The 144,179-nt window shown below is 38.9% G+C and overlaps 3 protein-coding genes across 4 annotated transcripts; 1 reads left to right on the top strand and 2 right to left on the bottom strand.

Moving 5' to 3' along the window:
- Positions 1–38,792: 38,792 nt before the first annotated feature.
- SLBP (stem-loop binding protein) lies at positions 38,793–56,114 on the bottom strand. 2 transcript variants are annotated; one of them, XM_003773440.4, is made up of 8 exons: positions 55,875–56,114; positions 53,895–54,056; positions 50,599–50,703; positions 49,475–49,534; positions 48,825–48,962; positions 47,799–47,948; positions 46,836–46,917; positions 38,793–42,273 (listed from the first exon to the last, which is right to left on the bottom strand). In XM_003773440.4, the coding sequence occupies exons 1-8, from the start codon at positions 55,946–55,948 to the stop codon at positions 42,157–42,159; spliced, it is 888 nt and encodes a 295-aa protein (XP_003773488.1). In that variant the 5' UTR covers positions 55,949–56,114; the 3' UTR covers positions 38,793–42,156. The 2 variants fall into 2 exon arrangements, with proteins under 2 accessions (XP_003773488.1, XP_031799811.1); XM_031943951.1 differs by lacking the exon at positions 55,875–56,114 and adding an exon at positions 55,202–55,823.
- Positions 56,115–70,632: 14,518 nt separating this feature from the next.
- On the bottom strand, positions 70,633–90,136 carry TMEM129 (transmembrane protein 129). Its single transcript, XM_031944237.1, has 4 exons — positions 89,787–90,136; positions 83,660–84,134; positions 77,267–77,426; positions 70,633–72,182 (listed from the first exon to the last, which is right to left on the bottom strand). Exons 1-4 carry the CDS (start codon positions 89,989–89,991, stop codon positions 71,934–71,936), a joined length of 1,089 nt encoding a protein of 362 aa, XP_031800097.1. The 5' UTR covers positions 89,992–90,136; the 3' UTR covers positions 70,633–71,933.
- Positions 90,137–98,956: 8,820 nt separating this feature from the next.
- TACC3 (transforming acidic coiled-coil containing protein 3) lies at positions 98,957–131,077 on the top strand. The gene is made up of 16 exons (XM_003773448.4): positions 98,957–99,120; positions 111,343–111,505; positions 111,691–111,836; positions 112,515–113,582; positions 114,269–114,344; positions 116,121–116,271; positions 116,624–116,676; positions 116,850–116,956; positions 119,160–119,247; positions 120,479–120,622; positions 123,268–123,344; positions 123,433–123,476; positions 128,413–128,573; positions 129,322–129,428; positions 129,557–129,677; positions 130,792–131,077. Exons 2-16 carry the CDS (start codon positions 111,344–111,346, stop codon positions 130,855–130,857), a joined length of 2,571 nt encoding a protein of 856 aa, XP_003773496.1. The 5' UTR covers positions 98,957–99,120; position 111,343; the 3' UTR covers positions 130,858–131,077.
- The last annotated feature ends 13,102 nt before the right edge of the window (positions 131,078–144,179 follow it).

The raw sequence follows: 144,179 nt of genomic DNA, 5'->3' as shown, positions 1-144,179 counted from the left end.
ATCAACAAATTTTGGTAAATGAATGTAATGAAAAATTAATATAGGTGCCCACTGGTTGGGGGACATATCAACAAATTTTGGTAAATGAATGTAATGAAAAATTAATATAGGTGCCCACTGGTTGGGGAGCAAATCAACAAATTTTGGTACATGAATGTAATGAAAAATTAATATAGGTGCCCACTGGTTGGGGGGCATATCAACAAATTTTGGTAAATGAATATAATGAAAAATTAATATAGGTGCCCACTGGTTGGGGGGCATATCACAAATTTTGGTACATGAATGTAATGAAAAATTAAGTGTGCTGTAAGAAACAAATATGATGAATACAGAGAAGCATGAAAGGACTTAGAAAAACTGATACAGAGTGAAGTAGAGCCCAGAAAACAAAGTGCAAAATATTCACAACAATGTAAATAGAAAGAACAAGCACAAAATGATCAAAAGAATATGTTGCAAAATTACAAAGAACAAGCATGATGCCAGATGAGAGGAATGAAAAGATACTCTTGTTCCACTCTTTTGCAGAAGTGGGAGGCCCATGAATGTGGAATGTTGAAAAATCTATTTAATCAGTTTTATGGATTTTTTTTTCCTCTTCTTTTTTTATCCTTAAAAATATCTGTTATATGGAATGTTTTCTTGGGAATAGGGAGAGAAAGATAGCGGGAGAAAATCTGGTTATGTAAAAAACAAAATATGTCAACAAAAATTAATTAAAAATAAAAAGAACAAACATGACCCCCAAAAAAGAAATGGGACAAAACCTGCTTCTCCTAACTCCCTCTGCAGAGGTGGGAGGTTGGGAACAGTGTATATATTTGAAGATTTTTTTTTAATCTCTTGATCAGCTTTGCTGTTTTATTTTTCTTTTCTTCCTTTTTTTTCTTTTTAAAATAAATTTTCTTCTTTCTTTTTCCTTTTGGTATATGAAGGCTCTCTGGGAGGCAAAGGGATACTGGGAAAAATTCTAGTATTGTAGAAAAAAAAATATCAATAAAAATTTACTGAAAAAAACAAAAGAGTGAGGACTTAGTCCTACCAGTGCCACTAATTAGCAGTGTGGTCTCCCTCTGCTGGGCCTCAGTTGTGCTATGTAAAATGAGATAGTTGCACAAATGAATTCCAGGGTTCCTTTTACTTCTAAAATCTAGGGATGTTGCAACCCACTTCCTGAAACAGAGAGGAAAGACTAAGGGAGGGGAATAATACATACTCTATTTTTTTTTTTAACATGACCAACATGGGATTTGTTTTGCTTGGCTAGATTTATTTATTATCAGAATTTTGTTTTTCTTTTTTCTTTTCAAGGACAAAAGAAATAGGGAGAGAAAATTTGATTTTTAAATAAAAATAATGTTCTTGTCTTTCATGTGAAGAGATTGTCTCTTGGAGAGGGGGAAATAAGCTTACCCCAACAATCATTCACTCACTCATTTCATTTATTCAGAGATTCAAGAAATATTTATTGAGTTCCTTCCATGCCTAGCTCTGTGCTAGGTACTGGACCCGGGTGGGGCAAGGTAGAGGAGACAAAGGTAAATCAGATAGAGACTTAAGCTGAGTGTCTACTAGGGATAGGGGAAAGACAGGCTCATAAATACTTTAGTGCAAGGGAGAAGGGGATAAATTCTTCTAGAAATGTAGAAACAAACTGCCAAGGGACGCAGGGCTGGAGGGCAGAGATCACATAGGACTCAGGAAATCGGGGGAGTTTCATGAACCATACCTTCACTGATGAATCTTATGGTATAGTGCTGGACAAGAACTTAAAAAGCCACTTAGCCAATCCCTCATTTTACAGGTGAAGAGGGACCTGTTTCCAAGGTCACATGGGTGGTATCCCTGAGAGATCTGAATTTGAACCCAGTACTTCTGATTCCAAAACCAGTACCCTCTCATTTAGTGTAGCCATACCTAGCTCCCTCCCTCCCTCCAGCTTCAACATTCCTGATAGCTGATCAATCTATCTGAATTCTATTTGCTATCAGTGATCAGGAGCCTCCCAGGCAGCCAAAGCCACTTTTCAATGACTCTAATCATCAGGAAGGTTTTACTCCCTGAGACTGCCCCTCTAGGACCAAAAGCAAACCTAATTCCCCTTTCCCTTAACAGCCTTCAAGTTAGTGAAAGATAGTGACTAGTAAGTCTAATGGTTTGGAACTTTTTTTTTTTTCTGCCTTTGGGTTCATCCCTCCAATCAAACCTGTCTGGGGGATGGGATGTCTTTACCCTAATGACCTTCCTCGGCTCTACAACACTTAGCCTGGGGCTGTGAGATTGCCCTCGGTTCCACTGACCAGGAATGAATCATTGTAGAGCATTTCTACTGTGGAACATTCATCTCCCCGGGTGACTTATTTCACCTAATGACCCCTTTTCACAGGACAAATTCACAACCTCAGACAGGACGTACCTGGTACTCAGTGACTTGGGACTTCTTTCCAGACTGACTCCAATTGATCGCCATTACAGTTCTTATCCAATGCTACTGTCAAAAACACCTGGCTGGATTCTTCTTATGCAGCAAAATAAGTGTTTGGACATGTATACATATATTGTATTTAACTTATACTTTAACATATTTAACATGTATTGGTCAACCTGCTATCTGGGGGAAAGAAGGGGGAAGGAGGGTGGAAGGGGGGGAAAAGTTGGAACAGAAGGTTTTGCAAGGGTCAATGCTGAAAAATTACCCATGCATACATCTTGTAAATAAAAAGCTATATATATAAAAAAAGAATGCCTTTAAAAACATTAAAAAATAAATTGGCTGGATGCTTGGAAGAGATAATCAGGTTATTTAGCAAATTCATAACTAAAACCCTATTTACATTTCTATTGTTCATCTTCTGTTTGTTTTCAAGCACTGTACAAACTGTATTCTACAGCAGGGAGGTTACTGGTAACAGAGGGAACAAAGATACCAGAATTTCCACAGGAAAATGTTTTTCATGACTTCAGCATCGCATTGTTAGCCTTCTCAAGGAATGAGGAAAGAGAACTTAGAATTCTTTTTTTTTAAACGAATACTAATATTTTAAAAATATATTTAATGAAAATTTTTTCAAAAGAATTTCTATAAGTAGGCTGATTTCAGAAAAGTTGAGAAAGATTTACATGAACTGATGCTAAGTGAAGTGAGCAGAACCAGAAGAACATTGTACACAATAACAATAAGATTATGTGATGATCAATTCTGATGGACGTGGCTCTTGTCAACAATGAGGTGATTCAAGGCAATTCCAATAGAGTTGTGATGGAGAGAGCCATTGCATCCAGAGAGAGGACTGTGGGAACTGAATGAGGATGGAAGCATAGTATTTTTACCTTTTGTTGTTGTTTGTTTGCTTGATTTTTTTTCTCGTGGTTTCCCCCGCTTTGATCTGATTTTTCTTGCTTATAGTATGACAAATATGGAAATATGTTTAGAAGAATTGCAGAGATTTAACCTAAAAAAATTTTTTTCATAAGAACATCTGCACTTTACACAGTTTACACATAGCAAGGACCAACTCAGGTAACACTTGGATATGCCATCACTTACTCAAGGAATAAACTTTTATTTAAATAAATTATTCCTCAGACCAGTCCCAATGATTTTGTGATGAAGAGAGCCATCTACACCCAGAGAGAGGACTGTGGGAACTGAGTCTGGATCACAACAAAGCATTCTCACTCTTTTTTTTGTTGTTCGCTTGCATTTTGTTTTCTTTCTCACTTTTTTTTTCTGGTTTGATTTGATTTTTCTTGTGCAGCAAGATAATTGTGTAAATAACTTTGCATATATTGGATTTAACATATATTTCTACCATGTTCGACATATATGGGATTACTTGCCATCTAGAGGAAAGGGTGGGGAAAAGGGGGGGTAATTAATGTTGAAAAATTATCCATGCAAATATCTGAAAATGAAAAGCTTCAATAAAAAAATTAAAATTATCCTACATGACAAAACTATAAATTGAGCTTCGGTTCCTGAATTTCTTTATCAGGTAGGTGGTATAGTGGGAAAAGTACCTGGGAAAGTTTTTCAGTTGTAGCTGGCCCTTCGTGATTTCGTTTGGGGTTTTCTTGGCAGAGATACTGAAGTGGTTTGTCATTTCTCTTGATCATTTTATAATGAGGAAACTAAGTCAAAAAGGCTTAAGTGACTTAAGTGACCAGGTTCACATCGCTAGTAAATGTTTCAGGTTGTTCTGACTCCAAGCCCAGTGTTCTCTCTGCTCCTTCCTCAGCCACTTCTTAGTTATGTGATCCTAGGTAAGTCATTTAAGCCTGTTTGCCTCAGTTTCCTCATCTGTAAAATGGATATAATAGCATATATCTCTCAGGCTCAACTGAGATAATGTAAAAAAAAAAAAAATTGCCAGCCTCAAAGCATTTTGTAAATTCTAACTATTATTATCATTAGGTTCTGTGCTAGGATTAAAGGACTAGGAGACAAGCTTCCTTACTTAGATACTTTGTATCTGCTTTGGATAAAATCTCTGAATAGAAGCCATGACTAGAGTTGGGATTTTTTTCATTCTTTGCATTGGTATATCCCCAGGGCTTAGCACAATAAACAGCACTTAGTAAATGGTTAATAATTGTTCCATCTATCTATTTCAGCTCACATATCTTTGTTTTTTTCCTTATTTATCTTTCTTTTTTTAATTTTATTTTTTATTACAGCTTTTTATATACAAAACATATGCATGAGTAATTTTTCAAAATTGACTCTTAGAAAACCTTCTGTTCCAACTTTTCCCCTCCTTCCCTCCACCCCCTCCCCCAGGTAGCAGGTCGTCCAATATATTAAATATGTTAAAGTATAAATTAAATATAATATATGTACACATATTTATACAGTTATCTTGTTGCACAAGAAAGATCGGATTTAGAAAGAAGGTAAAAATAACTCGAGAAGAAAAACAAAAATGCAAGAAGACAATAACAGAGTAGAAATGCTATGTTGTGGTCCATACTCATTTCCCAGTGTTCTTTCTCTGGGTGTAGCTGGTTCTGTTCATTACAGATCAATTGGAATTGATATGAATCATCTCATTGTTGAAGAGGGCCACGTCCATCAGAATTGATTATCGTATAGTATTGTTGAAGTATATAATGATCTCCTGGTTTTGCTCATTTCACATCTTTTTAAAAAAATTTTTTTCTTGAAGCTTTTTATTTTCAAAACATATGCAAGGATAATTTTTCACCATTAACCCTTGCAAAACCTTGTATTCCAATTTCCCCATTTCCCCCTTCCCCTCCCCTAAATGATAGTAATCCAATATATGTTAAACATGGTAAAAATATTTGTAAATCCAATATATGTATACATATTTATACAGTTATCTTGCTGCACAAGAAAAATCAGATCAAAAAGGAAAAAAACAAGAAAACAAAATGCAAGCAAACAACAACAGAAAGAGTGAGAATGTTATGTTGTGATCCACACTCAGTTCCCACAGTCCTCTCTCTGGGTTCAGATGACTGTCTCCATCAAAAGACCATGGGAACTAATCTGAATCATCTCATTGTTGAGAAGACCCTTCTCCATCATAATTGATCATTGTATAACCTTGTTGTTGCCATGTGCAATGATTTTTTGGTTCTGTTCATTTCACTCAGCCAGCATAAGTACATGTAAGTCTCCCAGGCTTTTCTGAAATCATCCTGTTGGTCATTTCTTACCGAACAATAATCCATAACATTCATATATCACAATTTATTCAGCTATTCTCCAATTGATAGGCATCCACCCAGTTTCCAGTTTCTAGCCACTTTGAAAAGCGCTGCCACATATATGTTTGCTCATATGGATCCCTTTCCCTTCTTTAAGATCTTTTTGGGATATAGGTTCAGTAGAAACACTGCTGGGTCAAAGGGAATGTACAGTTTGATAACTTTTTGATAAGCTCACAGAGTTTTAGTGCTGCTCTAAGTAAATTCAAATTCCATTTTATTCCACTTTTGTGGTTGGCATTCAAGGCTCTATGTGATCTGGTAGCAGACTGCCTCCACAGACACCTCCCTCCCAACCACATTTGTGTGCTCCAGACAAACTGTGCCCCATCCCTCAGACATGCTCTGTGCTTTCCCACCTCCATGTTTTTGTTCACAATGTTCCCCAGACCTGGAATGTCTTCTTTTCCCTCTTCACTTGATTCCTACCTAACTTTTACAGACCAGGTCACATGCTTCTTCTAGGATACCTTCCCTAATCTCCTTTGTCAGAAATGACCTTCCTTTCTCAGACCTCAGATCACACTTCACTTATGTACTTATCATGCTTTTTTTTTTTTTGAGAGTATTTTATTCCTAATTTTTTAAAAAGCCCTTTTATTTTCAAAATTCATGCAAAGATGGTTTTCAGCATTCATCCTTGCAAAACTTTGTGCTTCAATTTTTTCTCCCTCCCTTCCCCCACCCCTTAGCAAGTAATTCAATATAGGTTAAATGAGCAATTCTTCTACACAAATTTGCACAATTATCATGCTTGTGCATTTTTATTATAGTTTTCTGTGTATTTGTCATATTCAGCTGATAAACAAGCATTTATTGTTTGCTATAAGTTACATATATATGTAAGTGTATATATATAATAACTATAATAACTTATTATATAAGAGCTTAGCATTTCTGAAACCCAAAAACCACCTGCAATCCTCTCTTCTTCCTATCTTGTCTATTTTGTATAGTCATGTCATAGTAGGTTACATTTCTGCAAGTCTTCACAAGATGATGGGATGAAAAGAAAGGGCAAAAATAAAAAAAAATCCCTGCCTTTGAGGAGCTCACAGTCTTGTAGAGAAGGCTACCTGCAAATAACTAGAAATATAAAAGGTACAAAGAATAGATGAAGGCAGTCTGAAAGAAGACATTATTTCCAGCATTGGGTAGGAAGGAATGGGAGACAAGGAAAGACACCTCTTGCTAAGGTGGGATAGGAACTGAGTCTTGAAGGAAACTTAAGAGGATTAGGAGATTGGAGAGTACTCTTTGCATGAGAGAAGCCAGTGCAAAAGTACAAGATGGGAAGATGTCAAAAGGATTGTAAACAGATTAAATCAGAGTTCATGGAAGAGAGTAAGGTGTAAGAAGGCTACCAAGGTTGGAAGGAATTCGAAAGAGAGATTTCAGTATCCAAGAGAGGACTTTCCATGTGATCCTGGAGTTGAGAAGGAACTACTGGAGTTCACTAAGCAGGATTCAGATCTACTCTGGAAAAAATACCTCAGCCATGGAGGAGGATGGATTGAAGTTGGGAAAAACCAAAGGCATCCAGTGCAATCTTAGGCAGGATTAAGAACATGACAGTATTCAGACTGAGGACAGTAATGGGAATAGCTACACTGCCTTCCATGTCTCTCAGCCAGCATCTTGTGTCCAGCTCAAGGTGCAGCATTTTTAAAAGTCCATTGATTGTGGTGTGGGGTCCATCCAAAGCAGGGTTACCAGAATGGCAAAGAAAAATAGAGTCTATGACGCATAAGATAAAATGAAAGAAGTTGGAAATATGTACTCAGGAGGAGAGAAAGACTTAGAAAGGTAATGATGGTGGTATTCCAGTGTATGAAACAATGTCATGGGGAAGAAGAAATGGACTCGTTCTGCTTAGCTCTGGGCAAAGACTAGGAATAATAAGGTGGAAACTGGAGAAAGGCAGATTTCAGCTCAGAGTCAGGAAAAAGCTAGCTAACCATGAGAGCTGCCCCAAATAGAATGGACTGCTTCAGGAAGCGGTGAACTTCCCATCACCCAAGATCTTGGAACAGTTTGCTAATCATAAGGTCATAGGAATCTCATAACTGAGATCATCTTTTCTGACCTTGTCCTCTGAAACATTTAGACTCAGACTACAATTCTTTACTGTTTACAAGCTGTTTTTCTCACAGGAACCCTATTAGTGCAAACGTTATTGATGCCATTTTGTTAAGTCATTTTCAGTCAAGTCTGACTTTTCATGATCCTATTTGGATTTTTCTAAGCAAAGATACTGGAGTGTTTTGCCATTTCCTTCTCCAGTTCATTTTACAGGTGAGGAAACTGAGGCAAACAGTTAAGTGGCTAGCCCAAGGTCACTTTGCTCTTAGTGTCTGAAGCCAGTTTTGAATTCATGAAGAGTCTCTTTGACTCCAGTCCTGGTGCTCTAACTGCTGTTCCACCTAGCTACTGATGCCATTCTACCCATGGGTAAAAGTGCTCCGGCAGGCTTTCTGAGGAGACTAAGAAATCTCCATCTATGAGATCACACATTCACCAGGTATTGTTGCATTTTACAAGGTAGGAAAGCAGAGTCCCACAAGCTGTGGTGCAGAGAAATCAGAAGTTGGGGCTTCTGAATCCAAATTCAGATTCTTGTTCTTCCTCGGGATGCTGTAGAGGCACCCACTGAGGACTCCCATATCCCCCAACTCGAGGCTCTTCAATGCTGACAGGAAGACCTATTTCCCCAACTCCATGCATAAGGCTTTGTCCTTCACAGGCAGTTAGTAAACATTTCTTGAACTGAATTCTGTGGAGTAGGAGGTGGTCATGGCTCCCCAGAGCATTTGAACAGAACCAATGAAGTTTTTTTTTGTTGTTGTTATTTTGTTCTGCTTTAATTGCCTTGGTTCAGACATTACCCCGAACTCCTCCTCTTCCACCCCTTGCAGAAAGGCTGTCCTCCAGCCTCCTCTGGTCTCCTGTCTGGAAGCCAAAAGCTGACACCTTTTGCTTATTCCTCTTTAAAAATATTTTCCCACAAACTGATGAATCCTTGTTGATTGATCGATTGAGGAAATTACCCCCAAAGTGCTGTGCTTGTCAGTTTGCTTTTGTTCCCATTAGAAATGGGTGGTGGGAGATCTCAGGACCAGAACAGTCAGGGAAAAAGCCAATTGGTTTTCATCTTTGCCAGTTTGCCAGGAAGAGGCCACCGGCTACGCCTGGGAATCTGTGGGCACCCCCATCCTCTGCCAAGGCTAAAAGTCTCCTCCTCATCAGTGTTTGTACTTAATTTCTTGGTGGAAGAAGGCCAGAATTTAATGGGGTGGGGTCTTAAGGAATAAAGGAGTGAGGTAGAGAGCTGGCAGGGTGCCAGGTGAGGGGGTGTGTGAAAAGGAGATTGAAAGAGGCTTTTGAGGTTATCTGGTCTAACCCCCTTGTGCTGGGATAATAGAGAAGGCAGTAGAGCTGGTCCAGAAGGCTTGGACTCCCACCTCTGCCACTGGTTGGCTGGCATCTTGTGATAATCACTGAATTTCTCTGAACCTCATTTTCCTAAGATGAGTTCTAAGGTTCCTCAAAACTCTCACTTCTATAATCTGATGAAGTTTACTAGCTACATGTGCCTGGCACCCAGTAGGTGCTTAAAATACTCACTGAAAACACTGTCCATCCGCATCCAGAGAGAACTATAGTATTCTATATTCTATAGAATGTGCATCAAAACATAGTATTTTCACCTTTTTCTTTGGTGGTTTGTTTGCTTGCTTTTTATTTATTTCTTGTGTTTTTCTCTTTTGATTTTTCTTGCACAAAATGAATATGGAAATATGTTTAGAAGAACGACATGTTTAACATATATCAGATTACGTGCTGTTTTGGGGAGAGAGAAAAATTTGGAGCACAAGGTTTTGCAAAGGGAAATGTTGAAAACTATCTTTGCCTCCTGTCCGTCCACATCCAGAGAGAACTATGGAAACTGAATGTATATCAAAGCATAGTATTTTCATCTTTTTGTTTGGTTGCTGTTTGCTTGCTTTTTTTTTACTTCTGTTTTTTTTTTTCTCTTTTGATTATTCTTGAGCAGCATGATGAATATGGAAATATGTTTAGAAGAACTACATATTTAACCTATATCAGATTACTTGTTGACTTGGAGAGAAAAATTTGGAACACAAGGTTTTGCAAAACTATCTTTGCGTAACAAGATTAGAAGGGAAGCAGTAAACTGGGAAAATATTTTTACAGTTAAAGGTTCTGATAAAGGCCTCATTTCCAAAATATATAGAGAATTGACTCTAATTTATAAGAAATCAAGCCATTCTCCAATTGATAAATGGTCAAAGGATATGAGCAGACAATTTTCAGATGATGAAATTGAAACTATTACCACTCATATGAAAGTGTTCCAAATCACTGTTGATCAGAGAAATGCAAATTAAGACAACTCTGAGATACCACTACACACCTGTCAGATTGGCTAAGATGACAGGAAAAAATAATGATGATTGTTGGAGGGGATGCGGGAAAACTGGGACATTGATGCATTGTTGGTGGAGTTGTGAATGAATCCAACTATTCTGGAGAGCAATCTGGAATTATGCCCAAAAAGTTATCAAACTGTGCATATCCTTTGACCCAGCAGTGCTACTACTGGGCTTATATCCCAAGGATACACAAGGTTTTGCAAGGGTAAACGTTGAAAATTATCCATGCATATATTTTGAAAAAAGCTTTAATTAAAAAAAAAAAAAAAGAATTGAAGGAGCAGCTACCAGGTGGTGCAGTGAATAGAACACTGGCCCTGAAGTCAGGACCTGACTTCAATTAATAAGGAGGATAGACTAGATGCCCTCACAGGTTCTTCTAGTTCTAAATCTTAACATATACATATGACAATTTGCCAGGAACTTCTTCATTGGATACTTACAGAACAAGGTCTTCTGGGCCAAAGAATGAGTATTTTTTTCTTATTTCGTTTTGCAATAAAGCAAAGTATTTCTCATAAAATTATTACATTGCATTTGTCAATTCTAATTTTTTCCCCCTGAGGCAATTGTGGTTAAGTGACTTGCTCAGGGTCACACAGCTAGGAAGTGTTAAGTGTCTGAGACCAGATTTGAACTCAGGTCCTCCTGACTTCAGGGCTGGTGCTCTATCCACTGCCCCACCTAGCCGCCCCTATCCTCTTTATTTGAAAGGAGCCCTGAGATTAAATCTCTTGTCCAAAGTCAGACAGTAAGTCAGTCAGTTTATTAGTTTATTAAATACCTACCATGAGCAGGAACCATGCTAAGAAGTAGGAATACAAAGAAAGGCAAAAAACTATCTTTGTCTTCACAAGGACTCATAGGAGGAGCTCGCTGTCCTACCTCATGAGAGGTAGAATTTGAACCCAAGTCTTTGGGATTCAGATATAATTTCCACCCCCCCAATATTATGAAGGAAGGATTGATTTTGGGGGAAATTTATATCTAGAAATTATTGTGATATTTTAAAAAATACCTCAAAATAACTTTTAAAAGACAAAATAAAATGAAATGGGTTTGGCCCGAATGGTCTGTGGGATCAGTTATCTCTAAGTCTTATGCTCCTATGAACCTTAGGAAGGGTGAGTAGATCAGCTGCTTTGCTCCCTGGGGGCTTGGGGAGCACCTTGGCCCACTTCCCAGTTTTTCCAGGGCTGGCCCAACACACCCTTCTTCCCCAGGGCTTGGCCAGAACCACAGAGCAGAGACTAGACCAGATCTTGGAACAGCATCTGCTGCAATTAGAAGAAAAGAGAAGGGGTGGGATGGGGGCTTTCCCCAGACCTAGCCCCCTCGGAGACTTACATAATCAATCCCTCGCTGCCACTTCTCACGGCTCTGAATAATAGGGAATAATTATTATGTAGAGCTTAAAGGTTTATAAAGTGCTCGACAAATATTATCTCATTTAATTCTCACAACAAATCTGGGAGGTAATTGCTATTCTTACTCCCATTTTACAGATGGGGAAAGTGACTTGGAGAGAGATTAAGGGTTGAGTAGTAGTGAGGCTGGCTTGCCTCCCAGTCCACTGCACCACCCAGCAGCCTCTGTAAGGAAGTGTCTGAGGCCGTATTTGAATTCATGAAGACTGGTCTTCTGGACTCTGGCCTAGCACTTTGTGCACTAGGGCGCCACCTGGTTGCCCCTTCCTGAAGACCATGAAAGTTGGCTGGGCTAATGGGCAGACACTGGACAAGTGGGGAAATCCTCCCCAAAGCATCTTCTCTTCAAGGATCTGGTGGTATTCCTGAGGAGGAAGGGGAATCTGCTCCTGGGATTCTCTCTCCGCTTCACAAAGTGATCTGAGGGAGATCTGTACCCTCATGGGATCCTATGACTAAAAGTCTAATACTTCCCTTTCCTCCAATTTGAATCTGTCTGGAAAACTGACCTTAGTGATGTGGGAAAGATTCCAATCTTTGATTCCCAAGCCCCCCCCCTAGTTAATGTAAATTACCCTTTGACTCACAAATCCTGGTCCCTTTGAATTCCAATAGAAGATCCAGACCTGTCCCAGCCCCACCCGGATCTAAGCCAACTTTGGGGCTATACCCCAAAGCCCCTCGAGTTAAATCTCCTATCATAAAAGGGCCACGCTGGGAACCCCTCTTTGCAGAGATCCCAAACATGCTAGCTATGTGAGGACCCTCTGTCCACTGGACCCTCTGTCCAGTGTCCTCCTTATCTCTACCATCACCTATCTCCTACTCCTAAACTCAATAATAAACCTCTTTTATCAATCTAGCTCTCGGGCTAATAAATGCTTTTATTGGGGACTCGTGCCGCTACTAGACCTCATTTACGCCGTATCCTTGCGCCGAATCCAAGGGGATTGCAGGGGAGCTCTGTTTGACTCCCTGTACCCCAGATCTGCCACTAGACCTTAACTAAACCCTAATTTCATTTAGGTCCCCAAATCTAGACCTCAACATTAGAACCCCCAATTTGTTGTCCAAGCCCAGGAACCACTTCATCAATAAACATTTATTAAGCATATTTGGAGTCCTCAAACTTTTTAAATAGGGGGCCAGTTCACTGTCCCTCAGACTGTTGGAGGGCTGGACTATAGTAAAAACAAAAACTTTGTTTTGTGGGCCTTTATATAAAGAAACTTCATAGCCTTGGGTGAGGGGGTTAAATGTCCTCAGCTGCCGCATCTGGTCGGTGGCCATAATTTGAGGATCCCTGCAGGGTCAGTTAATCACAAATGGGTTAGGCATTGTGCTTGAAATATGGAAACAAAAATGAAATGACCCTGCCCTCAAGGAGCTTACATTCTTTTATTTTTTTTGTGGTTTAAATGAATTTTTAAAAATTTTTTGATCTCTTTTGTTGTCTCATCATCTAAATATCCCCCTCTATTCTTCCTGGGATATATATTATATAATAGAATGATATCATATATATAACAGAATGATATAATATATGTAATAGAATATTATTATATAATATATATATATATATATATTCTATTATTCTATTTTAAGAGTGCTGCTTATGACTCTAGGCAAGTAATCAAAACTATACATTCAGAAAAATTTTTAAGTTTAAATAAATCCTTTAAGACTACTGGCCTAAACTTTGCAGCCACAGCCTTAATTGAAGGCAGCAAGGAGTAAAGCCCAAGTAAAGCTCAGAGAGACAACACAATGCATGCAAAATTCCTCGAATCAAATTATAATGCAATTGGGAAGTGTTTAGCAAAATAAAAAAAAAATACATTCTATATGGAAAATCTTAATTTGTGGGGTTCTAAAAAGGGATCCATTTTAGTTTGACATTACCTGTGTAAAGGAAAAGACACTGACTGAATTTGAAGTCAGGAAAGCCAGGTTTGGACCCACATTTGTACTTTTGCTATCCAGTGGACCATGAGAAAGTCCAGCAAAGCCAGCATGAGTCACTATTCTTTTTTTGTCAGTTTTAGTCATCTGATAGGTGTGAGGTGGAATCTCAGAGTTGTTTTCATTTTCATTTCTCTTGAATATTAATGACTTGGAAAATTTTTTTCATTTAGCTGCTGATAGCTTGGATTTTTTCCCCCTGAAAACCATCTCCTTAATATCCTTGAACATGGAAGGGGGCTGGGGCAGCAATCGAAAGGACCCCCATTTGAACAGATTTTGCCCTTTTCTCCCAGGCTCGTCTCTGATGGAAAGGCTTCTACTTCTTTCCCCGCTGAATGCCTCCTCATTTCAAAATCCCTTAAAGTATGGTCCCAAATGCTTTTGCCTTAGAAGCAAATTCCATGTCTCAGCTGGTTCGTCCCTCCCTGGAAGGCCCTTCCCTCTGGCTTGTACAGGGGCTGGGGCTACAAATTCTTCCTGAGGACCTCTGTCACAGTAGATGGTGATTCCATAAGCTTCTTGAGGTAGGGACAGACTCACTTTTCATCTCTGGATTTCCAGGATTTATTACATGGCTCTGCTCAGAATAAGCACTTTAATGTACTCTTCGGCAAGGGCTGGCTCTGGTCACCTTACAAAGGCACTAGCTTTAAAGCTGAGGTCCCGCTGGCCAACGCTAGATACGACACAGTTACGGATGTGGGGGAGACTGTCTAAAACCAAGCCAGGTCGGATGAGCCTTGGACCTGGATGCAAAGAAAGAGAATGAGGGAACGAAGGGCTGCAGAGGGCTGGGGATCACAACAAGCTGAAAGGACATGTTCCTACCTCCTTTCGTAAGCCTTCGATCTAACCCTACCTCCTGCAAGAAACCTTTCCTGGTCTTCCCCATCTCTATCCTCTTGCAGCTGTGAATTACTTTGGACCCTATGTGGGATATAGATATAGATATATTACCACTGGACCGTATATACATACAAATATATATTTCATATAAATATGTGTGTGTGTGTGTATTTTCCAGTCTGGTCCCGCAATTAGAGACAGGAAGACCTGGATCGAGGGCTGGCCTCTGATAGATTGTGGCCACATGGTCCTGAGTGGGTCAGGACCTCTCCAAGCTCTGGACAATTCTCCCACAAAATACTCCGCAGGCAATGCTGCTCTGCATTAGCAAAGGGGGTTCCTGCACTCGAGAGGAAGTGGTTTAAAACAAAAAGATGTTGTGTGTGTCAGGGGAGATATGTGATGTCACTGATTAAAATGTTAGCTCAGAGGACAGGAATTTCTCTCATTTTTTTCTTTGTATCCCTGGCACTGCCTGGAGTAGAGTGTGACCATGAATTGGTTGCTTCTATTTCTTTGTGCTCACACCCATTTCTCCTCTCTGGCCCTGAGTCTCCAAACCAGATAAGTCTTTTAAAGTCTAATTCATGCAGATTGGGATATGCTATAGATTATGCTGAGAAAAACCCCAAAGTAACTAGGTCTTCTCCTCTGCAAGGCAATCCTTTTATGTCATCCCTAATTAACCACACTAGCCCCTCATTTTTTCATCCCTTCTCTGACCTTCCATGGCAACCTCTTCCTGCCTCAGTTTCTTCATCTCTCAACTGGGGATAATACCTATTCTCCTAAGGTTATTGTGGAGATAAAATGAGATTTTTTAAAAAGTGCTTTGCAAACTTTAAAGGATTATATAAATGATAAATAAATAACAATCAAATTCCTTTTCTAGCTCTTACCAAGGCCTGAGGCACCTTTCCTTTAGGCTAAGCCAGATTTCCAGTCCTTTCACCAATTTTTTCCCACCCATCATTGCAGAATGATTGTTCCTCTAACTTTCCCTTCCTCCTGTAACCCTCCCCCCTTTTTTCATGTCTGCCCCTTTAGTTCCATTCCCTAATCCTCCTTAATCTTTTTGTATCCTTCCTAATTGTCCTCCATCTAATTTCCCTCATATGCAGGAAGTAAAATCTAAACCAGTATCCGAGTATGGAAATTGTTCTTCAAATTCTCATTTTCTCTCAAATCCAACCTCGGATCTGCTTCACTAGTTCAAACTAGTCCTCGTGGTGATTCAAAATCACCTGACTTTCTTTTCTTTATTTGCATTCAAGTCCTTTTCTCTCCTGTTCCTCCCACACCCTTCTCCAAAAAAGCTACAGGTACAAAAGCTCCTGGGAAAGGTCAGAGCCAGGGCTGTTCCCTCAGTTTCCCCCAGACTTGAAGGCTAGTTTGGGGTCTGCTCCCTCTTCCATTGCATTTCCTCTGGCTGTCACCTGGGCCTGGGGCTTTCTCCCTGCGTCTGCCTCCTGGCTTCCTTCAGGTCTTGCAGGCCTTTCCCAGGCCTTTTAAACTTGGGTGCTTCCCAGACGGAGCCGCCTCCTCCCCCTACAATCATCCTGTATGCACCTTGTTTGCATAGAGCTGTTTGCACGTTGTCATTGAGTCAATAAGCATTTAGGAAGTGCCAGTCTTGTGCCAGGCTCTGTGCTAAGTCCTGTGGATACAAAGAAAGGCAAAAGACAATCCCTGCAGGGGAGAACCCGTACTAGTGACTGTACACACAAGGGGGGCACAGGACAAACGGGAAACAGGTAACAGAAAGCCACTCTAGGATTAAGGGGGACAGGGATCCAAGCAGCAGAGTGCGTCCCTGGGAGCAGCCCAAAGTCTGGGGCAGTGCCCCCGAGGGCAAGCCGACCTGACCCAACTATCTTGTCCTGACATTACCGTGGGTAGATAGAGCCATCCTGTGCTGGTGCCTGCTGTTCCCCTCTGGGCTCTGGGGGTCACGCCGCAGACATCGGCCATCTGCTATAAACAGGGGGAGAAAGATTCATAAAATTAGCGGAGTCAGCACAGCTTGTTTGGGGTCCTTTCCCATAAGATGTCCCCTGGCTCCTCCTGCCCACCTCACAGTGCCCCGTGATCTGGGATGGTGTGAGTCTCCGAGTGGCTCATGGAACCTCATCCTGCAGAGGCAGGACGTTAGCTGAAAGAAGTCAGGGGCATGGGCGAGGAAGGCGCTGCCAGGGAAAGTGCCCACTTAGGATGGAGAGAGGCAAAGCTGGGCAATGCACCCCAGTGTTGTCACGGGCCGTGTGTGTCCAGTCTGTGGCGGAGCATCCCAAGGCCCTCTGGGGGTGATGTTAGATGACTGACTGATATCATTTTGGTCCCCTTGGAGAATGAAGGACCGCCACCAATGGGGAGGGATGGCCAAGGTGTAGGAAGCCTGGAAAGGTAGGAGGAGGCCGGGTATAAACAGATAGAGCTGTTCTTTATCGGACCTGAGTCCTGGGGAATCACGGAGCTGTTGAGTTAAGGAGGGTGACGGGTCAGATTTGCCCCACTTTGGTGAATGGATTGGAGGGGGATATGGGAAGCGGGCGAACCAGCAATGTTCCAGGCGTGAGGTGACAGGGTGCCTCAGTCAGAGCAGAAAAGGGGAGGCACATTTGAGAGGTGGGGAGAAGATAGAGCTGACGGAGCTTTGGCAGCAGCTTGGATATGGAGGTGAGAGAAAATGAGGAACCAGAACGACTCCTGGTGGGATGGGGAGGATGGTGGTGTCCCCAGTACTAGTAGTGAAGATGGAGATAGGAAGAAAGGGACATGCAGAATTACAAGTGTCTCCTGGATCCTTGGGAAAGTTGAAGATGTGAGATTGAAGGTCAGCAGGTGAGTAATATGAAAAATGATCTGCCTAGAGAGACCTCCCCAACTGCTTTTGTTTCTTTTTCAGTAGGGGAGGAGGAGGTAGGAGTGAGAAAAAATATTTTGATTGAAAAAAATCAAATTAAAAAAAAATGAACATAGGCAACAAACTTGATTCTGAGAAGGGTGAATAGGCTTTACCAGTCTGCCAGAGCATCCACAATACCAAGAATGGTCAAGACTCCCTGGTAGAGGATCTCTTACATCTCTCTTAACTCTAAAATCCCAATTTGCTTTTTTCCCCTTTCTTACTTTTTCCTTTATCTGTGGCCCTGTATCCATTCTTTGACACACACACCCTTTTCTTTGTTTCTAGTCTTCTCACCCCTGTCTCTGACCTTCTTAGCACTGCCTCTGCCCTTTGCCCCATTGCATCCACCTCTTAACTTCCTGGCTCTGTTTGTCCCTTTCTCTCTTCCTTTGACTATTTCCCTCCTCTTTCTGCATCTGATTCCTTCTTTGTCTTTTCACATACATGCAAGACAATTGTTTCTGTGAATCTTTTTTGTAAACAACATAAATGTAAGATTCTGACTTAATCCAGTCTGCTATCCCCTTCTGTTTTAAGGGAGAATTCATCCCATTCACATTCACAGTTAACATCACTAATTCTGTCTTTCCTGACATCTTATTTTCCCCAAGTTATATTTTTGTCTTTTCTTTCCCCCTTTTCCCCCTCCCCAGTGTTTTTCAACAGTAAATCTTTCAAGAAAATGGTCTTTGGAATGCAAGAATCCATAAAAATCTACAGGAATACAAGCCTTGGTTGAGAACACTGACATTAGATGGAGGATAGAGTTCAAAGTCCCAGATAAATTGCTAGCAGCTGTACTTTCTGCTTCTGGTTTGCTAAGTGACCTGGAGCAAGTCATGTGTCTGCTCTATTTCTCTGGGCCCCTCTCCCCAGCCAAGCTCTTGAGAGTAATGTCAAACCCTTGGAATCACAGATGAAGTCATCTTTTAATCAGGGAGTAGTGTCCTTATTAATATTATTATGAGCAATTATCTGTAACAAGCCACAGTAAACAAACAAAAGAAGGGACATTACTGTAGATCTGGTAGTTTTCCCTTGGTTTATGCTACTTTCAGGACCCAGTTCAGGCTGATCCTTGGAAACTGATATCATTGAGGTTTATGGACTAGTTGTTTTTTGTTTTGTTTTGTTTTAATAATTCCAAATTTTTCTCCCTCCCTTTCCACTTTTCCCTCCCCTAGAAGGCAAAGTAATCCAATGTAGGTTAAACATGTGCAATTCTTCTATATATACTTCCATAATTATCATACAACACAAGAAAAATTAGATCAAAAAGGAAAAAAGTGAGAAAGGAAAAAACAAGCCAGCAAACAACAACAAAAGTGAAAGTACAATGTTGTAATCCATACTCAGTCCCCATAATCCCCTCTCTGGGTGCAGATGGCTCCCTCCATCACAAGTCTATTGGAACTGGCCTGAATCACCTCATTGTTGAAAAGAGCCAAGTTTTTATGGACCAGTTGTGGTGAGTTATGGTAGTAGCAGCTTGTTTAATTGGCCCAAGGGGTTTGGGGAGGAGAGTTAATTCTACTGTTTCCCAAGAAAACCCCCAATTTAGTGCCTATGATGAGAATAGACTAGATTTCTAAAATCTAGCCCAGAATCAAAACTTTTTGAGCTAAAACCAATAATTCTGAACTAGAAGAACCAATACTTCATACTCATCACCAAAATAATCTTATATATTTGCCACCATTCATCTGTTCTGAAATCTTTATTAGCTCACTATTGTCTGTAGGATCAAGTTCAAATTCCCCTCCTCGCTTTAAAGGCTGACTCCAGTCTGGCACCAGGCTACCTTTCCTACTTTATTTCATGTTACTCTTCTATACATACTCAAACATCCAGCAAAAATGGGCCACTTATTGCCACTTTCCTACATTCAAACTTTAGCTTATATTCTTTCTGATTACCAAGGCGTTCTCTCCTCCCCCCCTTTTTTTTTTTGTTGAGGCAATTGGGGTTAAGTGACTTGCCCAGAGTCACACAGCTAGGAAGTATTAAGTGTCTGAGGCCAGATTCTAACTCAGGTCCTCCTGACTTCAAGGCTGGTGCTCTCTCCACTGAGCCACCTTGCTATTCACCCTTTTTTTTTCAACTAATTTTCTATATAGTTTTAACTCAGTGAAATGCCAATTCCTCCCAAGAAGCTTTTCCTGATTCCTCTGGTCAACAGCAACTTTCCCCCTTCTAAAATCACAGAGCATTTTTTTGGCATTTTTCTTTATTTTAAATAAATTTTTATTGATTTTTTTTTTTTTTTTTTGTTAGCATCACCAAAATTTTTCCCAGTATTCTTCCCCTTTTGTACTTTCAGGAGAAAAATCCTATATATGTTTGCCCCTTTCCGATGGATCTGTCATCAATTAACAACCAAACTATACATATTATTAAACAAGACCACTGGCTACAAGGACAAAGAACAGAATAATCCCACCTCCTACAAGTCTGCTCTCTCTTGAAGAGACAACAAGGACACATCTAAGTACAATACGGAGGAATAGGGACAGGAACGGGACCTGTGATTTCAGTAGTAACAGGTATTTCCTGGTGGGGAAACTCCTCTCCCAATACAGGTCCTACCCCTGCAAGCTCAAGTCTTACAGAACCTGTGTGATATCCCCCCAGAGCCAGCACGAGTCAGAAGCCAGCCTTGGATCCAGGATTCTTGGCTCTGAGGTCATTGCTTCAATAGAATAACACAGAGATAGTGAATGTGCCATGTGACATAAAACCCAGATCCTCAGCCTCCCCTTGGACCAACAGCACTCAGGCCATGGTAAGGCTGGCCTGCAAGGGAAGGTGCCGGCCGGTTTTTCGAATGGGACGGACAGCCCCTGGCTAACAGCAGCTGGCAGGTCACCCCGTGCCGGCTGGGCTAGTTTTCCAAAGCCACAGCCCACGTAGCTAGGCCAGTTTCACATTAAAAGCTCCCAAAGGTATCCTTGAGTCCAGGGGACTAAGATGTCCCGGGGACTCTGATGCAAACAGCCTTTGTACAAAAGCCACTCTAGGAAGAATCCGGGGCCTCTTCCTTCGATATGGATATCCAGGCAGAAAAGCTCATTCTAAATGAATCATTGCTGTACCCTTGGGGAGCAGCCTTTCCATGCTACAGCCAAGGGCCTGAGCCACTGAACCCTTACAATTGGGTTCTACTCCCTCCCCTCTGCCCCATGACTTCTAATCATTCTGGGAAAATTCCCCAGCTCACCTGTGGGGCTTTTGAACCCTTTGCTCAGGTCTAGTCTGGTGAGCTCTTGGCTGGGAGTCAAGCTCACTCCAGCCGTCAAATACTGGACCCAGACTGGACCCAGATGTTCCCCTCTTGGAGACAGGTCTAACTCATCCTTGCCTGGCCACCCTGCATGATTCTTTCCTACATCCTCCTTTATAATTTCTCCAGCTGAGCCCCATCCCTTAGATGGGGACCTCCCTTGACTTGTCCTAACGCTAAGAGGATACCAAAAAAGAAACAGGTGCCAGGTGCCCAGTCCAACTTCTCCAATTAGATATTTTTATTAATATTCTTTTATAAAAAAAAATCACACACTTCCCAATGACTCTGCCCCACCATTTCCATAGAAACCACCTTCATAAAAGTAGGCACATTTCAGCAAACAAATCAATCCATTGGCTCTGTCTGGAAACCTACATTATATCCTTATCAAAAGCTGACCATCTCGCCATTAAAGTAGGAGGTTCTCTGAAGTTACAAATGGTCCCTGCTTTGGCTAAGAGTCCTAGGTTCTTTGGGAGTTTCTGCTTTACATTGTTATAGTAACTTTACAAAGCAACTCTCGGGTTATGTTTACTTTGCTCTATATGGGCTCACATAAGTCTTTCTAGATTTCCATGAATTCTTTATATTTGTACTTTCTTATAGCATAATAATGTTTGATCACACCTTTTTAGCATTTTATTTATTCAATCAGTGCTGACTTAATGGGTTCCTACTTTCTTTCCCAGAAATTAGTACTACAAGGGCTGATATCAATATTTTCATATATAATGAGATTTTTAAAAATATTTTCTTTCTTTTTTCATATAATAGCTTTGGGATATAAGCCCCCTAGAGACACTGCTGGATCAAAGGGTATGCACAGTGTGATAGCCCTTTGGGAATAATTCCAAATTGTTCTACAGAATGGTTCAATCAGTTCACAACTCCACCAACAATGCATTAGTGTCCCAGTTTTCTCACATCCCCTCTAATATTTATCATTATCTTTTCCTGTCATCTTAGCCTATCTGAGAAGTGTGAAGTGGTACCTCAGAGTTGTCTTAATTTGTATTTCTCTAATCAATAGTGATTTAAAGCATTGTTTCATGTGACTAGAAATGATTTAAATTTCTTCTGAAAACAATCTATTCATATCTTTTGACCATTTTTCAAATGGGGAATGGCTTATGCTTCTTATAAATTTAAATCTATTCTCTATAAAGTTTAGAAATGAGACTTTTATCAGAAACACTAGCTGTAAAAATTCCTCTCTTCCCTTCCCCCCCTTCCCTCATTTCTGTTTCCCTTCTAATCTTGGCTACATTGATTTTGTTTGTACAAAATCTTTTAAATTTAATGTAATCAAAATGATTGATTTTGCATTTCATAATGTTCTCTAGTTCTTCTTTGGCCATAAATTCTTCCCTTCTCTCTAGATCTGGGAGGTAAACTATCCCTTGTTTCCCTAATTTGCTTATAGTATCACCCTTTATGTCTAAATCATGAATTTTATCTTGATTGATCTTGATGTCTAAATCATGACCTTATCTTGGTACAGAGTTTATTGATGTCAATGCCTAGTTTCTGCCATACTATTTTCCAGTTTTCCCAGGAATTTTTGTCAAATATTGAGTCATTATCCCAGAAGATGGAATCTTAGGATTTATCAAGCACTAGATTACTATAGTCATTCACTATAATATCTTGTAAACCTAACCTATTCTACTGATCAACTACTTTATTTTTTAGCTACCAAATGGTTTTGATGACCACTGCTTTATAATACAGTTTTAGGTCTGGTACAGCTAGACCTAAATTTGCAATTTTTTTTTCATTAATTCCCTTGAAATTCTTGACCTTTTGTTCTTCCAGATAAATTTTGTTATTATCTTTTCTAGCTCTATAAAGTAATTTCTTGTCAGTTTGCTGGTATGACACTGAATAAGTAGATTAATTTATGAAGAATTATTATTTTCATTATATTAGCTTGGCCTATCCATAAGCACTTGATATTCTTCCATTTAGATCTAACTTTGTGTGAAAAATGTTTTGTGATTGTTCCTGTTCTTATAGTTCCTGGCCTTATCTTGGCAGTACACTTCCAAATATTTTATATTATCTACAGTTATTTTTAAATCTCTTCCTGCTGGACTTTGTTGGTAACATATAGGAAGGCCAATAATTTAAGTAGATTTATTTTATATCCTGCAACTTTGCTAAAGTTCTTGTTTCTAGTAGTTTTTAATTGAGTCTCTAAGTATCCTTTCATATCATCTGCAAAGAGTGATGATTTTGTTTCCTCATTACTTACTGTGATTCCATTTCTTTTTCTACTCTTATTGCTAAAATCAACATTTCTACAATTCAACAATATTGAATAGCAGTGGTGATAATGGGGAACCTTGTTTCATCCCTGATTTTATTGGGAATGCTTCTAATTTACATAATGGGATCTTGCCCTGTTTTTTATCTTGTTGGTGATTATACCTAGTAGTAGTCATCCTAGTCAAGGGTCATGTATATTTTAATGTAATTTCAATTTGTTTTTGAAGATTGATTGAATCAATTCGTATTTCCACCCAAAGTCCATTAGTGTGCCCCTTTACCCAAGCTTTTCCAACCTTCATTATTTTTGTCTTTAGCCAATTTTGCCAATCAATCGATCAATTAAGCATCTATTAAGTGCCTCTTATATTAAAAAAAAAAAAAAGGATATCTTTGCTTGGAGTAGACATTCCCTCCAACTCACTGAAAGGTTTGAAGCCTGCCAAGGTTAGCAAAACTGCCAAGATGGTTTTACCAGGGAGTGACAGTTGCCCAAGCTATAGCTTTTTGGAGTCACAAATCAGAGTTGGGTAAATCGAGTGGACACCAAGGGTGTATGAGCAGCACTGAAAAGGAAGCAGAGATGCCAATTTTCCCTAAGCCCTCCCTATAATCCCAGGTGAAGTTTTAGCTGAGACTTAAAAGTCAGGGAGGTCAGGAGTCAGAGAAAGAAGGGGAATCTAGGTATGGGAGACGGCCAAAGAAATGTCCAGATCTGTCTTATTTTTGATAGAAACAGTATCCCTGAATCAAAGAGCATGTCTCAGGGAATAAGAGGAAAGATGGCTGCAAAGGTAGAAGGAGAAAGGTTATGAAGGGCTTTGAATGTCAAACAGAATATTTTGTATTTGCTCCTGGAGGCAATAAGAAACCACTGGAGTTTATTGAGTAGAGGGATGACATGATCAGACCTGTACTGTAGGAAAATCACTTTAGTGCCAAAAAGAAGGGTGTGAACTGAAGCCTCAGTGTCAATCATACCTTTCTATGATTTATTTTATTCTGGTTTTTTTTTCATAGCTTCCTTATGGTAAAATCTATTCATATCCACTGTCTACCTCTCCATTGAATGATACTCATTTAAATTTCTTTTTTCAAAGACTAAAGTATTCCATAATTCAAAATCCTAAAACAGATAAAATATTGGTATTATAATTATTTTGGGTAGAAGTTTAGATTTATTATTTTATAATCATATCGTATTATATATTTTATATGCATATAAAATATCTTATATATAACACATTAAAGGCTTGTGAAATTTCTTCACTCATTCAACAAGCACTGATGACATGATTACATGTGCCAGGCCTTGGTACTAGGTACAAGGCAAAACAATCCCTGCCTTCAAGGAGCTTACATTCCTCCAAGGAAGACAACATGTATATGTTTGTGCACACATGCACACACACATATTCCTACATATATACTATATGTATACATGTGTATTTATGTATGCACACATATACAAGATGTGACAGAAAGGTGATCTTGGAATTGGGAGCATGAGATCAAGTCCTGGCTTTGACACGTCCAGCTTTCCAGCCAAGCCTGGAACATTTTACATGATTTACCTAATTGTTAAAAAGAATGCTGATATGATGCAATGCAAACTTCAAGAGGAAAGGAGTTGGGATGAGAGACTTGGGGAGGAAAGCCATAGATTGCTTTTTTCTTTCTTCTGCAAGATTTCTTCAAGAGAACATGTGTTAAATTTGGACTCCAGATATATGGAGACATCAGACCTGGAAATCGCAAACATGTAAGGAAAATCAGCTCTTCCACATGTTTCTGATTTCCAGGTGGCTTCCCCAGATACTCAAGAGAACATCTCATTGCATGAGATTAAGACTGTTTTCTCTTGGTTTGAGCTAAAAATCTTACTCAAAACAGAACTCATTTACTCTGCATTTTCTGCTACATTCTAATCTGTACAACTTCTGTAATTGCTGCTTGCAATTTGAATGGGTTTAGTTGCTCTTTACTACTTGTGATGGTTTTTTGGGTAACTACCATTTGGTGGGAAAAGATCAAATCTGAGTGGAAGCTAAGGGCACACTTTTAAGGGAGAGACACCAGGGAAGTGTCAGCTTTTATTTTTAACTTACCAAACCTCTAGACCAGCAGTATTTAGGATGAAAGGTGTAATTCTAGTCCAGTAGCTCTCCCCTAGAAATTAGTCAGTTTTGTGGCCCCTTTTTCCTTGTGTTTCCCCTCAAGGCAAGAACCCGTAATCTCCCTTGGGAAGGGATGGGAAAGATTCCAGAGGTGGACCTGACCCTACCTTCTCACCAATGTGGACCTGAATATCTGACAGGAGCCCACAAACCTTAAGTGGGCTTTGTGTGAATGTCACTTAACCTCTCGATGCCTCAAGCAACCTTCAAGTTGCAGAGAAGATACTGATCTGCATTGGGAGAGGGAACACTCTCACTGGGAGTTTCCTACACTGAAGAAATCCAAAAAAGCAACGTGTTTATGACAGGGCAAGGACTGAGCCAGGTCTGGAAGGAAACTAGATATTCTAAGACGGGAGGGAGGAAGGAGTGTATTCCATATGTAAAATCGCCAGTGCAAAGTTGTCAAAGTGGGAGACGTGGTGTGATATGTGAGAAACTGAGGGAAAGGAAAGCTGGGTTAGTTGGACCACCAAGTACGTGAGGGGAAGTATAATATAATAAGGCCAGAATAAAGCTGGAACCAGAACTGGAAGGGTTTTAAATGACAGAGATTTATATCAGAAACTACAGGTAATGGGAAGTCCCTGGAACTTACCCACTTCGAATTAAAATAGCTGGTTCAGATCTTGACTTTGCTACTTATTATCCGAGTCACCCTGCTTGTGAGGAGCAAAGGAGATGTTTGTGTAGGGCCTGACACATGGCAGGTGCTGATAACCTGCTTTTTCCTTTCTCCGCCCTTACCTCCCCCCCCCAGAGGCGACCCAGAGTCTCCAGCCCCTTGGGGCAGCCCCTGCCACCATTGGCACCCCCTTCCCCGGCTCCCCTTCTTGGAGGGGGTGATGGAGAAAGGAGCCGGCGGGGCCTGATTCAGCTGTGATCTCACCGGCACCAGCAGAAGGCCCTGGTGGGCTCCAGCCCACACACATGTCCCGATGACACAGCCACAGGCTAATATTAGTAGAGAGAGGGCGTCGAGAGGGAGAGGGGCCAGCGGGGAGCAGGGCCGCCCACCCTGCGCTCCGAGCTGCATTCACGCACCCTTGGGCCCTCTCCCCGGCAGCCAGCAATAGAAATCGGTCACCTTCCACCATGGCAGTCCGAGGAAGCAGGGCTATGATCCTATGTAACAGAGGAGTAGACTGAGGCTGAGAGGCGAGACCGAGCTTCCCGAATGTCCTTGCTCACAAGTGGCAGATCTGCCTTGGAACCCATGGCTTCTGTTTTCAGATTCGCTGATCTTCTCACAACATCTCCACTTCCAGGAAAAAATTAAGAGGGGAAAGGAGACCAGGATCCAAATCTTGGCCCTGACATTCACCATCTGTGAACCTGGGGCCTTAAGTCCCCTAAATTCCCTAATTTACCAACCAAGAAGACGTTTTTAAGTGCCTGCAAAATGCCAGGAACCGTGCTGAAGGAGGAGGATATAAAGGAAGACCACAGTCCCCAACTTTCTATTCCTCATTTGTAAAAATATGGGGGGTTGTTTGTTTATGTACTTCAGGGTGGGTGTGAGGAAAATGGCGTGTGATCTGTGAAACGCTACAGGAGTATGGCTTACAGCACATGTCTGGGGACCGTTGAAGATGGCTGAAAGTGGCTCCTTTTAAAGTAGGGCGCAGAGGAAGCCAGGAAGCCTGGGAAATTTGGGTTCAGCCCCTTCCCCTGACACTGCTGGTATGATGCTGGACAAACCAGCCCAGCTCCAGGGCCCCTTTCCTCCTCTCTAAAATGAGGATGCTGCATTGGAGACTCTGCAGTTTCTTCAGACCCAAGGTCTGATTCAATGATGGGGGAAAAACAAAACTAGGAGAAATCTTAGAGATCCATCCTCTGGTGCAAGCCTTTCGTTTTACACAGGGAACAGCTGAGGGCCCTGGGAGGTGACAGGAATGTCCTTCTAACAATACCTGCCCCACCAGGGATGCCATAATAGATGGCTGAATTAAAAACGATACCATTCCTCTTCAGGAAATGCCTCCAAACCTTCCACACTGAATTTCCATTTGCAAGCAATAGTGTCAAACTGGGGAAGTCAGAAATCAGTTGGGGCTCTAGAAGCCAGGCTGGGAGAGCTCTGACTTTAGCTGGCCAGAGCCCCCTGGGGAAAGTCAGGAGAGAAAGAATGGCCTCAGCCATGGGGGCCTGGGCTCGGCCATCCCTGGCTCAGTTGGCAGGCTGATTGTCGCGGTTCCTGTGCCCGCCCGCCTTCTCCTCTGACTCAAGTTGTCAGAGCCCCCTCAGAAAGGGAGCACCAGCTCCCCCTGGCTCCCACCTGGCCCACGGTACTCAGAACTTGGCCTGGAGCCAGCTAAACTTGGCCCTGGCTTTTCCAGCCTCAGCAATAATTCCTGGCTTCACCAGCTAGAGCCTGGGTGGCTGAAACCCAGAGGTTTCCCCATCTGAGCTGGGTCTGGATTACCAGACTGCCTGAGGAGGGCCTCCAACCACTAGATTGGACAGCTCTGACAGGGTAGTGACCCTGAGGGAACTTGCCTTCAGAAGCTTTCTTAAGAAAAAAAGCCTTCCTAAATTGTCAGTTCTCTTTGTCCATATCTCTCCCCAACACCGAGGGATCCCTAGGGAGACCTTCCTAAATTTCAGTTCCTTTGCCCATGTCTCTCTCTCTCCCCAACACTGAAGGATCTCAAGGGTGACTTTCCTAATTGTTGGTTCTCTTTGTCCATGTCTCTCTCCCCAACACCAAGGGATCCCAAGGGAGACCTTCCTAATTTGTCGGTTCCTTTGTCCATGTCTCTCTCTCCCCAACACTGAGGGATGCCAAGGGAGACCTTCCTAATTTGTCGGTTCCTTTGTCCATGTCTCTCTCTCCCCAACACTGAGGGATGCCAAGGGAGACCTTTCTCCCAATATCTTTATCCCCTCTGATGCGGTTTGAGTGGTCTAGATTCCTGGTGGTCTGGAGGTTAGTGCCTATAAGAGAGTCGCTAAGAATCCCCCTTAAATTGGCCGCAGGTTCTAGGAGTGAAAGAATTCACTCACTCCCAAAATTAGTAGCAAAATGAAAGTTTATTGTTGGATGGAAATCAGTTTACAAGGGACTGACTTCCATAGTGGCAGATCTATGGGAAAATGGATTTTGGCACTGAGAGAATGCAGTTCTCAGAGACAGAAGGGTCCCGATAGCTGAGTGAGCTATCTAGGCCCATCTGCAAAAGATCTTGATGAAGGAAGCTGTGATATTGGGTCAGACCCAGTGGGGTCTGGGACAGCCCGGATCTCCTATTGGAATGAACAACACTTCAAAGGGGTGCTTTTTGACCAGTATTTCTAACTGAATCAAAGGCCCGGCATCCTGGAAAGATAACTTATCTAGGGAGGACATGCCTTCCAGGAGGAGCTGAGAATCTGAAGGGGATCACAGATCAATAGGAAATAGTTTCTTAAAGGGACCACAACCTGCTTTATCTCCACAATGCCCTTTGCAAGACTGTTAAGCAGTCTCCGAGTGAACACCTCTAACTGAATAACCAGGAGCTCATTACAGTATTGAACAATTCTCAAAGGGCAAGGAGAGGAAACCAAAAATTATTCCAAAGATTTTGAAAAAAAAATTGTTTATTATTCATTTAAACTGGTATTTATTTCTTCCCCTGTGCTGTGGGGGATGAGACGGGGACCCAACATCAACAACCCAGTAATAGTATGCAAAGTCAAGCAAAAAAATTCTCATATTAGTCATGCTATGTCTCACTGAGACCATCACCTCCTGTTAGGAGGTGGGTAATATAAGGAACTAAAAGCCTCTATCTTACCTTACCATTAACCCCTACAGATCTCCAGAGAAGCCTGAGAAGGAGTAGCCTGTGGCTCTGCCTTCAGGGAGCCTGAAATGGGAGGAGAGACAGGACTCATATACTTGGACAAAGAGAACAAAAAGATTGTTTTCTGAAAAAAAAAAATCCCATATAACAAAAAAGAAAAAAAGGAGGGGAAAAAAAAAGCCAAAACAGGTCAACACTTGCCAGCACATTGACTGTGTCAGACTTTATCAATAGTGGTCCACACCCACAATTCCCCACCTTTGCAAAAGAAAAGGGAGGTACCTTCTGATATCTCATCTCTGCTGGCCAAGCTTGGTCTTTATAATTTCACAGCATTCAGAATGTTTCAATTGTTTGGCTATTATTCTTTCCATTTACCTGGTTAGTGTTTTCCAGGTTCTGTTTACTTCATTTTTCATCAATTCACTGAAGTCTTCCCAACTCCTTTGTTTTCATCATGAGACTCAAAATCAGAATTCTTAATCTCTTGTGTGTGATTCGGCCCTCTGGCAATGTTGGATGCTTTTGTTCATAATAGAAAGAAATGCTAAATTTCAGTTAGAGGTCGGTGACAATAAAGATGTAATTTTTTCCCCATCCGAGTTCACAGACCCACTGAAATCTGCCCCTCACAATCACCTTCCCTTTCTCCTTTCTGAACTCTTCTCTTTTACTAAGGAGATCTTTCATTTCCTCTCCCACTTTCTTTCCCGACTCCCATTCTTTTCTCTTTTTTTCTCTTCTTCCTCCCCCCTCCTTTCTTCTTCTCTCCCTCCCACTTTTCGATCCTCATTCAGCCTAGTAAGTCCCTAAGTGCAGAGTGCCGGGCTAGGAGAAATAGAAGGTAGCCTTAGTCTGGCTCACATCTCTATCAGTCCCTCCCACCTCTCCCCTTATGGTCCTTAGTTTGCCCTGGAGACCTCCCTATTCTTCCCAGGGCTGCCCAGGTCATGTCCAGCGGCTCCCATCTGCTCTTGGCTGAGACCCCTGAGAGAAGACTTTGGCTAAGTCACCCATGCCCTTACAGCTGGGCAAGGCCACAAAGTACAAGTGGCCCCTTCTTAGCAGACACTCAGAATTCTCATAAGGAGCCTTTCTCCCCAAGAGACTCCTAAAGACGGGCTTTCTCACTGGACGGTCGGTAAAGTGGAGGGAGCCTTGGATTTGGGGGTAAGGAGACTTGGACTTGTGTCCTAATCCTGCCACTGACTTTGCTCATGTCTTTTCCTTTCTCTAGAGAAGATAATCTCCTTGGCCTGGGCAATTCTGACATTCTCTGTTTTAAAAAATCTCTCCAGCCCTGGTTCCATGAACAGAATCAAGAGATTTAGAGCTGGGACCTTTAAAAGCATCTAGGTCAGATGACTCATTTCCCCTGCCTCCATTTTTACAGATGAAGAAATTAAAATTCAGAGAACTTAACTCACTTACTCAGTGACCAGGCCAGAATTAGAATCCATGTCCTCTGATTCCAAATCCCTAGGCTAAATTGGAAGGAATCTTAGACATCTCTCATTTCACAGCCAAGGAGTCTGAGGCACGTGGAAGAAAGGTCCTTTTCTGTTTTGGGATCATGAGACCCCTATGGCCCCTTCTCGTCATCATGTTTTTGACAAACCAACTACATTGACATATAATTATCAACATGTTGGAAAAAAAATTTTTTTGTGCCCAAGGGGCTATCACACTGTGCATCCCCTTTGACCCAGCAGTGGGGTCTTATATCCCAAAGAGATCTTAAAGACAAAGGGACCCACATGTGCAAAAATGTTTGTGGCAGCCCTTTTGGTAGTGTAAAAAACTGGAAACTGATGGATGCCCATCAGCTGAAGAACAGCTGAATAAGTTATGGTATATGAATGTTATGGAATATTATTGTTCTGCACGAAACAACCAGCAGGATGAATACAGAGAGGCCTGGAGAGACTTACATGAGTTGATGCTGAGTGAAATAATTAGAAGCAAAAGAACATTGTACACAGCAACAGCAACATTATGTGATGATCAACCAGGATGGACTCAGCTCTTTTCAACAACGAGATGATTCAGACCAGTTTCAAAAGACTTGTGTTGGAGAGAGCCATCTGCATCCAGAGAGCAATTCTGGGGACTGAATATGCATCACAACATAGTATATTCCCTTTTTTTATTGTTGTTTGTTTGCTTGCTTTTTTCTTCTTCATTTTTTCCCCTTTTTGAGCTGACTTTTCTTGGGCAGCATGATATTTGTAGAAATGTTTGGAAGAATTGCACATGTTTAACCTATATATTTGCTGTTTAGGGGAAGGTGGGGAGGAAGAGAGAAAAATTTGAAACACAAGATTTTGCAAGGGTGAATGCTGAAAACTATCTTTGCATGTATTTTAAAAAATAAAAAGCTATTATTATTTAAAAAAAGAAAAAAGTTCTCAGACCAGGTTAAGAACTCCTATCACAGAGGCTGCAACTTGTTTAAAGATTACCCAAGTACTAAGTGAGAAATTCAATTTAATTCAACAACAAGCAGAGTGCTGAGTGGGATACAACAGTCATCTAAGATACTGTTTCTGCCCTCATGTAAAAGGGCAAGTAGGGTTGTGACATTCCTCATCTAACAGCTATTCTAGCAGAAAACTGGTGCTAAAAAGAGGGTCTTTCATTCAGGGAGCAGCTAAAAGTGCTGCAAAATTTCCCAAAGATAAAATAACTTCCTGACTTCCTATTCAATTCCTATTCTGCAACCAATTCATTCATTGTTCATCTGTAGTGTATGTCCAAGTTAAACACACTGATAGATCAGTTCTACAGCCCGTTTACCCAAATACATGTCACGGATTAGACAAAAGACATTCTTCTTTCATCCACTTGGTTTTTCCTATGTGAATAGTCTGGCTGAACTCTTTAGAGTGATTATGTGTAAGAGTTGGAAAGGTAAAATAGTGCGGGATTATCAAGGGTCTTGAATGCTAGCAAAAGGAGTTTGAACTTTTTCTGGTATCCGAGAGCTCCTTAATAGTTTTAAGGTTAGCAAGAGAGCTAAAATTATACATAAAAAAGTTGTCAGCAGTTTGAAAAATGAACTAGAGGGGGAAGATGATGACCATTTTATCTGCCATCTGGGATGCCAAAAGACATATGGATTTGATAAAAATGCCCAGATGGAGTGCTGGGGCTTAAATTTTCTGGCTAGGGGTCTGATTTGGGATTGATGCTGTGTATTCTCAGGGCTTTCAAGTACACATGTCATGGTCTGGAGAGAAATGGATGCAATTACCTTCACGTTTAGGTATCATTAACATGGGAAGCAAAATGAGTTTGAGTCTTGGCTTTGTGACTGGGCAAATTGCTTCTGTTCTCTGAGCCTCCTTTCCCAAATTGCAAAATGAGCTGGACCAGGGGACGTCTGGAGTCCTTTCCACCTCTCAGAATTTTTCATCTGTGATCTTCCTCTTAGCATGTACAGAAGTGAATTTGCCTGACCCTGACTTGAAAGAGAGGTTGGGGCCTTGAAATGGAAGTTTTTACAAGTGACCAAACTCATTACTTTGATGCTTATGATTCAGGGAGTGGTTTAAATGCTTTAGCATGAGCTTCCTGTAAATGGAAACTATGAAGAATGGACTCTGAAAAAGGAGAAGAGGGTCCCAAGACCCTGAGACATTTTGAGGATGTTTTGAGAAGGCAATGGAGAGGAGAAACAGCTTTGAAAAAAAGGATAGAGAAGAAATTCGAGAAAGGAGATGGAAATAAAACCCATGACTTCAGACACACAAATCACAAAATATAAATAACAATAATAACCAGTCATTCTAATACAAGAGGGCAAATTTGATCTCAAAGGCTTTACTGAGATTTGGTGTATAAATCTGAAAATTCCTTTTTGAAAAGGAACAAAATAATTAAAAAGATGGAGAGGAGTGGGAGTACTAAATATTACTATTAGGAAGATATTCTTGTTAACTGAAAAAAAATTTTTTAAACACATGAGGAAAATTCTACTAGGGACCAGGGCAAAGAAGCATGGTAGAGAATATCTGGGTGAAGATCAACAGAGGCAGAAAAAGAAATGATATTATCAGAGTACCACCTACACAGAAAGAAGCCGTGATGAGTTTAGGAAATAGAAGACAAGTCTAAAAAGGAGGCATGACATAGTAATGATGGAGGGCTAAGATTACTCAGAAATCTTCTAGATTCCTTTCTCTTTCTCTGCCAACAGCAAAGTAGCTAAATTTCTTGGTTTGCCTTAATATTTTCAACCTTCAAAAGGTAAAAGAAGCTTTAAAAAAATCTATTATGTTCAATAATTAAATAATAGCCAATAAGTTATGAAAAATGGAAATATTTCCATACAAAATTAAGAAGACACATAACGAAAACATTTACTTTGCCCATTAATTTGTTTGGTTCTTTCTTATTGAGTAAAAAAATTGGCATAAAATCTTTGCCTTTTTAAAAATATTCATCTGGTTATTTGCTTATGTGTAAATTATACAAATTATAATAAAATTGTTATAAATTACAATGAATATAAAATATAAATTAAAATTAATCTTTATATGGAAGAAGCATCAAGGGGGCAATTCTGTTCTGAATCTGGTTCTTACCAATAGCAAGTACCAGATATATTTTACATAACTGATAATATACCACTATTATCCATAAAATTTTTCTTCATGCTCTCAGTATTTTCCAACTCCTTTTAATTATTGTGTCCTCTATTATAAGCACTGTCTGTCCTAAGCTCCTTCTCACTAGCAAGACTCCACTTTAACTCAAATATCGTGCAGTACTTTAAAATTAGGTGGAGCAGTGAATAGCGCATCGGCCCTGACGTCAGAAGGACCTGAGTTCAAATCTGTTCTCAGACACTTAACACTTCCTGGCTGTGTGACCCTGGGCAAGTCACCTAACCCCGATGGCCTCAGCAAAAGAAAAAAAAAGTAATTTGAAGCCATGTCCCCAAAGTTCTAACCTGTGCACAACTTGGCCATGGGGTGTCTCAGCAAGCCCAAAAAGATCAAAGAGAAACAGGACCCATATGTACAAAAATATTTGTTGCCACCCTTTTATCCATTAATTGGGGAAGAGTTGCACAGATTCTCTTATGAATATGCTTATGAAAAGGCCAGTTTGGGAGAAAGCTGAAAAGTCTCCTATTAACTGATGTAGCATGAAGGGAACAGAACGCGAATAATTTATATTATAACAATATTGTAAAGACAGACAACTTAACAGCAACCCCATTATAGATATTATTGTCCCCATTTTACAGATAAGAATAAGGAAGCTCAGGGATCTTAGTTAATAATTCTTCTCAGTGACCAACATTTATATAGTTAGTTAGCAGGTAGCCTTGACTAGAGCCAAGTCCTGTCGACTGCTTTCATTGGACTTGCCCTGGAAGCTTTTCAGGTGAGCTTCACTGATAATCGTAGAGAATTCTGGATCCCTGAGTATGGAGTGTGAAAAGATAACTGAAAATAATATATGTGGGCATGTGTATGTGTGTGTGCATATGCAGCTTGGTGGATAATGGGACACAGGTGGAAGAAAAACTCATCACTTATAGATGTCTGGGGGTTAAAGGAGTTCTATAAAACAGGTAAGTAGGTCATTTGGTGACTTTCATTTCTAATTTTTTTGATTAATAAAAAAAAAAAAAATCTGTTCTATTTTCCCCCTTTCTCTTCCCTTTTTCATCATTGAAAAAAATAATAATAAAACCCTGTAACAAAGAAGCATTTTCAAGCAACGTAAATTTCCACATTGGCCACCTCCAAAGATTAGTGCGCCAAACTGCACCTTGAGTGTATACATGCCTCTTCAGGATCTGCAATCACTGCACTGTTCAGAGTTCTCAGGTCTTTTGGTCCTTCTCCCCTTGCGATGCTGCTATTGTGTAACCTGTTCCCTGACATCCTGTTTTACTCCATCACTCTCACCTTGGTAACTGACTGGGCCACTCCCCACCTGATGGGGAAGCCCCTCAGATCGCTTCTAGCCACTGCAAGAGCTGTGCTGGCGAGTGGTGTCTGTGCTCTGACTGCCCTCTGCAGTCCTGAGGGATCATTGGTTTTACTCCCAACTCGGATCTGGAGGTTTAGGCCCAGGAGACTGGGACTTGGCGTTTCCGGAGCCCTGAGAGGGACCTTGGAGGCGGAGACAAGCGGCCAGCAGCCATTCCCGGCGTTTGGGCTGTGCACCCTGCAGAGAAGGCCCTTCCAAAATCGGTTTAAGGGCCATCTTTTCCAATATTTGGTTGGCCAGCACAGGCTGAGCCGTGGACAGCAGACCTAGAGTCAGATCAGTGAATGAAGTGATCAAGCAACTCAGGAAGCTCCTTTGTGTGAGGCCCTCAGACACTGAAGATCCAAAGGTCTTCAACAAAGAGCAATATTGCTCCTGCTCGCAAGGAAAGTCCCTTTCCCTCAAGAAACTGGAAACTGAGTGAGTGCCCATCAGTGGGAGAATGGCTGAACAAATTGTGGAATTGTGTGAAATGACCAGCAGGATAACTTCAGAGAGGCCTGGAGACTTTACACAAACTGATCCTGAGTGAAATGAGCAGAACATTATACACGGCAAGATTAGTCTTTCTCCTAAGGAGATAATATGTACCTACAATATGTACCTTTTAGACATATATATATAAAGCAGAAACACAGGAATTTTGGTGGCAAAGTAAAAGTTCTAGTAGCTGGTACGTTGTGGTGGAGGTGGCCAGGAAATAGCCGTGCAGAAAGGGGCAGAAAGGGACGAATTTTGGAGCAAACCAGGGATTCCAATAGGTCAAAATTGGAAAGGAAAGTTTTTAAGCATGGGGTCAGAGATCTCTTTGTACTTGAATTTTAGGATCATAAATTTCAAATTGAAGGAAGCTTAGAAGATATAACGAGAAAACTGAAGGGACTGCTTTGTTCAAGGTCATCTTGAACAAGTGGCAAGTGGCAGAGCTGCGGCGAGTTATTTTGGACTAAAGTGTCTTGTGTCCATCCCAGGCTTTCTAGCTCAGGCCCTTAGTAGCCCTCACTTAGACCAGCCCTTAATAGTTCTTGCTTCCAACATCTCTTCTTTCAAATCCATCCTTCATGCAGCAGTCTTTCTTACAGTTTGAACATGTCCCTTTCCTGCTCAAAAGCCTCCAGTGACTTCCCATTGCTTCAAGGATAAAACAGACTCCTCAGGTTGGCATTTAAGGCTCTCTAAAAAAAAAAAAATCTCATACTTTTTTCCTATTTTTATTTTCTGGTGCTGTCCTTCCTGCATGTCCATACTGAATGGTGTGCCATTCACAAAACTTGAGAGCCACGGTGCCCATGGCTGGCTGGAATGCACGGGCTCATCTCTGCCTCTGAGAATCATCTTTCTCCATGGCACACTTTGAATGCTACCTCCTTTGGGAAGCCTTCCTTTATACTGAGATTAGTGTTCTTTAACTGCACCAGTGTAATCTAGATCGGATTATTTGCTATCTAAGGGAGAGGGGAAATTTTGGAACACAAGGTTCTGCAAGGATGGATGTAGAAATCTGCATGTATTGTCTCTATTGAGCCAGTGTCCCAAAGAGATCATAAAAAAGAGAAAAGACCCACATATGCAAAAATGTTTGTGGCAGCCCTTTTTGTAGTGACAAGAAACTGGAAAGTGAATGGATACTCACCAGTTGAAGAATGGCTGAATAAATTATGGTATATGAAGGTTAATTGTTCTATAGGGATCAGCAGGATGATTTCAGAAAAGCCTGGAGAGACTGACATGAACTGATGCTAAGTGAAGTGAGTAGAACCAGGAGAACATTGTACACAAGATTACGCGATGATCAATTCTAGTGATGAAAAGAGTCCACCCAGAGAGAGGACTATGGGGACTGAGTGTGGATCACATTTTCATTTTTTTGTTGTTTGCTTGCTTTTTTCCCCTCATTTTTTTTTCATTTGATCTGATTTTCTTTGTACTGTGGAAATATGCATATTAGAATTACAGATCTTTAACATATATTTGATTACTTAACATCTAAAGGAAAGGGTAGGAGAAAGGAAATTTTTGCAAAGGTGAATGTTGAAAACTATGCATATATTTTGAAAAATAAAGCTATTATTTTTTAAAAACGGAGATTAGTATTCTTTCCAGCAGAAAATAATAACTTGCCTTTTCTCTAGCATTGCAGCACTACAAAGCATCTTTATATACATCACCCTTCACAATAACCCTGTGATGAAGACTGCCAATGGGGCACCAGGAAACAGCCCCTCAAAGACTTGGTTCATACAAGTTGGGACAATTTTGTTTTATATACCATGTGGCTTGAAATTAGGGTCTTTGAAAAATAAACTTGGGTCTAGTCAAGTCAACAAAATATTTATTAAGCACCTGTCATGAGGCAGTTAGGGCAAAAAAGCAAATAGTCCTTACCCTTTAGGAGCTTACAATCTATGGAGAAATGAACATGCAGAAGTACTACATATAACAATATATTCATATGGAAATACATATTTACCTATGTTACAAAATATAATAATAAAAGACAGAGATTGATCTATACCGTAAAGTGTAAGCTTTTCTTCATGTGGCCCATTACAGATAGGCACCAGAAGTATCAGAGCAAGTAACTTTTAGAGAGATGGTGACTTTCTTATAGTAATAAAGTGTCTTCCCCTTTAGGTCCACCACTCTAGCCTAGTTTTTAAAACACCCAAGTTGCTTTTTGGCTTTGTAATAACCAGTACCTAGCAGAATGCTTTACACTTAAATATATCAAGTTAAATGAAATTTGCCTCTACCACTAATTTGTTGCCAATCCCTGCTGGTTCTACCTACCGTCACTGCGAAGTTGCTAACTCATTTCCTCTTCCTGCACCACTCTAAAGATGGTCCTGGGCAGCAGTCAAGGAGACAACAGTTGTGGAGCCATTGGGTATCTGCTGCCAGCAGCCCTCAGGAGAACAGCAGCCTATTTCTCACTGAGCTTACCTTGAAGGCAGGAGATAAAAGCAAGGTGAGCCACGGGCCTGGGGCTGGCAAGGAAGAATCAGCCAAGGGATCATAAACAAGTTAGGTAAGTGTTCTACAGTAGCTCAGGCATTCCCCAGCTACTTGCTTTGAATCACGTATCTCTGGGAAAGGCGACTAAGGGAGCCTATGCTCAATTGGCTGAGATCTTGGGCACAGAGAAGTCTTAAAAGTGGCCATGGGACGTATCCAGGATAACAACACCTGTATCCTTGTATATTTTCCCTATTCTTTTAGATAGGTTATGGAACCCTAATAACACAGAGGACAAGAAATCAAATGAATTGGTCAATTATCAAGACAAGGACACTTATTTTTAAATTTCCTACAACACAGAATGACATTCAGCATTATGAAATGCAAAACAGAACGTTAAGGATGACAAAAAATAATCAGTTAAAGATTTATTAATTAGCTTAACAATTCAACATTTATTCTATGGAAATTATATGCTAAGACCTGTGCTAAATTCAGGGGATACAAAGGGACTACATAATCTCTACCCTCTCAGAATTTGGTTTAATTAAGGGAGAAAGGATAAATAAAGATTTGAAAATGTTAAGAGGGGAAGGCCATTCTAGTAAGACACTAAAAGGGCAAGAAAAGCTAGTAGTTAATTGGGAACAGGATATGATTGAAAAATACTAGATAAGAAAATTGAAAAGGTAGGATGCCACAAGCCTTGAACTTCAGGATGAATTTCAGGAAGTTTTTCCTGAGGACAAAGGCAGCCATTTGTTTTAAAGAAGGGAAAACGGCACAGTCCTACTTGGGCAATTAGAAGACAAATTGGAGAAAGAAAAAACCAAACAGGAACTCAGAAAGCTCCATTATTACAATACAGCTGAGATATGAGGTTCTGAATCAGATCATGGAGAACAAAGGAAAAAGAATTTCGTAGACACACACACACATACAAATCCATGGGAATGAAGAGAATAGAAGAGATGTTTCAACAACTTTATTATGAATTTGACAATGATCGATAAAAACAAACATTTCATATACAAATAGAAAATAAAATTGCGCATGAAACTGAATTTTGTATATAATTGCTTAAACACCAAAGGTACAAAACTGTGTTCTCTTTCTGAGCTTCTACTCATTTGTTTTATGTTTCATTCATTGTTTTTTAAAGAGATGTTTCATAAAGCAAAATGACACAACACCTCAGGCAAAGATAACAATATGAGAGTTACAAAGATGGGGCACTTGGGGAATGATAAACAATCCAATTGAGTTAAAATATAGCACACCTCAAGGAGATTATTGAAGATAAGGCTGGAGAGGTAGCCTGGAGCAGATTGTGGAAAAGCTAGCTTAAAAACAAAGAATAGCAATAGAGCCCCTGAGGAATTTGAGCTTTAGGGAGGGTTATTTAGGTAACTTGTGAGGATGGATTGGACAGGAGAGACAAAAGGTAGGTAGGGAAACAAAGTCAGAGGTTTTTAGAGTTCATGAGAATCGGGTTATGGGCCTGACACAAGGAGGAACTGTTGTAATGTGAAAGTTAAGGGGTGAACCAATGATGAACTTTAAACATACAATGGATTTTTAAAAATTCCTACCAGCTCAAAATTTGAAACCATTTCTCTCCCTAAAGATTCTTCCAATACCTAGGATTAAAACTTTCACCATATTAATTTTGTGTAAATATAGATTGAATGATTCATTAAAAAAAAAAAACCAAAACATTCAATCATCTGACTTTTTGCTATTCCTTGCCTTCAGTCTTGTCCTTTCTATATCTGTGAAATAACTGCTTGTCGTCTACTAATAAATGTCTTTTATGTTTTACCCAAATTATCTGCCAATAACATTGTTCTAGGTTTATCTCTCACCACTTATTTCCATATATCCTAATTATACTACTCTCCATTTACTGAACACATGCCTTTGTTCTTGGTCATGCCTTTTCTTCCACAAAGTCAGGTCCAACTCTTGCATTTTACAGATGAAGAAACCAGGGCCCAGAAAAGCATTGAAGCAACTTGGTACAGTGGAAAGAACATTGGCAATGGAGAAAATGGTTCAAATCCCCTTTCTGATACTGCCTGGGTGACCTTGAGCAAGTGATAGCCACTTGGCGCAATTTGGATGGCTTTCTAGTCCTAGAGCTTTAATTCTCAGAATTAGCCAGAAAAGTACAAACAGATCTCAGGTCTCATGCATCCTAAGCAAATATTTCTAGTATTTCCAGTCATTACAATCTGGTACATTACTAAGATCACCTTATTTTATGATGGCATTCAGCATTACTTTATTCTTTCCCTCTGTAGTCTAGCTTTCAAACTGCATACCTCTTCTCCTGCTTCTGAACTTTGGCTCTATGGTAAGGTGACTTAAGCTCATGAAGTTTTTTATACCTGGGAAAATATGAGAAAAATCTTCTATATATACAATCTTCTATAAAAACACAGGAGAGTCATCAGTCATTTTTGTTGTTAAAGGTTGTGAAGATCTAGATAAGGTGTCAAAATGATATGCAAGTCTTATTTGTACCCAAAGAAAAAAAATCCAGAATATTCTTGTAAATTTAAGGGCAAATTCCAATCATAAACTTAGCTACAAAGGGATGGCAGTATTTTTGAATATTCATTCTCTGCTAAAACTGTGGCATTCATATAAGCTCCTTGAGGGAAGGAACTACTTCATATTTCACCTCTATATTCCCAGTCCCTACCAATGCTTGATCTGTTATTTGATTTTAAGTCTGACTCACAATTATCTAAAGGAAGGCCTAGTGACACCAATGTTTTTTAAAAAAAGAAATCAAACTATTATGAGAATTATCACTAATTGTTCTTAACCTTTTTGTTGGACTTTATCCTGATTCTGTCATTTTACTAGTGTCACTCAAAGATTGAAATAAAAGATTTAATTAGAATAATAGAGCCTTACCTTCAACCGACTAACCTCACTTTGGCTAACTTTTCCAATTTGTTCTCAAAGATTATCCTTAGTGCCCTGATCTGCCTTCAACCACAACCTTCTAAGCACATGGCATTTAGAAATTAATGCAATACTTCAGAAGTAATCTGACAAGTCACATTTCTAAAATAATTTTAATTGTACAAAACAGGAAACATTTACTACAAAAAACCCCCAAAAGGTCTTTTTAGTATCAGAACAATCACAGCAATATAGTCTGTTTAGGACTCATTAGGAGTAATAATTAAAAACAACAACAAAAAAAACACCCCATATCATTTGTCACTTGGTATTACAAAGATTCAAGTTTTGAACAATTTTTATTCACTCAAAAATGTATACTGAGCACCTACAAATTTCAAGCTACCAGCCTATAATAATAAATTTACAACTGTCCCTCCCATCCTATAACATCTCTCTTTAATGGAGGGGGGGAAAAAAAAGCCAAGGTATAAAAACATACAGGATAGTTATTTCTATTCTTGTGAAAGATTGTCCTGAAAATGAATGCACAGGGAGAAGCTCATCAGGAAGCAGAATAACAAAGTTCACATCTATCTGACAACCTAATAAATCTGATACACCATACTCTTTTCCTTTTATTTTTTGCAAGAACATTCCATACAAAAGTAATTAAAACTTTTAACTGTATTAAGTTTACAATTGAATATTTGAAAAGAAAATCTGTACAACGTTATCATTTACAATTTTACATGGCTTATTAATTGGTTGCATTTAAAAAGTTTTTCCCTATATGCTTTGCATTCCTTTAAACTCTTCTTCAAATATCACAAGAAGAGCCATCTATCACTATTTACAAGTACCAAACTAAGGATGCAGCAATCTTCCAAGCTCAGTTATTCAAATAATTCACCATATCTATGGTAACTTTCCAGTGCTGTGGATGAAACGAAAAGCTTAATAATACACTTGGCATCTTGAAGAGATGCCAAGAATTCAGCTTGTAAGGAAAGTACACGGGCAAAACACAAAAAGCACCGACCCCTTATTGTAGTTCTATGATAAAACTAAGAGACCAATGCAGCATTTCATACTTGGAAAAAGACACTTATGTTAGCCAAGTTAACTTGCAGAGAAACCTATAGAACAATTAAATTGTTTCACTGTCACTTTTCTTGGGCTATTACAAAATTTATAATTTAACACTTGCAAACCCATCCAATATACAAAAAAATTACATAAAAATAAAAAAAATGAGGCAAGAATAGCAATATCATGAAATAATAAACTATGAACAGAAGGGAAACATCCAGTTATCAACAGTTTGGCCAACATTTCACCAGACTTATTTTCACCTAAACAATGTCATCTACTTTAGAACAGAATAGTTTTCCCAAAATAGCCTCCAGGTGGCACCCTTAGCTCACAGACGGGAATTCTTTCAGTGGTTCAGTCAAACAAGCCTCCAAGTCAAATTCATCTCCTGCTTGATAATCAACATGTCTAACTTTTGTGGGCGTGCCAGAATACATATCCTACAAAACAAAAACGTGAATCACACAAAATTAAGGAATGAAGGTAAGCAAGTATTAATCCCATTGGTAAAAACTTTGTTCTTTTAAGTGTTTCTAAATACACGTTTTCACTTTTCTGTCATCTTAATACAGGCAGACATATTGGTACAAATATATTCATATACCTATTAGCCACTAATTCAAATGCATAAGAAAACCTCACTTAGCTAAAAATTTTTTTTCAAGAACCTTTTCTCCCCCAAACTACAACAATGAACAATTCTTAAATGAAAATATCATATACTAAAAATTTAAATAACTGAATTCTATGCAGTATCATTTTGTATATCCTATGGTTTCCAGATTAGCAACTACATTATTTTAGTAAAATGACTTAAAAAAAAAAAAATCCAAACATTTCTGGTTTAAAGTACAAACTTCTGCTTGATCTAACTATACTACAGCAATATACATCTTATGGAGGCTACTTTCATAATTCAGATAATCTCCAAAGACTTTATGAATTGGGTACAAAAGCATTTTAAAATATCATTTAAATGATATTTCTATATATCAAACTATAAACTTCTTGACTGATATAACTTCCCATTATTTCCTCTTTGGTTTTAGAATAATGAAAAAGTTTGCTCTTCTTACCAAAGAAAGCCAACTTTTTTTTATCCCAACTCCTTCCTCATCCTCCTGAAATTTGTTCCCTCTTCCCATTTACTGTCCTGTTTTCTAATCTGCAAATACTTTCTGTCTTTGAGCTCCTTCCTTGATGCCTACAAATATGTCCTGGCCTCCTCCACTCTTTAAAAACTTTGCTTGATCCCACCATCCCCTCAAGTCCTATTCCTGACACTTTTAACAGCCTAACTACCAAGGAGGGCCCTAGCCTCAATTTGCACTTCAATCCCTTGCAAAACGGACTTCGGACTATAGGATCTTTTCAAAGTTCACAATGATGTCAATTTGCCAACTCAATGCCCATTTTTTCCAGTCTTTATCTTTCTTGCCCTCTAGAGGTCACCAGGTTTCACCTTCATGACAAAGTTCTCTTCATTCCTCTCCTCTCTGACCACTCCCATCTCAAGTCTCTTTTGCTGGATAATTATTCATATTCCTTTCCTACAACCATGGATGTACACCAAGGTTCTGTATTGAGCCCTCTCCAATTCTCTCCTCTACATCACTGATGACCTTTTTTTGGGGAGGAATGGAGGCTAATCATTTCTCAATCTATGCAGACGCCTCCCAAACCAACACCTACATATAACCAACGCTATTATCTGCTTAGCTCCTGGTCTACATTGCCAGTGGGCACTTATTGATATAAATATTGAATGGATGTTTCAAGTTATCTCAAACTTAACACATTCCAAACAAAATTTATTTTTCTTCCCAGAGCTATACATCCCCTCCCAGCCATCTAAATTCAAAACCAGAGCCGCACAGCTGCCATTCTAGTTCTAGGGCAGTTCAAAATGATGAGCTCAAAGAAATATGGGAAGATTCAATATGAGCAGAATCTAGATAAGCAGAAGCAGAATACATATCACTAGAACAATATCAATGAAAACATCTACAAGGAATCTAACACTGACCAACTGAAAACCCAACTGTAGTTTTTCTCATGTGCTTTTTTGGTTCTGCTTAATTCCCCCTGCATTAGTTCACAGAATCTCCCCATGCCTCACATCCTCATATATTTGTCATTAACAACATAACAATATTATTTTTCCCACTCATTTCTTAATGAGTAGACAGTACTTTGTACCTGGTTTAATCCTAAAATTATCATGAATATTTTGGGAAAGAAAATTTGACTTTGAATGCTTTGGGGGTTTATCTCCAGTCAACAGTTGTGATTTTCTTCACATAATTCCAAATGTTTCCCCAAAATGGTTGAACCAATTTACATTTTGGCTGTCTTCCTAGTCCCTTTAACACTTTCTCAGTGTTTCTGATCTTTTCAAATTTCACTGGTTTATAAAGTGAAAATCTGTGCTTCTATTAGGAATTTGAATAACTTAATAAAGCTGTTGATAGTTTTTTGCAGAATACAGTTCTCCTAAGTAGTTTGTGTTCTTGGGCTTGCTTATCAGACACTGGAACACTGTGTCCAATTGCTTCTCTAAGTTCAGACTTCACATTCTTGTTTTAAAAAAAATATTTTATTTTCCTCCAATTACATGTAAAAACAATTTTAACAATCTTTTTTCCCAAATTCTGAATTTCACAAAAGCAATCCTCCTTGAGAAGACAAATATGGGCTAATGCCCATAAATGCATCTGCTAACAAAATTTCCTATGTTACTTTCCTGTGAGCAACATAGGCTGTTGATTTTAATTACAAACTTATCTCCTCAGAGGGCCTTTCATTACCATGAATTTTACAATCATGATTTGTTTTAATCATGATTTTTAAGAGGCAGTGAACTGAAAGTTAAGTTAAAAAGAACAAGATTCAGGTTCCATCTCTGAAGATTTAAGTATGAGGAAAATATTTAATCTTTCTCCTACTTCAGGAAACTCCATAGGATTTATCTATTAATTATCTATTAATTCATGTTAGCAGAGGGAAGGTGGATGGAAAAATTATGTAAATTGTCTTCGTTTTTGAATACCTGGCATAAATTCAATACAACCAAAGAGAACAATTCTCTAAACTTCAAACATATGGACCTTATTTGCGTCAAAGATCTCTGTAAAATGCCTTTGTTCTCTATTATTAAAAATAATTTTTTGTAGCAAATATTAACTATTCTGAAACATTTGCTAGAAATTCATTTACAAATCTGCTAGACCACGGAATTTTTTTATTAATAAACTCATTTATGACTTAATAGTCAGTCTAATGACATACAGTAATTTCTGACAATTCATTTTATTTCTAAATGTGAATTCACCTTTTGTCTAATTTTGGCAATTTTGTTTTTATACTATTAGCTAATGACTTATTTAGTCTTCAAAAATCCAGGTCTTAAATTTTCTATTTAGCCCATTTCTAATTCAACACTTTCCACCAATCCTTTTCAGGTATGGGGAAGGCCCATAAATGTGGAACATAAATATATAGTCACATTTCCCCCCCATATTGATCATTTGTGCCAATTTTATTTCTTCCTTTTTAAAAATTCTTTTTAAATGATGGCTTTTTGAGGGGAAGTGTTGAAGGGATACAGAGGAAAATTTAATATAAAAACCAAAGTATATTAATAATCTTTAAAATGCATTCATTAGCTTACTCATTTGGAAAACTACTTTTTCTTTTCATTTAGATTTGCTGTTGGTTGTCACCTTAGTAGTGACTGATTCTTTGTTTTCTTGGCAAAATAAAAATACTTAAGTGGTTAATTCCTTCTCCAGATTTCTACAGTTGAAGAAACTAAGGCAAATAGGATTAGATGATTTAACCAGGGTCACAGCTACTAAGTCTTGGAGGCTGGATTTCAACTCAGGAAAATGAGTCTTCCCAATACCAGTGCTAGCCTTCTATCCACTCTGCCACTTGTATTCCCTGTGCTAACTACTATTTCAGCTATTTTAGTTCTGAAAAGGATGTTTCATACAAACATTCAATATTCTTATTCATAATTCTTGTCCTGTTATCATGTTTCACAAGACCAGTGTTCTATGATCTTAGATACTATGCACTTAACCTTACATGGTCTACAGTGAAGGCATGGTAATTAATTTTTCTCTTGCTTTTAAAAAATATTTTGATGCAGAAGTTTGTTTTAGCTCATTTTCATCTGCAACTACTTCCAATTTATATCCATAAATTTTGGAGTTTGATTTCATATTTACTCACATTTAAGGTTATTATTATGCTTTTGTTTTCCTTGATTTAATTCTCCTTTTGCCTCTTAAGTTGGCACTTAGTCCTTGTAACTAAGTTTTGCTTAATTAACTTAAGTCTAATTTTCCAACTGCTTTTCCAAGCCATGCTCCCTTCCCCATGGTCCTATTTTTCTTCAAGTATACTTAAAATTATCCTTTTATTCTTTCTAGTTCCCAATCACAAAGAAATCCTGCAAATCTTACAAATTGTTGGTTAAGTCTCAGTGTTCATGTTAGCCAGTTTACTGTGCCTTCCCCCCCCCCCTCTCCCGGCCCCCTTCAGTTGAAATGAAAAAACTTTGACAAGTCTTAGGAACCAACATCTTTTTCCACACTGCACCACACATACTGTGGTAATACTGCTATATAAGATTCTAACTTAAAGATATAGTAAAAAGTAATTTATGAAGTATTTAAAAGTATGACTAGTCTGAATGACATGAGGCTTACTCAAATATTCACTTCATTATTTTCCTTTATAATATTCCTACAACATGCATACCAAACCTACACTTGTCAAAATTGTACATTTAATACAACCAATCCCAGACCCAAGCCTCAGGTTTTACTAAGGATAAATTGGAATCCTTACTCCAGAGTGTTAAGCTCAAACCAAGCACATTTTTATATTTTTTACATTATTGCTTAAAATGAGCCAAACTACCAAGGGCTAAGTAGGAGTTAGGAAACCCTAAAACTTAAAAGGTAGAAAAGAAAAACAAAATCCCAGTACTCACATAGTTATCCTGAGAGCTTGTTTGTGATTCAGAACTACTTTCAGCAGATTCAGTCTCCATTTCACCAATATCTACTGGGGTGCTGTTAAAATTAAAGCAACATGCAAATGACATCAATGACTTAACATACGATGAAGAAACCTGATGTTGGGAAAGTTTCTTGTTCTATAATTTCCCATTTTAAAAAAACTTTGAAAAGCTGCATGTCCCAAGTTTCCTCATTTGCAGAATGAGACCAATGTCTCATTACTGCACAACCTAACTTGAAGAGTCAGTGCAAGTAAATGGCTTCATAAATCTCAAAGTACAACGTAAATGCGTTGGGGGTGGTAGTAAGCAGTTTTAAAGGTAGTTCAATGTTATTTTTTTTCTCACTGGCTTATCAAGTTACAAAAACAGAGTTATTACACATCACTTGAAAACCTGGACTGGTTGTTTTCTTGAAATGAAAAGGGTACCATTTTAATATGGGGCAACTCTAGTAAATAACATGCATGCTGGACAAAAACTGACCATTTAAAATGGTTTTTTAATGTTAAGTGACATTCTCTTTGAAAAACATGTTTTAAGGGAAGCACACAGGACATGGAGATGCAGGCTTTAGATTTTAATGCAAGCACAATAAATTGTACTCAGGCAAAATTCTTTCTGGTTGATGAAAAGGGGGTAGAGGAAGAGAAAAAATAACCCATGACTTACTTCACTAGCAATTTTTATGTACAACAGAGCTTAATTGTTTTTTGTTACTCTAAATTGCTCCTAGGGAGAAAACAACTTGCTATATGTCCTATATATCAAGACAGTAAATATTGATTGAATTGTTCTTATAGGAAGATCTGAAGGGCACTATTTCATGGTCACAGAACTGTATATACAACTTATGCCCATAAGCACAGATGGTCTATTTATAGGACATACAAGTACATAATACAGAGAAAAAAATAAGTACTAACATATACATACATTTCTTGTAAGTTACAGCCTTCCTCAGCTGGAGGATCCCAAAAATGTAAAGCAACCTTCCACAGTTTGATTTGCTGGTCCCAGGATCGCCTGCTATACTTCTTAAATTTGTTTGGAGTCTTGGGATGAATTCCAGGTTGTCTAAGATGCCTGTATTAGCAAGAATCCACCCATTAGTTTAAAAAACCATACCTCTCCCATATTTCCATAGCATTATCATCACTAATTGTGTGAAATCTGAGATTTTAATGAGACCAAGCTTTCAAAAATTGAATTGTTTAACTTATCCAGTCACTGGACATTTCTTTGGATTATATTAGGCATCTAAATTCTTTGGAAATCTATTAAAATAGCAAATCCTAATATATCAAAGTTATGCAATGACAATTCCTATTACTAAAAAACAAAATTATATTTGTGTAACAGTGAAGCCAGCTGGTTCAACTGGGGCCAGTCCATAACAAATTAAGCAAAATGCCTTAGCAAAGATCCTTTTTTGGGTGAAAACTAGCTTGCAATGTCCTATACTGCCACCTGTTATTCTCCCTCCTGGACATGACTTCTTTGGTCCCCTTCAGATTTTACTTTTTAAGTTTCCACTACAACTTTCTTTGTTCATCCTCCTCCATTCCTTCATCCTAGTTCAAATCAAGTCAAAGTCCTAGCTTTCGCCTTTCATCTAACTTCTCCCTCCTAACTCCCCCTAGGAATTCAGTTATTGTAATACCATATCTTCTTGCCACATGTGCAATACTTCTTTTCTCTTATTATCATGAAGATTTCTAGAACAATCTCTAAATCACCATGTTCTTACTCATGGCAAAAAACTGCACAAGCTGTCCATGGCTAATTCTTTTTAGAAAGTTTTTCATTAAACATAAGATTTAAAAAAAAAATTATTACAAGGAAGCCTTTAATTGATAGAAGAGGGGATAGATATATAATCATACATAAGTGGTATGATTTTTTTTTTTAAAGGACATTACTTCACTTAAAGCCTACTATTTACACAAATGAAAAATTTACCTTGGAACTTCTTTAATGTATCGGTCATAGGCAATGGTATTCTTTCCATAATTTATCTGTTTTTGTCTTCTCATCAGAACATTCTCATCTGTTTCTAGTTCTGCTGGTGCTGTAGATGTTGATTCTTTTGAATCAGAACTAAACAAAATAAAAAGATCGTCTTTTCACAAATGCCAAAGATTATGAAAGTTTATAATTTTATTTTAATAATTTTTACATAATTCTTAATATAATTCACAATTAATTATTTATGTACATATAATAAAATTTTATATAACTTTTATAACATTTTAGTAATTTTACTAAACATTCAAAATGGTAATCAAATAGCCAGGGAAAAGCCTCGTAATAGACCCAGTAACCTTACGTCAAAAATATTTCTATTTACATAAATGAATTTGACCATATAAAATTTCAACTAAGAAGTCACTCCCATTAGGTGAAATCAACTTTCTCAATTTGTTCCAATTCCTTCCCACTTATTTTTCCATAACATAGTTTTGTGATTATATAGTTTGTGGTTTCTTGGTTAAACTTTTATCTTTGCCCAATTTCATAAAGGTTGCTCTAATTTTTATAGTATTCATAGTTCCTGTTTCATGATTATTTTTAATAAACACACAAAATTAAAAGTGTTACAAGTTACTCACCTTCCAGAAGATGACTTTCTTTCTCTTCCAAATTCATTTATAAGAAGTTTTCTTTTGTATCTGAAAAAAATTCACATTAAACTTACTATTTCAGAGATATATACATATATAAAATTCACTATTTCCGAATTTAATTTCATTCCTGGAGTTACAACAGTCTTGACAGATATGGCCAAGGTTGCAGAATTAATCAGTGTAAGAACAAGGTTAGAAATCTTCCTGACTTCTAGGCTGTACCACTTTCTTTCATGATAAAGATGCAGGGTATAATTTAACAAGCTCAACAAAATATTTCTATTTATGCTACATTTTGTCTGTCCAATGTGGTGAGCTCTTAACACATAATTAATTAATAATCATCTAAAAATTCTCATGAAGAATCTACTTATTATACTTCCATCGATTTAGGAACTAAAATTTCATGGCAAATTTTAAATTCTACCAAAACTTAAAAGTCTAAGGAGTCCAAAATGTATGTAGAATAATGTTTCAACAGAAGGGACTCTGGAAAATCCAAATGCTTCTCTAAATTCAACAAATTCAAGGATTAAAAACTTTTTTGAGATAATCTTAAATAAAATAATTCCAGTTTTGTCTAACTGGATTCTACTTCATACTAGGAGGAAACAGTTAAAAAAATGACAATTGTCACTTGGTAATGTTTACCTAAGTCTTAAGTGGATTATTACTTATTATAAATTCATAGTATAAACAGCATGAAAACCTTTTACTGCCAAAAAGTATCAAATTCCCTGCACCTCAAAAAAAAAAACAAACAAACCTAATAATCTATGTTCTATCTACCTTAAAAAAAGAAAAGTTCACAGCAAACATAAGGAAAAAAAAGAATATTGCTGTTGAGGAGTGGTTACTGAACTACAAGGGACGATATATAACTTGTGTTCCTTATTTTATAGCATTATATATACAGATTTATATATTAAATATATATTATATAAGTTTATGTATAAATATCACATATATAAGTGATATTTAGCTAATCCTAATAACTATATATGGCAGACTATTAAAAAATTTCAATGATGCTTCAAAAAAAAATTTGCTTAAGAATAAGTAAATCAAATTATTTAGCAAAGAGTTTAAAATTCAGTATGACCAAATACCTTGCAATTTCTTTATTCACTTTGGTTCGCATTTCATCCTCTTCAACTACACTTCCCCAATCTTTACATCTTGAATGAGGTTTTGGGCCTTCTGGAGTTGTAAAACTGGAAAAAAAAAAAAAAAAAAAAAAAAAAAAAAAAATCAACTAAAGCAAACCCATCAAAATCTATATACATTTAATTTTGTAGAATTGAGGTATATTATGGACTTTTGCCTTGCCTTGAAATATATTTTTAAGGTAGGAAAAAAAAAAAACACCCTTATAAACAAAGATTAGGAATGCTCAAAGTATTACTTCAATGTCACAGAATAGTGTCCTGTTAGAGAACAATTATCTTAAATTAAAGCACTCCCTGATCTTTTTCTCAAGGCTAAAGCCTAGTCATTAAAGTATCTTTCCATTATATATTGTTGTCAGTGTGCGTATTTTTCTGGTTCTGCTCTCTTCTCTCTATATCGATGCATGTATTATTTCTCTCCAAAGAATTAAGAGAACTGGCCAAGCCTTGGGGCCTCAATCCCCTTCTCAAACTTAAAATATTGCCCTAAAACCTTCAAATATCCTCCCTCATTAAGTTTTTCATTCAACTTCATCACACCCCCCCAACTACTCCTTTTTACTCTACTCCCCTTTTCAATCAAACTCCTCAAAAGTTACCTAATCTCACTACCTCCACTTCCTTTCTCAACACTCTGCAATATGCCTTCTAACCTCGTTATTCAAATGAAATGACCAAGTTACCACCAAACTTTTATGGGACAAGTCTTATTGTTTCTTACTCTCCATTTTTTCCCTACCCATCTGTCACATTTAATGTTGTTATCTATGTTTTTTCCCTCCTTGGGTTTTCTTTTTACATTTTCCCAACATTCACCTTCTTTGTAGAAGTAGGATGTATTGTCAGTGTTTTGTAGAACTTTTTTTCTCATTTTTTATTAAAAAGGGAGGATATCTAGAAGTAAAGAGATACATTTGGAAAATAAAGGGATATAGATCTGATCATATTACCATCTTATTTAAAATCCAGTGGCTCTTCATTATCTCTAGGGTCTAACTACTGTAAGTAATATGATTTTGAACACCTTTCTGTTTCCTTAAAGTTGATTTGTATCAACAGAAAGAAGCATCAGTTCCAAATTCTTTACAATTTCCCCACAATCTCTTGTAAAATTTAAGGCAAGAAGAACTTGATTAATAACTAATATTTTATATAGCAGGTTAATTTTAGGTTAAATTATGATGCAATAGGGCTATCATTTGTCATATATATGTAATCTGGAGGATAGCTCTATGTGTAGAAATCTTGTAGTTTTCATTTCATGGCATAACTTTTTAATTCCAAACTTGTAGTTTCATTTTGCAGCCCATTTCTTATGAGGGAAGGTCCACTTTGATAGTTCTTAGGAATACCGCTTAAAAGAAAGATTGCCTGTATATTTCAGTGTACAACATTGTACTTGTTTTGATTTTAGCAATTAAGCACAGTGGACAACAGTCAGGAAAATCCAAATTTTAATCCCATCCTGGATTTTTAGATCCTGAGCAGATAATTGCTGAATCTGTTTCCTTATCTATTGTAATGGAGTTAGTAACAGCATCTATCCCAGAGTTATAAGGATCAGTTTACTCTTAAGTAAGCAAATATTCCTAATGACTGAAAATGCTCTTTTCAATACTTCCATCTAGAAAGGAAGAGGGACAATAAACGCAGGTTAAAGTGAACAATAGAAAGTATTCAATTTTGCCTTTTAAGGTTTCATTCAAATGAAAAAAAAAAATTATCCTAGTCTACTTCAAACACAAGTCGCAACTACCAGATTGTTGCAGTAAGCATTACATGTGACTATTACAGATCAAATTACTGAAAATTCATTTAGAAAATTTAAGCTATGATTTATATTTTAAAATTAGCTCATTAATTTTGGTGACATAATAAACATAAAAGTGAAACAAAATTATTCAGTTTGTTTGTACCAACCTCTGCAATGCCTAAAAGAGGATCCCAAACACATACATTAGGTACAACTACATCAAAAATAACATTAAAAGAAATCTGTTTCCATTAATTTTCCACTACAATGCTAGTCAGTTTATTAAGATGTCAGTACAATAAATATTCTGTCTAACAGTACCCAAAACTTTTGTTTGTTGAAAGTTCAAACAGATGCACCTAGGTAGAAGGAGAATGGGAGCTCAGAGTCAGGCAGAAAACCTGAGTTCTGTTTTGATATGAACTAGTTGGGGAACCTTATGCAAGTCACTTAATCTCAGTGTGTTCCAGTGTTCTCATTTGTAAAATGGGGATAACAATAGCACCTACTTTCCAGGGTTATGAGAGTCAAATGAAATGAATTATATTTGCAAAATACTTTGCAAATCTTAAAAGCACTAAAAATTAGCTATTATTATCAAACAGGTAAAATGGATTCTATGATGCAATCTCATAGGAACAAATGTTCACATCTTCTAAAAAGCTAACTGAAAACCAAACCACAAACCCCAATTTTAACAACCTATCTTATCATCATTTCAATGTCTATAGTATACTCTTAATAGACAATTCAGGATTTAGCTGTTCAGCCTTAAATAAACCAAAAAATTCAACTATTTTAAAACTTGGAGAATTTTGTATCCATTTACTTAACTATATTAAATTTTAAAGCACTTTTTGTAAAAACTTACATTAGGTAGCAAAATTTGATGTAAAACACAACTCACAGAAATCAAGATTTTTTTCATGCCTAATCATTAGTGAATAAACTTAAATATAAATATAAAAACACAGCATGATTATATTCTTATCTATTTTGGTCAAGTTTACTTATGAATATGGCAAAGGTGACAGGGAAGTATGGATTCTAAAATGAGTTCAAGAGAACAACACTTACTGGATCCAATCTCACCAGTGCTTCCACAGGAGCAAATTTGACCCAACCTCTCTTAGTCTTTATGAATTGGTGTGAAATACTTTTAGCTCCCAAATCAAGTACCACCTTTCCCCTCGAGATAAAGCAGATATTTTAGGAAATGGAAACAGATTTAGGTTTGTTTTCAATATGCCAAAAAAACATACAAATTTTTCATTAGATGAAAAATCTAAGTATAAAGTTTCCCCTGAAGTTTTACCAGATCCTAGATACCTCCTTTTCAGCTATCACATTTGCCATATTGTCCTACTTCTCATGTGTTTCCTTTCCCCAAAAGACTCAACAATAGTTTGTGATAAAACTGCTACAAAACTCTCATGACTCAGTCACAATTTACACAAAGGCACATGTAGGTTTAATGTCATACCTCTCAAGCCTATTGTCTAAATTTCGACATTCATTTTCTTCTGCATGTCTAGGTTTGGTCTCATCTTCAACAAACAGAGATGCATCAGCATCTTCTGGTTTTCTGTGCCTTCCATCCAATCTTCGTTTCCGTCCAAGAGACCACCGGGATGGAGAAAGTGTGCTAAGCATGAAAACAAGAACACAACAGGTTAAGATTTAGGTGCTAATTCCTTCTAAGTTAGGAGGTGTTCGGAAATCAGGGTACTGATAAGCTATAACAATCTAAGTACTAGATTAGGAGACAGAAGAACAAAATTCTTACAATCCTAGTTCAATGTAACTTTCATTATAGTCAATGCACTGCTCTGAGTTTCAGTTTCCTGAAATAAGGGAAATGAATATAGATTACATTAGTAACCCCCCCAAAGCCTAGCATTTCTACTAAGTTGGGCTTCTTGGCTTAATAACAATCGGGAGCAAGCAGGGAAGTCACATCCTTTCCACCCCAGGATCCAGATCATGTGATGAAGCATCAAGAACATTCAGCCCTCATTAATAGGAAGAATGAGGTCAGAAGATCTAGGTTCGGATCGTCCTGGCCTTGGGCAAACAATTTCTCCCTCCCACATTTTCCCCATTTGTGAATTGGCCGATTATGAGATCCTCCACCACTATTACTGTTCCGTAAGAAATGACCAAGAGGATGATTTCAGAAAGGCCTGGAGAGACTTACACGAACTGATGCTGAGTGAAATGAGCAGGACCAGGAGATCATTGTATACTTCAACAGCAATACTATCTGATGACCAGTTCTGATGGACCAGGCCATCCTCAGCAACGAGATCAACCAAATCATTTCTAATGGAGCAGTAATGAACTGAACCAGCTATGCCCAGAGAAAGAACTCTGGGAGATGACTAAAAACCATTACATTGAATTCCCAATCCCTATATTTATGCCCAGCTGCATTTTTGATTTCCTTCACAAGCTAATTGTACAATATTTCAGAGCCTGATTCTTTTTCTACAGCAAAATAACGTTTTGGTCATGTATACTTATTGTGTATCTAAGTTATATTTTAATGTATTTAACATCTACTGGTCATCCTGCCATCTGGGGGAGGGGGTGGGGGGTAAGAGGTGAAAAATTGGAACAAGAGGTTTGGCAATTGTTAATGCTGTAAAGTTACCCATGCATATAACCTGTAAATAAAAGGCTATCAAATAAAAAATAAAATAAAATAAAATAAAATCCTCCACCTTTTCCGAGGGGTGGGAGTGGGGATGGCTGTAAACGTATCAAAAATGAGAAAGCACTTTCGGTTACCCGGGGTTCCAATTCCAGCTATGCCGAATAATCCAGATTAATCCAGAATAATCCAAATTATCCATTTTGGAAATGAGAGAATCCAAATCCAAATCCATTTTCTTCTCTTCTTATTTTTGGACAGGGACGTATTACAAAGGACTCGGCCGTATCTAGCATTCACTAACGATAGTTTTTCCATACACCGCCTTTGCATCTCAAATGAAATTAAAAACTGAAATTTTCTTCACTGAAATTTGGGAATCGAAACATTTTAAGGAGCAGGTACAACGTCCCGGCTCTATCTGCAGGCCGGAGTCAACATTCCACCCCACCCACCCCCCCCACCCCCGCGCGCGGGCCTAGGTCTGCTTGGTACAAAGGAAACAGCGCTGGGGGGAGGGGGGGGGGCCGGAGTCCGTCACGTTATTTGTGACCTCTCGGTTAAATAAACTAAAAAGAAGAAATCAGTTCTTGCGCCCCCAAAGGCCCCAAGGCCCGTCCTCGGTCCCAGCACAGCCCCATTCCCGGCGTGAAGGAGCGGCGCTGGGGTCTTTTCCCGCCACCCGCATCCCGGGGAGCGGGGAGGAGGAGTCTGGGATGCCGCGCAGGCGCGGTACGGGCCGGGCCCGCCGCTCCCCTCAAACCTGGACAGCGAAGGCGTCAGAGCGCGCCGCTGCCTCGATCCGCTTACCTGCCGTCGCTTCCCCAAAAACTATTCCCGGGGCTCGTCGTGGCACCGTGAGGGCTCCGCTGCCGGCAATCCATGGCAAGGTGTGCAGCGGGGACAGTGGCGTGATCTGACGACAAGAGAAGCCTGGGCCGGACGTTCCCTTCCCTAACGCGGAGCCGAGGATCTGCTATAACGACACCACACGGGCGCAGACTGATTTCGCGCGCGAGCGGCGACTCCCTCCAACGGCGTTTTATAAGCTTTCTGCTCCACCCCTCCCACACCCCCCCCCCCGCCGCCTCTCGCGAGCCCGGCGTGAACCATCAGAACCTGGACGGGGGGGGGAGGGGAATCGAGAAAAAAAGAGCCTTTAAGTTTCGATTCGGGAAAGCGGACGAGGGAATTTAGGATAAACTTCGGGGCAAAAATAGAGTGAAAGAAATAGATTACAGGTGTCTAGGAAGCCAAACGAGTCCCCACATGTGGGTTTGGGAAGGGCTCCAGTAAAATTCCCTCCTAATTCCGAATTAGTTCGGCCCAGAAGAAGTGCTGGCGGCAGAGAAGCGCGCCGCAGGCTCTCATTGGCGGCTTCTGCGCGGGTTGGGGGAGGGGTGTTGGCGGGAAATTCTGAAACCGGGAAAGAAGATTAAGGCGGGGAGGTGAAGGGGGCGGGGAATTGGAGAGAGGAGGCTCATGCTCAATGCTGATTGGGCCGAATTAATCTCAGTCATCTCGGGGCGGGGAACGGAGAGAGGTCGATCTTTTGAAGATGGGGAGGGGGGCGGGGAAGAGAGATGAAAGCACAGAATACAATTCGTTTTCTCGGCGTTCCATCCCATTGAGAAACGTCCAAATGTTAGGGCTGGACAGTCTCGTTTTCAGCTGTAGAAATGGGCCGCAGAGAGAAGTTACTTGTCCAAGGTCACACCGTCACATGCGTGGCGGGAGCGGAGTGCCGGTGGCCGGAGCCCAGGGAAACCCCCAGCCCGACGCCCTTTGCCCTGGCCACTTCCTGTCCGTGAGGAGGAGGCGTGAATACCCGCCATCTCTGTAAAGGCCTCGCTGTCGGCCAGCGGCTCCTAACAGCCCAGGCCCCGCTCAGACGCGGCCCTGACCTCCTCTTCTTAGGCCCCGATCAACGATCAATCAATCAATATCTGTTAAGGATCTATTGGGCGCCCGCACGGAACGGAGACAGCCCAGGGCCCTCGACTTCCGGCTCAGTGTTCCAATGTCCAAAACCAGAAAACGATGTCGCCATCGTCTTGGCTGGTGCCCCTAAGGACTATGGGACCTAACGCCCCGCAGCTGAAACCCACCTGCGTCGTCCCATTAAAATGTGATAAATGCATTATCCAACCTTCCCTCCGGAGGGAGAACCAGTGAGAAAGAGGGCTGCGATCACTCACAGCGAAGAACAAACCGGGATGCTTAGTGGCCTTGGGATTCCCTGACGCAGCAGCCAAAAGAGCTCAGGCCTGGCCCGCTGAGGAGTCACCGAGCCCAAACCAGCCGCTGAGCAGCCGGCTCCAGAGCATCCCGGGGCCCCGAGGGCTTTCCAGCTCCACCCTGGGACAGCCGCTTTTCCAACGTGGAGCCAAAATCTGCTCCACTGCCTTTCTGTGCCTGTTGCCACCTGACCCGTCCACCCGGCTCTATCTCACCTCCCTCTTTCCCCAAGGGTCAGCCCAAGTTGTTAGTCACTGAGTGTGGCTGGACAACTCAGTCCTCCTCCTCACTTCTCGTTTCCTCATCTGTGAAGTGAGGACTAGGATACTTCCACTCTGTCCCTCCCAGGCTCGTTCTGAAAACAGGGTCACAGAAATGTTCCTCTTATATTTCACAGAGCCAAAATTAACTTTACAGATCAGTGGGTCAAAAGCCCTATTTTTACAGAAGCGTCCAGTTAATCAAGCTTTTATTAAGCACCTGTTATTTGCAGTTACTGTAATAAGTACCAAGGTTATTTTAAAAAAGCAAACAAAAAAAGCTAGTTCCAGCCTTACAAGAAAATGAGGGAGATAGCATGCAAACAACTATGTGCAAATTTTACATAGATACATAAATACATATTTGTATGTATATATATATATATATTATATAAATATATATATATATATATATATATATATGTGTGTGGATAAGGAGCCGTGTCTTATAGAATCATGACATTTGATCAACAAAAATTTTTTTTGGTTTTACAAAAAATTTTTCACAAAGAATTGATCATTTATTACAATTTTCACAAAAACATCTGTGTACATTTGTATTTTATTAGAATTGATTGTTTATTACAATTTCATAACATGAAAATCTGAAACAAAAATATAAATAACTTAATATTTATAAGAATTTTTATAATTATAATCACCATGATAATATTTTAATGTGTTTTTCTGTGTGAAGCTCCTTAAAATACAGTGCTTTCTTTTTTTTCAAACATTCAAGATTGAGATTTTGACTTTACATTAGCTACAGCAGGAAACCGGGTCTCCCACAAAGAAGATAAAGTCTGAATTGTTGCAAAATGTGTATTGCTTTGTTTGATAAAGCAGAAAAATCTTTATTCAGCTGTAGCCAAAATTACAGAAGTTTTATATTCACATGTTTGTTTCAAGGTACCATCATGTTTTCAGCTAACCATACTTGCCCTGATGAAATCAGATCAAATGAATCATAATTGCTTGTGGCAAATAAATTACTTGTTCTTTCGTGTTTAGAAATATTTAAGTCTATAAAATAAAATGAGAATGATTGCACATATCTGACCTTACTATTCTGGGGAAGGAGGAGGGGAAAAAATGGTTGGAGAAAAATTGGACTCACCCAAATTTTTAAAAAATTAATATAAAAAAATTGGCTTTGCATGTAATTGGAAATAAATAAAATATTATTTTAAAATAAAATTAGAATATATGAATCAAATGATTAACAACCGTATCTTTACTCTTTTCTATTTATATTTTATTAAAATTGATCATTTATTACAATTTTATAACATGCAAACCTAAAACAAAATATTTATTCATCCATAAATATGTTTTAAAAATAATTTATAACTACAAAAATAATCACTATGATGATATTTTACTATGATGTTTTTTTGTATAAAGCTATATTTTATTCTATTTTATGTGTGAGGTATGCAGTTTTTTAAATGAGACGCATATCAAAACTGTTATTTTGCCAGTTCATTAACTGGTGCTTTAACTTCATAAATGCAGTCTCTTTACCATTTAAATCAGAGTATAAATTTGAGGAAGGACCTTGCATCGATTTATTTAGAACACTAAGCTTTTTCAAAAATTATTCATTAAATATGCAAGTGTCAAGAGACCATAGGGAACTCCACAATTTCCCTCCCACCACAAGCAGCACCAACATTTCCCCTGTGTAATGAGGAAGTATTTTTATACATAATTCTGTTAGCAGCTGTATAAGAAGCAAGCAATTCTTTGCATGTTAGAGATATGGCTTTTGAAAAACCGTTTTTGCTTATCAGAAATGCCCAATTTTCTCTGGAAAAAGTTCTCTACATGTACACTTGGTATTTATGTACTTCTGCTACTTAAACTGTCTTTAATCATCTCAGATTGTACTCATTGAACTGTCCCAATGGATATCCTCTTGTATTTATTCATCGGGGAAGGATACCGTTTCTCAGATACTTGTTTGCTTGCATTTTGTTTTCTTTCTCATTTTTTTCTTTTTTGATCTGATTTTTCTTGTGTAGCATGATAATTGCAGAAATATGTATAGAAGAACTACACATGTTTAACATATATTGGATAACTTGCTGCGGATGGGAGGACAGAAGAGAAAAATTTTAGAACAGGTTTTTTAGGGGTGAATGTTGAAAATTATCCATGTGTATGTTTTGAAAATAAAAAGCTTTAATTAAAAAAAAAAGAATCCGAGAGGAAAAAAATTACAGATGATGAAACATTTAATGCAATTAAATTTAAATGCCATTGTTGAAAATTTCAGAGGATTACCCATTTTCTTTCCCAAGTTAATTCAGTTTTTTAAAGTCGCAACTTTTCTTTGAAACTTATGTTGTATACGCCAAAATGGATGACATTGTGCAACAGAACAAATTTTATGGTCTTTTTAATTCCATACAAAGAGCGTTTAATTTTGCTTTAACTCACTTTACACATGCTAATGCTGCAAAGACCAGGCTGACTCAAATCCTCTGTGTCATAGGCTTCTAAAAGTAGCAGTGGTGCATCAGACCTGCTTGTCAGGTTGGTCAGTCAGTCAACAAACACTTATTAAGTGCCTACTGTGTGCTTGGAACTGTGCTAAAGCAGGCAAACTGGAAAAAATTATTTTTCTCAAGGAAGGGAAGAAAACATAACAAAAGGTAGCTGAAAAGAAGGTGGTAGCTAAAAGTGGTAGAAAAGGAAGGGGAAAGAAGTGGAGAAGGAAGCACATGATGGAGATGTCCCCAGACTCAAATTTGACTTCTTTTGTGGAACACACACACACACACACTACAGACATGTATATCAGTGTGTGACATGCATGTGTACATATTATAATAGATGACTTATACATGTATGTTTATATATGTATATACACTATTATTGCGTTCATCATTAAGAGTAAATTTATTGTGATTGTCTTGCTTTACTGACTTTCAATTTTCTCTTTATTGAAAAACTGGATATATTTTCTGCAGGAGTTGTATTCTCAAATATCTAATAATATTGGCTTTTGCTTTATGGATTGGTTCATTTTTACTGTTAATTTTTATATTCATGTATTCTTTTAAAAAATTAATTTAATAAAAAGTGTCTTTCTTTTCCTTCCTCCTACATTATTTCCCAATGGGGAAGAGAGCATAACAAATATACATAAACAAATCCTCATATTGTTGGTCATTGTTTTGTGATACCTTCAGATACTCCTCAGAGGGTCTTGTACCTTGCTCCCAGTGTTGAAAAATTATGTCCCAGATCAGGATTTCTTAAACTTTTTCAACTAACTCCTTTTCATTTGAGAAATTTTTATGTGACCCCAGGTATACAAGTGTATAAAATAGGGATACAAATCAAACATTTACTGATGATAAATCATAATTTTGCAACTCCCACATTTAGTTATGAGACCCACAGTTAATTAATGCTGCAGATAATTCTTTTCCATTCATTTCCACCAGCAGCCTCTTCCTGGGCTTTCCTCTGGTGTGGAGATAACTCTGGGCTCTCCAAGATAATGATAGCAGAAGAGAAGTTCTGGCAAGAATTTGGGAGTGTCTGGTATAATTTTTTTCTTCTTCAATTTTTGGGTTCTATTTATTAGATTGGTAAAGAGGTTTTTAAAAAAGTGACACTTCCTGGAGTGGCTGTGGGCAAATAGGCACATTAACACTGCTGCTTTAGTTGTAAGTTGGTTCTGTCTTATAAAGAGATATTTGGAACTACATCCAAAAATTCCTTCAACTGAGCAATAATATACTTATGCCATTGTTGTCATCACTGATGTTTTACAAAAACCTTTCTCCTTTATTAGGCTCTTTTAAACAATGAGGAGATTCAAAATAATTCTAATAGACTTGAAATGCCATCTGCATCCAGAGAGAGGATTATGGAGACTAAATGTGGATCAAAGTATAGTATTTTCATCTTTGTTGTTGTTTGTTTGCTTGGTTTTTTCCCTTTCTCATTTTCCCCCTTTGATCAGATTTTTCTTGTGCAGCATGATATATGTGGAAATATGTTTAGATGAATTGCACATGTTTAACCTATAATGAATTACTTGTTGTCTAGGGGAAAGGAGAGATGGGGAGGGAGGGAAGGAAAAAATTTTGGAGCACAAGGTTTTTCAGTGGTGAATGTGGAAAACTATCTTTGTATGTTTTTTGAAAAATAAAAAGCTATTATTTTTTTAAAAACACCTTTCCCTTATTGATCATTCATCATTTTTTCCACTAATGTTTAATTTGATGAATGTCATAAATTAATGTATATCATTTGGGGTTATATTTCAGTATGTCTATCATTAGGAAGTCAGCCTAGCTAAGTTCGAAAACATCATCATAAACTGAATTTTTCTGGCCTCTTATGAAACTAAAGTGTGAAGCCTCCATGAAATTAAGGTGTGAAAGGGCCACATTCACTTTGATGAACCCATGGATAAAAATCACGGATACTTGAAGTATGGAAGAGTAAAGATAGGACTGGCCAGTGAGGGCCTAGTCCTCAGAGCACACATGGTATGCTCAGCAAGGTATTAACCAACTTAGAGCCTTGATCAGCCTATTTTTATCTCTCATCTCTACTTTGAAACACATGTAGGTACCTTTGGTTCATATTGGCTTACTGCATGGTGACAGAAAGTCTGTTAAATAGCTGCTGATCTGGACCTGAGGGTAGCTACAAAAGGCCTGATCTGACAGACTAGATTCCTCTCCCACGGGATTTTTCATGTGAAGACGAAGAAGTGGTGTTAATCACTGGATTGTGAGGTGAGGTAGTAGTAGGAGTAGGAATAGTAGTAGGAGTAATAGTAGTAGGAGTAGGAATAAGTAGCAGGAAGAGGAAGAGGAATAATAGGAGTAGGAGGAGTAGGAGCAGCATTAGTAGTAGGAGCAGTAGTAGGAGTAGGAATAGTAGTAGGGATAATAGTAGTAGCAGTAGTAATAAGAACAACAGCAGGAGTAATAGTAGTAGTAATAATAGGAGTAAGAGTAGGAGTAGTAATAGGAGCAGCAATAGTAGTAGGTGCAGTAGTAGGAGTAATAGTAGTAGGAGTAGGAATAGTAGTAGGGATAATAGTAGTAGCAGTAGTAATAAGAATAGCAGCAGTAGGAATAGTAGTGAAGTGCCCAGGAGAGAGAAAAACAGGGCAGCCAAAATAATGAAGTTTTAAAAGCGTTTATTGCTAGCTAGCAACTTAATCCTAACACCAAGACTGGAGGGGTCAGTAATGAGTGGCCTCAGGGCCATATATTTATAGAAAGAAGAGAGACATCAAAATGTTTCTTGATACATTTGTCATAATAAAGGAATTTCTATTTTAAACAGGAGGCAAAAAAAGTTGTCACTCTAAGGGGGTCATTCTCAGGCAGCAGCAAGCAGCATTTCTTTAAGCTTATCAGGTTGTCAAGGTCTCAAGACTCTCAGGAAAGTACCTCTAGGTTGTTAAAAATACCATCTGCATTAGGGAGTGAAGAACTAGTAATAAACTTCTAACTACAAAGATTCAAGGTTATGTTTCTCACTGTCCCATTTGGGGTGCTTTTCCACTTCAGTAGTAGTAGTAATAATAGGAGTAGTAATAGGAGTAGCAATAGTAGGAGTAATAGTAGTAGGAGTAGGAATAGTAGCAGGAGTAGGAGTAGGAATAATAGTAGGAAGAGTAGGAATAGTAATAGGGATAATAGTAGCAGTCATAATAGGAACAGCAGCAGTAATAATAGGAGTAGCAATAGTAGTAGGAGCAGTAGTAGGAGTAATAGTAGCAGTAGGAGTAGTAATAGGAGTAGTAGCAGTAGGAGGAGTCAGAGTTATAATAGAAATAGTGATAGTAGCAGTAGGAGTAGCAATAGTAGTAGAAGTTGGAGTAGTGATAGTAGTAATAGGAGCAGGAGGAGTAGGAGTAATGGTAGTAGTCAGAGTGGTAGTAATAATAGTAGGAGTAGTAATAATAGTAGCAGCAGTAGGAGTAGTAATAGGAGTAGGAACAGTAGTAGGAGTAATAGTAATAGCAGTAGTAGTAATAGTTATAGGAGTAATAGCAGGAGTTGGAGTAGTGATAGTAGTAATAGGAACAGGAGGAGTAGGAGTAATAGAAGTAGGAATAGGAGTAATCGTAGTAGTAAGAGTGGTAGTAATAATAGCAGTAGGAGTAGGAGTAATAGTAGCAGCAATAGTAGGAATAATAGGAGTAGGAGTAATAGAGGTAATAGCAGTAGGAGTAGTTATAGTAGTAGGAACAGTAATAGGAGTAACAGTAATAGCAGTAGGAGTAATAGCAGGAGTTGGAATAATGATAGTAGTAAGGAGCAGGAGTAATAGGAGTAATAGTAGGAGGAGCAGTAGGAGGAGTAATAATAGGAGGAGGAAGAGTAATGGTAGGAAGAGGAGTAATAGTAGTAGCAGCAACTACTTGTGAACCCATGGAGATGCATCTCTCTGACTCTGTTCTGTTTATTCTTTCCTGATTTTAAATGAATGAATGTCAGAGATGGAAAGCTACCATTGTGGTAGCTTGGGAAGTCAAACACCAGAATTCCTGCTGAATCTATACCAGCCAAAGCAATCAGGTCTGGTAAGGAACCAAGCCCCAAAGGGAGCTCCTAGACTCAGCCTATCAGTGAATGGACATATTAATGGATAAATATTTCTCAATCACCTATGGACTAAGCCCGACTATGTGCTAAGCCTGGGGATACCAGAGACAAGACAGGCTTTGCCTTCAAGGAGCTTACAATTTAATGACAATACACTACATAATACGATGCTACACAAATACAAGACAACAAGACACTAATAAGGATATACAAAGCAAGCTCTATACAGGATAAACAGAAAATCATTAGCCAGAAAGACCCTGGGAGTAAGAGAGGCAGGGGAAGACTTCCAGTAGAAAGTGGGGTTTTAGTTGATATTTCAAGGAAGCCAGGGAAGTCAGTAGCCAGACCCTCAAGAAAGAGGGGTTCAGGCCTAGGGGACAGCCACAGAGAATACCTGGAATGGAGAGATGGAGCATCTTGTTCGTGGAATAGCCAGGAGGCTCGGGTCACTGGGTTGGGGTGCACATGGCGGGGGAGTAAGGTGAAAGAAAACTGAAGAGGTAGGAAGGGACTAGGTTCTGAAGGACTTTCAATGTGCTTGCTTTGACAGCACATATACTGAAGCACTTTAAATGCCAAAAAGAGCATTTTATATTTGATCTTGGAGGCAACAGGACCATTGGTGTTAGAGAGTACAGGGAAGTGGGCTTTAGAGGCTGAATGCAGGATGGACTGGAGTGGGAGAGACTTGAGGTAGACTGACCCCCACCCAACAGTTTCAACAATCAAACCAGGATTCAGGGGACAGTGAGGTGGGGCAGTAGATAGAGCACTGGGCTTGGAATCAGAAGATTCCTCTTCATTTCCTAGCATGATCTATGACCACTTTACCCTGTTTGCCTCGGTTTCCTCATCTGTAGAGTGAGCTGGAGAAGGAATGGCCAACCACTCCAGTATCTCTACCAAGAAAACCCCAGATGGGGTCACGAAGAATCAGACAGGACTGAAAAAAATGACTGAACAACAAGAAATGGTGGTGAGGGTCTGCCCCAGAGTGATGGCAGCGTCAGGGCAGAGAAGAAGGAACGCTCTTGAGGTGATTGCAAAGGCAGAATTGGCAGATCCTTGGAACAGCTTGGATAAGGAGATACGGCTTTGAATGTTGGGGGAGATTCAATGGGAAGAGGCGTGGAATGGGTGTCTAGGTATGGCTATCAATGGGAAGAATCCGGGATGACTCCTGCGAGATGAGCAGGGGAGCTGGGAGGATGATTACCCTGGACTGGAATAGGGAAGGGGGTGCAGTGGGTGGGACTAGGGAGCAAGTTCCATTTTGGATGTACTGAGTTTCCTGGTTCTGGATGTCTCAAGTTGGAGATGGGAGATTGGAGGTCAGCAGAGATACTGGGGCAGGAAAGGTAGATTTGAAAAACATCATCATCATTGAGATGGTAATTAAATTCCTAGGAACAGAAGAGATCACTTAGTGGTCAAGAGGGAGAAGGCAAGAGGGTTCAGGATAGACCTGAGGGACACCTGTGCTCAGAGGGTGTGATCTAGAGGAGGATCAGCCAAGGAGGGAGAAGGAGTAGTCAGATGGGTAGAAGAAGCAGCAAGAGAGAATGGTGTCCCCTAAATCTAGAGAAGAGGGTCTCAAGGAGAGAGTGATCATCAGTGGCAGCAGAGCTCGATCAAGGAGGATGGGGACTGAGAAAAAACCCTTGGATCAGACGCTAAGAGATCATTGGTCACTCTAGAGAGAACGGTATTGATGGAATGACCAAGTTGGAAGGTAGATAAGTAAAGGGTTAAGAGGTGAGAAGGGAAAAAGTGGAGACACAAGCCCCAGAGACTCACCTCTCAGCCAGGAGAGTCCCAAGTGAACTTTGGGGACAGAAAGTTGCTAGTAACCCCTTGGAGTGAAATCTTCCTTCCCCCAGGGCTGGGGTAGTAAAGGAGGGGGCTCTCTGTCTGGGAGACTCTCAGGCCTTTCCAATATCAAACTTTGCCTGAAAACTAATTAATGTTAATTGACCAATTGAAGAGTAATTTACCAGTTTATTGATATAGGGGATGACACACTGGATGGAGGTTCCTGAACAAAATGCTCCACCTCCCACCTCTCAGGGGTAGCTGGGGCTACCCTCTAGGAACCTGACCCACCAAAGAATGTCACATAGCCAGTTCTTTAGATAATAAAAGAAGCAGCCGCAGTGAATAAATAGGTCAGCATTAATAACACATCTTACATTTCTGGCCTGTCTCCCCTGCATGTGGGTGGGGGGAGCGAATCCAGAGACCCTGCACTACAGGGTTAATGGATGTGAACATGTCTAGGACATTACATGCCCCTCCTCTCCCTCTAATCAAAGCGAGGAGGTGGGAGGGACTATTCTTAACAAAATCCATCTTCAAGATATATCTACTGACTCTTTTAATGCTCTTCTAAATTATACACTTATTGATTTCTTTGAAAAAAATATTTCTCTTTCTACTTAGCCTAGCTATAGAATGTGACACTCCTCAGATGGCTCACCCCTAGCCATGGATTCATATTGAGATTAGGTCTTCTTTCATTTCTGCATCTTCCCTTCACCCAAACAATGGACCTTGCCAGCAATAGATCTTCATAAGTGCCTGCTGAATTGAATTGGATCTTTCTCCCAAAACATTTTATCTTGGGTAGCTATAAGCAAGAAAGGCCGGAGCACTGGCTTTGTAGGGGAGACAGGATGTCTGCTTTGCGGGCCAGGGAATGTAAGACACATTATTAATGCTGGCTGATTTATTCTACTGTGGTTGCTCTTTTTTATTATCTTTAGAAAATCCATGGCTTTGAATGAGATATGTGACCTATTCTGCAATATTGGGATAGATTCAATGGGAAGAAGCACAGAATTGGTGTCTAGAAAATCTGGTTTCAAATTGCCAACTATTCCCCCTATAATTCCTTGGTCAGATAATTTTTTTTTTTTTTGAAACTCAGAGTCCTCATTTGTAAAATAGGAATAATATCTTGTAAACCATGAACCTAGGGCAGCTAGGTGGTGCAATGGATAGAGCACTGGGCCTGAAATAAAAAGTCTTGAATTCAAATTCATCCTCAGACACTTATTAGTTGAGTGACCCTGAACAAATCACTTAATCTGTTTACCTCAGGATTCCTCATCTATTTAAAAAAGAAAAAGGGTGAAGGAAATGGCAAACCACTTCAGCATCTTTAATGGGAAGTCAGACATGACTGAGCAACAAACAAAACTGTAAATCAATATGGAAATAGGTGCTGCTGTTGGGATTATGGCAATAGTGTCTATTAGCCAATTTCTTGCTTTGCTGCACTCAGGAATAGATGGCATTTGAACATCACTCATTCCCCTATTCTGTCTTTTCAATGCAAGGACAGCATTTAAGACCTTCCATATGTAGGATCATAGGATTGAAAACTGGAAGGGAACTTGGAAATGCTCCAGTCTGATGCCATTAAGGTGAAGTGGAAAAAGCAGGGTTTGAGGGCATGGATCTGACTCATACCAGAAATGGGTTTGACAATCCCTGTACAATCAACTTTGCTGAGTTGGTGGGTGGAAAGTGCTTTGTAAATCTTAAAGTCACTATGGAGATGCTGGTTATTATAACTTCAGAGACTATGAGCAAACCAATTATCTGCTGCATTAGGTCTCCTGAGATGATATTTTTTCACTTAAAAAAATAATAATAGCTTTTTATTTTTCAAAATGCATGCAAAGATAGTTTTCAATATTCACCCTTGAAAAACCTTGTATTCTAAATTCCTCCTCACCTCCCCTGGACAGCAAATAATCCAATATAGGTTAAATATGTGTAGTTCTTCTAAACATATGTCCATTTTTATCATACTACACAAGAAAAATCAGATCACATTTTTTAAATGGTGGAAAATTATTTCCCCATAGTCCTTCCTTGTAAAACTGTAACTTGGGGGGATGGGGCTAAGGAGACTTTTTTCAGTCTGATTTTCAGAAAAGGAACAGATAGACATGATTAAAGTATTTTTGTCACTATTTATACTAATTGATTATACCCTTAATAGAATTTAAATTCTATTTTTGACAAGTTCCTAGCCCTCGATGGGTTCCTTCTATAAAATGGAGCAATTGGATGAGCTGGTCTCCCAGGTCCCTGCCGGTGCTGACATTCCATATTATATAGTTTGAACTTTCCTTCCACACATAATATTCTGAGGTCTATGTTTTTTCATCTCCCAGTTGTGACATTCTACGATTCCCACTAATTTCCAGTCTCTTGTTAGTTTTAAGACCTAGTAACAGATTGGGATAGGAAGCCATTTATTTCTCAGAAGCCATTCTAAGGTGGGATTTTTCACCAGCGGACCCCTGAGTCTCCTCTCCTCTTTGGCTGATTCTGCCTTGTCTTGAAGAGAGTCATTTTTCACAAGGTATTCTCTTTTCTGTCTGCATGAAACATAAGAAGGGAAGACAATGGAGGAGGACCATTTTTTGTCTAAGTATTTGCCTGAAATAACAGTATTGAGTCCATACACGATCCCTGGTTCTCTCAACATGTCACTCACTTTCTTTTCCATCTTCTTGTGAAGAGGCAGATAGAATGGAAAGTTAAGTGGACTTGGAGCCAGAAAAGCCCTGGGTACAAATTCTGGCTTTGGCCCTTACTACAAACAAAGTCACTTCATCTGAATGAGCCACAGTTTTCTCATGTATGAAATGAAGATATATCTATTAAAAATGAATCTTTATCAATCTTAATAAGAAGTGTTTTATGACATCTGGCAAATAAGTCATTATTACTAACAACACAGCTTGTTCAGACCCACTGTAACTCTTTCTGTAACATCTTGGGACACCTAAAGTGATGATTCTCAAGAGCATGGTGTGGCAGGATTTCAGCCATACACAAACACCAAGAAAAGATGAGGGTACTGGAGCTAGGGCACAGATTTGGACCTCGAAGGGTCCTTAGAGACCATCTAATCCAGCTGCCTCGGTTTGACTGATGAAGGCTACCAAGGGGCCCCGTGACCTGCCTGGTAAGTGGCAAAGCTGGGGTTCTCACCTCGGCCCCTGGTGCCAAACTTGGGGTTTGTGCCATGATCCCACAGCTCTCGCTATTGATAGATCTATAGGCTCTGGTCAGAGACAGGTGGGTCAAGATGTACCAGACTGAGGGGGCAGACAGACAAATCCGGTCCTTGGAACACTGTCTTGGCTGCCATCAACCTGTGCAGTTGAGGCTGATGGGTCCTAATCAGAAAGGTGAGGAAAGGCAGACATTGCCATGAAGCATTCCTGCTGCCCACCCTGCACTGGCTTCCCTCAGGCCAGCTGTATTTCCAGCAGCTACTGCTGCCTTCCATCCTCCAGGCCAGCCTGTGGAGAATAGTTCTACCAGTCTGTTCCTGTGCAACATTCACCTTCGACACTGTTCCTCAGACACAAAAGGCAAAATATTGGTTAAGTCTGGCACTGGCCGACTGCTTTAAGCTTAACTGCTTAAAAAAGGCAAAAGGGATGTTTATAATAGGTTCCAGGCTTACAGACCCCCAGAGAATTATTGGAGCTCACCTGTGGGACAGAACAGGCAGCAGCAGATCACACCCAGAGAGGAAGCCTCATTCTCACTGGAAATACCATATGCAAAAGTGTCCCAAGAATCAGTGTCAAAGTACAATCTCAGGCTAGTGGTAGCAATCAATAGGTACAGAAATCTATGGCAGATTCACAGAATCTCAGTAATAATAGCTAGTATTTATAGGACTATTTAAAGTTTGCTAAATACTTTACAAACATTGTCTCATCCTCACAACAACCGGGGGAGGGGGAAGATATTATTGTTATTCCCATTTTACAGATGAGAATGTAAAGAGTTAAGTTATATGACTTACAAGCATTGTCTCATCCTCACTACAAGGGGGAGGGGGAGATAGGTGCTATTAATATTCCATTTTACTATAAAGAGTTGTTACATGACTTACCCAGAGTCTCAAAGCTATTGTGTCTGAGATTGGTTTTGAACTTTCTATCCCATCTATCCATCCATCCATCCACCCATCATTTACATTCACTCAGCCTAGGTCAGCAGGACTCCTGTTTCTAGAGCCTAGGACCTTGGGAGGACAAAAGTACATTTCTTCCTGTTTAGTATCAGTCAAAAAGTTTATCTTTTAAGTTCATGAACTGCTTTTAAAAATTGTTAAGGAGTTTTGATTTTGGGTTTTATGAAATTTAAAACATCAAAGTATAATTTAATTTCAGATCCTTTACACATCAGGTGGGTCAATGAAAATCAAAGTCTCAAAGAAAACAAATGAATCTAAGCTATTTATCTGAACCTCAGGTGTCTCATATGTAAAAGAAATTGAACCAGATAACCTCCCTTGAGCCTGGCTAAGAGTGTATTTCCCTCCTTCTCTATCTTTCTATCCCATCCATCCATTCATCCACCCACCCACCCACCCACCCATCATTTACATTCACTCAGCCTAGAGGTCAGCAGGAAAGTAAGAAAACAAACACACAAAGCCACATGATTCCTACTCTTTATTGGAATGAGAGGATTCATACCCTTTATATTAAGGGATCCTCTTTCAATTGTCCAACATGGTAAATACTAGCAAACAGACCAATCAAATGTACCCAACATGGCCAGAAATACTGCAACCCCTGTAAAGAAGGGAAGAGTTTTCTCTGTATTTTGACAATGAAATTGATTGCTTTTGTCCCAATGTTGTAGGCTGTTGTATCTTACTTAGAGGATTCTAGTCTTGTTCTTTAAAATACCTTAAAGGAAAAAAAAATACCTTTATGGTACAGAATTTTATATTATAGTTAATTAAGGTGCTTGCTCTTGTCCCTAATAGTTTTACTGAGAAGCAACTTTAAACACTGTAGTCAACCCAAAGGACTGAGTTATAGGAGTCTAGTTTGGGGATGATGCAGAAGAGAAATGGTTGCATTTAAAACTATAGTTACTGAGGCTGTGGAAACTGTATTTTGCTACTGCAGAACTTAGCCCTCTTTCCTGTGACCTATAGTGGATTATCTAGTATAAAACACATGGGTGGGAAGGAATACAAGAGTAGGAGAGATAGGAAGAGAGGCAAGAGGAAGGGAGGTGCAGGGGTGCCATAAGACAGAGAGAGATCAAATAGACAGTAAAAGAATTAAACTTCCCACTGAAATAATATAAATTTGATAAGTACAGGTTCTATGCCTACCCTCTACATTTATATACATTATGAGCAGGTATGGGCCCAAAATGTGGGTGAGGAAGTCCTGGAGAACTGTATGTACTTGTGCAAAAATCGTAAAGAATAAACTTTTAAAAACAGCTTTAGTAAAAGAAAGCTCAGTCCCTGTCAGGACAGTGTCTGACTTGTTATTTAAAAAAAAAAAAATAGCCCTTTACTAATCTAGTCACACCGAGGATGATGGGCAATTGCCCTGGGATCCTTCATTATGTATGAAATGTGGAGAAAGAGTCAGCAGGGATCGGGCTGAGGCATCCCACTTTCCTTCCAAAGTCTGGCAGTTAAAGCCTTGCCCTGGCTCTCCTCCCTCCCCTTCTCTGGGAATGAGGTGATATGGATGAGCAGCCAGTTGACAAAGGCTGGTGTTTGGAGGGCAAGGATGGGCCTGAGAAGCCTGGAGGGGGGAATGCTGAGGCTTGCCATTTCCCAAACACAACAAGGCGGGGTAGATGACCTTGTGATACCGAGATGGGCCTTTGCCATGAAAGCAGAGAGCCTGAGAACGGCTCCCCCAGTCCAGTCGACCCGAGGCTGTGCATCTTGACTCCAAGAGTGCATTCCTGCTCTAGGCAGATCAATGGATGATGCAAACGTCCAGGATGCAGAACTTGGCCCTGCAGGTGGGGCAAGGCACTTGGCTGGAGAGCCAGGTCTCTGGGTGCTGCTGGTCCTGGCGGCTGGCGAACCACTTCCCCATGCATGTCAGACACCACATGGGACGGCAGTAACACTGCTGGCACTCGCCTGCATCTGATTCCTGGCAGTTCTTCACCAGCTTGATGTTGGCACTTGTCTGCATACAGCCAATGCAGGGCTCCAGCTCCTTCCAGGGCAATTGGGAAACCAAGGGAGGTGAAAGCAAGAAGTGGGGGGAAGAAGCAAAAATGGTTAACTTCTTTTTTTTAAGCTCTTTTTAGAAGACCTGTGTAGTTCAAGGCTTTTTTAAAAATTCAATTCAAAGTAATATAATTCAGTAAACAGGAATTAATGAATTCCCAAGTCAGTGCAAAATCCTCTGCTTCACCTAGAAGAAATACACAATTCAGAGAAGAACAATAATACTAACTCACATTTTCATAGTGTCTAAAGGCTTTTGGAGATTTGGGGATGGAGGCAGTAAAATCCTGATTTTATAGATGAATAAACAAGCTTAGAAAAGGAGGCTAAATTGCTTGTGTCCCAGAGCTAGTAATTGCCAGCAATGGGATAACAGCCTTTGGGCCATGGAGAGTTCACAGTTAGGTCGAGTTACGATATCAAACAGTGAACACATCTACATAAAACCACATGGATGTGAAGGCACTACTGATAGGGGGAATCAGGGAAGGGATCTTGGAGAAGAAGGAGGAGGAAGAAGGGGAAGAAGTATTTGATTTGGGCTTTTAATGGACTGGATCAGCAAGGAGAGGGGGGCAAAGGAACAGAGATGGGAAAGTTCAGGGAAGCTTAGAGAATAAAGAGAGGATGGAGGGCAATATCAAGAGCACAGATTGGTGAAGTTCTGATGAGAAGCTGCAGAGAATGGCAAGTCAGGAGCTTGAGTTTTGTTTGGCAGGTATCAGGGCATCCCCCCAAAATGCTCATTAGAATGACTTGGCCCAGAACTTTATCCTTTCTTATGTTGAATAGAAAATAGGGAGATGGGGCAAGGAAGGATGTAACTGCAAAAATTCAACTCTGAGTCAGCACTGACTGCCTCTTTTCCTCTGCTCAGCCCCTCACCCCACCCTAAGTTGGGGTCTAAAGGACTGACCTCCCAAAGTTGACAATGGGTTGCCTCAAGAAGCTGCTTTTAGCACTGGCTACCCTCCTGGGAACCTCCTCTTAAGCCCCTGAACCACCAAATTCAACTGGGACATTTGCAAAAAGGCTCGTCCTCTATCCTATTCCACCTTTCCCACCCAGCTCAGAGCTCTTGGAATCTTCCCAGACTTCCAGGGTCTAGTTCAGCTCACATCTCCTGACATCCAGCCTGGCCTGCATTGTTATTTAGCTTACATGTGGTTATGCCTTGTCTTCCTGACCACCACATCATGAGCTTCCCAAGGACAAGTGAACTGTCTTATTGTGTATTTTTGTGCATTTCTCCCTTAGCACTAAGTATAATAAATACTCAAGTATTTATTGACCATTTACTTCTGAGCTGTAGTAGGAGCTCAATAAATACTTGCTGAATTAAATTTAATTAAATCTATTTTTTCTAACCAATTTATTTCTTGGTTCCTTGTAGCCACCCTCCCCGACTAAGACAAACTTAAGATTACGAAAAGGAATTCCTTATGATACAGAAGAAGTAACACATTATCCAGGCTCACTCAGAACCAATTAAAGGGGCAGCATATATTGTCTCCTGCTGGCCATCAATTTAAACCCAAATGAAAAACTCGGCTTGCTTTATCCATCTGTACTCAGAGATACATACACACACAAAGCAAGGCTGCTTTTTAAAGCTCATTTTGGTGAATACAAAAGTGACAAAGTCTACAATAAAGAGGGTCAGGAAGACTGTTAATCTAAAATAGTAGGCTTAATTCAACTCAATATTTTTTAAGCTCCTACGTATAAAAAGCCCGGTGCTGGCTACAAGGGGAGATAAGAAAGCTTAGATAATAACAGACACAGGGAACTGCAATACATAATATGTGTTGAATGCCCAGCACTGAGGGAGGTCCCAGAGAGGGGATGCCAGAGGCAGCATCTGTCCTGGGGGGTGGGGAGAGGGAGGAGTCCATAAGGTGACCAAGAGGGGAACGGGTTTTCTAGGTGGCGCAGAGAGCCTGGGCTACGGCAGGGCTGAGCAGGCCCACTGCAGGGCCCTAAAGGCCGAGCCGAAGCTCTCCTCTTGGGGGCCACAGGGAACCAGGAAAAGGAAGGGGAGGGCACGGGAGCACGGTCAGGGTCTGAGGGTCTGGAGCTGGAAGGGGCTTTCAAGGCCAGCCAGTCCAGTGTGCTCATTGAACAGATGAGGAAATTGCGGGCCAGGCACCTGCTTGGGATGAGCCAGAGGCAGGATTTGGGCCCGAGTCCTCTGAGTCACTGCTCTGAGTCCAAGTTAGAAGGCAGCGGCCTTTGTCCAGGTGGGATGGCAGTTTCCAAATCTGGAGATGGGAGGGCCAAGGAAGGAGGAAGTGAGACACCCTGGAGGGACGGAGGGCAAACAGCCAGCAGGCCCTCCACGGCCGAAGACAGGCTGGGCCAAGGGCGACAGCGGGAGGCCATCCTGCTAGTCCCGGACGAGGCGTGCTCTGGGGAGTCGTGCTCGGGGGTCATGCTCCAGGGAGTCGCTTCTTCTAGAGAAGGACCAGGCTGGGATCACGGCTTTGAGTTCCCTGCGCCTCAGAGACAACAGGGAGATGTCCCTGCCTTGTGGCGGGCTGTGAAACCCTTAAGAAATGGGAGGTTTCATGGGCTTTTGTTAAATTTTGAAAAGTGAGGAGAGAAGAGGCTCCCTACTCTGAGGGCAGCTATGAAGGAGACAAAGTGCAGCCCCGCATGAAGGGGCTTTTCAGGAGATCTGAGCATGTGTGTAGCCGCTGGGTAGGATGATCTTGGGCGATCTGCTGGAGAAGATAGGGGTGGGATCAGGGGCACATTGTCAGGGGGCAGGCCTGGAGTAGAAGAAGAGAGTGGGGGAGCTTGAGGAGAACAGAGAGCTCATGACTGATAGTATGAGTGCCTCAGCTAAGAGGCGAAAGGGACATGGGAGGCTTAAAGAAGTAGGGAAAAGTTGGGAAGAGCCTCAAATGGAGGAGGGACTCAGGATCCTTTAGGAGGGATGAAAGGACTGACATCCACGCTGTTGTTAGAGTCCAGAGGGACAGAAATGTCATGGGGGCTGGTCCAGGATGGGTGCGTGACTGCAGCAGTTGTGCAGTCACGCACCCATTCTGGACCAGCCCCCATGCAGCAGTTGTGCACAGCGCGAGATTTTAGAAGAGAAAAAGGTCTGGAAAGTCCTCTGTGGGTCTGGGACAGAGGAATAATTAGGGAGGAGAAATGAAGAAGAGACCCTGGTATAATTAAGATATGGGAATCACTGGAGACCTCCCAGGAAAGCGTGAGGATGTTCTCCAGATGAGCCAAGTGGGAAAGTAATTTAGAAGCAAAGGTTAGGGAACATAATGAGGTGCAACTGATGGCACTCAGAGAGGTATCACATCATTTCATGTGGAGTAAATAAATTCAAGGCTTTTTTTTTTAAGTGGCACATTTATCCTTGTTTTTTAAAAGAGAAGATACTTAAAATAATATGCTGGTGTATGTGGCTCTCACTGAGATCCATACCCTCAGAGGCTCCTGAAAGGCTTTGGGGAAGCTGATGGGATTCAGGACTCCAAAGACGATCCCTCCCTCTACAAATGATAACGGCTTTTCATTTTATTAGCACTTTGAAGGTTGCAAAAGTGTCTTCCTCACAATGCTGGGAGAGAGAACAATGTCAGGGTTTTATTATTCCCATTTTACAGAAGAGAAAACAGAGGGAAAGTACTACATACTGACACATCTAGGACTTACTGAGGATTCAAACCTCTGGCTCCATTTCCAACACAACAATACCATACTGACTCTCAAGTTTACACATATTCTAATGAATATAATTGAGCCTGAATCATCTGTAGGTTTGAAGCTGGTTGGGGTATACTCAAACTACAGAAATACAGATAGGCAGCACCCACTGATTTACCACGTGCAAGACACCAAATCTCATGTTTGCCATAGGCTTTCTAACTCCCGCCCTTGTAATGTGCACAGTCCTTAATGTTATCTGCTTCAGAGCTCCTCTTCATCTTCCTAATCCCGGGTGCCCTTTAGATCCCGTCAAAGAAGCTCCCAAGAGGATCAGGGCCTTTCATCTTGTAAAGCACATCCCCACGCAGGATCCCTAGGGACAGTGACTAATATGGCACCAGCTGAAATCGCTGCCAGAAGGAGATAGAGTCAGGGGCAAAGGCCTGAATAACTGAAGTTGTAAGAGAAGTAATAATCTTTCCATATTGCTTGAAGATTTCCAAATTGGCTTTTTCCCCTAGAGGATGAGCAGTGCAAGCATTATTATGTCAAGTTTGCAGGGGAGAGAGCCGAGGAGGAGGGTGACCACCCAGCTGGTCAGCACCCAGGCCAGCTCATCAGGGGACGAGCACAGAGGTCAGGCCTGGGAGAGACATCCCCATGTGTGGTCTGCAGAGGGTGGGAGCCAAAGGAGTGCCTGAGTTGTGGAGGCAGTTGGGGGAGGGCAGGGCCTGGGGGAACGCCCCCATCCTCTGGGCTGGGAAATGGGACGAGCAGCCAGGAGTGAGACCCACCAAAGCTGCCCCTCCTAGTCCACCCTGCCAAGGAAAAGATACCACACGTCTCCTGCTCCTTTCTGTCTCTCTTCCCCAAGGACTTTCTGCACAGAAAGTAATTTTTATCTCCATCTATCGACTCCTTCCTTGCTGCCTCCACATAAGCTCAGATCTCCCCCATTCCTTTAAAAAACATTCAAAAAATCCTTCCCTTGACCCTGCCAGGCCCTCAAGCTGCATCGCAGAACAAGCTTCCCTCACTCACTTCTACACCCTCATCTCCTGGCAGATCACCCCTATCCTTGATGGCTGCATGGTTCCAGTCACTTCAACCCACTCCTTTCTTACTCTTTGGAGCAGCAGGCTTTGCTCTCTCCTGCCACTGACTACCCCTGCCGTCCCATCTGTTCCTCGGGTCTCTACACTGCTTCCCTATCAGCTCCCAATCCCAAGGGCTTGTAAATCTCCACAGCCGGCCCTCCACCCTCTGTCCTCCGCCGCTCCATGTTCAGACATCTAGGACCCACCTTGCTGTCTCCCAGGTGTCCCAAATCCAAGCTGCCTCAAACAGAATGCCCCTCTTTCCCCCATCCCCAAGGCTGAGCTGGCTGAGCGTACCTACCTGGTTGCTGGGAATGGAGTAAGGTGGGTTGATTTCCACCAGGGACGTAAATGTTTCCAGAAACAAATCTCCGAGGCTCTGGTGGATGACCACGTTGGCAGCATTGCGGATGGGGGCGTGGAGCTTCTCACGCAGCTCACCATACTCTGTAGAATTCAACCTGAATGAGAGAAGGGAAAGAGCATCACTTCCTCACTTCACCTGGTCCTAGGCTTTAGCCTGTAAGGGGTCTTGGAGGTGGTCTAATCTCTCATTTTACTGAGGAGGAAACCAAGTCCTGGAGAGTTAGGGACTTGCTGACAATCAAGGCTAATAAATGTGGGAAGCAGAATTGAACCCAGATCCTTTGTCTCCGAATCCAGGGCCCTCTCCACTGTAGTGCTGTGATTCTAACGCAGAGGTTTATTGAGGAAATGTTATTTACAGAAATAATCTTTGCATTGTTCTTGGCCAGAGTCTGACCACATATAAAGGAATATAAATAGGTATAAAATCAAACATTTACTGACAATCACTCCCCATTTTACAACCCCCATACTATGATAAACGACACCATAAGGGGCCACGACCCAATTTAAGAAGCTCTGGGACAGAGCACTGGGTACAGCATCAGGAAGCCTCATCTTCCTGAGTTCAAATCTGGCTCAGAACCTGGCCAAGCTGCTTTGCCTTGTTTGCCTCAGTTTCCTCATCTGTAAAGTACGCTGGAGAAGGAAATGGCCAGGGACTCCAGTATCTCTGCTAAGAAAGCCAGGAGGCAGAGATGCAGAGGAAGAACATCCAGGTCTGGGGGACAGTCAGAGGACATGTCAGAGCTAAGGAACTAGTGTTGCTGAATGGAAGAATATGTGTGTGTCAGTGCAAGGGGTAGGAAGGCTGGCCGGCTCATCAAGCCCAGAGGGGCTGGCTAGTCCATGAGGCGGCTCTCTTACACCGCAGGGCAGCTCTGAGTGATACAGGGTTCTTCCTCTTCCCTTTCCTTATTCATTCTGGCTTTGATCTCTGGGACCAAACTGGCTCCTCTATAGACACAATGGCTCCTGACTGCACTGAGATTGTATGGGGTTCCCTGTATTCCAGAGTCCAAAGTATTATAAAAAGTCCATATTCAGCACCCTAACAGTCCTAGACCAAACCACTACCCCGTACATGATGATATTACAGAAAAAGCAGTGGACTTGTATCATGGGAGATTTCTGGCTCCAAGCCAAGCCTCCAACTTAGCTGGTTCTGTAAGCATGGACAAGGCACTTCTCCTTCATCAATCAAAAGAGACAATACTTGCAATATTTCCTTGAAAGACTATGATGAAAATGTTCCCAAATTTCTAAGTGTCTTCTAAATGTTAGGTTATTATGACATGATTCTGTAAGAATAGAGGATGTAACTCTGAATCTCTTTGTCATCTCAAATGGGAATAACTATACATTATTGGGCACTTGTCTTTTTGTTTTCTGGGAAAATAATTCATCTTGAGGTGGAACAAAAGTGAAAGGAGGATGTCTGTGGCTTAAAAAAAAAAAAAAAACAGAATTCTTTCTGAATTTGTAAGAAGCCATTGGTTATCAGCGGTGCTTTAAATTGGATGAGAGAGAACAAATAGATTGAGGGACACACACTTGGATTAGAAGGGAAGGATGTGTTTGAGGAAATGAACTGGTGAGAATTATTCTGATTTCACAGTAACAGCCTTTAAATCAGACCCAGGCAGAAAAAAAGCTCTCTCTGCAGGCCCTGATGGATTTTGCCAGGCTTTCTGCCTTCCCTGAACACCTGCTTTACTAATTCATGGTGCAGTGATAAGAGAAGGATGTTTATAACCAAGACCTACAAGAGTAGGTTAGAGCTGAGAGCAGTCAGAATGAACTTTTAATCTTCGTTCAAGGCAAATGAAAATGTATCTAACATTCTCTAAACACAGTATTTTCAAGACTACTTTTTAAAAAGTATTTGGTTTTTTTTAAGCTTTATTGATTTTGTTTTTCACATCATCTTTTCTCAACCATTGATTCTTCCCTCCCAGCAAGTTAAACAAATCCACCCTGTGTCTACTGCTTCTGAGACCACACACAACCTTCTCTGCTTAGTGTCCCACTCCTTCAGCAAGAGAAGTAAGGGGCAGCCCGGCACGCCAGCTGAGGGGAGAACAGGGGAAGGTGACCAAAAACCGGGTGAGCAGTGGAGAAGGCCCTGGAGTGCAGCCCATCCCACACCCCCACTCTCTTTGTAATGATGCCAGGCAATAACAACAGGTTAGCCAGGGGATCCTGAACAGGGCCCTTCCCACTTCTGTCCTTTGGTTTTTTAATCAGCTGATTAAGTCCTGTGGCCTCCCTTGTGCTCCTAATTCCCTGGGTAAACTTCAGCAAGTCTCTTTTTTCTGGGGACCTCATTTTCCCCAAATGCTGAAAGGGGAGGCTGGATTTTGTGATTTTCCACGTCTCTCCCAATTCTGACATTCCACATTCCATGCTCTAAGTCCCTCCCCGGCACCAACATTCCACATTCTATGGTAATAGTCTGGGACCCTGGAGACCTTTAGTCCATGCTCCTCATTATCCTAAGCAGGAGGTCGAGGCCGAGAGAGAGAGGGAGGACATAGAGGTTGGGCCTTGCTTAGAGCCTCTGAGTGAGCAGAGCTAGAACTGGGCCTGGTCTCCTGGGTAGGTTCTTCCCTCACTATCATTAGCAGTCTGGGAGCTGGCATTCTAGTCAGTGCTGGGACCGCCCTGGGAGGGCCACTGCATGGTAGCAGAAGAGCTGGGTGCACTAGCCTGGAGAGCAGGGCTTTTCTCTTGACCCCTTAGGCCGCCTTGTGAGACCTTCTATGACACCTTCTCAGGACAATGCTGTAGAGCCCACATTTACAGCTGAAGGAAATGCTCAATATCAAGTGGAGGTAGGTACAAATAAAGATAGATATTTCCCTCCCATTCAGTTTCTGAGACATGCCTGAAATCTCTTTGTGGGCCCTCTGGGGGTCTGCAGGCCACAGATCAGGACCCCCTGCCATAAAGCTGAGAGCCCGTCCTGAGAAGACTTGTGCCCTACTTTCAGTAGAAAAAGCTCATGCGGTTTGCACAGGTGGACTCTGTATTTAGATACTCTTCTGGGGCCACAGGTTCTTATTGCATTTCCCAGGAGGGCACTGGGGCTGAAGGTGGGGATAAGACTTCTCAGTCAAGGAGGAACAGAAGGAAAGGAGGCTGATGCTGGGACAAGAAAGCTCTGGTGGATGTGACAGACCGGAGCCTGGTTCGGAGGGCAGAACCTGGGAGCCAGGTACAGAGGAGGAATCTGGCCCAGCGTGAGGAAAACCTTCCAAACAATGGGCTTTGCCCAAAGTGGAAAAACGCTGCCTTAGGAGGGCTTCTGGCTGTGGCTCCATGACTCCACGTTGGGGAGGGTGTAAAAAGGATTCCAGTTCAAGTGGGATTGGTTCAGGGCCATTAAGTGGAGTCTGTGAACGTGTGTGTGCGTGTGTGGGTTCAGTTTTAAATATTTTATTAATTGTATTCTAATAGAATTGATTCTCTTTAGAATGCCATGGAATTCATTTTAGGCATTTAAGCCACGATTCTGGCAAGGGTGCATGAATTTTACAAGTCTGCCAGAGGAGTCCATGATTCTATTATCTGTGGTGTTGAGGGCTCGGTGCCAAGAACCACAGGGGAAGGAAGAGAAGAACTAGAAAAATCCTACCCTCACAGAGCTCACAATCCAGAGGGGCAGATGTTGTACAAAAAAGAATACAAGGAAGTAAAGGAACAGAAAGGTCCTTTCGATTATACACGGTGAGTATAAAGCACTGAGTCCAAATCTAGTCCCAGAGACTTTCTGTCTGAACTTGTTTGCCTTAGTTTCCTCAATTGCAAAATGGGAATAATAGTTGTACCTACCACCAGAGTTCTTGTGAGACTCAAATTAATCCTGGTAAAGTGTTTAGCCTAGGGCCGGGCAGACTGGAGGCCCGACAGAAATGCTGGCTATCACAGTCAGGGCAGGGGATCCATTCTTGCAAGCCCTAAGCTTCAAGGAGGCAGAAGGGAAGAAAAGAGGAGGGATCCTACAGGTGGGAGAACTGCCAAAGTGAGGGGAGCATGTGGGGGAGCCTGTGGCAATCTCTCATCATATCCCAGCCTCCTGTTCAGCCCCAGCTTCCTTGGCTCTTGAAGCCTGAGGCTTCCTGAGGCCCCGCACTGGCGAGATTCTTCCCCCTTGGACCCTTCAGAGCTCTTGGTTTTTGCCCATGTGTCGTCATTGCTATTTAGTCTCCTAAAACTGGGGGCTCCCCCTGAGGCCTCAGCACAGTCGAGGGAATCCTGGGTTTTGGATGGTCTTGTGAGACCCTGCCTATCTGGGGGAGTCCAGTGCCTTGGCTCAGCTACAGTCCACAGGCCCTGCGACTGCCCTGCAATGATCTCTGGGGGTTATCTGAGCCCAGGTAGGTTCAGTCCCACCTGCCCCATGAGGCCCTACACCGAGCCAGTAATTCTCTGACTGTACTAGAAGCTTCAAAAGTTATACCCCCACCCGTGGGCTGCTTTCTTGCTATATGTAGTACACAAAGTGAGCTAAGTGTCTAACTAGTGTGTACAAATGAGTGGGTGCAAAACCAGGAATATTAGCCTCGAACATACAAAAATACAAACATCAGACCTTCAACTCAAAGAATTCAACAAAAGGGAAGTGTAGCCTGGGAGTCTCCGAGATTCTCCCACAGCGATGCGAGCTGAACCATGCAGCGAGCTGAACCATGCAGCGAGCTAGGGCAGAAAGGAGCTGGACCAGGCCTCTGAGCCACGAAGGACTCTGCTGGCAGAGGTCTCCAGCTCTGGAAGCTCTCAAGCACTCTCTGGGTTTCTGCCCAAACACCACCAACTTCCTTCCTACTCTTTGACAGAGGAGAACTGCAAATGGCAGGCCAAGGGGCAAACCCACCCCCTATTCCCCTGCCTAAGAATGCTCTCTACATTTCAGAACAGAATCACTGACAAGCACTGCCCTGCGCTGGCTGCTCCGTACCAAGATGGGCAGGGGGACCCAATCTGCTGACAGCCTATGGGCTGCTTGAAGCCCCGGCACAGAGTGGGGAATCCCTACTGGGGATGCTGTTGCACACCTGTGTCCTGGCCCCAGCCTCCACCTCTCCAGAGCTTCTCTGAGCTAGGGAGGCCGAGATGCTAAGCCAGCATTTTCAGAAGCAGGAATCAGCCACAGTAGGGAAGGTGGAAAATCAGCTGTGGCCAATTAAGGGCTGCCACAAGAACACAGGGAAAGCTAAGAGCATCCAAGGGGCCTCACTGTTGAGAGACCCTCCCTCCCTCCTTCCCTTCCCTCCTGGAGCTCCCCAGAGCCCAGCTCTCTGTCCCCTCACGTGCTGCTACCTCTCTATCATATACTGCTGGTTCTATTAGATGATCATAACAAGAGTAGCTCACTTTTCTGAGTTCACTGCAGTTCAGAGAAGTTACAGAAGCAGAAAATATGGGAACCTAATTTGAATCCAGATCTCATGATTCCAAGTTCAGGGATCTTTGCATTGAACTAATGAATCTCATTGACTCAACTAGCATTTATTAAACACCTGCTAAGTGCCGGGCACTGTGCTAACCCTGGGGATACAAATCAAGGTAAGCATAAGATTTCCTTTAACCGAGACACTCGGAGGCTCCACCAGGGTGGACACCTCCTAGGCTCCCAGCAGAGGGAGGCGCAGCAGGCCCTGCCCTCTGAGCCCAGGCCCAGGCCGGAGGCCTCAGCCAGCTGGGTACCCAGAGGCCCATCTACACGGTGTTCAGAGCTTACAGTGAGTTACATGAACTGATGCTGAGTGAAATGAGCAGGACCAGGAGATCATTGTACATGGCAACAACAATACTATATGACGATCAATCCTGATGGATGTGGCCCTCCTCAGCAATGAGATGAACCAAATCAGCTCCAATAGAGCAGGAATGAACTGAACCAGCTACTCCCAGAGAAAGAACTCTGGGAGATGACTATGAACCACTACATAGAATTCCCAGTCTCTCTATTTTTGTCCGCCTGCATTTTTTATTTCCTTCACAGGCTAATTGTACACTATTTCAAAGTCTGATTCTTTTTGTACAGCAAAATAACTGTATGGACATGTATGCTTATATTGTATTTAACTTATACTTTAACCTATTTCACATGTATTGGTCAACCTGCCATCTGGGGGAAGGGTGGGGGGAAAGGGGAAAAGTTGGAACAAAAGGTTTTGCAAGTGTCAATGCTAAAAAATTACCCATGCATATGTCTTGTAAATAAAAAGCTATAATAAAAAAAAATAAAATAAAGAAATATAAAAAATAAAATAAAATAAAATTTACTGGTTTTCTAATTCTACAAGCAAGAGAACTTGCTTACCGAATGTCAAAGGCTTTGATTAGGGGATTGATGCTGGCCACGTGGATGGTGAGAAACTGGACAGGCAGATTGGAGTCTGGAGAGAGCTCGTGTTGGCGTGACTCTGTCACCGTCAGATGGATGTCCTGCTGCTGGGCCACGTGGATGTGATAGGTGGTCACTTTCATCACCCAGGTGTCGGTCACAATCACCCGGGCGCCCGGAGCCCCCGTGGCAAACTTGTCGATGCGTCGGAACTCTGTGTTGATGGAAGACGCCACTGCTCGCCACCCTGACTGTGGAAGGGCATGGAGTGCCAGAGTCCTGGCCAGGGGGTGGCGGTCCCACCTGTTCCGGGACCAGTAGTAAGCGATGGTGCAGGTGATGGTGGGGAAGGAGACTGAAAGTAGAAGGAATAGCTTCCAGCCTTCCGGGGCCTGGTTGAAATAATACAGTTGCTTTTCGGATGCGGCGAAGCACATGCCGAGGTAGTACCCTGTGGAGAGCAAACAAAGATTCTGCCCTTAGGAGACAAGGCACAAAGGTGCCCCCCAGTCTTCTTGCCGGGCCTCTGCTTACAGAGGAGCCCACAAATGTGCACTTCCTTTCTCTCTGGTACTGAAGGAGGTCCCATACCTCCAATAATTCAATTAAACAAATATTTACTTGACATCTTCCCAGGAGTGCAGAAAGACATCAAAGATGACTCAAAACCTAGTTGCTGCTTTTCAGGAAGTTCCCAGTCTAATGGATGATAGGATTAGGAGCCCAAATGCTTTGTTTCTGCTAGTGTGCTGCAATAATAACAATGAGTGTGACAGGATCTTAAATAGAGTTGGAAAGAACCACAGATGGCATTAAGTCCCAACTCCCTCATTTTACGAGATGGAGAAACAAAGTCAGGGGCGGGCTTGGGGATCTGCCGAGCTTACACAGAGCAGAGCTGGGATTCAAAGCTTGCTCCAAAACCAGCCCTCTTTCAGGGGAAAAGTGGGGTTGGACCACAGCAGACTGTCAGAGATCACTAAGGATATTAGCTGGCTGCTGCACAAATGTTTTGGCCACATGAATTCTAAAGCAAGTCTAGTAAATCAAAGTTCTGTACAGATCAGTGACAAAAACTAAAACCCTGGAAAGACCGAAGCATCAATATGAATAAGCATTAATACTAATTTCTGTTATGGCCGTTCTTAATTTCAGAGCCCTTTCAACTAGAGGCCCTTTTTCAAGTCCTAGAAAGGTCAGAAGTTTGTTGATGTGTGAATATCAATGATCACCAGGCACCACTGTTGTGTATAGGGGTTTAGAAAGAGCCCTTAATTGGAGTCCCCTGGGCTCTAGCTTGAGCTTTGACCTTTCAGAAGCCATGTGACCTTAGGCAAGAGATGCTACTATATGAGCATACATTCCTTCAGCTATAAAAAGAGGATCATCCTTAGCTTCCACTTATTCTTTCTACCCTCCTGGCTCATTTTTTGTTTGTATTTGTAATTTCTTTAGCACTGGAACCTCTCTTGTGGAAACAGCCCGCACAAAAGCACACTGCAGCAATACAGTGCTGTGGGGATGTCTTTAGACTGTGGGTCAACAAGACCAAGATTCCAATCTTAAATGAGACACTCGAATGAGTGAATGAAAGAAAAAGCCTGGATTAAGCCTTTACTGTGGGCCACAGTTTGGTGCCGGCGATTGAGGGCTAATATCTAAAAGCAAAAGCAGTCTCTCCCTTCAAGAAGCTTATAGGTCAAGGAGGAAACCTACTAATTCTGCCAATCTATGGCCAAAGTTACCCTGATGGTTAGTAGGGCCAGGGGGAATACACTGACGTGCCTCATTCAGAACCAACGGCAGTCGATTTAATCATGGGTTGAGGTCCAGGGGAGGGATGGGAACAAGGAAGGGTAAAGAAGCAGTTCCAGAGCTGGGCTCTGTGGGGCCCGAGGTCACTGGTGCTCTGATCACAGAGGAGGCTCATTTGTGCCTTAGGGCTTTGGGCCTTAGTTTCCAATGAGTTCACTGGCTCCTAAGATAACTTTCAGCTCTAACTCTATTAACTTATTCATCTGAACTGAATTCAACAAGCACTTACTAAGTGATGACTAGGAACAACAAACTCTGCACATGGCTGGAAACACAAAGATAAAAAGGAACCAGTTTCTCCCTTAAGGAGTTCCCGTACCCAGGTAAACAAGTGTTAGCAAGACAAATACAAAGGAATTGGAAGGAGAGAAAGGAGAACTTTAGGCAGGGGTTAGGACTTCAAATACCCCTCAGAGGGAGCTAGGTGGAGTTTATATCCAGCAATGTGGACAAAAGGCCTGGAGATGAGATAGAATGTTGCATTTAAGGGATAGCAAGCAAAGCAGTTTGATTAAACAAGAGAGTACATGAAGGACAATTATGTGTAAAGTTGGGAAAGGTGGCCTACAGTCAAATTGTAAGGGGTTTAAATGCCTAAAAAGTAGGTTGGCATTTTATCCTGCAGGCAATAGGAAGCCCCCGAAGCTTCTTGAGCAAGGGAATAAGTGACATGATCACACTTGCCTGTAATAGGTTTTAGTGACTTGATGAGGGCATGGAGAAGAGAGATTACTTGAAGAATCCAGGCTTTACAGAGGTCTATGACTTTCCTCTCCTGCTGTCTCACCAACAACACCCTATGTCACACAGTCAGCATCATTTGCAGCTTGTAAGCCCAGGTTGTTCGCTCGCCCATAATACCTATCCATTGGCTTCTTGTGAGAATCAAATGGAATGTCTATATGCAACACGATACATAAAAATGCAACTCAATTTTACTACTATTAATTAAGAATCTAAAATGGTTTGAAAAGCTCTTGGCTCAGTGCTGAGGAGTGGAAATTCAAAGATCAAAAACAAAAACAAAGCAGTCCCAGCTCTTAAGAAATTTATAACCTAAGGGGCAGTTAGGTGGTGCAGTGGATAGAGCACCAGCCCTGAAGTCGGGCAGTTAGGTGGTGCAGTGGATAGAGCACCAGCCCTGAAGTCGGGAGGACCTGAGTTCAAATCTAGTTTCAGACACTTAACACTTCCTAGCTATGTGACCCTGGGCAAGTATTTAATTCTAATTGCCTCATCAAAAAAATAAATAAATAAATAAATAAGAAATTTATGACCTAACAGAGGGAATTGGATACATGTAAATGTGGTACAAGGGAGAATGTGATATAACAAAGGGGAGAACCAGACAAATAGAAAATATGAAGAAGGGACTACTTTCCTCTGGTGGAGTTGTCAGAGAAGGCTTCTAGTGGGAAGTGGTACTTGAGCTGAGCCAAAGGGTTTTTAAGTCATGCTTTTATCATTCTTTATCTTTGAACTCCTTCATGATTTTTGTCTCTAGCCAATTGTTTCTCAAAAATTTTCTTACTACCCCTTCTCCTATCTCCATGGACTCAAGATGCTCTGGAGAGGAAAGTGAAGCAGGTGCCCTTGCACAGCCCTCCTTCACTTAAATCCAATTCATTTGCCTGTCATGGTCCTCTTGGAGAATGAAGAACAAGGATACTACCTTATCCCTATCAAATCTCTTATAATTAGTACATTGGCAGACTATATTCAATTCTTCCTTCTCCCTCATTTTCTTTAATCACTATGCTTGTTTTTGACGTACATTGTTCTGGAAAGTTTCATTCCTGGAAACAGCTTATCATGAAGGAGGCAGTAATTGTGCGATGGGATCCTTTCTATTCTGAGGGATTCATTAAATCCCCTTCCTTTCCATAGTATTTGTTGCTTTTAGAGATAGTAAGGATAGATAATCTCTAGATCTATGTAGTTTTTTCCTCCAAACTGAGCATATTGTAACTCTTAGATTCTAATTTTTTAATATAAATTTAATTTTGATTTATCTTGACAAATATATTTAACTATATGAACAATCATAAAAAGCAAAAATAAGAAATTGAAGGTAAGCCTATCATTGGGTAACAGCTGAATTAACTATGGTATATGACTATTGATGGAATATTATTATGCTGTGAGAAATGATGAGCAAGATGCTTTTAGAAAAGCCTTGAATGGGGTTGCTAGGTGGTGCAGTGGTGCACCAGTCTTGAAGTCAGGAACACCTGAATTCAAATGTGACCTCAAAAAACTTAACATTTCCTAGCTGTGTGACCCTGGGCAAGTCACTTAACCCCAATTGCCATGGGGGGGGGGCAGGGGGCGAGAGAAGCCTGGGAAGACTTATGTGAAAGTGAAGTGAGAATATTGTACACAAGTAGCAGTGATAACTTTATGATGATTAACTGTAAATGATTTAGCTATTCTGATGAATGTAATGATGTAAGACAATTCTGAAAGACATGAAAAATGCTACTGAATACAGGTTGAAACATAACAGTTTTTATTGCTTTTGTTTCCACTTTATTTTTCCTTTTGAGTTTTTTGCAACATGGAAATATGTTTTGCATGATTTCATATGTAAACTGGATATCACATTTCTCACCATATGGGATGAGGGAGGTGTAGAATAGAGATAAATAATGGCAACTCAAATTAAAAATAAGAATAATAGATTTTTGAGAAAAAGAAATGATAATAAGAAAAACAAATAAGGATGCATCGATTACTGTATTTGTGGTACAACGGACAGAGTCCTTTAACTAAAATCAAATTCAGCTTGACATTTGCTAGCTATGTGACCCTGAACGACTCAATCTGTCTTTCTTAATTTCCTTCAATGTAATATGAAGATAATAATAGCATTTACCTCCCAGAATTGTTGTGAAGATAATATGATATTTGCAAAGCTCTGCACACTTTAAAATACTACATAAATGCTATTTATTATTACTGTTAAGCCCATCCCCAGAAATCTACATACTGGCTTTGTTTTTATTTATACATTTGGTTCCCATACATCAGTCACTTCCAGTAATAAATAATATCCTATAAAAATACAGTCAAGTAAAGTCATAATATAATGCTTCTATGCCCATCAGTTGGAGAATGGTTGAGTAAATTGTGGTATATGAAAATTATGGAATATTACTGTTCTGTAAGAAACGACCAACAGGATGATTTCAGAAAGGCCTGGAGAGACTTACACGAACTGATGCTGAGTGAAATGAGCAGGACCAGGAGATCATTATATACTTCAACAACGATACTGTATGAGGATGTATTCTGATGGAAGTGGATTTCTTTGACAAAGACAAGATCTAACTCAGTTTCAATTGATCAATGATGGACAGAAGCAGCTACACCCAAAGTAAGAACACTGGGAAATGAATGTAAACTGTTTGCATTTTTGTTTTTCTGCCCAGGTTATTTCTACCTTCTGAATCCAATTCTCCCTGTGCAACAAGAAAACTGTTTGGATCTGCACACACACATTGTATCTAGGATATACGGTGACATATTTAACATATATAGGACTGCTTGCCATCTAGGGGAGGGGGTGGAGGGAGGGGAGGGAAAAATCGGAACAGAAGTGAGTGCAAGGGATAATGTTGTAAAAAAATTACCCTGGCATGGATTCTGTCAATAAAAAGTTATTATAATAAAAAAATAAAAAAATAAAAGTAAAAAATATTAATAATATAATGGTTCTGACTGAACATAACACTTGTGTCTATGGCTTTTTTTGATAGAAAGGACGTCTATTTGTAGTTTGGTGACGTGGGACCAACACTGTCTGTCATCTTTGCCTCCATCGCATCTATTTCCTATCTGTATCCTCTGCACGGCTCAGGAGAAACTTCTCTAGGGCAGGAGATTTGCGGTAGGCCATTTTCTTCTCAGTAGCCCGGCGCAAACGGGAACGTTATAAATGCCGGGGAACTGCAAGAGTTAACAACAGCAGGAAGTAGGTGCCCAAAAAACATGGGCTGACTGTGTGGTAGGATGGATTGACTAAGGGGGGAAGGGCGAGAGGGCCCCGCCCCCTCGGGCAGGCCCCTCCCTGTGGGGGCGGGGCCCGGCAGGAAGGCCCTCCCGGCGCGCTCCCGGCGCGCTCCCCCGGATTTGCGGGGCGCGCTTCCACAAGGAGGGTGGGGGTTACCTCTCGGGGCGGGGGGGTTCCGCGCCCCCAAGGGCAGGGGCACACACGCGAGTCCAGGACGCGGAGGAAGCGGGCGGCGCTAGGGGGAGGGGGCCGCCACAGCCGCCCGGCCTCACTCACCCAGAGGCAGCAGAGAGTGCACCAGCATGGTGACCGTGGTCCTGCGCAGGTGGTACTGGACGAAGGCCACGTCCTCGATGCCCAGCCAGCCCGACAGCAGGTTCTGCACGGTCAGGCCGGCCGAGTGGAACTCGTTGGGGGTGAAGACGAAACAGACGGAGAACACGATGTACGCCAGGGTGAAGGTCACTTCGGGGCTGTCCATGCTGGCGCGCCGGGCGCCTTCCGGCCGCCCAGCCCGGCGGGGTCCCGAGGCTCGGCCAGACGTCGGCCCTACGAGGCCGGAGAAGCAGCCGAGCCGGGCCCCGCCCCCGCCCCCGCCCCCGGCCGCGGGGACTTCCTCTCCCTAGCGGCGGCGGCCGCGGGAGCCGCTGGGAAATGTAGTTCCAAAAAAGTGCCCGCCTCTTTCCGGGGGCGTGTCAGCTGGGGATGGAGCTGAGACGTCCTAGCGGTTTTGCCGTGCGACTTGGCTCCGCAGACTGCGCTCTGAACACGTTACTGTTCTTGGAGCGGGACGTGTTCTGCTTTTCTGCAAGCCCCAGTATTCGCATTAGATAGCTCCCACATCACCCAGTGCTCTGGTACAAAGACAAGAGGGACACTTCCAACCCTCGTCATCAAGACCCTGGCCAGAAAGAGGGAGCCAAGGAGCAGCCCCCTCCTTCTACAGCCCCTCAGTATTTAAGATGGGCCCACCTGGGACAGAAGCAGGGCTTATTAGATGCAGGGCTTTGCCCTCCACGCCAGCCACCTCACTTTCTCTGCATTCCGTCACTGGGCTGGCTTTAAAGTTACTTCAGTTTTAAAGATTAGCTAGTGATAGTGTGTTTGTGTCTATATATATGTATATACACATACATACATATACATGCACATATATACATACATATGTATCCTACATATATGTGTACATGTATGTGTGTATACACGTTACTTCAATTTTAAAGATTAGCTATTGATAGTGTTTGTGTATATATTCATTCATATATGTACATATATACATATATGTATCATACATATATGTGTATATATGTACATATGTGTGTATACATGTTACTTCAATTTTAAAGATTAGCTATTGATAGTGTGTTTGTGTGTATATATATATATATATATGTGTATACATCTATGTATGTCCATGTCCATATAGGTATACATGCACACGTATACATACATGTTCTAATTTAACTAGTGCTCTTCTGTAGCGGTGATTTAGAACATTTTAAAATATAACTATAGAGAGCTCTAATTCCATCTAAAAACTGCCTATTCATGTTTTTTGCCATTTATTTATTGAGAAATAACTTTTATTCTCATAAATTTGACTCAGCTCTCAATGTATTTTAGAAATGAGGCCTTTATCATAAACAGTTTCTGCTTGAAAGGAATTTTGACAGAGATAGAGATCAGGCAAGTCCATTAAAGGCATGGGGACAATGTGAATGAAGACAGGGTGATAAGAAAAGTTAGAATAAAACTGGGAGATGCATCAGCTGCCAAAAAGATACAGGTCTTACTATATTACTTTTCTGCTCAAAGATCTTTTGTAGCTCCATCCAAGATAATGGTTCTCAGGGATCCTTTCAGAGTATCTGTGAGGTCAAAATTATATTCATCAATAGCTCTTGGGGGGGGGGGAGGTGGTTCTCAATAATTTTAAAAAAGCATAAAAGGATCCTGAGAGAAAAAAAAGTTGAGAATCAGTTTTTTTTTTTTTTTTTTTTTTTTTTTTTTAAGATAAACATTTAAAGCCTTCCACAACCTGGCTCCTTTCCAACTTTTTTAGTCTTATTTCATACTATTCCTATTCTGGAGCTCCATTTCTTTTTTTTTTTTTTTATAATAGCTTTTTATTTTCAAAATATAGGCAAAAATAGTATTCAACATTCACCTTTGCAAAATTTGTGTTTCGAATTTTTCTCCCTCTCTTCCCCTTACCTCCTCTCCAACAGCACTTTTATGCTGAACAAGAAAAATCAGATCAAGGAGGAAAAAAAAAAAGCAAGCAAACAACAACAAACAAATGAAAATACTATGTTGTGATCCACATTCAGTCCCCATAGTGGTCCTTCTGGATACAGATGGCTCTCTCTATCACAAGTCTATTGGAATTGGCCTGAATCATCTTATTATTGAGAAGAGCCATGTCCATCAGTTGATCATTGCATAATCTTGCTGTTGCTGTTACAATGTTCTTTTGCTTCTACTCATTTTACTCAGCATCAGTTTATGTATGTCTCTCCATGCCTCTCTGAAGTCATCCAGATGATCATTTCTTATAGAATAATAATATCTCATTACATTCACATACCATAACTTATTCAGCCATTCCTTTTTTTATTTTATTTTATAGCCTTTTATTTACAGGTTATATGTATGGGTAACTTTACAGCATTAACAACTGCCAAACCTCTTGTTCCAATTTTTCACCTCTTACCCCCCCATCCCCTCCCCCAGATGTATTCAGCCATTCCTTAACTGATGGGCATCCATCCAGTTTCCAGTTCCTTGCCACTACAAAAAAGAGCTGTCAACAAACATTTTTGCACATGTGGGTCATTTTCTCTTTTTTTCTGGTCTCTTTGGGATACAGACTCAGTAGAGACACTATTGGATCGAAAGGTATGCAGTTTCATAGTTTTTTGGGCATAGTGGAACTCCATTTCTGCTAAAATAGACTATCAGTTATTTCCCAAACTTCGTTTCATCTACCTCCATGCCTTTGGACATACATTTATCCTTGCTTGAAATATTCTCTCTTTCTTATTTCTAAATCCTTATCTTTCTTCAAGGCCTCAGAATGGATTTCTTTATTTACTAGTGCTTTCTGTTCTTGAATTTAGTTAAAAAAAAAAAAAAACCCAAAACAAAAAAAGCCCCTTGTGTCTATATTGTGCATTCTCAACAGAATAGTATAAGTTCCTTGAAAGAAACAGCTGTTTCTGTCATTCAAAAAGTCTATCAATAAGCACCTATTGGAACTAAGACAAAATTGAGAGTGTTTGCTCTTGATAAATAAATAAATAACAAAATATTGATAAAATAACTACAGAGTGTGATGTTTCTCCAGAGTTCCTGTCCTTTAGTGGGAAGACACAAACAACTAGAGAAATGAGGAAAACTCATTTAAAGGATGTGACACTGGAATTATTAACTGCCATCTTTATGCAAAAGATTCCCAAACTCTCTCCTGAATTTTTAATGCCATATCACCAATCCTTCATTGGAAAATTCAAATCCTGGTGACATCTTCAACTCAACATGTCCAGACTAGAACTCATTATTCCTTTCTACCATTCTCTAAAAAGAAAAGAAAAGAATATTAAACTCTCTCTTTTCTCAAATTTTTTTTCATTTGAAATTATTCCAATCTTTCAATCTCTTTAATCCCTTAGGCCAGGGATCCTCAAACTTTTTAAATAGGGGGCCAGTTCACTGTCCCTCAGACTGTTGGAGGGCCGGACTATAGTAAAAACAAAAACTATGAACAAATTCCTATGTACGCTGCATATATCTTATTTTGAAGTGAAGAAACAAAACGGGAACAAATACAATATTTAAAATGAAGTAAAGTTAAATCAGCAAACTTACCAGTATTTCAATGGGAACTATGGTCCTTCTTTTGGCTAATGAGATAGTCACTGTCTGGTTCCATATTTGTCACTGCTAGTTGTAATAAGTGATGCAAGTGTGCATCTGTTAGTCTTGATCTGGTTGGAGATTTCAAATGTTTCATTCTAGAAAAATGTCATTCACAGACATAAGTGCTGCCAAAGATAGTTGCCATTTTGAGTGCATGGTTCCTGAGATGAGGATATGTCTCAGAGGGGAGAGATGCATAGAAATTATGAAGGCTGCTTGACCTGAATGCGTCTTTCAGAGAATCACAATTCTGAGTTCAGCCAGTTCCATTTGGTAAATTCTATCCACATTTTCAATGTCAATAGAAAATGGGTTATGGAAAAGCTGTATGTCCTGTTCATGGAGATGAAGCTCTTTAAATCTAAATTGGAACTCCTTTTGCAATTTTCCAGTGAATCCACACGTGTTTTGTTTGGGAATGCAATCAGTGGTTTTTCCACTAATAGATTTTGAGTTGTGGGGAGATGGCAGTAGTTTTCCTCCTTCACTTGTTTGATGAGGAGACCTAATTTTATTTCCAATTCTTTGACATGTGATTGCATATCACAAATGAGCTTCCCCTTTCCTTGAAGCTGCATATTGAAATTAATTGTTGAGTAGCTCTGTTACATCTGTCAGAAAAGCAAGATGCCATTTCCATTCTGCATCATTGAGCTCTGGTACTTCTTTGTTTTTTAAAAGCAGAAAAGTTGTAATCTGTGGAAGTTAAGTCATAGAAACGTTTCAAAACTCTCCCTTGACTCAGCCAATGGACTTCTGTGTAATATAGAATATCTTCATACTCAACATTTAGCTCAGACAGAAATTCCTGAAATTGTGATTTAGTGCATTAGCTCTAATGAAGTTAACCCAAGATACCACAATTTTCATAACAGAGTCCCACTTCAGTGATTTACTACACACTTGATGGTGGATGAGGCAGTGTATGGCTATTGGATGAGAATGGTTGTATTTGTCCATCTCTTGGTTAATGCGAGCAATTATTCCTTTCTTAGACTCCACCATGCTAGGAGCACCATCAGTTGTCACACTGGCTAGTTTAGCCCAGTCCAGCTCCAAACCATTCATAGTTTGGCAAACCTTTTCATAGATATCCTCTCCTGTAGTTGTTCCTTTAATGCTTTGCAGTGCAGCAAGCTCTTCTATGACTTCAAAATAATCATTTGTCCCACTAATAAAAATTAGAAGTTGTGCAGAATCATGAACATCATTGCTTTCGTCGAGTGCCAAGGAAAAATAAGAAATTTTTTTAATGGAGTTTTGCAAATGCTGATGCAGGTTGTCTCTCATTTCTTCAATTCTCCGTGTAATTGTAGGTCCTGAAAGACTCACTGTACTAAATAAATCGGCCTTCTCTGGACACATCTCTTTGGCAACAGAAAGAAGGCATTCTTTAACAAATTCTCCCTCCACTAATGGTCTGCCAGTGCGTGCTATTAGCTTGGCAACTTGAAAATTTGCTCGCAGTGATGAAATATTTAGCTGCTTCTGCTTCACAAAAGTATTTTGTTGAGTTGTCAATGTATTTTTCAGTTTTAATATTTTATCTTTTCTCACTTCTCCAATTAAACAATCATATTTATCTTTATGTTGAGTTTCATAGTATCGACACAAACTATATTCTTTAACACAGACACTATATTCTGGCATATCAGACATATAGCTCTTTCTTTGTACTGCATGAAAAAGTAATCATAAGGCCATTGTTCTTTGAATATCCTACTCTCTGAGTCAATTTTTCTTTTTCTTGACATCATTATTTCCTAGGGATTCCAAATTGCTATTAGTAAAATATCAATATATATATACAGCGCTACAAAAACAATATACCAGCAATAACTTTGCCCACATAGAGACATACAGACTGCTATGCCCAACTTCCTCCAAGCTGCCTCTGTGCTGTGATGCCTCCGTTTCCCGCACTTTCTCTCCTGCTCTTTGTGCTCTTAGACCTTCACTGCTGCAGGGAATTCCCCCTGCAGTGGCTGTGACATATGTAGCATGCACTGTACATCCCCCACGCCTGTCTGTCGTGGTGGCTGCCGTTATAACCTGTACAAGGCCAAGGGTCATCAGTTCTCCGTCTTCTGCATCTCTCTCCCTTCCCCACACCACACACCTCGACCTGGGAACTCACCTCACCTTGGTATCGCCTCACACTCTGTCTCTCCCGCCTCAGCCCAGTGCCGGAAGTGTGCATTGCTAACGGGAGTTTAGGTTGAACGTTACTTCTGGTCTGATTTTGCCATAACCTGGCCGGCTGCATAAATGTCCTCAGCAGGCTGCATCTGGCCCGCAGGCTGTAGTTTGAGGATCCCTGCCTTAGGCTATAGATCCAATCAATTGACTTTTTTTTTTTTTTTTTTTTTTGGCTGAGGCAATTGGGGTTAAGTGACTTGCCCAGGGTCACACAGGACAAATCTTGATAGTTCTACTTTCATAATAATTCACATTCAATCCTTCCTCCTGAGCAAACAGTTATCACCCAAATTCCGACTTTCATCAACTTTTCTCTGAATGTGACCAATTCAGACTCATGGGAATGCTTATATGAACTGATATCTATAGTAAAATTAACAGAAACAAAATATATATGTGACTGCAGTAATATAAATGCCTGAAAGGCAGTCATAATCTGATAAACTGTATGACTAATTTTGCTTTGAGGTTCAGGGACTACTATAATGGAATGTTTCATATGATATCAGAGTTGTTTCTTGTGTCACTTGTTTTTGATGAGCAACTGTTGTTTTTTTGTGTTTGTAAAAGTCAATGGTGGTGGGGATATAATTTGAAAAATAATGGTGGTGTAGAAGGCAGGAATTCCTGCTTCTGACACTTTATTTGCTGTGTTATCCTTGGCAAGTCACTAAAGTTCTCTGACACTCTCAGCACCTTCCTAAGATTTATTAATAAATCATAGAAATTTTTAATCTGTATCAATACATGAAGTTCTCATGGACTGGTGAAATAACAGAACATCTTTGATGTATTGTTATTTGTTATCACTATATGAAAATAGGGTGAGAGAGCAGCTGGGGGAAAAACAACTCCATTTTAAGTTCCAGTAAAAAGATACAAGTATACAGAATGAGAGCAGTAAGAGTCCTATTAAGATGAAGGTTGTAGAGATAAAGTGTTGTATTAAAAAGGAGTGCTGGATTTGAATCCCCCCCCAAACACTTGCTGGCTGTTATAATAAAGAAGTCTCAGTCTTTCAGAAACTAATCTGTATAATGGGATATTTCACAATCCACCTGAGAGAACTATTATGAAGAAAGTGTTTTGTAAACCTCAAAGCACTATAGAAATGTGAATTATTAATATTATAGGATGTTACTGCATTGAGAAGAAATTTGGACTAAATGCTCTATGTGATGTAATAGATAAAACACTGTATTTGAAGTTGGGAACATCTGAGTCTAAATCTGGCGTTAGACATTTTGTGGTTGTGTGGTCCAGGGCAAGTCATTTAACCCTTGTTTTACCTCAGTTTCTTCATCTGTATAATGAGCTGCAGAAGGAGATGGCAAACCATACCAGTATCTTTGCCAAGAAACTCCAAATGGAGTTACAGAGTCAGACAGGACTAAAATGACTGAACAACACAAAAGCTCTCTGTGGTCTCTTCTAACTATAAAGTTCTAAGATTCTACAAATTTCTTCACTACACTCACCAATCATATTATCTGAATCACCTTCTTGTGATAAATTTTCTGATGGGACATATATGGTTTTATTGTCTTACTCTATAAAAAGCTATTTCTAAGAGAAACCTAAAATGATACTGCCTTGGAAATCACAAAGATTCTTATCCTGGGTCTACAATTTGTGTTTTTTAAAAAAAATATTTTTTGATAACTCTATTACAACATAATTGGCTTTCATCATGTATCTATGTATTTTATTTTGTGCATTTAAAAATATTATACTGAAAAAAGCTCCATAGGTTTTGCCAGAATGCCAACAGATTTCGATGATGGAAAAAAAGGTGAAGAATCCATTCTTTTTTGCAATATAAGCTCCTTGAGGGCAGGCAGACTTTTCCTTTTATCTGTATTAATAACATTTGGCAAAATACTTGGTACATAATAAGCATGTAATAAATGCCTTTTCATTCATTTCATTATTCAGAAAACATTTTTGCAACTTTTTTTTTTAAAGGACAGTGAGCAAAGTGTTCCCCATGAGTGTAATTTTTTGTGCTTTATGATGTTGATAGGAAATCTGCCTTTACCTTTGTATTTGCCTAAGAAAGACATAGGCGGGGCAGCTATATGTCACAGTGACTAGAGCACCCCCCCTGAAGTCAGGAGGATCTGAGTTCAAATTTGACCTTAGACACTTAACACTGTGTCACTTAACCCCAATTGCCTCACCCCCCCCCCCAAAAAAAAAAAAAAAAGAATGAGGCAGCATGACATAGATGAAAGTCAGGGACTAGAAGTCAGGAGACCTGTGAGTAATTACAACTTGAATGCTCAATTGTTATGGGGCCTTAGATATATCACTTTCCTTTATTGATTCCATCTTCCCCTTGGTAAAATGAGAATTTAGTGAAGTGTTTGTTGAAAGAATCTCTATCTGGGCTGTTAGGGAAGTGCCAAGACTCCCAGATGTGGACAATAAAATGGAAATGTGAGTTTCCATTTGGGAGTGAAAGTATTTATGCATAAATTTCATAAATTATGCATTCAATAAATATGCATGAATTAATGTATGCATAAATTTAAATAAAAAATAAATTATTCACGCATACATTAGCATAGCCTCCTAATAACCCAGACTGATACTTAATCTGTTAGTTTTCTAGAGCACTAAAATGAGAATCCAACTCTTTTTAAACCACATATTACTGAGATTTGCCAAAAAAAAAAAAGGTAAAATCATTCCACCTTTCTTTTATTTTTTGTTTTGGAAACGTTATTTTGAATACGAATGGTTTATTGTTCTTTCAAATTAAATTAATATTTTAAGATTGAATGAGTTTGTTTCCAATTGCATTAAACGTTTTACAAGCTTGCTATTTTAATTTCAAACATATAAATATACAAACATACATAAATTGGATCTATAGCGATGTAGGTTATAGCCCACCTAAATGAAAGCTTTCTGGGGTTCTCGGTAATTTTTAAATTTAAAGGGGGCCTGCCTGTCTCTCCATGTTAGGAACATTATTACTCGGACACTTAAACGATGTAGTTTATGCAGATTTGCCACATAGCATATAAATATACCTATTTTTTTTTTTTTTTTGTCTTTTTAACGGCAAAAATCTTACTGCTCTGACTTTGTCCTCCACAGAGCAGTTCCACTATTCAGACTTCATTTCCCAGCCTTCACCGCGCGACCGAGAACGGACCTTTCGTCAGAGCCAATCAGTTCCCGGGACTACCACTTCCTCCTTCAGGAACGCCCTCAGGAGGGCGAGCAGCAACAGGGAAAGAGGCTCGCGGCGACGCCCCCTTGGCACGACGGAGTCGGCGCGAGTCCCCCTCCGCGCACGCGCACTCTGGACGGCACTCTGATTGGCTGCAAGGGGCCGACTGTTCCTATTTGAATCTCGGCGGCTCGGAGGAGTGTTCGAGGTGCAGTCGGCTCGGTTTCCCGGGACTCCGGCGTTTTCCCGTCCTCAGGACGGGCTCCCTTCTCCCTCGTCTGCGTTCGCGGCCTACGAGCCTTAACCTGGCAGGTAGGAGCATCATGTCTCTCCGCCCCCCCTCTCTCTGCGGGGTTGACTGTTGTCCGAGGCAGGGGCTCTCTGGGGGATGGGCGAGCCCCGTGGGCCTGGGAGCTGGGGGAGGGGGACAGCGGTGGGGGCCCGGAGAAGACCCTAAGACTCCCCCAGGGTCAGCTTGAATAGAGGGAAAGAGAAGAGACGAGGTAGAAGGGGAGAGCAGGAGTTGCAGGCCGGGAAGGCCCGAATTCAAATCCTCCCAGCCCGAGTGAGCTGTGTGTCCCTGGGCACACGTCCGAACCTCTCTGAGCGGCGCCTTCATTACCCGAAGGCACCGCGCGCACTTGGGATCTGGAAGATTTGGATTCAAGTTCACCCTCGCGCACTCCGTGTGTGACCTTGATGACCAAGTCACTTAACTCCCTTTTGCCTCAGTTTTATAAAACAAGAGGGACGGTATCGCCCTCTGTCTTTTAGGGTTGCAAAGTTCTCGTGAGATATCAATTGTGAATTGCTTATCGCAACGCCAGTAACTCGGTAAATGCTTTCTTAGATACTTATTGCCTCTCCTTCCGCCCCCTAAGTGGTAAAAGAGGCAATAATGCTACCTACTAAAGCAGGGTTTTTCTGAGGCCCAAATGTCCATGAAGGACTTTGCAACTGCAGCTTAAAAGGAAATAATAATAGCGTTTTATTTTTCAAAATACATGCAAAGGTAGTTTTCAGTATTCACCCTCGCAAAACCTCGTATTCCATCTTTTTTCCCCTTCTCTCCTTCCTGCTCCACTAAACAAGTAATCCAGTACAAGGTAAACATGTGCAATAATTCTAAACATATTTCCACACTTGTATATATAAATGTCAGTTACTGGAGCTCTTAAGTGCTACATAAACGCCATTTAATGACTATTATTGGTTTAGAAAAAAATAGTTATTTTCTTTTCAGTGGAGTTCAAACAGAAACAATCAGTTTATTCTGGTAGTGTTGCACAGGTGGATGCGATTACTGCTTTTTGTATTTGAATTAGGACTTGTGTGCAACTGGATGATGGGAGTTCCATCTTGATTACCCGTGATTTTGACCTTTGTTTTGGAAAGCTTTGGATTTCTTTTCTGTGTGGGGTTACGGAAGCAGAGTAATTGTTGATAATGCTTTCCAATATGTGTTTCCTTTTCGGTCAGTTAGCTAACGTTTATCAAGCACCTACTATGTGCCAGACTCTATGGTAAGCCCTGGAGTCGCAGAGAAAGACAAAAACAAAAAACAGTCCCTGTTCTCCCAGAATTCCAAGATAATGAGGAGAGAACATGCAAACAAGATTGTTATCAGGATCAATTGGGGACTATTTCAGAGTAAAGGCATTAGAATTAAGAAGTATTGGAAAGGCTTCTTGTTGAAGGGAAGTTAGGGAAGCCAGGAGAGGTGCATTCCAAGTGTGGAGGACAGCTTCTGGAAATGCCACATATGGAGTAGCCCGTGCCAGAAATAACAAAAAAAGTCAGTCTTTCCCCCTTTCTCCTCTTGAATTAAATGCTTTTACTCATTCTATGCTCTATTATTAATTGGTTTCTAATAGCATGGTAATAACTGAATATCTAGACCCATGATGACTTTAGGAACCCCAGTTTTACATTGAGGTAGGGGTCTTAAGCCTTGTGGGTATCCCTTTAACAAAAGACTGCTGCTGTGTACAGGAGCCCACCTTTTTGTGGCTGGTTGCCACAAGGGTGATCTTCCTCACAGATATGGTTTCAAATCCAACCTAATAGTTCCTAGCTTGTGTGACCATGTGTTACGGCCAGAACTCTGAAACAAGGATTCTTACAAGGTGTTAAGTCGATGGAATTGATGAGACAATGGTTATGTAGTTTAGCATGGTGCTTAATAGTTCTTTATTCTCTCAGCATGATTAATTTATTCTTACAACAAATAATGGTTTCCTAGTGATATAATGATTGGTTTATATACTCAGCATATGAGCTGGGAGGCAGAGACAGATTCATTCATCATCCACCTTTGTGGTGACTGGAGGCTGAAGCACACACCCTTGGACTCTGACTCACTTCATTCATCTCATTCCAAAGGTACTACACCTCCATGAAAATTAACATGTTGGAGCCCCTCTTCACTTAAAAGTGGGTATTCCCCTACTCTTACTCCAAGACTATGATAATTATTTGGATCCCTGTCCTCCTGCATTTTCTCCACTGAAACCAAGTCCCGTCTAAAGGCCATGAGAAAGCTAGCTGAGCACCAGGCCAAGGAGACAATAAAGGATTTGGATTTTAACACCTGGCTATTCTCACGGTGAATACTCTACTGAAACGAAGTGCCCCACAGACCTCCGGAAAACCAAACGAACACTACAGCCATGGGCAAATTGTTTAACCTTTTTTCCTCTGTAAAATTGAAATAGGATCTCTAGTGCTTTAAACTTTGTAGAATGTTTTTCTCACAACAACCTTGTAAGCTAAGGAGGACAAGAATATTATCTCCATTTTACAGACTAGGAAACAAACTTTGAGAGGTTGTTCTTGTCTGGGGGTGTGTACTTTTTCCAGCTAAAACCTTTTTCTCCCATGGTTGGAATGATATTCTTATGGATTCTCTAGTTTTCTCTAAGACTCCAATCAAAAGTCAGATTTTGTTGAGATAGTATTTGTAGGATAAAGATTTGTCATCTGTTAAAATAATTAAGATTGTGAGATTCTGATGTATAATTTAACCCTGAACTTTTATCTTGCTAATCACGATAAGATACATTTTTGTAGCCTATCATGGGTCACAACTCCATATGGGGTCTTGTAACTGAATATAGGGTTGCAAAATTATGATTTATTATCAGTAAATGTTTGATTTATATGCCATGTATATTTATATACATGACCTGTATACCTGGGGTCATGTAGAAATGCCTTAGGTGAAAAAGGGTCAAGAATGGAAAAAGTTTAAGAAGCTCTGGTCTACAGTATTCAGAATCATGATGCTATCATGTCATTCTCCTTACTCAGTTTACTTCAGTGGGTTCCTGTTGCCTCCAGATACAAATAAATACAAAATATTCTGGTTGACATTTAAAGTCAGTCCTTCTGTGATCTGGCCACTCCTACCTGCATAATCTTCTAACACCTTATTCCCTGACATATACCTTTCTTCCAATGACACTGACTTCCTTGTTGACATTCTCAGCACTGGGCAGTTTCCTCCCTTCTCTGCTCCAACTACTGACTTCATTGGTTTCCTTTAAGTCCCAAAGACAATTCTTTTTAATGGAAGCGTTGGCCAACTCCTCTTAATTCTAGTGCTTTCCCTCAGTTAATATTTCCTATTTATCCTGTGTGTAGCTTACTTTGTTTATATTTGTATGCTGTCTTTTCCATAAAATTGTTAAGCCCTTGAGGGCAGGGACTACCAGTTTTTTTAAAAAACACTTTGGTAGCATAATATTCACAGTTCAAGAGAACTATAGAGGACTCTAGCCTCTACTCCTGTTAATTGTTTTATAGTCTCCATCTAAAAGTAAACTGCTACATTTGATAAATTTGATAGCAAGGTACCTGTTGCAGTTTTTTTTTTTTTTTTAACTAAGTCTTTACTATTATAAAGTGAAATGATATCTGTTAAATATTTCTGTTCATTATTCACCTATTTATCATGTGCTCTTGAGAATGTTGATTCTTATCTTCTTCAGCTAAGGAATTGTTAAATATTTCTAGAGTTGGCTTCTGCAAGAGGATGATATGGTTTTTTGGTTTTTTTAAATATTATATAGGTTTTTGGTAAGGTATTTTCCAAATCTGTCATGGTTCATTTAAATTGCTGAAAGTTTAATTTTGAGAATTTAAATTTTACTTCTGGTATTGTGTAGATTGATTACTTGGTATTTCCATTGAGCTTTGATTTCTGAATTCCAGTAGGTCTCCTAATACATTCATACACCGCTTTCTTCATAATAGTCTTATGCTAGATGTATCTTGCTTGTATTTTATATATTGTAATTCAGTAAGTATTGCCTTAATTCATCGATTTACTTTCATTTCTATATTCTAGCTCAGTCTTCAGTTCCTATCTATCTCTGCTATATATTAGAAATTTTATGCTTATCAAATACAAATGACGTTTTGATTAGAAAAAATTGGCAGAAGCTGAAGGAACTGTTGTATTATTCAGGGGAATCATATAGTTTGACATCATGTAAAGCAGATTATTATGAAGATGTTTTGGTTTGATGCTCTTTTAAATTTGGAAGCTTTACTTCTACATAGGAGAGATGATAGATTTAAGGCTAGGCAGAACTATAATGGACTTAAACTGCCTTCCTGAACAATTCTTCACTCACATCAGTTGTTGACGTTATAGTAGTGGTGGTGATGTGTTTTTAGTGGGAACCATTTCCCACATGGATGTCAGATACACTAGCAATTTCCCTATGCTTGCATCTATTTTACAAATCTTTAGCACCTGGGTGGAACTGAATCACAGTGCTGTAAGAAAAGGCAGTCAGTGTAAATGTCCCTTTGGCATGGCTAGTTTAATGATCTTCTTTTTATTCCTCAGTATATTTTCTTTTGAGACAAAAACAAGACCAGATCAGGAAAGGATCATTTGTCTTACCTGAGGTTCCTCTTAAGTTCCTTTCCAATGGTGTTACACCTCCATGAAAATTAACAGGTTGGAGCTCCTCTTCACTTAAAAGTGGGTTTTCCCCTACTCTTACTCCAAAACTGTGATAATTATTTGGATCCCAATTTCATTGGAATCCTAACTTAATCAATATAAATTAGTTTGATATGATTTTACAAGTTCTGAAGTAGGCCTCACAACTGTGAACTCAAGATTGTAAATTCACTTGTTCAATCATAGTGTTGAGGTTATAACCGCTTCCTATACCAAGGCAACCAAAATGATGGTGTTAGCCACTAAATGATGGGATATATATTGAGGTTATCCACTGGTGTTTCAAGTGGTCTCAAAAGAATTTGTAGACCTCCAAATCAAGGATTAAAGATTTTATTATACTGCTAAGAATAGGCTAAATCCATAAAGGTTTAGTAAAGAAAACAGTTTAGTAGTTAATGAAGTTTCAGACCCCTTAAGGCATGACTATTATGCCAGTGGCTGGCTAGGCTAATCATCCTAAAAAAAAGCTAGCTATAACAAGAAAGTGAATCAATCCTAATCCTAAAAAAGAATTAGCATATTGTTTTAGGGTTAAGTGTTCAAACTTTTTCTGTAGATCAGTTATTCAGACTATGAAAGCATGGTATGAAGTAATTAAACATTGAATTGGCTTCTATTTTGTTCCAATTTGGCGTTTTCTTTGTGTTGAAATTCTTGTAACCAGATAGAGAGCCAGAAGGGGTTCGTTTTCTCTGTCTATTTATCTGTCTCTGCCTCCTTCACCTCCCCTGTGTATGTCTCGTTCTTTGACTTCAAGCTTCAGCAGTAAAATTTTTGACCGATGTTAAATTGTTTATTTTGTTCCTTGTGCTACTTTGACTTTGCATATTTCCTCCTGGAACTTTTATTTTTTCTGTTTGTTTCTTTATTTGTGCAATATGATGTTTAGGTTGTGTATGGCAAATAATGATATGATCTGCCAGTGCCTTTCTGCATATTTTCAATAAGTCTCCAGTTCCTTCAGCCATGGTATATATATATATATATATATAAAATTTATATATAAAATGCTTCTCCTTAGGAATATTTGTGATTAGTTACACCTAAAGTTCTTATTGAGGGTACTGTATGCAGGCAGGTCTTGAAAGCTCTTGTTTGTGCTTTCTATCAAATATTGTGAGAGAAGGCATTTGTTCATGAGGTCTTTTGAATTACTGTCTTTGATATAATTAATCTACTAGCTTGATTCATGCCATCAAACTCAAAAGAGCTTTTAAAAATTAAATCTGTGTGCCTATCTTTTTTGAATGACATTTTTGACACTTAGTTAATATAATTGGTGTATTTTGCATTAACTAAGGATTTTCAGGGACTTCAGGTTCTTTAATTTGACCCTCTTCAAATTTTAGTAGCTTCTAAGTTTCATTTTATTTTGTATAATCTAGGCTTCTTAGGGGTCAAGTTATTTCTTTTGATTACTAAATATTTGTCAATAATAGCCTTGTTCTGTGATTTAAAGCCAAGTATTATAGACAAAAGGTAGTATAAAGTTCTTGTCTAGAATTGGGTGAGATCTGTTTCCATTTTGTGATGATAAATATGATATGGAAAATAATAAAAATAATCATGTATTAAGTTCATTTCATTCACACTTGTGATCTGTATGCTTTAATGATGAGTACCCTCTGTCTTGAAGCATTCTTACAGATGGAATGTGTAAAAAAATTTAGTCCTCTGCATTTTAGGTACAAATCTGTCAGAAACAATTGTTATTATTTTCATAATATTAGTAATTTATATTAATCTCAGCATTTCTGCTTACATGAGAAGAGCCCAAGATGAATAGAACCATCTTGTAACTTTAATACATCTCTCCCCAACAGGAAATAATCCTGTCTTGTTTTTGAGCTTAACAATTTATAGTATTCCTAAAGAAGGAACTTTTCACAGTATAAATCATAATTAAATCATAATTAAAAGATTGTTTCCTCAAACAGAATCAGTCACTTAATTTTTGGCACAGGTTAGAGATCATTTCTAAAATCATTAAATCCTTTGACCATTCTAAGGATTCTTTGCAATTAGTTAAAGGTAGATTTGAGGTATTTCTGTTAACTGAAATGATCTAAGAGGCTATTTTCTTCTCTTGGGTAGAGCATCACTCTTTTGGTCAAGGTAAATCATTCAGGGTTCTCTAAGTCTTGGGTCTGTCATATTAATTACTTCAGGGAGAAGTGCTTTCCTGAGAAAGAAGAGCAGGACATTATTTCACAATTGATAACTGGAGACTGATAGGATTTTTTCCACATCAGTATAATATCTTTAGATAAAGGTATTTTTAAAATCATTTCTTAACATTGGTAAAAGAGAGAAGAAGAGAGCAGAGGCTTTAGTCTGTTTCATGAGGGGTATTGAATTTCTGATGTTAGAGAATATATTTTGCCTCTTTTTGTACCAGCTGAGAAAAGAATCCTACTTACTCTACATATCTGTCAAGATGGTCATCACAATGGCTTTGAGTGGGCTAGCCGGCAACCTTATGATTCCCCCTCTATTTCTTTGATCCTTAGGAGTAGTGCCACATACTGAACAGGACACAAACTTCATCAATGTTATTGTCAGTCTTAGGACATTTAGAATCCATGTTGTACTGGCTGGAAACTATTTAAATAAGACTTAAACTAATATTTAATCCAACCCCTGTGAGTAGAATCCTGCTATATATGCTGGGAATAAAGACGAAAGAGGGAAACTGAAAGTTTATCCAAAAACCCATCATCTGTACCTGTATTCCTGTCCCTTTTTTTTCAACAATTTTATCCATTGTACCATTTAGTTGCCCACAAGGAGATGATACTGTGCCTTAATTTCCTACATAATATTTGGATATTTTAGCTGTTTTTGTATGAGTGTAAAGAACAACAAGAAAGCCAGTTGTTGTGATTTTAGAGCTGAGTGGAAGAGCAATGTTTATAAGAGCAGAAAGGGAGGAGGAAAATTTTAAAAGTCACAAAAGAGTGGCATTTAATTATAGAGATAATAGAGAGCCACTGTATTGAATTATAGTGTGGGGAGAGAATAATCTCACCTTGATTGTCCAATTTTTCTTCCAGAACTCTGTTTCAGTCCTAATTTTATTTTTTTATAATTTTTTTCTGGGGAGGACATTTAAAATTATTACTTAAAATTATTTAGCATTTTTCCTCAGTTACATGTAAAAATGATTTTAAAATGAATTTTAACATTTGTTTTTAAAACTTTGAATTCTCTCCCTTCTTTCCCTTCCCCCCATTGATATAGGCTATACATGTGTAATTATGCAAAACATTTCCATTATAGTCATGTTGTAAAAGAAAACATAGACCCTCCAAAAAAAAAACAAACAAAAACCAATGACTCAAGAAAAATAAAGTTTACACAATATTGTCAGTCTGTATTCAGAATCATCAGTTCTTTCTCTTTTCATCCCAAGTCCTTCACAGTAATCATCCTACAACATTGCTATCACTTTGTACATAGCGCATTTCAATTGCATGAACAAATGGAGGACTTTCCAAGTTTTTCTGAGAACATCCTGCTCATTTCTTATAGCACAATAGTATTCTATTATAACTACATACCACAATTTGTTCAGTCATTTTTCACTTTATGGGCATGCCTTCAAATTTTGAATTCTTCACCCCCAATGTGGGAAAACTGGGACACTTATATTGTTGGTGGAATTGTGAATACATCCAGCCATTCTGGAGAGAGATTTGGAACTATCCTCAAAAAGTTATCAAACTGTGCATTCTCTTTGATCCAGCAGTGTTACTACTGGGCTTATATCCCAAAGAGATCTCAAAGAAGGGAAAGGGACCTGTATGTGCCAAAATGTTTATGGCAGCCCTGTTTGTAGTGGCCAGAAGCTGGAAACTGAGTGGATGCCCATCAATTGGAGAATGGCTGAATAAATTCTGGTATATGAATGTTATGGAATATTGTTCTGTAAGAAATGACCAGCAGGATGAATACAGAGAGGCTTGGAGAGACTTCCATGAACTGATGCTGAGTGAGATGAGCAGTGCCAGGAGATCATCATATACTTCAACAACAATACTTTATGATGATCAATTCTGATGGACGTGGCACTCTTCAACAATGAGATGAACCAAATCAGTTCCAATAGAGCAATAATGAATAGAACCAGCTACATCTACTGAAAGAACTCTGGGAAATGAGTATGAGCCATTACATAGAATTTCCAATCCCTCTAATTTTGTCCGCCTGAATTTTTGATTTCCTTCACAGGCTAATTGTACACTATTTCAAAGTCCAACTCTTTTTATATAGCAAATTAACTGGACATGTATACATATGTTGTATATAATATACTTTAACATATTTAACATGTATTGGTCAACCTGCCATCTGGCAGGGGTGGGGGGAAGGAGAGATAAAGTTGGAACAAAGGGTTTTGCAATTTGTCAATGCTGAAAAATTACCCATGCATATATCTTGTAAATAAAAAGCTATAATTAAAAAAAAAAGAATTCCTTTACCTCCAGAAAGAAGCTTCTATAAATATTTTTATGCATATAGGTCCTTTTCCATTTTGTTTTATCTCTTTTAGGATACAGACCTAGTAGTGTCAAAGTCAAAGAGTATGCATGGTTTTATAGCCCTTTGGGTATAGTTCCAAATTGTTCTACAAAACAATTCAGTTCACAATTCCATCAGCAGGGCATTAATGTCTCCTTTTTCCCCAGATCCCTGCTCCCATTTGTCATTTTTCTTTCTATCCTATTTTGCCAAAGGTATGGCAGTTGCTCACAATTGTTTTAATTTGCATTTCTCCAATCAGTATTAAGTTAGAGCATTTGCATGGCTATAGATAGGTATTAATTTATTTGAAAACTATATCTTTTGATCACTTACCAGTTGGGGAATTGCTATTTTTATAAATTTGACTTTATCCTTTATGTTTGAAAAATGAGGCATTGGATTTTTTTTTTGTTAACTGTATTTCCCTCCATCCTATTCTCCTCCCTTTCCTTTATTCTGTTCTTTCTCTCCCTTCACCCTGTCCCTCCTCAAATGTTTTGCTTCTGGCTACCCCTTCTCCCAATCTTATCTCCCTTCTATTACTGTCCTCCCCACCCTAATCCCCTTCCCCTTCCATTTAGGTATTTCTATAGCAAATTGAGTACATTTTCTTTTTAAGCCCGTTCTGGAAAAAGTGGTTAATTCACTTTACCTTCCTTCACCCCTTATCTTCTCTACTGTAAAAGCTTTTTTCTGTGAGACAGTAATACCTTATTTTACTTCTCCCTTTCCCCTTCTTCTAATACACTCCTCACTCACCCCTTAATTTTATGTTTTTTAACTGTTATCCTTTCATGTTTAACTCACACCTGTATTATGTCTCTATATATTCCTAACTGCTATAATAATGAAAAAGTTCTTATGAGTATCATTTTCCCATGAAGGAATGTAAGAATTTAATCTTATGAAGTTGCTTGTGCTTCTCTTGAATCTTTTATTTGAAAATCACATTTTCTATTCAGCTCTGGTCTTTTCATCAAAAATGCTTGAAAGTCCTCTACTTCATTGAATATTAATTTTTTTTCCCTGAAAGATTATACTCGCTTTTTCTGGATAAGATGATTCTTAATTCTTATCTACTTCATTTTGCCCTCTTGAGTATTTACATTTCAAGCCTTCTTTCTGATTCTTTAATGTAGAATTGCTAAATCTTGTGTTATCTTATGTGAAGTCTGGGTTAGCACTCTGGATGCCTTAGAATCTGGATGCTTAGAGTCCGGATAAGCAAAAGTCCTTGGTCTTTATCCTTGTTGTTTAGGGGGAGAAGTGAAAGGAATGGACACTAGCTCTTCTTGACCTCCCTTCTCCTTATCCATAGCCAAAGTGACTCTGGTTTATCTTATTCTACCCCTTAATCCCTCCTACAATTATCTGCACATCAAAAGATGGAGCTAGCACAGAATAGTGAGAAGGGCCATTTTCCAAGCATATGCTAATATAGTATTGTGGTTGTCTGATTCCAGTGCACCTACTCAAGAATTTCAGCCCTTTACAATCTTGACTGTGGCTCCACAGTATATTTGATTTTTTTTCTTTTTTCTTTTTTGTTGTTGCTTACATTATTTTCTCTTTGATCTGCAAACTCTAGACTTTGGCTATAATTTTCCTGAAATTTTTCATTTTGGGATCTCAGATTCTAGAATATCAAAACAATTTTCCTTGATCATTTCTTGAAAGATGTCTAGCTTCCTTTATCTATCATGGCTTTCAGGTAGTCAGGTAATTTAAAAATAATTCCTGGACCTATTCTCAATTTTAATTAATCTTTCTTGTCACCATAGATAACTATTTGTGCTTAGGATTTTCCCCCCTGCTTGCTCACTTTTCACCTTATTATTTGACTTTTAACTTGTAGGTAGGGCTCTGCTTCCAGGTTGTAGGGTGCATTGTCTCAAGCTTCAGGAATTTTGTGCAACTTGTTTTTAGAGATATTTCTAGAGACCTCTTAAGTTTTCATTTCTTTGAAGGTGATGTGATCTAAGAAGAGTAGTAACTCTCCTGGCCTTTGCTTCAGTGCACGAGTGGCCACAAGCACTTGTTCATTTCACTTTGGATCAATACATACAAGTCTTTTCAAGTTTTTTAGAAACTTTACCGCTCTTTGTTTTTGTTAGCACAATAATGCATCACTTGTTGGGCCAGTCCCCAATTGATGGGCGCTTAAATACTTGCTGATTACTGTGTTTAGGATACAAATAAATTAAGTAATCCCTACTGGCAGAGAATTTAGTTACTAACAGAAATGGCAAAATATGCATATATATGTTAAGGGGAATAGAATAAGTAAATACACGGATCAGGAAAGGCTTCAGTTGGAAGGGTACTTTTGAGCTGCATTTTGAAGGAAAGGAGGTATTTTGTTTGGAGAGAGTATTGTGTTTGAGATAATGATGTAGGGTATGGAATACCTACCCTATTCCATAGTTTGAGTGGATTGAGGAGTGGTTGAGGAGTAGTAAAAAGGTTAACTTAACTGGACTGTAGAATTTAGGAAGGGGAGCTATTTATAAATGTGCCTGCAAAGGTAGACTGGAGCCAAGTGTTAAAAAGAGCTTTCAAAACCAAATAAGTGTTTATATTTTATAATACAGTCAATAGGGAATCAATCAGAGGAGTTTAAATAGTGGAGTGATGCGATCAGAAATTGGGTCACTTGATTCCCAAGAACTGGAAAATTGAGTGTGGCTCTTACATTCCATAGCAGATTTGTTGAACTCTTCTAAAAAGTTTTGTAATTTTCCTCATACTCTTTGTAGAAGTAATACTTGAAATCTAAAGGCTAAGTAGTGCAGTTGGGAGTTTAGCTTTGGGCTTCCATGAATTCTGTGAAGGCATATTTGGGTAAACTTTATAGTTCTGCCTTTCTTGGCAATAAAGGCTAAAGACATTAGAATATTACACTATAATGTGAATTACGTTAGCAGTCAAGTTTGTAATAACTGGCCCTTTCTATTCCTGTTAAGATTATCTAAAAGACCAGCTGTTTCAGCAACTACTCCTTACATTGTTATGTGGATGATTTGCTTTTCCAGAATGAGTCTGCAGATCTTAAATGACGAAAATATTACTGGTGATATAACTGCAGAAACTTGTGACTTCCTGTTTACACCGCCAGAGCTAACAGGAACATTATCATTTTTTCGTACGTCCCAGAAAGAAAATGTGCCACCAAAAAGTATAGCAAAATCTATGAAAGTAAGTGTATTTTGTTTTTGTGTTTAAAAACATTATCTTCCATGTTCCTTTTTGGGGCCTACTTTTTTCCTAATGAGAGAAACAGAAATAATACTTACACTATTGTTGAAGGCCTTAAATTATTTAAGACGTAACTGTCTCTGTGTTCTTTTCTCTTTCTCTCCCTTTCATTTCTATACCCAAAGGTAACTTTTCAAACTCCTTTGCGGGATCCACAGACAAATAGAATTTTAAGCCCAACCATGACAACTAAGCTTGAGAATTCTTTTACCCTGGATGATTGTACAGATGATTTAAAGGATGCTCATCCTCCTGCATCAAGAAATGAAAAGTAAGTTTTGGACAAGTCATAGTGATCTAATTTCAAATTCTCTTGGCTAGATAGAGGGAATAACGGGGATGGGATGGCAACTTATTTCTGATTGCAAAATCATATTTTGATCGGCTATTGATTGATGTGATTGATATACTATGACCTATCACAATTGATTCAATTTCAAAGTTCATAACACAGAAACTATTTGCTAATAAAAATATTTTTGGGAAATGAAGGGAACCTTCAATTTTTCTCTGCAAATTACATTTTTGCATTGTTCTACTAACAATTTCATTGTCTTATTTTATAGTTATATATCTGTTCTCAAAGAATAATTTCTTTTGCTGATAATCTGAATCTGTTAACTTTAGCTTTAAGGAAGCTTCAAAGGTGCGTAAAATTGAGAAATTTGGGCTTGATGGCAGAGAAGATTAAACATAGAACTAGTTGAATGTCTGGTTTTAAAAACAGCAATAAATGAAATTTAATGTCTCGTCTGGTACATCTCATTTTCTGCAGTGGGTGACATTCCCCATAAATATTTCTCAGTGCCATTGTACTATAGGTTAAATCTCTATGCCAAATGCAGATTTGGGCAATATGTATTCAGTGTATTTATGAATAATTTCTTTCAAATGAATTAAAATTAATTTTGAAGCTTTGTCACTTTTATTTAAATTTTTTTTTTGAAAGAAATCAGCAGGTAACCAAAGGAGTTGATAGGAAAACAATGAATGAAACTTCTCAAAGACAAGAAACAAATCCTGCCCTTTATCCAGATCTGCTGCCAGTGAAAAGCAGTGGCTCCTACCATATTGACTTGGATAGTCTGATGGATTTTGACCCGTTCGTAAACTCATCCCAGAATCCAAGATCTCCATTAGTAACCAATGACTCTGAACTTGTCTTAGAAGAAATTAACTGTTACTCATTGGATGAAACTTATCCATTTATTTCTGAAGACTTTAAAGAATCCTCAGGAATAAAATCTTCGAGAAGCCCTGAAAAAATTTCAGAGAAAAGTTGTGGTAGTCTAAAATCTGCTTCATTGACTGACAAAAACACTGATGAAATAAATAGAGTAGCCGTCTTAGAAGAAAAGTCTGATGGCAGTGTGGTAACCCAGAATCTTATGAATGGAGTTGTGTCCAATAAGGAAGAACAGAACTTATCTTTGGACTCGGGACAGCCTGAAGAACCAGTTTCTAATACAGCTCATGATATCCAGCCTGCCAGTATATCAACACATTTGGTAGCTTGTAACTCTGACTTTGTCAACAATGATGAAAAAAAGACAATCGATTCTGAGTTATCAGCTCTTCCCCTTGTAGAAGAGAAGCCTGTACACGTGGTTGAGCCTTTGAAATCCCAGCCTGTAAAACTAGAATTTGATTTTTCTGATAACATTACTGTCAAGCCACCACCAAGAAAATTAGGAAAGGGTCCTGGAATTAAATCTCTTTCTAAGAAACCTTCTGTAACCCAGGAGAGAGTGACAAAAAACCTGGCAAAGGAAAGCAAATGTCAGGATAAAGAAAATATGGACCCTCTTCCAAAGGGATCTTATAATTTAGACTGGGACAAGCTTGATGATCCAAATTTTAACCCATTTGGGAAAAGGTCTAAGCCTTCTCCTTCTTCTCATCATCAGCAATCTAGTAATGAAATCACTGAACTTCAAGAGAATCTTGCAGCACAGAGTGACAGCCTTCCTAGTGAGCAGAATAGTATGACTGCTATTGATGACATACCCAAAAGTCAGTAAGTAAAATTCCTTAATGGGGAGGCTGTTTAATATATTATTAGAATTTTGGAATTTCAATGAGAATTTCATATTATTTATACTAAAATTTTGTTTGCAGTTTATAAACTTCATTTACTATGTTAGATTCTGAATTGATCTTTTTAAACATAGCACACTTCATTTCTCTTCCAAAAGAAAGTCTCAAGTTAAATTTATTGAGAGTAAAATTGACTATTGAGCAGATTTTGACATTCTCATTTTACTTTACAGATTGTAACCATTAAAATCAAATATGATTTTTTAATATGGATTTTATAGAAGATTTACTCAGCTTCTAATTAGTAACCTATTATGAATAAATGTTGGGCCCAGTATATTTCTAATATTGCTGATATTTCAGAGTATGAGTATAGACTCATTATACTGCTTTTATTTTGCCACAATATATTTTCTATGGTCTAATCAAAGATACTCATGTACCAAAAGTCTAGTAAGAGAGGTGACATCATAGTTTGTTTTTTTTTAAACCCATACACCTATAACTTTCATCGTATCTCTCAAAGCTGCTTCTTTCTTTGTCCTTGAGTATCCAACCTAGATTGTTATAAATATCACCAAACTTTTACTAAGATATTCTAGGCTAATATGATAAATTTCAAGTCTCTGTTGGCTCTTCATTTTAAACTTGTTTTATTGCTTTCAGGCAGGTTCTTACTCCTGTTGCTGCTGCTGAATCTATGCTTCCAGTAGGAACAGAAACTTTGATAACTGGGGATCAGGTATGGTATATTTCATCATAGCAGGGTGGAGGGACCATAAAGGATGTTCTCCACACTCTGTGTCCTTAATTGGGAGTATTGGAGATGATTTCTTTGGTCTAGAGGATATTTTTATTCCTATTGACAAGTAAAGGCAGATGCTCTCCAAAAATGGTATTATATAGTATAATTATATAGAGATAACATGTATGTGTGTTTATATGTAATGGAATCTTTGGATGTAGAATATTTCATACAAATGCATCTATATGCCTCTAAGTAATGTTCATACTATGCTTCTGTGGACCCTCATGATTCCTTTGCCTCCACCCCCTCTGAGGTATTGTTTATATTTGTATGTATATATTTATATATCTTCTTGGTAGAATGTTCAGGATCCATATTCTAATCATCAAGAACTTTATTTCTATTTTTTAAACCAATTGAAAAATAAATTTTTTCTGTACTGTTTTTTTTTTTTGAAATGAAAACTTTTTAAAAATGTGTGAACAGATACCAAAAATTGCCTGAAATTAGTGTTTTGTGAATCCTTAAAAGAGCTTAAATATTTTTTGTAGGATTAGTGGATGTTGTATAATCTATCCTTTTTTAATTTAATAACATCTTTACTTATACTGTTGTCTCAGTATAAACCATAGACTTTCATTATCATACTTCCAAGTTAGCAACAATCTAAAGAAAAACATTTGATTCTAAGCTTATGGAGGTATTTTAAAATTTAACTTTTAGCAGTTATCCAGCACACTGTGCTTTACTCATATCACTTTCTCTAAGTCAGACAGCATGAACCTTTACTTAAATCTGGGGTAGTTCCAAACAAAAAATGTTTTTTGTTGCCTTCCTTACTAATTCGTATTCCAAATTTTATTTGTAATCTACCTCCTCCCCCCCCCCCCCCCCCCAACTTAGTCTTATGTTTTCAATTACTTTTCTCCTATGGTACTCTCTCTTCTTACTGCTGTGGAAAGAAAATATTTAGAACAAATTTAAGCTATAATTAGCAGATATTTAAAGCACTTAATTCATTCTAAGAACTTTACTAGGAATTGAAGATTTAAAATTAAAAATGAAATATTCCATGACATGGAAGAATTTATGAAAGAGGGAGGGGAAGGGGGAAGAGAAAGTGTGTGTGTGTGTGTGTGTGTAAGTAATAGATATTTTGGCAGCTGGTAGAAATTAGGAAAGTTCTCAAGGAGGAGGTTTCTGAATTAAAAGTTGAAGGAAACTAGATGTACTTGTGTCTGGGCCTGAGGGGCAGCCTGTCTAAACTACAGGTAGGAAATGGAATTTGGGATATTGGAAGACTATCAAACCGGCCAGCTTATATGGACCACAGAATCCAGTGTTAAATTAATTACAAGAGCTGCTTCTCCTCCCAATTTTATCTATATTTTAAAGAAGTTTTGAGAATTAATGCCTGAAAGGAAAGAATGTGAATCTTTTATATCATAGCATCCCAGATGTTTTTGTGAAAGTTTTGTTTGGGAAAGGGAAGACCATCTTCCCAGAGCTTTTAACACATAGGATCTTTGCTTGTTGAAAATAAGAATCATTCCATTTTTTTGTATGTGTATCTTCTGTATCTAAAATTTACTAGGCTTTTGGTAAGTGTTTGTTGATGCATTAACCATGCAAATTGTTCTTACAAAGTAATAAGCATTGTAGAAGAACTTTATTTAATGTTAAATTACTGTTTAAGCCTTTATAAAGAATACATGGTTGTCATATATTTGATTCTGCTGGACCAAGATATCACTCTAAAACTGTTTTTAGGAGAAAACGGAAAATTCAAATACTTCAAGCAGTCAAGTTGTTAGTCCAGCATTAACCACTGGTTCTGAACTCCACCAGAAGGAGGAATTGGACACAAATGTCAAGGGAGAAACTGCTATATCTGAAGAGGACTTCAGATCTCCTTCACAAGGTAAATGGCATTCTGGGAAACATTTAATTCTGCCAGTTCTAATATATTTGGTGATATGTCAGCCATATTTTGCATACTAGTATTATTTCAGCCTCTTAGGTTTCGTTTACTAATGCAGTTTCTAAAGATCTTTACCTAAAGATTTTAGTTGTGGGAGAATTTAATTGATAACTTATGTATGACTAATATAATAGGCATTTGTCAGCAAGTTTTATTTTAAATTGAGAATAAAATTTTAGAATGTGTTTGAAATTTATTTGATGTTGTGAATATTGGTAGAGGTTGGGGCAAAGGGAAATTCTGTAAGTTTGATGTCATTTGAAATGCTTTATTGGTGAATTTTTTTCTTCAGTTTTAGGCACGGGTATAGAAATCGACTATTTGGAACAATTTGGAACTTCTTCAGTAAGCATATAATTTTATTTTAAAAATTGAAATCTGATAGAATTTAAATGTGTAATTTGATGTATAGATATTTTTATTTTTGATTACAAGAACTTAAATCAAAAGCATCTTTGAGATGATTGAACTGTGTGCCACACTTTAATTTTGGGGATCTTTTCTTTTTTTCTCCTCAGTTCAAGGAATCTGCTTTGAGGAAACAGTCCTTATATCTTAAATTTGACCCACTACTGAAAGAGAGTCCTAATAAACTAGCTCCTGTAAATATTGAAATAACAAATGGGTGAGATAGTTTTGTTTTCTTCTTCTTTTGGGTATAATTTAGTTTATTTCAATAAACTCATGCTTACTGTGGCCAAGATACTATTAGCACATGTTGAAGATTAGAGCCACAACTAGAAATTTTTTCCATTTTGGGGGAGGAGGGAGACAGTTGGGGGGCTTTGGTGAGATACAGAAGGCAGCATGAATACATACATGTAGGTATGCCTCTACCTGGGCTGGAAGAGAGGGGCTAGACTCCTTCTTCAGGCTTGAGGAGTTTGGAGGGATGGGGCTGGAGAGGAAGGGAGCCAGTTGATAGTGTTTCCTACCAATTAGAGTTCTTCCAGAGTTAGGAAGGCAAAAATCATTAATTTGATTAGAAAATTTAGATAATACTCAAGCATTTTATGATCGGTTTAGGACTTGAAATCTTCCTTTAAAATTTTATTTAGGTACTGTGTTTTGATTTGTATTCAGCTCTGGTCTTTTCATCAGAAAAAAATGAAATTCACCTGTTTCATTGAATCCAAGTTCCTTTGTCTTTTGGAATATCAAATTCCATGCCCATTGATCCTTTAAAGTGTAAGTTGTTAGGTCCTGGATAATTCTGATTGTGGCTCCTAGATAATTGAATTGTTTTCTTCTGACCGTTCACAATATTTTCTTCTTTATTTGATAATTCTGAAATTTATCTATGATATTCCTTGGAGTTTTCATTTTGGGGTTTCTTTCAAGGGTGAATTCAGGAAGTCCAATAATTCTTAGATTGTCCCTCCTAGATCTATTTTCCAGGTTGGTTGTTTTTCCAATGAAATATTTTACATTTTCTTCGACTTAAACAAATTTTTTTTTAATTATTTTTTTTTTAAGTCTAAGATTCTTGAAGTCTCATTGAGTCATTCACTTCCATTTGCTGATTTTTGCTAAGTTTTGCTGATTTTTAGTGAATTATTTTCTTAAGTTAGCTTTTTTAAATCTCCTTTTGCATTTGGCCAATTGAACTTTTAAATGAGGCGTTTTGTTTATTGCATTTTTTTCTCCATTTCACTGATTCTGTTTTTCAGTGAATTGGTTTCTTTTTCATATCTATTTTGATAGGAATTATATGCTTTTTCCATTTCATCATACCTATTTTTTAAAGAATTTTCTTCAGATAATTTGTTTTTCCTTTTCCAAACTTCCAAACTTTCCAAAGTTCTCATTTCCTTTCTCCATTTTTCTTCTAATTCTTTTTAAAGATCCTTTTTGAATTCTTCCAAGAGAGCTTTGTGAGATAAGGTCCAACTTATATCACGCTCTGGATGTGAAATTATCTGGAGATGATTTACCTTTAGATCCTCAGGGTTTGAAGGTCTATTCCTTTCTTTCTCCATAAAAATTATTTGGTCAGAGTTCTTTTTTTTGCTCATTTTTTATTATTTTTTTTAAATTGAGGTCTGCTCTTAGGGCAAAGGGATGACAGCTGCTTTGATTGCCCTGGGGCTGGTATTGCTGACTAACTTATGGTGCTGGGTAGGTGTAACCAGGTGCCTCGTTTTTCTGGGGTTCAGAGGCTCACTATTTGCCTTTTGTATTTGCTTTGGATGTCTCATAGCTAATCTGCTGATCCACTGGTTTGTAACCAGGACAGAATAGCCTAAAGAGCCTCCTAGTAGATTTCCCAGTAAGTGGACACTGCAACACTCTAGCTCCCTGCACTGGGTCTGTACTCTGCCATCTCCCACTGCCTAATTGAAACAGACCTTTTCTGAAGTTATTCCAAAGTATCTTCTGTTGGAAATTTGTTACACTTCAAATATTTGTGGGTTCTGTTACTCCAAAACCAGTTTAGAGGCTTGATTTGAGGGATATCAGAAGGAGCTCAGATAAAGACATGTCTCTTCCATTTTGTCTTCACCCCTCCCCAGTGTTTTGATTTGGAGGGTGTTCCATGATCATAACAGGCATTTGAGGTTTTGGAGGCCCCCTCTGGTCCCTTTTGGACCTACAGTCTCTCATAGACACAAGATTACTATAGGGCTTTTAATTTTCTTTCATCCAGAGCAAGCAACTTTTAAAATCCTAATGCATAGAGTTGTAGGCTATAGTAGTGGAAGGAAGACCTGCCCAGATAACATCGATGGTTTATTTGAGAATGTGAAATAGTTCCAGGTTTGTTAGTATTGGGACCCTAATTAGAAGTGAATTATTAAGTCTAAAAAAAATTCCTTTTTTTCCTAAAGCCTTCTGGACTCTGGAAAAAAATCTCAGAAAAATCAAGATGATGCAAAACTTGATGAATTTGACTTCCTAGGAACATTTAATATTCCTGTAAGTAATTGCTTATCCTTAAACAACAAAAAAATTCAGAAGAAATGAATTCTACCACTAGTTAACTGTTGATTTGTCTTGGTTTTTGGTAGGGGGAGGAAGGAGAGAGAATTCAGGGAAGGAAGAATATCTATTGGGACAAGATCTCTGGGTCTCTTCCCTATTATTTAAAATGAGGCATTTGTACTAGATCTTTGGCATTGACAGTAATATTTTTAAAGAGGAGGAAAAACTATTCTGGTTGAAGGTTACTTTTAATGACTAAAAACCAATAAGAAATATGTGAATTAGACATGTCAAGAAAGCCAGATTGATTGTTACCTAGGGACATTTTTAATAAATCATTTTCAGGAATACTTTTCAAAAACAATCTACTAGTGTGTAATACCACTTCTCTGTCACCATTATGAAGTACTGGTAAACAATAAACTTCTCTTCTTAGAATGCATTGTCCAGTCCCGTGTGGCAGTTTGGTATCATAAAAACAATACTGGAAATGGGACCCAGAATATCAGGTTTGGATCCCAGGTCTGCTTCTTAATAACTTTGGCCGTGAGCGATTCATTATATTCTCCTTGCATGTAAAATGAGGGAGTTTGATTAGTTTTCTAAAGTCCTTTTTAGCTTCTGTTCCTGGATTCCTAATTTGGCAGATTCTTCTCTAGAACCTGTATTAGAGATCCATCATCTCCTTATTATTGAATTTCTCTTATTTTATTATTGTTTTGAGTAACATTAGACCTATAAAGGATTATGACTTTTTTTTCCTGATATATTTCTTAGCATTTTTACTACATAAGTAAAACTGCTGCAGTCATTTTTAAATTTTTTTTTAGTAATTGTGGGAGTTTACGGACTATGAGAGTTGAAGGAAAAAAGGTTTGGGTTTGGTTGATAAGGAGGACAGTGTCCTCTCCTGTAGTGGGTGAATAAATGAGAGCTCACTTTGACACCAGTTCTTTGTTTTGTGGGTTAAGGGACTAAGTTTTGCTTTGAACTCCAAAGTTGGAAGGGTTTTTTCTCCTGTGAACAACTGTTCTTATATCTTGACCAATTTCAGGTCAAAGCAAATAGACTTCAGTTTTCGAGTGACAATTGAGAAAAACTAATCTAGTCTAGACTCTGACAATGTAAGATTAATAGATGAGAAGATGAGGGTCCTATGTGGTTTTTGTTCATTTAGTTCCCTTAATTTCTTATTTGTATTATTCATCATTTTTTTTTCTCATAGGTAATAGGACTTCCTGATGGACCTGATTGTATGAGTGTTCCTGTGACAACCACAGATTTGCCTGTTTCTGTTGATGCTATTATAGATGTGTTGAAGTACAGTCAGAAAGACATGGATGTGGCTGTAGAAAAAGTCAAAGAAGAAGTAAGATGAAATGACTTTTTTTTTTCTAGATGTGAAAATTAGTTTTAGCTCTTCCTAACTTTTGGTTGTGTGATTAAGCAATTAAATTGATAACAAACATGTTGGAATCTGAATTTTCAGTTTACTTATTAGTTTCATATTTTTTACTTAAAAATGATGTTTCTTCCTTTAGCTAGCTTTTTAGAGTTCCTAGTTTAAGGACAGAAAGATATTTTTTGAAATATATTTATTTGAGGATAACTGGGAGATGGGATTAGGGAAAGATAATGAGATCTAAAACACTTCATAACAAGGAAAATTAATATTAAAAAAGTTTTACAGCCTTAGGTTTATTTTACATTTTAAAGACAAGTCAGATAAATAAAATACTTATTTTACTCTTGTACTGGTCAAAGTGACTTCTTTTTCTAAGTCAAAAGTATCTGGTTGTATCAGTGCCTCTGAGTGGAATGAATGAAAAAGCATTATAATTTTTTTTCAAAAACATTTTTAATCTTTTTTTAGAAAAATATTTTGAATTTTTGAACAAAAAGCATTAACCTCTATCCTTGCTTTGCTTTCTCAAATATGGTGGTCAAAAGGATGAAATAACTAATTCTTCCTTCCACCTAACTTCATGCACTAGTGAAAATAGTGAAAATAATTGTCACATCTGATTGTCACTTAACTTAAACTTAAAGATACTTAAAGTTTTATCTGAATGTATATTAAAAAAAAGAATGTTAGTTCTGTTGGTCAGCAAATATTTACAAAGTAATTAGTATCTATATCCAGTTGTGTATATTAGATGTACAATCTATAAGTTATCCTTGATGCTTCCCTTTCCTCTATTTCACTTAGTTACCACTGTTGTTTTGGTATCATGTCTTCATTCTCTCTTCCAGAGTTACTATTTTTATTCCCTGACTAATTATAATGTCTTCCTTACAATGCTTCCTCTTTCTGCTACTTCTTCCTCTAATTTATCTCTACGGCTGCCAGAATCATTGTTTCTATACCTAAATTTGGTTATGTGACATTTCTTTTTTCAAAAATCTTATGCTCTCTCCAGAGCAGACTTGAGACTAGTAGTTGTTCATGATTTTCTGCATTGGCAGCCCATTGCTTTTATATCCACTTCCTGTAAGTCTTCATTTGAAAAAAAAAAAAAAAAGCTTTTTGATTTGAACTTACTTAACTTAAATCAAAATTTAAGTTAAAGTTAAGTTAAAAAAAGCTTTTTGATTTAAGTTATTTAACTTTTTGCATTCTCTTCCAAACTAAGATATTCACAAATAACAAACAACAAAACAATCCTGTACAGTATGCATGACATTTGGTCTTGATGTTACCTTATCTCTTTGCCTTGAGGGAAAGGGAGAGATTTTGCATTCGTTATTTATTCTCTGAAACCAAAATGGTTTTTCATTTATTCAAGAGTTTAGATTTTTTAATTGATCTTATTTATTTGATCAGCTATCTTATTTAATTTAATTGATCGAGGTTTTCAGTTTTTCAGATTTAAGTTTAGTGTTTTTTTTTTTTTTAGCTTTTTATTTAGAAGTTATATGCATGGGTAATTTTATAGCATTGACAATTGCCAAACCTTTTGTTCAATTTTTCCCCTCCTCCCCACCCCCTCCCCAAGATGGCAGGTTGACCAATATAAGTTAAATATATTAAAGTATAAATTAAATACAAAATAAGTATACATGTCCAAACGGTTATTTTACTGTACAAAAAGAATTAGACTCTGAAATAGTGTACAATTAGCCTGTGAAGGAAATCAAAAATGCAGGCGGACAAAAATAGAGGGATTGGGAATAATATGTAATGGTTCTTAGTCATCTCCCAGAATTCTTTCGCTGGGTGTAGCTGGTTCAATTCATTCTTGCTCCATTGGAACTGATTTAGTTCATCTCATTGCTGAAGATGGACAGGTCCATCAGAATTGATCATCATATAGTATTGTTGTTGAAGTATATAATGATCTCCTGGTCCTGCTCATTTCATTCAGCATCAGTTCATGTAAGTCTCTCCAGCCTTTCTGAAATCATCCTGCTGGTCATTTCTTACAGAACAATAATTTTCCATAATATTCATATACCACAATTTATTCAGCCATTCTCCAATTGATGGGCATCCACTCAGTTTCCAGTTTCTGGACACTACAAAGAGGGCTGCCACAAACATTCTTGTACATACAGGTCCCTTTCCCTTCTTTAAAATCTCTTGGGGATATAAACCCAGTAGTAACACTGCTGGATCAAAGGGTATGCACAGTTTGATAACTTTTTGAGCATAGTTCCAAATCGCTCTCCAGAATGGCTGGATGTATTCACAGTTCCACCAACAATGTATTAGTGTCCCTGTTTTCCCACATCCCCTCCAACATTCTGCATTAATGTCATTTAGCCCTGTCATTCCTGTCATTCTAGCCAGTCTGACAGGTGTGTAGTGGTATCTCAGAGTTGTCTTAATTTGCATTTCTCTGATTAATAGTGAGTTGGAGCCTTTTTATATGGCTATTAAGTTTACATTGTTAAAAGGATTGTTATTTTTCCTTCATATATTCTAATTGAAATATTCTGCTTAGAATAAGGTCTGTACTACATAGTTCATTGAAATCTTTTGTAATTTACATGTGTGTGTGTATATATATATAGGTTAAAGAAAAACAAATGAAAATTCAAGAATTGGAAGACAAATATACAAAATTCCATGTGGAATATTTAGATATGGGGTATGTATCTATTAAGATTCTCCTTTTAAATGCCCATAAAATGTTCTCTCATGGTCTCTCATTCGTTTTTTTCTTTATAATCCTATAGGAAAATTGTAGAAGAATATGAAGGGATAATAACTCAATTGATGGGTAAGTCAATGTAGCAGAAACCTTGAAATAAAGAATCATTAGCTTTAGAGCCTGACAAAGACCTTAGCTTTTGTACAGTCTTCTCACATGTAAGACAAAAGACCTGAAAAGCCCAGTAGCACACAGGTGGATCTGAAGAAGGTGTAGCAAGCTACTAGGTGTTTGCCTGATGCAATCCAGGAGTAAAAGAATCAGATCTGCCAAGACGTTAGCATTTTCTTTTATATTAATAATTAAATATGAGTGCAGCGTGGTGGAATGGATAGGGGCTGACTGTGAAGGCAGAAGTATCTGGGTTTAATTGCTGTTCCTGCCATGTATGGCAGTTGCAGCCTAGGTAAGTCCTATAGCCTTAGAGCCCGGGGCACTTAATAAAAAAGGTGATTCCCTACACTAGGAACAATCACTTCAGAGTTCAAGTGCATGGGATGGAACCTTCTGTGGACTTTCTTCATCACAAGTCCACCCTGCCTTCAACCTCCATGCTTACATCCTTTAATTTTAAACTAATTGCTGCCAGAGCCCTTTAAATTTCCTTTCCTTGACCAAATTTTCTATCTGTGAAGATGTTTTTTAGGGAACAGGATGATGGGTATGCTGGGGTTTGTAAAAGGCAGAAAATCTCCAGTTTCCTGGAAGAATGGCATGAGTGGCTTTGATCATTAGAAATCGGAGCTTGGACTTTGCTCAAAAGACTTAAAGGAGCCAGAGAGGATGAAGTCAAAAAATTACCTGTGTTGCATGTATTGGTCCTTTTTCAGTAGTGCTGAGGTTGAGTTATATTCTGGGCACATGGATTTCATGAGAAAGCTGACCAGTGTGAATGCTTGTGGGTGGGGAAAGGCAGCTGATTGGGCACTCATTGAGAGGGTACAATGGAAATTGGAATTAAACCCTAAAAAGAGATTGCTCTGGTGTAGTGGGTGGCACTGAATAGTTAGAAGTAGATTTGGATATTGGCTCTGGATTCTGGATATCCTGTGTGACCTTGGGCAAGGCAGCCTGCTACTTTAGGCCTTCGTTACTCCTCTGTAAAATGAGGAGTTTGGATTCCTTAATTGCTGAGGTCCCTTCTAGACCCAAATTTTAAGCTCTTTAAGAAAAGTTTTTAGGGCTAAACTTCTTTGATAATTATCATTTGGCCGTTGAATGCCAAGTGCTTTCATCACAAGGAGAAATGAAGTTAATTGTTCTAGTTGACCATTCTTGGACTGTTCCCATGATGGAAAAGAGCAGAAAAATCTTGAAGGTTTTATGTTTTTGAGTCCAACTTCTGTAAGTTCATTGTAAGTTCATTAGCTAATTATTTTTTCTGCTCCAGGCTTTTTGAAGAAGAGGAATAGGAGGTTTGCCTCCGAAACCCCAAAACAAGCTATAAACAGCTACCTTCCCTCTTTACTTTTCACAAAGGCGTACTACTCATCTGTTCTAGGGAAAATGAATTGTATTTTCTCTTGCTGTAGGTGAGGGCTGGAACATTTTTTTTTTAATCTAGTCAAACAACAAAAAGTATACTTATCTTTTTGTTTTCTCTAGACAGTTTTTCCTGGCTATATGTGAAACTAAAGGTTAGGGAAACATAGTGAGTTAATAACCTCACCTTGTTCCTCTTCTAGGATGTTAATGGATTTTTTGTCTTCTGTTTTTTGAGCTAGCTAGCTATCCTTCCCCCATTCTGTTGGCTTTAGTTATTTTATATAACAAAAGATTTTGTCAAGACCTATTTTAGTTAAAGATATCTGGAACAATTTATTTTTGACCTTTTGTAGTCTGAATACAAATCTTTTATGGGAAGATTTGGACAATGGGTTGTATTTTATATCAATTTCTAGGTCATCCATATTGATGAGAACCCATTTCCACTGAAGATAAAATTTTATTTATTATACTATCACTAGAAAACTAACTGCTTTATCGAAACATTGTGTTTGTGGCATTAAGTGGATTTAGATCTTAATAAAAGACTTTGAGCAGGACTTGCCCTCTGTAGGGCATCATAGGATTGTTTTCAAAAACATATGGATCAGTTTTTTTGGTGGTACTTTGTAATGTTTTGAAAAAAATCTTAATTGACATATTAAGCTAAAATTAATAGGCTTTAAGTATTTTTAATTGTTCTTAATCATTTATCATTTAGGGAGTTTGTATTTTCTTTTACTTGAAAATATCTCACTAGTTGTGGATTTTTGTTAGATTCTTTCAGACTAGATCTTTGAAATAAATAAATTTATTTTTTGAATAGGCAATGTAATTTTTGGAATTAATCTTAGTTTTTTTTTTTTTTTAAATATGTGTTTTAGCCAACTATGTTGGTTTTTCTTGAAAAGCATGATGTTACTTTGCTATTTCTTTATATGTGCATTTAAAAATTTTTTGTGATTACATACGTTGGTGACAGAAAGTATTTCTATTCCTAGTTTCTTTTGCAGTATCTGTAGACTATTGTCTTTATCTATCAATTGTAGACTCATTTTGAGTTCTCAAATGATCTCTCTTTTTTTTTTTTTTTCAGTAGTTTTTGAACTTTTACTTAATCTGCTTAAATTCCTAAACCTGCACAATCATTTGTTTTTCCAGAACTATTGCTATTTGGGATTATTCTTTAATTTTATTTCTGTTGTCTATTGATCTGTGGTTGGTTTTGTTGAATTGTTATGTGTAATTTTCCTAGGTATTTGGACCTTGGTTACAGTTGAGCCATTTGCCTAGGCAGGGGTCCTCAAACTTTTTAAATAGGGGGCCAGTTCACTGTCCCTCAGACTGTTGGAGGGCCGGACTATAGTAAAAACAAAAATTTTGTTTTGTGGGCCTTTAAATAAAGAAACTTCATAGCCCTAGGTGAGGGGGATAATCGTCCTCAGTTGCCACATCTGGCCTGCGGGCTATAGTTTGAGGACCCCTGGTTAATTTATTCTTTTTTAAAAATCTCTTTGGATCTTTAGATTCATTGATTTAAAAGTTGTCAATTCCCACCCCTTCAGTTTATAGATTAGGAATTTGAGATCCAGAGAAGTCATGATTCTTCAGGGTCACATGGCTACAGGCCATGCTACAGTGCTACAGGCCAGCACTGTTAGAAGATTTCTACCCTTTCTCCTTTAACTCCTTTAGTCACCTGATGGGTGCAGTGTGAGTTCTGATGTTCCCAGCCTTTGATGGTAGACTGTTTGGTGTCAAAGAAGGGCAGAACTCCCTGAGCCTTAGTATAGAAGCAATCCCTTTGTTCTCATCTGATGGCTTTTGGAGGCAGCAGACCATCTCCCCAATGGAATCATCTCTCACCTGGTAGGATGCTTCTTGGACCTAGCACTGGGTTTCAAAGTCATGGTCTATAATTATAGCTCTTTTCTTCTTTATTTTGACTTCTTAATTGCAACTGTTAAACTTCTCTGGAAAATGGTGATCATTCTTTTATTAGGACTATTTTTCAGTCAGCAGTCTAGTCTAATCTCTCATAATTGGATATAATATTGTTTTCATGTCTCTTCTAATTTTGTTGCTTTTACATTACTTCCAAACAGTGGTCTGACTGCACAGAGCAGAGTCTGAATGACTTCTACATCAGTAACCAATTGTGTCCTATTGAGATACTAAGTTAACTTCATTTTTTTTTTTTGGTAACATTTGTTATTTTCCCATTCCAGTGCTTTCTGACTTATTAAAGAAAGTATTCATGTCTTTTCTTAATGAAGCTTTTTGTGATTCTTAAGCCTTTGGACTTTTGCATTTTTTTAATTCTAGATTTTTCTAATTTTAATTTTAATTTTAATTTTATTTCTATTTTATTTTAATTCTATTAAAATTCTATTTAATTTTAATTCTAATTCTATTCTATTAAAATTCTATTTAATTTTAATTCTAATTTTAATTCTAATATTTTTTCAATATTTTCTACCACTTTGTGCCCTTCTTTGCATTGAATTGACAGAGTATTAACATATATGTTGACTTAGTTTGAAGCGTCTTGTGAAATTCATGGAGCCTGGAATCAGGATTCAAAATTGGCTTCAGTCATTTAGCAGCTATGTGAGCAAGTCACTTCTGTTTGTCTCAGTTTCCTCAAGTGAGGATAACAATAGCATCTTCCTCCCAGAATAGATCGGATGAGGATCCAGTGAGATAGTATTTGTAAAGGGCACAGTGCCTGGCACAGAATAGGTGCTATATAAATGTGAGTTATTATTTTTTGTAGAATATCTGTACCTCATTGGCACATAATCTCTAATATTTTCTGCATGTGTTCATCATGAACGTTGCAAGACATAATGACAAGAACACTCAAATGATGTTTCTTGTTGCTTTTGGACATAAGGTGAACTAAACTCCTTCATTCACCTCTTGAAGGAAATTCTTTGTCATACTTCCATTTACTTAGCCATAATTTCATTTTGTCTTCTGCTTTGATTATAGCAAGAAAGTTAATATGGTTCAGTTTTCCTAATAGTGTATAAACTCATTGGATAAATTAAGTATTTATGTATGGATTATCTAAAGCACTTTGGAAGTGGGACTGCATTGAGAATTGTGTATTTTCTTTGTGTGGGTGGCTATGATCAGGGAAGCATCAATTTGTGGCCAGCCTGCTCCTTATAAACACTACCATGTAGAGCTGGGCCTGCCTCAGCAGGTACAATGATTTTCCGATAACCCTGTATGTGGAGATCTATGTGGAGCTCTGGCACCTTGGTAGAATCTTTCAGAGCTTGTGTTCTGATGGCATAAGCTTTGGGAACCAAGTGTCTCCTCCATATCCCAGTGACATCAGAGTACATTTGGAAGAGATGTATCATGTCACAATCTTTTATGATTATTTTAATATGACTGTGTTTCAGTTTATTAACTTATCAGATTTATGATGAAACTTATTCACAGTGAACTTTTCAGTGAAATAACTTATTTGACTTCAGATAAGATAATCAGTGTTTATATTCCATAGCGGATGCTCAGAAGCAGAAAGAGGTTTCAAAGGCTGAAATCCAGAAGATTTTGTCAGAAAAACAGCAAATTACAGCAGACCTGAATTCCATGGAAAAATCTTTTTCTGATCTCTTCAAACGACTAGAAAAACAGAAGGAAGTTTTAGAAGGATATCAAAAGGTGCGGCTAACCTAAAATAAAATAAGTGTAGAATATGCTTATTGATCTTTAGAAAGCTAGTAGATTGTGTTGTTATTGATCTACCTTATTCTATTTTTAGCCTCATAATTCTTGGTTTATTTAAAATGAGGCAACCCTGGGATTGATCTCTGGGATGGCATAATCCTGAAGCAGATTGGTGAGACTAGCAGAAATTTTTCCCTAAATTACTTAACAGTGACTCTAGGCTTTTCCCTTTAGTAAAGCCTTTTCATAATACCTTTCATAATATGTAGAGTTCAAATATTAAGTTAAAATGTTATTTTATATATTCTCTACATTTATAGGTTATCCATTAGTAGAAAGCTTATTCTTTGTACACGCTCCATTCTGATGGGAAGTAGAGAAGGCATGTTAGCAAGGCTATCTTCTACTATGCACAGTTGCATGGTTGTTGCACAGAAGTGAAGTCACTTTCTGAAGAACTGGGGCAGTTCTGAGGGGCTAGCAGCTCCCCAAGAGATGAAGCTTCTGGTAGGACACCCTGCTCCTACACAGCCTTTCCTTTTTGGCTTTTATGTTTTATCTTTCCTTCTCCCTTGACAGACAGAGGCCCAAAATCAAAGCACAAAAAAGTGCTTTTTGAAATTGTCCCATTCTTGTTCATGTCCTGTCAGTATGGTTTCTCCTCCCATGGAGGTATAGTATTGCCTTTAGGCACATGAGCTTCACTGTATAAAGTGGCCCATGAAGTTTGTGTTCCCTCTAGAATGAAGAAGCCTTGAAGAAATGTGTTGAAGATTATCTGCTGAGAATTGAAAAGGAAGAGAGAAGGTATAAAGCGCTCAAGGCTCATGCGGAAGAGAAATTAAACCTGTAAGTGCCTTTTTATTTGGAATTGGGGGGACTCAGCGGTTTGTCTGAGGTGCTTCTGCTCAGCTGGAGACTAAGAGCCTGGATCTTTCGGTCACCTGCACAACTGAACTTTTCTTGTTATTCTATAGAGCGAATGAAGAGATTGCCCAGGTTCGGAGCAAAGCTAAAGCTGAGACTCTTGCTTTACAAGCAAATTTACGAAAGGAACAAATGCGAGTTCAGTCACTAGAGAAAAGCCTGGAACAAAAAGTAAGTTCACTCTCAGATGACCTGCCCTTTGAGAATCAGATGCTTGTGTGGAGTTGAAATCGAAGCCCTGAGAAGCTGAAAATTGGGCTGGATGAAGTAGCCTTCTCAGGGCGGGGGGGTGTGCACGGCAGGTAGGACTTTGACTCTTCCCTGTGTATGAGGGCCTGCCACACAGTAAGCACCCAGTCAGTGTTGTAGAATTGGAGAGTAGGGTTGGGCAGAGCTTAGCAAATGACCTAGATGGGCGTTTGAGGTTTTCAGTTCAGCAAGCTTTCAACTACTGTGTTTGGTCTGCTGTGCTAAGTCCTGTTCCTTCCTGACCTCCCCGCCCCCAAGTCCCTAGGCAATTAGGGTTAAGTGACTTGCCCAGGGTCATACAGCTAGGAAATATCAAGTGTCTGAGGCCAGATCTGATCTCAGGTCCTACCTAACTGCATCCCCCCCTTCCTTGTGCTAAGTTTTTGAGATACATAAGCCAACAATGAAAAACATTTCTTGGTTTTAAGGACAATTTTTGCCTATTCTGGCAGAACTCCTTATACCTGTAGGAATAATTTTTTTGGTTAGATTAGGGGTAGGAAAAGAAACTGACCAAGAAAGCCGAATAAATTGTCACATACTGAAGATAAAGTTGAGGATGAGAGGAGAGACCTTAAGCAAATATCTGCAGGCTGTCTTGGAGCAGGGGATTGGGAGAGCTAATACAAGGAGTAGCATTTATTGCCAGATTTTAGGCTTGATGTATCTTTACATAAAAGGAGAATAAACTGTTCACCCAGGAGATGGGTGAGAGAAGGAAGACTGGCCACATGTGGGATTGCTGGTTGTGAGGGAAGCTCAGGCTTGTACACATGGAAGGATCTGGTATTACCACAGCAGATTGTGTTTTTTGAGGAGTTTTTGAGAACAGCATGGGTTTCATTTCTTACAAATGGTTTGTTCCCAGTTATCCTGTGTGTATGTTTATAACTCCAGTCTTTTTTTTTTGGATGTGTTTTATGGAATAGCTGTCCAATACTTGAGTGTAAAGACTATTGTTAAATTGTTATGATTATTTTCATATCATAAAATACTTAGTAAATCCTGCTCTAATTTTATTTTTCTTCCTTTGTAGACTAAAGAAAATGATGAATTAACCAAAATCTGTGATGACCTGATTTCAAAGATGGAGAAGATCTAACTTCAGAATTTTGAACTGTTCTACTTTTTGTTAACCCTAACTTGTCCTTGTTTCAGTGTTGTCAGTTTTGTATATGTAATGCTTGGTTGTCACATGCACTTTCTTAACTTTCTTAACTTCTGTTTTTCCATGGTGCAGATATACTAAAGTGTATTTTTTTTAACTTAGTAAATTGACCTGTTTTTAAAAATGTGCTTAAATAAAGTTAATAATCCTGTAAGCTGTACTTTTTTTTTACTTAGAAATTAGATTTTTCTAACTTCAGCCGTCAACAAAGTTTACATAAAGAGCTAAATCTCTTAGAGGTTTATGATCTTTTACAGATAACTAAGGAATAACTTGAAGTATTACAGATTTCACTCAGATCTTTCAAGAATAGGGGACATCTAGAGGGTAATTAAAAGAACTATACTAATTTCTCATTTTTTTCCTTTTAAAATATTTAGAATCAAGTACTTTAAAAATTGTTTAAAATGGGGCAGCTAGTTGGTACAGTGGACCAGCCCTGAAGTCAGGAGGAGGTGATTTCAAATCTGACCTCAGACACTTAATTCTTCCTAGCTGTGTGACCCTGGGCAAGTCACTTAACCCTAATTGCCTCAGCAAAAAAAAAAATATATTTTTTGTTATAAAATCTGTCATTTCTGAATATACTTCTTTTCCTTCCTTTATATCACAAACTAAACAAAAAATTGTACAAAAAATTTTTTTTTAAATAGAAAAGGAAGATTTTTTTTTTTTTTTTTTGGTCAACTCTTTAGAGCCAATTTGATCATTTTAATGTAACTTTCTTTTTGGTAAAATTTTAAACTAAAATACAAAATGAGAAGAGAAGAAAAATTATATACACAGCAGATCATGACAAAGATTCAATATAAAATAAATTCCATTTTAAGAAAACCTATATAATTGCTCTCATACATTGTTTTAAAAGTTCTGCAACTTTTTTCTTTTTTTTTTTTTTTTTTTTCTTTTTGTTTTTGTTTCCTGTATAGTTTTTACTTCATTTCTCTACTTTCTCCACTCCCCCCATCCTTTCCCTCAAGGCTATAATGGAGCATGGAGATACATACATACACGCACATGCACATATAAAATTATACTATGTTTATTTCCTCCTATCAGATCTCTTGAGGTGGATAAGCATCTTCATAAGTCTGTCTTCTCATATTTTTCTAAATCAACCTGCTCATTTCCCACACCTCAGAAATTCTGGATTAAAACAGCATCTTTTTTCATTGGATCTTTGAGATTAATTTGGATATTTATAATAGAATGACTTTGGTTGCTCAAAGTTATTTTTAAAACAATAATTTTACAATAATGTTACTATACAGAATATTCTCTTGGTTCTGCTCATTTTGTTAATTATTTTCTGGAGTTTTTTTCATGCTTTTCTAAAATCACTGAGCTTATCATTTCTTAGAGTAATATTCCATCATGAATATATACCCCAGTTTCTTTAGCCATTTCCCAATTGATGGTCTTCTCTGCAATTTCCATTTTGGGGGCAATATAGAGTTGCTATCAATATTTTAGAACATGTATTTTCTTTTCCTCTTTCCCTAATCCTCTTGAGAAACAGATCTGATAGTATTGCTAAGTCAAAAGGCATAGACTTTTGGATATAATTCCAAATGTCTCCAAAATGGTTGAATCAACTCACAGATTCACCAACATATTTTTTTCCACATTTCCTACAACATTTGTTGCTTTCCCCTTCTCTCATTTCAGTTGATCTGATAGATGTAAAATGATATCTCAAGGTTGTTTTAATGCACATTTCTCTAATCGATAATTTAAAGCATTTTTTCATGATTATAAATTATTTTCTTCATTGGAAAAAACTGCTTGTTATATCCTTTGACCATTTATTAATCGGAATGATTTGCTTTCTTATATATTTGACCACGTTCTTTATATATTTGAGATTTGGAACCTTTATCTGAGGAACTTTCTATAAAATTTTTTTCCCCAGTTTTCTGCTTTCCATCTGATCTTGGCTACATTTGTATACAAAACCTTTTTAATTAAATATAATCGTATCTAGCTATTTAAATCTTACAGTGCTCTCTCTGCTTCATAAATTGTCTTATCCATAACTCTGATAGGTAACATGTTCCATGTTTTTCATACTTTGTTGTATTATCTCCCTTTATATTTAGGTCTTTTGTCCATTTTGACACAAGGTACCACCTAACCCTAACCTTAAATTCTTGGTAAATAGTGTAACATCAGTCTAAATCCAGTTTCTGCCAGATTGCTTTCAGCTTTCCCTACAATTTTAACCAAACAATGAAGCCTTATCCCAAAGATGTGTATCTATATTCATTTGCTGCTGAATATAGTTACTCAGTATTTGACAAGTCTATGGTCATATTTTTCATTTTTGATAGTAGTAATTTGACTTAAACCACTAGTCAATGATTTATTTAAAAAATTAAGTCAATCTTTTTTTTTTTTTTTTTTCATAATACCAACTCTATTTTATTTATTCAGAGGTTTTCTTCTACTCAATTTTATTAAATTCACCTTTAATTTTTGGAATTTCCAGGTTAGTATTTGAGGATATTTAATCCAGTTCATTGTCTGTTCTTTTCCATTTTATTGATATAAACACTGAGAGATATAAATTTTGGTTGATATGTTATTTTTATTATTGTCATCTTTAGTGAAATTCCTGATTTGTATTTCTATTATTATTTTTTGTTCTTTAACTTATATATTTGTTAAGATTAGGTTGCTTAGTCTTCAGTTAGTATTTTTTTCTTTCTTGTTTTCATGGCTCCTTATTGAATGTAATTTTTATTGCATTGTGGTTTGTAAAGGAAGCATTTAGCATTTCTGCTTTTTTGCTTTTGGTTACAAGATTTTTGTGGTCTAACATATGGCCAATCTTTGTAAAGGTACCGTGTACCTCTGAGAAAAATACCATTGTATTCCTTTCTATTTCTATTCATAATACCACTGTATATACCACTGTATTCCTTTCTATTTCCATTCGGTTCTCTCTAGGTCATCTAGACATCTGTCATTTCTAGGTTATCTAAAATTCTATTCACTTCCTAAACTTTTTAACTTTTTTGTTAATTTATGTAGTTCTGAAAAGGGAACGTTAGAAGTCCCTCACATTTATATAGTATTACACTCAGTTTCTACCTGGAATACATTTAACTTTTATTATAAAATTTAAATGTTATGGTATTTGGTATATAAAAGCTTAGTATTGATATTGCTTCATTATCTATGGTACATTCAATTGTAATATATCGTTTTCTGTTGATCATTTAATTAAATGTTTTAGTTTTGATTTTGATATGATTGCTACCTCTGCTTCTTTTGCATTGGCTAAGGCAAAATACACCCTGCTTCAGCCCTTTATTTTAACTCTGTGTATCTCTCTTTTTAAAATATCTTGCTTTGTAAGCAGCATATTTCAAATCTTAATTTACATACTCTTCCATGCCTTGCTCCCCTTCTTCTTCCTTCACATTTTAAATTTCTTTATAAATTTAGAAAACTTTTATACCTTTGTAAATGTTTATGTTCTCTGTTTAACTTGATCTGATGAGAGTAGAGATCAGAGATCCAGCACTACCCGCCCTCTTCCCCCATCTTATTCTTATTTGTATACTTATTTGTATCAGTTCTTCCTCTCATGTCTTAATTTGTAAGATAATTGCTCTTTTTTACATTTTCAGACTACACTATTTTGCTTTTTTGAATCTCATCATATACTACTTGGCTCTGCCCTAATCTTTCTTTTGAACTACCCAATCACTAATGACTATTTTAGGCATAAGCTTTTCGTCTCTATGTATAAAAAAAGTAAACAATTTGTCTTTATTGAGTTCCTTGTAATTTGGTCTTTTTATTTATATCTTTTTAAGTTGTAGTAAATTTATTTATTTTTAATATACATTGCTTTATGAATCATGTTGGGAGAGAAAAAATCAGAGTAAAAGTGAAAAACCATGAGAGAGATTAACACCCCCCCCCCTCCCCCGAAAAAAGTGAACATAGCATGTGTTGATTTTCATTCAGTCCTTAGATCTTTTTCTGGATGCAGGTGGTATTTTCTGTCCAAAATCTATTGGGATTGCTTTGAATCACTGAACTAATGAAAAGAACCAAGTATTTATTGTGTATAATATATTCCTGGTTCTGCTTGTTTCGCTCAGCTTCAGTTCATGTAAATCTTTTCAGGCCTTTCTATAATCGGCTTGTTCATCATTTTTAATAGAATCATAATATTCTATTACCTTCATGTACCCACAGCTTGTTCAACCATTCCCCAAATGATGGGTATCCATTCCTTTTCCAATTCTTTGCCACCACAAAAAGAGCTGCTACAAACCTTTTGCACATGTGGGTCCTTTTCCCTTCCTTTATGATTTCCTTGGGATACAGACCCAGTAGTGGTCTTGCTGGGTCAGAGGATACACAGTTTTATAGCCCTTTGGGCATTGTTCCACATTGCTCTCCAGAATACTTGGATCATTTTACAGTTCCACCAATATGTAATTAGTTTTCAGTGTTTACCTTATATTTCTCTTGGATCTTGCATGTCAAATTTTCTATTGTGAAAAAATTCTGAAAGTCAATTTATTGAGTGTCCTTTCCCCACCCCTTCCCCTCATTACAGAGCATATGCTAGATATGTTTTGGTCACAATCCCAATTCTTTTGCTTGGTGTGGTACCTTGGTACTTATAGGTAATTGATTCATACTTGTTAATTGGTTTTAGAAGGCACAAGTGGCAAAAATAGTTCTGAATGAATTTTTCTCTTAAGTTCATCTCCAGCCTGAAGACTAACCATCTCTCCTCAATTCCCCAAAGGGGGCACGTAGGGCTTCCAGCTGTGGAGAAACAAGCCAGCCCAGTCCATGCTCCCTCCTTGACCCAACTCACTTTCTGAGTGGACTCATATTCTTCCCTTTGGACATCCTTTTGGACATCTTCTGTCCCTTGGGACATCCAAGCTTCCGTGGGGTTGTGAGGACTGAATATTGAGCCTTAAGCTATGGTCTGGGGCTTGAGGTTGTTGGAGTCCCTGCTTGAGAATCTCCTGACATGACCACCACAGCTGCTGCCTCCCGGGGCTCCTACGGCTGCTTGTGTCCCCACAGCTGCTCTTCTTTTTGTTTGCAGCCCAGCTCTGTGCTCCTTGAAAACTACTGTTTTGGAAGCCACATCATGCAGGAGCCGTCCCGACACTTGCCTGTTCATGGACACGTCACCACATCAGCCTCAGCTGGGGAGGAACTATCCATGACCAAGGGGCAATAATAGCAGCGAGGGGACCACTGACCCCTGACCAACCTCATATCCCTACTGCTCAAGCAAAGTGGCAACCAAGTGAAAACAAAATGCAAACATCAAGTGCTGAAGCATTTTTTTCTTGTCAAATACTGAATCTGGCAAGTTTCAAAGCAGAAGAGCGCAGAAGTACCACTGTGGTAGTGTTCCAAGAGCTGCAAGGTCTTGTGTGATTCTAATTATGACTTCATAGTATTTGAATCTTTTTTGGAATTTGGTTATGATAGTCTTTCATCCTAGAATCTCTTTCAGGTAGTGGTTGGAATTTTTTTTCCTATTTCTATTTCCCTTCCTGTTCTAAAACTTCAGGGCAATTTCCTTTAATCATTTCTTGCATTATTGGATCCAGATTATTATTAATTATTTTAATTATAGCTTTCAGGTAGTCCGATTCTTTTCTTTTCATCTGTTGTCCAGATCAGTTGTCTTATGAAATGTACATCCTCTTCTATTTTTTCCATCCTTTTTATTTTGTATTATTATTTCTTAGTCTTTCATGAATGTCATTTACTTCCCTGTGCCCAATTCTAGTTTTCAAAGAGTAGTTTTCTTTAAGATTCTGGATCTCCTTTTCTTGTTGGTAGACTTCCATTTATAATTTTCTTGGTTGTTTTGGATTGGTTTTGTTTATTGTCCTATTTTCCCCTCAGTCTCTCTTGATTTTTAAAATCTTTTTTGAGTTCTTCCAAGAATTTAGGCTTTGGAATAAGATGCTTTTTTTTTTTTTTTTTTTTTTTTTTTTGCATCAGTATCTTCTTCTAAAGATGAACTATAGTCTTCTATATTCCCGTAGTAACTTTCTATGGTTATGTTCTTTCTCCTTTGGTTGCTTATTTTTATTTTTAGCAGCCCTAGTCCTAGAGAGATCTCTCAGAGAGGGTGTGTTTGTCTCTCTCTCTCTCTCCTGCAAGAACAGAGAAAGCCTTCTCTCTCTCACACGTGCGCGCTGGTCTCAGGTCCTTACCATTATTTTTTGAGCATTGTCCAGGACCCAACCTCTAAAATCCTTTCCTCCTCCAAATCACAGCTAGGACCCTCAGGGACATGATGCTGGAAATGCTCTTGCTCTCTGAGGAAACTCCACCAGCTATAACCTTCACCTCTTCCCTCTGTCCTGGAACCTGTAAGTGCCCACGACCAGTAGCAGCCAGCCCCACTGCTTCTACACTCGGTATGTGTTGGTTCCTTCTTGTCTACAGCCACCGCCAGGGAGCACAGCTGGGCACCCTTGGCAACAGAGAGTCCTTAAGACTTGCCTTGCTCAATCTGATCCCCTGAGTTCCTGTGTCTGAGGCTGAGGCTACCTCCTAACCCAACTGTCCCAAGGGCTTCTTGTTTGAGTGAAGATTTCCTGGAGGAAATTACACTGGGCCAAACTCCTGTCTCCAGGTCTATCTTTTGTAGCTTTTCCAGTTGACCCAGGAAAACTGCTGCTCTGCTTCAATTCTTGTTTATTTTAGCTACTCTGTGTTCACCCTGAGGTTGCTATTTTGTCTTGTTTGTGGGGTAGATCTGGAGAGCCTATTCCACCATCTTCCCAGAATCTTCCCTCAAAGTTATAATTTCTTAACTAGCCTTCTTTCTTCCAGTATGATTCCTCCCTACCAATGTAATCGGATTCATCTTATTAAAGTAGGACTGATCTTATTTTCCTGCTCATGCTTTCAGTAGTCTTCTATTGACTGCAGTAATAAAGTATAGGTTCTTTGCATGGTATTTGAAATGCTATAATTTGGCTCCAATATGTTTTTCCAGCCTCCCTCCTTTATGCATCTATGCCTCCAGCCAATCTTTCTTGCATGTGCTCTAGGTTTTTCCTGCCTGCTGAAACTAAGGGACCCTAAAATATAGCATGAAAAATAAAGAATTAGAAAAGTATAATGTTTGATAAGGTGAAAAACTGATAAAGTTGATAGTGGCAATGGATAAGTAGTGAAGCACTATTGTTGGACACCAAAAATGAGACAAACAGCAATAATTGAGAAAATTCAATATAAAGAATCTATTGAAAGGGGATTATGCTTTTTTCATCTCTTCTTTGGATCTGATTTTAATAATGGAAATTAAATTGAGTTCATCTGACTTGTAATGTTTTTATTTGTTGTTATCGTAATTGTAATTGTTTTGCTTTTTTCCTCTTTTTATCTTTCATGGGGATGGAGTGTGGCAGTTGGGTAATATAGTATCTGAACCTGAAGTCCAGAGTTCAAATTTGGCCCCAGACACTAGATATATGATCATCAGGATACTTATTGTATGGTTTAGTTGCCCTCATTTCTATTTGAATGTGCCATCACTGATTTAGGCAACCTGAAGGTCCATGGATTAGACTTGAGTAGACTTCAGGGTGTCTATGAATTTTATGGAGGAGGGGAAATTTTCATGCCCCTTTAACTTTATTTATTCCAAGTTTTAGAAGGTTCAGTAGCAGACAAGTCAGTGGTTTGATCCATGTAAGAAAGATTGTAAAGAATTCCCATAATCCAGATCTAGGAAACAAAGCCCCATAGAATGTGAGATCCTCAAAGCTAAGGGAGTCTCATTTCTGTCTTTGTCTCCTGGCACCTAGCACACAGTCCCTTGCTAAATTGGGTAGCAGGTTTCTGAAGTGCAGAAGTTCTGAGACAGTTGACATCTGATTTCCTTGTCTCACTACTAGGTTTCCGTGAATTTGTACCTGCTCTTTCCAATGGATACTGTATTGGTGGGAGAATGACATAGCTTCATAAGTAGATTGCTTACGTTACAGTTAGAACTTTTGCCTTTTGTTCAATAAATGTTTTAGTGGCTGTGAGCCACCTGGCAACTGCCCATCAGCTGAGGTAAATTTATAGTTTTATTTCTGGCCAATGTTTAAATGGGAAACACCCTAGTGGGGGCTTATGTGCTATAGTTGTAATAGTTTCCTGGTCAGCCTGAGGGATGCTCCATCCTCCACCCCGCCTTAAACTAGGATCCAGAGATAAGAGTAGCAGTATAGTTGGCTGGTAAAGGTGCAATTTAGTAATGAGTAACCTATGAAGGGGGAGTTTGGAGAGTTGGGAGTCATGGATGCAAATTGTAAACCATCTATACCTTCTGTGGATGTTTCATTAATCTTTACTAGAAAGTCTTGCTAACCCACCAGAGGCCATTCTTTAGGGCTTTTAAAATATTTTGTGGGTTCTGAAGTAGAATTCAGACTCTCTTATTCATAGCATATGACCAGTCCGCCTTATTTTTTCAGATTTCCAGTGACATCCCTTAAACTTTTTACTGGATAATGTAGAAAATAAGTTTGGACCAGTATATTACACCATATATCAGAAAAAGCTCCAAATGGACTCTGAACCATAACAAAACACATCACCTCTATGATTAAAGAATACAAAAAGTTACCTTTCACAACTATGATTAGTGAAATACAGGTGGATGTATTTTAAATTAATGCACCTTGGGTTTCTGAATGCCAAGTGAACCTTTATATGTTTGTATAACCTTTATTGGCTCCTTGATTTATCAGAGGTTGTCCCAGTATTTCTGGAAGAAGGGATCACCAAGGGACTATTGTAACCATCCTGATAAGAGCTTGTGAGAGTATGGACCAGGATGGTAGAGGGATGTGTGCAATGGAGAGAGTGCTGAATTTAGAGCCAGAAGATCTAAAGTTAAATCCCTTGCTATCCAGACTAGTCATTCTTGATCAAAAAGAAAGCTAGATTATAATAGATTAAAAAAAAAAATCTAAACCCTTGGGATATCCTAACCCCTGGAAACACACACACAAAAATAAAAAAATACATATTTATTATAAACGTGAATTATGTGAATATACATTTACATATATATCTAAATGTATAGATATATTGCTGTGTGAATATATTAATAAACGTCCCCTTTGTATATATAGATAAACATGTAGAAGCACATATGTATTTGTGTCCTATGTCAGAATGTAAGCTCTTTGAGAGGAGTATTGTTTCATTCTCTGGGTCTCCAGTGCCTAGTACAAATTTGGCACTGTTTAATAAATTTGGTTAATTAGTGTTAAATAAAATAAAGGCAGAGTTACAATGAAAAAAATTTTTTTATTAAATGCACTCGTGTTTCTGGAGATGAGATGAATTTTTATCTGCCTGGACAACTCTTAGTGCCCCCTTGATTAACAATTTAGAAATACACCCCAGTTTTTCAAATACTGCTTAAAATATGGGGGCCAGCCGCTCTGAGCAGGCTGCATTGTCCACATCTGGCCACCAGATGATACTGTTGCCTAATTTTTAAAGGCTATGAGCGGTCAGCGGTTAATAAGCCAGGAGAGTAAAATGTAGCCGGCATCTGAGCGCCGGTTTCCAATCAGCCTGTGGCTAAACAAGGCAGTGAGAAGGGTCCTTGAGGCAGCTGTTGAGGAGTCCCAGAAGGCTTCTCCAATCATGAGCTGTCTGATTTCCAATAAGTTCCTCCCTCTCTCCCTGACCCTCCATTTCTTAATCTATAAATAGGAAGAAAGAGCTTTGAAGACTTTAAAAATCTATGGAAATGCGGCTTATTCTTGCAGTCTTAATTAAAATTAATTAAATTAATTAAAAAGTCTAGGCTTTCATAGTTACCGACTAATTGTGCAGGAGACTGTCTGTCCAATGGTCTGAGATCGGGCTGCCCCGTCAATTGCATGCTCACAATCCAGAGGAGAGACTTTCACGCTCTGGGTGTCTGGTGGGTTTATGTTAGAACAATCTTGTCATTTTAAAGAGGGTTCAGAGATGAATAAACTCGTCACAGGAATCACAGGAATAGAGAGGGGTAGTGTAGGATTCGAATCCATGTCTTCTGTTTCCAAATTCAGCACACTCTCCAATTACCGGTTCTTTCACCATCCTAGGACGCGTGTTCATCAGTGCTCATCAGGATGATTACCATGGCCCCTTAATGATCTCCCATTTTCAATCTCTCCACCTATTATCCATCCTACAGATAGAGCGTTGGGTTCCGAAGCAGAAAAACCTGAATTAAAATTTGACCTCAAATACTAACGAGCTTTGTGATTTTGGGCAAGTCATTTAACCCTGTTCGTCTCTGTTTACATCTGCTGTTGTTTGCTAACTTCAATACTTTACTATTATCCTTAAAGAAAGTTCTCATGTAATCGATAGGACTTTGAGTCTCTTGCTTCCAGGTTCTGAGCCATATATTGCAACGTATTTTATGCCGTACTAATTCTTCATGAGATTTTTGTCTCCTTGCCCTTGGGTAACACATGTTGGGATGTGAGCTGAAATTATCTTCATCGTGGTCTTTGTTCATGTTCATTATAAACACTTCATGGTAAGAGCATCAAGTACTTCCTGAAATGTTGCTGTTGGATGCACAATAAAACTAACTGTGCCAACTCCTTGATCTGCCCCTCCAAGGAGAATCTGTGTCCTTCCACTTAACTACAATTTTGCTATATCTTCTGGTTTCATTTATAGTAAGACTCTGAGTATTAATATGATTCAGTTTTTCCAGTGGTATGTTGACTTCTTGCTTATTGGGAAAGGGACTTCACATTTAGAGTAATAACAAAAATTGAATTCATATTTACAGACAGCTTAAAAATGTGTGATTCTCGGTACACCATGTTCTTTTTTTGTGTCCCTCGGCAGTTGTCACTGCAGAAATAGAAGGCCACACAGAACAGATGAATTTGAACTCTCCAGCATTTGAATTTGAATTTGAATGCTCTCCAGCATTTATTCCATCCTAATGTGTATTTATACTGATCTCTTTTTCTGACTGAGAGCTCCCTGTAGGCAAGGGATCATGTGTTTCCATTGCTTCCTCAGTGCTCAGCATATTGCAAATGTGTGTGTTTTATACCATCGTTATAATAATCATTGTTTATATCAACACAGCTCAGACAGAGATGAGAAAGAGAGACCCAAGTACTTCTCTCAGGGAGGTCATTATCTACGAACAACTGGAACAGGCTGTTAAATTCTCTTATAGAAAATACTCACTCTGAAAAGGAACTAATTGGATGTTTGGTGGACTTTTCTAAGAAGGGAGGTGGGGAACTGGGTGACTATGGGAAGCTCAATTTTTGCTGAGCCTATTTCTTTATCTGTTAAATTGATAGAATAATTTTGCCTATCTCACAGCTTCTTCTGGGGAGCAAGTGAAATGTTATTTCACATTTCTCCTACTTGAGAACTCATAAATAAGAACCCCAGAGGATGCTCTTAATTGTTAGTCTCCAGGTCCTAGATATAACCATAAATATCTGGGTTTTGAGTATTGTTGCTTATCTGTTAAGTCCTCACCAGTGTGCTTCCTTTTAGCAATAATTCATACTTAATAAGCTTTTTAGATAAGGAATTTACTAAGATGGCATAGCAAGAATAGTTTAAAAAACATTTCCCCTAAAAATCGGGGGGTAAACTTTCACACAAATATACACAGGGTTCATGAGGAGAGTAGACACAAACTTAAAGACGAGGTGATGAAATACGTGTATAAAAAACCATTTATGGTTAGCAGAAGGTTTTTTTCCCCTTCCCTTCATACTCATGTAATATTCCTTAGGTAGATCTCTTCCCTAAGTTCTGAGGGTCCATGTCTTTGCAGAGTCCAAAACTCTATTTCTCAAGAGGACTAAGCTCCCTGAAGGTTTCCTTCCTTAGGTGACTATTGCTACTGCCTCTAATTCTCTGTCTGCTTCTGTTCCAGGGTCTTAAATAACCTTGTCAGTGGGGGAAGGAGGTATGAAGGAGAAAGAGTGAGATTTAGACCTAGACAGAGACAGGAAATCATTCACACACACACACACACACAGAGATCTGTATATATCTGTATATATATATCTGTATCTGTATCTATATCTGTATATGTATATATAAACATAATCATAAATGTATTTATGTGAATGTGTATATGATGTGTATATATGTATATGTATATATATATATATATATGCATATGGAGAGACAGAGAGATACCACAGAAAGAGAAACAAAGACAGAGAGACTGCGACACAAAGACAAAACTCTCATGCCTAAGTCAATGAACTAAATCTAGTTCCCCAAACCAGGCTGGTTGATCACCATTTGATTTGTGTTTATTCATAGTTCCCAGGTGTGTCTGTATGTTTCTTCCATTCAATCATAAAATGTTTCTTGGTTAAAACTTTATACTTCTCTTAAATTGATTAAGGCTTTATTCATATCTAATTTACACTTTTGATTAATTGATTTGTTAGAAGTATGGAGGCTTTCTGTAACTTTCTTAATTTGGGTGCAAGTGGATATTTCTAAAGTGCTTTGCAAGCATTAAAATGCTACATAAATTACAGCAATTATAATTATTGAAGGTTGGAGAGAGCTACATAAAAAAAAAACCAACAACAACAACAACACTGGATTTGGAATAAGGGGACCTAGGTTTGGACCTTAGTTCTGCTACTTACTTGGGGGGAATCTCAGACAAACTCATTTGATTCTCTGGGGTCTATTTCTTCACCTGCAAAATAAAGGGGTTAGACCAAATCATCTCAAAGGATCCTTCCAATTCAAAATCTATGATTGCATGAAAAAGGAGGAGAGTGTTCACAAGACTTCCCAGGGGAAGAAATGGTGTGAAACAGAGAATCTGGTTTAAATCTAAAATGTAGTTGGGGGAGGTTGGGCAGTGGGGAGCAATGAGGAGACCAACTTTGCCAGAAGGGAGGAGAGGATGTACATTATTAGAGAGAACACCAGAGATATTGGGCAGGAACATCCAACATTTATATTGTGGAAGACCTTGGGTGTCATGTTGAAGAGTTTGGCCTAGATCATATGGGATCATGGGATTTAGAGTTAGAATTTTAGAGTGATCAAATTTAAATTCCTTATTATTGGCATGGAGGGAGGGAGGGAGGGAGAGAGAGAGAGAGAGAGACAGACAGAGGGAGAGAGAGAGCAAGAGGAGACAGACAGACAGACAGAGACAAGAGACAGAGAAATACACAGAGAGAAAAATAGAGAATTACAGAGAGAAGAGAGAC

Source organism: Sarcophilus harrisii, chromosome 6 (assembly GCF_902635505.1).
Source record: "Sarcophilus harrisii chromosome 6, mSarHar1.11, whole genome shotgun sequence".
In the NCBI taxonomy this organism is placed as follows: Eukaryota; Metazoa; Chordata; class Mammalia; order Dasyuromorphia; family Dasyuridae; genus Sarcophilus; species Sarcophilus harrisii.
Note: the sequence above shows the minus strand (reverse complement) of the source record. Positions and strands in the feature narration are given on the sequence as shown.

What these genes read in the sequence shown, in the direction of transcription:
- SLBP (XM_031943951.1), bottom strand. Translation starts at nt 55,299, where the DNA reads ATGGATTTGGATTTGGATTCTCTCATTTCCAAAATGGATAATTTGGAT. An exon ending in GTGAATAAAGAAATTGCAAG is followed by an intron (nt 49,535 to 50,598) that starts GTATTTGGTCAT and finishes AATTTTTTTCAG; the next exon opens with ATACAAAAGAAAACTTCTTA. An exon ending in CAAGCTCTCAGGATAACTAT is followed by an intron (nt 42,274 to 46,835) that starts GTGAGTACTGGG and finishes TTTGTTTTGTAG; the next exon opens with GATATGTATTCTGGCACGCC.
- TMEM129 (XM_031944237.1), bottom strand. Translation starts at nt 89,991, where the DNA reads ATGGACAGCCCCGAAGTGACCTTCACCCTGGCGTACATCGTGTTCTCC. An exon ending in GCACTCTCTGCTGCCTCTGG is followed by an intron (nt 84,135 to 89,786) that starts GTGAGTGAGGCC and finishes TGCTCTCCACAG; the next exon opens with GGTACTACCTCGGCATGTGC. An exon ending in ATCAAAGCCTTTGACATTCG is followed by an intron (nt 77,427 to 83,659) that starts GTAAGCAAGTTC and finishes TCTCTCATTCAG; the next exon opens with GTTGAATTCTACAGAGTATG.
- TACC3 (XM_003773448.4), top strand. Translation starts at nt 111,344, where the DNA reads ATGAGTCTGCAGATCTTAAATGACGAAAATATTACTGGTGATATAACT. An exon ending in AACAATTTGGAACTTCTTCA is followed by an intron (nt 116,677 to 116,849) that starts GTAAGCATATAA and finishes TTTTCTCCTCAG; the next exon opens with TTCAAGGAATCTGCTTTGAG. An exon ending in AATATTGAAATAACAAATGG is followed by an intron (nt 116,957 to 119,159) that starts GTGAGATAGTTT and finishes TTTTTCCTAAAG; the next exon opens with CCTTCTGGACTCTGGAAAAA.